This window comes from Rattus norvegicus, chromosome 1 (assembly GCF_021556685.1).
Source record: "Rattus norvegicus strain SHRSP/BbbUtx chromosome 1, alternate assembly SHRSP_T2T, whole genome shotgun sequence".
In the NCBI taxonomy this organism is placed as follows: Eukaryota; Metazoa; Chordata; class Mammalia; order Rodentia; family Muridae; genus Rattus; species Rattus norvegicus.
Window position 1 is genome coordinate 90,847,669 of NC_141534.1, and position 124,832 is coordinate 90,972,500.

The following is a 124,832-nucleotide window of genomic DNA, read 5'->3' on the forward strand; positions in this document are numbered from 1 at the left end:
TAGTGTGGCCATGGTCTGAATCCAACCACCCTGAAAACCCCAGGCACAGTCACAAGACTAAAATTTTTTTTTCTTTTTTCTTTTTTCTTTTTTTTTTTTCGGAGCTGGGGACCGAACCCAGGGCCTTGCGCTTGCTAGACAAGCGCTCTACCACTGATCTAAACCCCCAACCCCTAAGACTAAAATTTTACTAGGACTATGATTCTACTGATTTTGATTGGGGGGGAGGGGCAGGGTTTCTCTGTATAGCCCTGGCTGCCCTGGAACTTACTCTGTAGACCAGGCTAGCCTCCAACTCACAGAGGTCCACCAGCCACTGCTACCAGCATGCTTGGATTAAAGATGTGGGCTACTATGCCCAACTCTATTTTAACTGCTCCTGTATTTGCCCTTCTCTCTCAAACCTGTGGGTCCTGACCCCAGCTCCCCTCCCACAGATGGCGTTCCAGGTCCCAATCACTCACGTGCTCCAGCTATAGTTGGTGGGCGGTGGTTTGCTGCGAGCTTCACAGGTCAGGTTCACGTTAGTGAGGCCAATGTACCAGTTGCCTTCATAGCCAGAGATGGACACTTCGGGTGGATCTGGAGAAGATGGGCATGAGGCTGAGGTCTGGGCAGTGCCTGGGGGGCCTCTCCTGAGCAGGAGGCAGCTTGGCAGCTTTGGGGATCAACCCATGATAGTCAGGTCTGGGCTTCCTTAGTCAGGGGGACACACAGGACTTCTCAGGTTCCTCCTTTAAGTGAGTTTCCCTGCAACAAGTCTTGGCTTGTCTTGGGTGTCATGTGAGCAAAGGCCTTTCTGGACACTGCAAACACATTCATGGCTCTGACAAGAGAGCCCAGGGTAGACAGTGATGACAAGGAAGGTAAGTGGAGTGTCTCAAGAGCTTGTATAGGAGCCAGGCATTGACCAGACACTTGGGAGGTGGAGGCAGGAGGACCATGAGTTTGAGGGCAGCATGGGCTACATTGAAAGATCCTACCTCAACTCAGTCCCTGAAAAAGCAAGATTGTGTCGACTCTGTTGATGAGCTTGGTGTAGACAGGGTGTGGGAGTGCAGGGTGGATGCCACTGATTGGGGGAAAGTTCAGTCCTAGGGGAGCAAGCAGTAAAGACGAGTGTGTGTGTGTGTGTGTGTGTGTGTGTGTTGCACGCGCGCGCGCGCGTGCTAGATGGGGCAGCATAGATGACCTAGGAGTTTAAATCCCAATAGTTCAAGATGCTACCCCCAGTTACAGAAACTCTCACAGCTTCAGAGACAGCTAGTTTGAGAGGCACTAACTTGAAGATTTAGTCTGGCAAGATGACTGGAGAGATGGCTCGGCGGTTAGGAGTATTAACTGCTCTTCCAGAGGTCCTGAGTTCAATTCCCAGCAACCACATGGTGGCTCACAACCATCTGCAATGGGATCTGATGCCCTCTTCTGGTGTGTCTGAAGACTGCTATAGTGTGCATAATAAATAAACCTTAAAAAATAAAGGTATCACCAAGACTGAGAAGTCAATCCTGTGTCAAAATTGGGCCAGCGAGATGGCTCAGTGGGTGCCTGCCATGGCCACCTGGCTTGATGACCCAAGTCAAGCCTTGACGCTCATATGGTGGGGGGGTGACACTCGAGGGACTCTGATTTCCACACATGCATAGCTGTCTCCTCTGGACACATGATTAAGAAATACTTAGATGTCATAAAATTTTTAAAAATTAACCTTTTGGATATTTAGGGTTGGGTAAAATCCACTATGATCATTAATTGCATTTGGGTTTGTTTGTACTGAGCATGTCGTAGCCGAGGCTGGCCTCAAACCTGAATGCCCTGACCTTAGCCTCCTGTGTATTGGGATTCCAGGTGTGCACTACCATGTCAGACTTACGGGGTCTCATGTAGCCTAGGCTGGACTTGAACATGCTTCCATCAAGCCGTGAGAGCAATGCTTCCCAACCTTCCTAATGCTGTGACCCTTTAATACAGTTCTTCATGCTGTAGTGACACCCCCCCCCCCATAAAACTCTTTTTGTTGCTACCTCATAACTGTAATTTTGCTGCTATGAATCATAATGGCTTTCAGTGACTCCTGTGGAAAATGTTATTTGACCTACAAGGGGGTCAAGACCCACAGGTTGAGAACCACTTCCGGGACGCTGGGATTATAGGTGTGTGCTACTATGCCAGGCTTATGTGATGCTGGGGTTCAAACCAATGACTCTGTGCAAGCTGGGTGAATAGTTTGCTGTGTCCTACTTTGGTTGGGTGGACTCTCTGCCTCTGTCGGTAAATCTGCAGGTGTCCCTGTCAATTAGGCATCTAGGGGAGGTGACCCTGGCCCCACAGAGTGTGAGTCCCAACCACGGAGCACAGCTAATTACATGTACTGATGGCCGGGAGACAGGCAGCCCAGAGATGAGCCAGTGTAGACAGTGCCAGGGCGTTTGGACTGTGGACCCAGGATTCAGTGTCAGACTGTGGGGCGGTGTCCACATAGCCTGCCATGGTTGGGACATTGGAATGTAGGTGGGCTGGTCGGCATAGACAATGTGGGAGAGAGGGGTACCATATTGGGGAAACAGTGGGTGCCTTAGAGAACCAGGGTAAAAATAGGAAGAGGGTGTGTGTGTGTGTGTGTGTGTGTGTGTGTGTGTGTGTGTGTGTCTCAGTGACTATGCCCCACAGCTGGTCTAAGGAGTGAGTGTGGATGAGGGACCGTGAATTAGGGAGGAGACAGAGGCTGCCAGGGGGTCAGGGTTTGTACGCATGCGCAACACACTCACAAGGTAGGGAAAGGATCAATGGCTGCTGGTCCGGCTCCTGGAAGCTTTCATGTTCCACTGTGCAGGTGATGTTCGTGCCATCTGCCTGGCTAGAAGGCACCATGGAGAGGTAGCTGATAACTGTGGTGGTGCCCGGCTGGGACCCTGTTTCCTTCATTTCACGGTAGCTTCCATTCACATTCGAGGACCACGTGATTCGTCCAGGAGGGTGACCATCAGCAGAGATGCATTTGGCCACGTCCTGCGGCATCAAGGTGGGAGAGGGCTCCAGGGCCTCTGCTGTGTTTTTAGGTCGGGCTGCAAGAACCATTAAGGACACATTCCACAGGCCATTCAACAGCCAAAGGAAGAAAGCACATTATCCTGCTTTGTTGTTGTTTTTGTTTTTGTTTTTTTTTTGTTTTGTTTTGTTTTTTTTTGGAGCTGGGGACCGAACCCAGGGCCTTGCGCTTCCTAGGTAAGCGCTCTACCACTGAGCTAAATCCCCAGCCCCCTTGTTTTGTTTTTGAGACAAGATCTCACTATGTAGCCCAGGTTGGCCTGGAGCTCATAAGCCTCTAGCCTCAGGTTCCTTGGTGGTGGAATACTGGCTTGTGCCACTACGCTTGGTGTTAGAGGGGTAGCTTAAGGGTATGAGACGGCCAATTGACTCAGTGGATATAGGTGTTTCCTGCCACGCCCGATAGCCTGAGTTCATTCCCCGGACTCACAAAGGACAATTCCTCTACCTTTGTCCTTTGACTGCCTCCTGTATAGGCACACAGATAAATAAAATATAATGAAGAATATGAAGTAAAATCTCAACTCTGCTTCTGAAGAGCCAGATAGATGCAGGTTAAGTCTATGTATCAGGGGAGAGAGAATAAGAATACACGGGCCAAGCACTCAGAATGAGGTTTAGGAGGGGACCAGAGAAGTGGCTCAACAGTTCTGAGCACAGGCTAATCTTCCAGAGGACCCAGGTTCAAGTCTCAGCACCACAACTTCCAAGGCAGCTCACAACTATCTATAACTCCAGTTCCAGGGGATCCAACATCCTCTTCTGGACTTCATGAATACATAATATATATTACATATGAATATATTATATGACCATGTAATATATATTACATATGAATATATTATATGACCATGTAATATATTACATATGAACATATTATATGACTATGTAATATGTATTACATATGAATATATTATATGACTATGTAATATATATTACATATGAATATATTATATGACTATGTAATGTGTATTATATATGAATATATTATATGAATATGCAATATATACATACATACAAAATGCTCTTTGGTACATAGCTCTGTAAGTATTATTTGATTAAAGAAGGAAGGAATAGTCTCTGGTCTCTCCCTCCCTCTCTCTTTTTTTTAAAAAAATTATTTTATGTTATGAGTACACTGTAGCTGTCCTCAGACACACCAGAAGAGGGCATCAGATCTCATTACAGATGGTTGTGAGCCACCATGTGGTCGCTGGGACTTGAACTCAGGACCTCTGGAAGAGCAGTCAGTCTTAACCACTGAGCCATTTCTTCAGCCCATCTCTCTCCCTCTCTATCTCTCTCACTGTCCTCTCCCTGCCTCCATGCGTTCCTAGCTGGCCTCTTCCGTTCTTTCTCTCTTTCTGTCCTTCTCTGTCCCCTTTCTCTCTCTGCCTCTACTCCCTTCCTCATACCTCTTCTCCATGTCCCTAAATAAACTTCATTTTATATTAAAAGAAAGAAAGAAAAGCCAGGTATAATGATGTACCCACTTAATTCTAGCACTCAGAAGGCAGAGGGAGGAGAATCGCTGTGAGTCTGAGGCTAGCTGGTTTACATAGCAAGTTTCAGGCCAGCTAGGGTTAGAAAGACCACATATCAAAAAAGGTCAGGTCAGAGGACTGGGGTGCAATGACTGTAAGCTCAGGAGGACAAGGACATCTTCAGCTACACAGCAAGTTGGAAGCCAGCCTGGGCTACACGAGATCCTGCCTGGATCCTCTGACTTACCCCACATTTGGTCTGAACAAACAGAGGCTATGTCATGTCCCAAGGGTATCTTGCTTTCTTGGTTTGACTAGCTCCCTGCTCCCCTGGCCTGGGGTCCCTTCTCCTTACCCCAACACTTACCGAACACCTTCAGCCAGACATTGGCGCTCTTACTGCCTGTGGGGAACGTGGCAATCTGACACTCATAGATGCCTTCGTCTTCTACACGCAAGTTCGAGATGGCCAGAGATGCGTTCCTCAGATCCTCGTACACCTTGGCAACCAAGAACTTCACCCTCTCTGGATCAGAGATGCTGGGCCCCTTCTTGGGGTGGAAGACAGCCACGGAAGGGTGGGATCCATCTGGATCCCTCTTCATCCATGTTAGCTGAGTGATTGTCACATTGTCTTTGGAAGCCAGACTACAGTGCAAGACTGTAGACCCTCCCAAGAAGCCGGTCGAATTGGAGAGCACCTGCACAGCTATCTCCCCACCTGGGAACCCAGAGGTGCCAATTAATTCATTTAAATTAATTTATTTTAAAGTTGTATTTATTTTTAGTTCACGTGTGTTAGTGTTTGCTAGCATGGACGTACATATAAAAATGATTTTTTAAATCCATTTTTCCTGGTGGCTGCTTCCCATCAATAACAACTCTGAGACTAATTAGTTATTATTAAATGCCTAGGCCACAAGCTTTGGCTCATTCCCTGACGAGCTCGTAACTCACTTAACCCATTTAGACTGTTCTGCATCTACCATGTGGTTAGCTGCCTCTCCTCCAGTGCTGGTCTGCCTCTCCCTTAGCGTCTCCTCAGTGTCTCCCTGCTGGTTTACATCTGTCCCCATCCCGCCAACCCCCAACCCCTGCGCCCTGCCCTATCTCTCTTTTATTCTCTCACTATTTCCCAGAATCCTTTCTTCCTGCCAGTGTCCCACCCCATATTTCCTGCCTCAGCTCATTGGCCATTGGCTCTTTTATTGACAGGTGATGTTTATAAGAGATTTTCCTCTACACGTGTGTGCAACATATGTGTGCAGTGCCCACAGGGGCCAAAAGTGAGGCACGAAATTCCCCTATATTTGAGATACAGAGGACTGTGAATCACCATGTGGGAGCTGAGACCCGAACCCAAGTCCTCTACAAGAGCAGCCAGTGCTTTCTTACCTTACTTTAATAATAATAATAATAATAATAATAATAATAATAATAATAATAAACAATGTATTGGGGTTATATCTAAATATATGTTATAATACAATTACTTAAGTATATTATATTTAAATATTATTGATGCAATCAAATATGCTTATATTACAGAATCTATTATAATGTACAATAATTTTACCTTATGATAATTATATAGTAGGTATAATTTATTATAATTAATTATTATTAGAGACAGGGTCTCAGTATGTTGAGCAGGCTGGTCTAGTACTCTGCTTGCCTCTGCCTAAGTCCTGGGACTAAAGGCGTGCGCTATCCCCCTGGGCTGCAGGTGTCCCTTAGAAATAAATGCATAAATGGAGGCATAGGAAAATTTGTTAGGGGTTCACACTGGCATAAGATGAGAAGGTGGGGTTTGAATCTGGGCCATTAATAGTCACTCCGCTAGGCCCTATGTGAGACTCTGTCTTTAGCCCAACACACAGTAGGCCTTCAACATTAGCAGATACAGTGTCAGGCATTTCTGATTACTTCAGAAGTCAATAATACTTCAGAAGTCTAATAATGACTTCAGAGTCAAGTTCTGGGAACCCAGGCCCTGCCATGGCGACCCTAGGGTGCCCCTGTACCAGGTTCCACCTGCCTCTGCTTCCCCAGTATTGAGATTAAAGGCATGAATGAGCCACCACCTCCCTGTTTTGGTTTGGTTTGGTTTTTTGGTTTTGGTTTTTGGTTACAGCCATGAAGTCAGCCTGCTGCTAACCTCACTCTGAGCTCACTCGGAGAGCCCAGCGTGACTTGTTGATCCACCACTGAAACAATGGGACTTAGCCCAGAGCTCCTAATTAGGTTGTGTGAGGTCCAAGGGTCTATCGTCAGCACCTCGCATGCTCAGGGTAGACTCCTGCGCTAGAATTCCCCGAGTGAGGGGCTGGTTTCAGTCTCCAACTCAACGAAAGGAAAATGAATGAAAGAACCAACTCTGAGTCAGTCAGGAAGAATTTGCTGGAGACTCGGGTGTAGCCGCCAGGCTTCCTGGCATAAGTAACCTGATTCTTGCGTAGGTGTCATTTATTTTACAATTAAAAAAAAAAAAAAAAAGAAAGAAAGAAAAGAAAACTTTGTGAGCGTTCGCGTGTGCGCGCGCAGCGGGACAAATCAGGGTCTCATTCCGCAGTCTAGGCTACTTTGGAACTCAAGGCAACCCTCCTACCTCATCTTCCCCGGTACTAGGGGACCCAGTGTGAGCCTTCCTGCCTGAGTTTTCTGGAATCTCTGCTCCGGAATCCAGACCGGAGGAAGAAGGGCGGGGAAGAAGGGATCGGGTGGCCTCAGAGGGCCTCTCGAGGCGCGCCCAGGCCGGGGAGCAGGAGCGCGGGGCTACTTACCCGCTTTCTGGAGCGTAAAGCAGGACAGCAGCAGCAGCCTCAGTAGCCCCACTGACCACACCCGGGAGCGAGAGGCACCGGCGAGTGGGGCCATGTGGTTCCGGGTCCGATTCAGTCCCTGTAGTCCACGCGGATCCAAGCTAGCAGCGAGCGGGCAAGCGTCCTTTCTCTCCCGGTAGCTGGCGTCATCTGGAATCCCAGCGCACGGGTGTCACCCTTTAAGCGAGGTCTTCGGCGCGCAGGCGCACACAGCCAAACCGGTCCGCTGGGCTAGTTGCCCAAGGCACTGGCAATTTGTGTTAAGTAAACCTGTGGTCCCAGCACGGGAGTCGGGTTGGGGAAAATGGAGGGAAGAGGATCGGAGGTTCAAAGCAGGTTCGATGCCAGCCTGGGCCATAGGAGATCATCCCGGATTTTTTTTTTTCTAATTAAAAATAATAGGGGTAGAGGGGAAGGTAGGCTTAAAATGTCTTTAATCACAGCACTCTGCAAGGCAGGCAGATCTGTGAGTTCTGTCAGCCTGGTCCACGTAGACAAATCCAGCCCACAAACTCATACATACACACCCAGGCACACACATCATACATACATACATACACACATGCATGCGTACATAGAAAAGCAGTTTAGAATCTATCAAATTGGAAACAGATGTTAAAGAACAGCCAAAAAAGTTAATAAGAAAAATGTAAAGGTTGGTGTTGCTTCCCCAGGAATCTGACTTTTCCACCATTTTCTTTCATTTCAGGAAACTGACAAGTTCTGTGTGTGTGTGTGTGTGTGTGTGTGTGTGTGTGTGTGTGCGTGCGCGCGCGCGCACGTGCGCAGGCATAAAAACACAGAACCAGAGTCTCAATGATGAAACAGCCTTTGTATGGGAAAGGACTAGAGACACTGTGTTCACAGGGCAGAAAGGACTCTGTTTCAAGAAGAAATAGGGTCTCATGAAGCACAGGCTGCCCTTAGACTGACTATTTTAGGTCAGCGGTTCTCAACCTTCCCAACGCACGATTGTTTTTTGTTTGTTTGTTTGTTTTCTTTTTTTCGGAGCTGAGGATCGAACCCAGGGCCTTGCGCTTGCTAGGCAAGCGCTCTACCACTGAGCTAAATCCCCAACCCCCCAATGCACGATTCTTTAATACAGTTCTTCATGCTATGGTGACCCCCAAGCACAAAATCATTTTCATTGCCACTTATAACTGTAATTTTGCTACTGTTATGAATCATAAAGTAAATATCTGACCTGTGGGATCTCTGATATGCTTCCCCAAAGGGTTTGAAACTCACAAGTTGAGAACAACTGTCCTAGGCTACTCTTTAACTCCGGATCTTCCTTCCAACACCTTGGAATGCAGGAATAACAGGTGTGTGTTCCCCCAACCCCACCATTCCTGCTCTCTACTAACTTCTGAATGGGAATCTGAGGGGCAGGTCTTCTGGAAATCTCTGGATTTTCTTGAGTCCTGTGGCATTTCCACGCTGAGAGCCTGTGGCCACTCTGTTCCTTCTCTGACCATGCTGTCACCACTGTGGGGTTCCCCTTCTCTCAGATCTCCCCATTGCTGTGGCATAAACTGGCAGGTCACTAAATCACACCCCTACATGCACGCACACCCAAAAAAGAAAAAAGCTCCGTTCCCTTCTCTCTCCCCCTTTCTGCCCTGTGAACACAGTGTCTCTAGTCCTTTCTCACACAAAGGCTGTTTCCTCATTGAGACTCTGGTTCTGGTTCTTTATGCCCGAGGGCGCGCGCACGCGTGTGTGTGCACACACACACACACACACACACACACACACACACACACAGAGCTTGTCAGCTTCCTGAAATGAAAGAAAATGGTGGAAAAGTCAGATTCCTGGGGAAGCAACACCAACCTTTACATTTTTCTTATTAACTTTTTTGGCTGTTCTTTAACATCTGTTTCCAATTTGATAGATTCTAAACTGCTTTTCTATGTACACATGCATGTGTGTATGTATGTATGTATGATGTGTGTGCCTGGGTGTGTATGAATGAGTTTGTATATTTATGTAGTATGTGCTTGTGTGCATATGTATGTACAGTGTATGTGTATGTAGGGTGCATATTTAGTGTATATATGAGTGTATATATATAGATAGATAGATATGTATATGTATATGTGTAAGTATATATATATGTATATAGTGTGTGTGTGTGTGCCTGAATGTATGTGTTTGTGTAGTGTGTGTATGTAGTATGTGTGAGTGTATGTACGTGTAGTGTATATGATGTGTAATGTGAGGGTGTATGAGTGTGTATATGTCTGTAGTGTGTATGCCTGGTGTGTATGCCTGGTGTATATATGTGTAGAGTGTATGTGTATGTATGTGTGAATGGAGTGTGTGTAGGAGTGTGAGTATGTGTGTAGTGTGTGTGAGTGAGTGTGTACACAGTGCTTGTGCATGCCTTGATTCATGTGTGAAAGTCAGGGACAACCCTCAGTAGTCTCTTCTTCCTGACGCAATCTGTCTCCAGTTATGCACCTTGTGGGTAAAATGCCTGAGGTGCTGTGAAGCCCGCGCTTCCCTAAATCATAAGCGTCACTTTCTAAATGAGGAATTCCAACATTTCCTTCTTCAGATATCCTTTCACTAGAGATTACCAGTGAACGGCGGCTCTTCAGGTGCTGCCTAGGCCTAGGTGGACTTGGCCAACCAAGAGGGTGGGAGAGGCGCACAGGCGGATGGATACATAGCAGTTAGCACACAAGTGAACGAGTAAAACCGACTGGCAATATTAACTATTGTCTTCAGAGGGGAACAAAGCCAGGGTGTTTTTTATTTCCCCATTTCCCCCATTTACTTCTAAATCAAATTAATGCCACCACAAAACTTGAAACCGTCTGAGGTGCCAAATGCTGCTTTCCCTCCTTCTCATTTCCTTTCCTGAGTCTTTACTTCCTATTTTTCCTGAGCCATGCCATCCCTTCTCTCTAAGCTAGTGAGAGAGTCTGGGCTTTGGTTAGGTGTCTGCCACTGATGAGAGCCATTCTCTGGGCTCCTCCCACTGTGTGAGAGGGGTCAGGAGTGCTATGAAATATAATGCGGTGGCGGGGGTGGGGGGTAGCTGGCAGGCCCATGCCAAGGTGTCCTCTGAGTAATTACATTATGTAGCAGATCTGGAACGAAACCTAAAAGATCTGGTATAAAGGGGACTTACTTATTAGGGGAAGGGAGGGGAGTCAGACTGGGCAGGGGTAGAGGCAGACTGGTGGACCTGTAGACAAACAGACCGATGGGAGGAAAACCATGAGGGCAAAGAAGCCCTCAAAGGGGGTGGGATGTGGGGGAGGAAGAGAGGACAGAAACGGGGGAGAAAGAAAGACAGCTTTGAAGACGTGGGGAAGTAGAAGAGGAGGAGAGGAGTGGGAGGGGAGGGGAGAGGGAGGGAGAGGAAGCGCAGGGTTGGGGGGGGGACCTTTTATACACAGCCCACACCTGGCGACCTTGGCCTCAGCGGATGATGACTTAAGCAGTTGTTAGGAGCCTAAGGGCAGGTCAGGAGAATCCCGCCTAACAAGGGGAGGGATCAATGCTTCCCCTGTGTTTTTCTGGCTGAGTTAATCCAGTTCATCTAACCCAATGGTCAGGCTTATTTCTAGACCTTCTAGATAAATCTACTGCAAACCTCTTGGTTCTCTCCCTGAGGTCTTCAGCCTACCAGGGTGGACGAAAGTGTGTCTTCAAAAGTAAATATATATAATGTAAGTTGCATTTTATTTATTGTATGTAAGTTTCATATGAGCATGCATATAGCCATGCCTCGGTTGACTGGCTGGAGGTGAAGGGCAAAGTAACGAAACGGAAATATTTAGAAGTAGCCACTCGGTGGGTGAGGAAGAAAAGTTTATTTTAATCTCTCCAAGCTGTCTGGTGGGGAAAGTAAGAAGGGAAGGAGGAACATTCTTCAGGGCTATTAGGGAACAGGTACTGAGAGGAAGGGAGCCTGAGAGCCGGAGTGTGGGGATCTGGAGTACTTCTGAGCAGGGACTGAGGGAGCCTGGAGGACAGCACGGCCCTGGATATGCTGATAAGAACCACAGAAATGTATTAATGGAAGTGCCCTATGCCCCTGTCTTAGAGATTAGGAGAATGATTCCTATTGGCAAGCGGAAGCTTGTAGCAAACTTTTTAGCGGAATCGTTGTACCTGTCACGAATCTGATGGCACCTAAGCTTAAAATAGCCTTTCGTCAGATTCTGTGGAGCCTTTGCGTAACCTAGTCGGCAGACATGTCTGGCAAACTAGGAAGTCTGTATGGCTGAGAACTGCTTGGGGGGGGGGGTGTCTTTCAAGACATTCCCTAGATCAGATACAACAGTTTGCGTATTTAGAAATTGACTTTCTAAAAGTGCCTTTCGTGTAACAATAAAAAGTGCTTCTAAGAAGCTGTGAGGGTTCAGTCCTTGAGAAGCTGATCCCACCCCCACTCCCAATCCCTACCCCACCCCCCTCCAATTGAAAAAAAATGTAAATTCATCCTGAAGTATCTCACTTTTCTTCCAAAGATCCCTGGATCATCCCTAACCCGGAACACAGGAACTGGCTTCCCAAGTCCCCAAGGGAATGCTGGCTTTTAGATGTCATTGTTAGAATGCGGGGAAAATGAATTTCTTTGAACTGACAGTCAATTTGCCAGAGTCGGTCCTTCCTTTCTGCCTGTGGGCCCTGGGAATCAGGCCATCAGACTTGGTTGCAAGCACCTTTACCCGCTATGCCACCTCTCCAGCCAGAAAGTGCCTCAAACCATCCATCCGTCTTTATAGCTGGATGCCCAGAACTAGAATGGAGACTTAGATAAACAGAGGAGGGGAAGGAGGAAAAGGCCAAATGGTACATAAGTACTTTTGAACAAACTAGGAAGCCAGGGGCTGGCAGCTCATTGGCTGAGAGAGTCTCTTACTCTTCCAGAGGACTCCAGTTCCCAGCCTTCTCATTGGCTCACTCAAAACTGCCTATTAACCCAGTCCTTGGGGATCCAGTCCTTCCTTCCATACTCCATGAGCACCCGCACACTATCTGCGGCTACGCACTGACGCACACAAATAAATTAAAAATAGAAATAAAAAAGAACCAGCTTAGGGGAAAGCAGTTGACTGTCCACCAAAACCAAAGTGAGTCTGGTCTTCAGAATTGATTCACTGACATCTACCCAAGAAGACAATGCTGAGTGTCTGGACACGAGCCATACCTGGTGTCAATCTCGGAGACTCCTTCACTGAAAATGGGTCATTCTTGGAGCCTGCCGTTGGCCGCCATCATTATCAATGAAAAACACAACACTGGCCTCATAGAGAATAGAGAGATGACTCTGAAGCTGACTGTGAGTGACCTGGCTTGGGGTCATGGATACAGCTTGTATGTTCTAACATAAAGGTTTCAGGCCTTGTGGTGGTGGTGCAAGTCTTTAATCCCAGCACAGGGGCAGGGGCAGGGGCAGGGGCAGGGGCAGGGGCAGGGGCAGAGGCAGAGGCAGAGGCAGAGGCATGCCTATGAGTTCCCGGCCAACCTTGTCCACATAGAGAATTCCAGGGCAGCCAAAGCTGTATGGTGGTAGAAAGATCAGGCTCATGAGTGATGTATAATCTCATTTGTCTACATGATACACCCTGCTAAAGTGAACCTTATTTAAGGCATTGCTTCATTAGATTGGCCTTGAGCCATATATAGGAGGCCTTTCCTTGATTGGATGTACCCAGTCCACTGTGGGTGGTACTATCCCTAGGCAGAAATGTGAGCCAGGGAATGGTTTCTGCTTTGAGCTCCTGTCTTGAATTCCTGCCTTGGTTTCCCTCAATGATGGACTGTAACCTGTAGGCTGAAGGAAGATGTCTGAGGCTGTCTGGTGGCATTCTTGGCTTTGGGGTTGGTGCAAATGGGTGATTTGTAAAGATAATATATTCCCAGAGGTTTTATGTGATGGCCAAAAGGACATTAGATTAGACATGGACTGGGCATGGAATGGCTGCTATAATGGGTTAAAGCTAGCTTGGAATATGGTACTGGATCTGCACCATCCTAACTCTCTACAATCATGAAGTCAGTCCATCAGCCTTGTGGAATCTTTAACATAAGTGTGGTTTTTTAGTGTTGGGGGAAATTCAATCTGCAGAGCAATTTCAGAAGGAACAGATTCGGTTTGTGGCATTCCTGTGACTTTGATGTGGCCTTTGTCAGTGGTGGTACAGCAGGAAACACATCCCAGGATCGAGGCCAGCAGCTTGAGGAAGTCTCTTAATCTTGACTTCCCTGCAGAAAAGAATTTCAGGACTAGCCAGCACAGAGCAGAGCCAGTGTTTATGAAAAATGGCAGGAAGGGGTGACAAGATGGCTCAGTGGGTAAAGGCACTTGCAACCAAGCCTAGAGACCTGGGTCTGATTCCCCAGCACCCAGATAAAATCAAGCAAAGTAGAAAGTATGTAGGCCTGACCGACACTCCCCACAGATGTGGCGGTATCTGTTTTATGACTTCCTGAGTGGGTGAAAGGGCAGACAGTCTGTTTTTAGAAGATGTCGCCATGCCACCAACAGGAGCAGCCTGTCTTAGCAAAGCAAGTTTCTCCTTAGCTGCTCCAAGTTGACACAATTCTTAAAAATTTTCAGATGCAAGGCAGGCGTGGTGGCACAGGCCTTTAATCACAGCACTCGGGAGGCAGAGTCAGGAGGATCTACGTTTCAAGGACAGCCTGGTCTACAGAGTGAGTTCCAGGACATGGTGTGACAAGGAAAGAATACATGGCTGGTGCCCTGAGTCCCAACTGTCATCTCTGAAGGCAGAAGGCAGAGAATCAAGAGTCCAAAGTCATCCTGAGCTAGACAGCAAATTCCTGCCCAGCCCGAGCTACGCGAGACTCTACCTCGGAAACCACAAGGGGCAAATTTGAAAAGGGAGGAGAAAGATTAAACCGAAACAGCCAGGAAGCCTGCTTATGGTTCAAGCATGTAAGACCTTCGCTTTAAGTTTTCCTTTGCTTTAATTATTTTTTAAAAATCTTTGCCTGTGCAAGTGTGTGCGAGAATACGTGTGTGTGTGTGTGTGTGTGTGTGTGTGTGTGTGTGTGTGTGTGTGTGTGTTGACTAAGGAGACCAAAAGAAGCCATTGGATCCCCAGGAGCTGAAGTTAAGGTGACTGTGAGCCACTCCATATGAGCGCAGGGAACCAAACCTAAGTCCTCCCCAGGCACCAGCGGCGCCCGATGCTCACCCCGGAGCGCTCAGGCACCAGCGGCACCGGATGCTCACACTCCCCCCCCCCACCCCCCAGCGCTCAGGCACCAGCGGCGCCCGATGCTCACCCCAGAGCGCTCAGGCACCAGCAGCGCCCGATGCTCACCCCAGAGCGCTCAGGCACCAGCAGCGCCCGATGCTCACCCCTGAGTGCTCTTTCCACACAAAGGCCTTTGCTTTCACCTTAACTGTGTTCGGGCTCGAACCTGTAAGATCCCCAACTCACAAATCAGATCTTGAACCCTGATAACACCGCTGGCCGCCTACACTGGGACCGTTATGACTCAGGGTTCCTTCCTAACACAGGAAGGACCTGTGATCTCACTTTAAAACAAAACAAAACAAACTAAATTTGAAGCCTGGAGGCGAGGCCAAATGATCCCAGCTCTGGGTGGGGAAGACTTGAAATTCAAGGTGCTGGTCTGAGTTTATTTTTGTGAAGAGTCTTTAAGACAAGGCGACTCTTATAAAAGCATTTAATTAAGGACTGTTGAGCTTTCCCCTTGCTGTCTATTGTAATGGCGGTGGGAGGCCTATGACCTGGAGTCTGCATTTAGACCCAAGTGACCCTGCCCCCAAATGATTTCTGACTGGCTAATAAAGATGTCAACAGCCAATAGCTGGACAGAAGAGACACAGGGCTTGGGTCAGTGAAGAACCACTAGGGACAAGAAGCTGAGGGCGGAGAAGTCACCATGGGTTATGTAAGTTCAAGACAGCATGGCCCCGAGGGCTGGACAACTGGAGTTAAGAGCAGCCCAGAAGGAACACAGCGATACCTTATTATAGCAAAGGAGATTCGAATAGCATAGAGGGTAGATCTGCCCAGCTTCTGCTTAAGGCTTATTCTAAATAGAAAGGTGGCCTGTGTCTTTTATTTGGCAACTAAATGGTCCAAGGCGGAGTAGAAACCCCCTGTGGGGATTAAAATTTTCTAAAGCACGGGACTTACTTGCATTTACAGAGGGTTTACCAATAATCATCATGGTGGGGAGCAGACAGCCAGTAAATAACTGAGAGCTTTGTACCCAATCCTGAGGCGGCAGGCAGAGAGAGAGAGAGAGAGAGAGAGAGAGAGAGAGAGAGAGAGAAAGAAAGAGGTCTGGGGTAGGCTTTTAGCCCACCCGCAGTTACACACCTCCCCTAACACCTCTTACTCCTTCCCAAACAGTTCATCAACTGGAGAGACCAAGCATTCGGACACATGAACCTACAGTGTGGAGGGAGGGTGGGGGTGGAGCATTCTCATTCACACCCCTGCAGCAAGCCAGTGCTTTGCAGTCGGTTCTAGGCCAGCCGGACCTACATAAGGCCCTGACTCAAAAACCAAGATCAACAGCTGGAGAGATGGCTCAGCGGTTATGAGCACTGACTGCTCTTCCAGGGGTCCTGAGTTCAATTCCCAGCAACCACATGGTGGCTCACAATCATCTGTACTGGGATCCGATGCCCTCTTCTGGTGTGTCGGAAGACAGCTTACAGTGTACTCATATATAAAGTAAATAAAAATCTTCATAAAAAGAAAAAAAAAAACCCAGCCAGAACCAACCCAAATGCCTTTTAAATCATGCAATTTCAGAACCCACCTTAACCATGTGTATTGGGCCTGGGGAGCAGTTAGAAGCCTCCTGCCCATCCACAAAACCCCTGCTGGGTTCCCAGCACCCATGTCACTCACAACTGCCTGCAATTCCAACTGCAAGGAATCTGACCTCCGACCCCTGCAGTCACCTGCACACATCTACACGAACACATAATAAAATATAAAAATGTTTAGATATGTAGATTCCTGTATGTGTGGTCTATGTTCCTGTATGTGTACCTGTGCATGTGTCTGACATGTGTGAAGGCTCCTCTTTCTCTTGAGCCTGCTCCTCTGCCTTGGGTACGTACAATCTTTTTCTTAATGCCTCTTTCTTTCTTAATGCTCATGTTTAAATCTGTTAAAAATATTTCCCAACACTAGCAAGATGGCACAGGGACCGGAGTTCTGAGTCCCAGCACACAGAACACATGAGCAAGAGGCTGGGCTGCTGAGTTTCAAGTGAGAGACCTTGTTTCAAAAATAAGGGGTGGCATATGACACTGATCCTAGCGCTCAGGAGGCAGAGGCAGGTGGATTTCTCTGGGTTCGAGGCCAGCCTGGTCTACAGAATGAGTTCCAGGACAGTCATGGTTACAGAGAAACCCTGTCTTGAAAAACCATAAATAAATAAACAAACAATAAAAATAAAACCAAAAACCAAAGAAGGTAGGGAGAGAGCAAGGAGGACACAATGTCAGGGAGGAGCCTCCACGCGTCATGCACATGCACAGGTACATGTGTACACACACATGCTAACGTGCATGCATACAGACACATGCACCACACATGCTAGCAAAACAAATTCAAGCTTCGCTACTCAGGTGTGGTGGAACCTAGGGAGTTAGCCCGGACTATATGAGAGCTCGTCTCCAAAAGGCAAGTGAAGACTTCTTGCTTCCTTTAGTGGAAGTCTGGGAGAATTTCTCAGGCTGGGTTGGGCTGTAGGCTAAGTCTCACTTCCTGCTCTGCCTGGCACTCACCCTGTGTCATCTTGCTGGGCATTCTTTGTTAGACCTGCTTCTGCTGTCAGTAGGGAGCTATAGAGTGAAAAGCCCTGAATTCCATCCCCAATATCTCCTGGATTTGGTGTGGTTAGGAGTTCAAGGCCACCCTCTGCTAGGTCTGCAAGAGAACCAGTCCTAAAAATGGAAGGAAGGAGACAGACATTCCTGCAAAGACTTTACTCCAGCTCACTAACTCATTTTCTCCAATGTTGACACAGCTGGGACGACCCCCTGTTCCTCTCCTTGGCGCTGTCTGAGCGCAGGTGGAGAATGGGGCGGAGCTTTTTTCTTCTTTTCTCAGCCACATAGGAACGTGCTAGAATTCAGACCCAGCCTCTATGGCCCTTTCTCCACGAAGGTGCTAGCTGCGACTTCCTCTGCTTCGCATTCCCTTCCAGTGCTCTCTTTTTCTTCTTCCTTCTCTTTCGAAAGCCCAGAGAAGAAAACAAAATGCTGAGAACTGTACCCTGGATAAATGAATGACCAGGGCAGGTCTCCAGTCTCCGTAACTGATTGAGTGACGCTCGGTGATATCAGCGTTCCGCCCTTCCCCCCGTCTGGCCCTCTCCGCCCTCCTAAAGTTGTGCAAGCTCTCCTCTCGCTTGTGCCTGGGCTCTGTGGCTGCCAAACAGGAATCTCCCCTTACGTTCTTTTTTTGGTTGTAGTGGTCGAGGCTTTTCCTCCTGAAAGCTCTGTAAAACTCCTCTGGCTGGGTGTAAACAACCTCTGGGCTTCTCTGTTCTACTTCCTGAGGCACGATGGGAGGCAGGGAAAATTTTGGGGTCACGAGGAGACCTGTAACATTCTGAAGATCTCTCCAGAAATTCCACTTACCGGAAAAAAGGCTTATATTAAACCTGTACAACCCACGCCTCCTGCGCATCCTTTATCAGACTAGGTTCCATCCGGGCTTTTTCAGAGCAGTAGGACGCTATATAGAGAATTGCAAGCAGAGGCTGAGGATGTGGCTTGGTTGTAGAGTGCTTGCCTGCATGATGCCTTCCATTCCCCCTCCCCCATGTCGTTGTCCCCGGTTCCCCTTCTCTGTCCGGTCCCTTCCCCCAACCTCCCGCCACTTGCCCTCCACTCCCCCCACCCCTCCCTCACCCCAGAAACTGAGTGGTGGTGACTCATGCATGTCTTCAATCCCAGAAAAATTGGTGGTGAGGGTGGTGGAGATAAGAGGTTCAAGAATTCAAGATCACTCTTTGGTGACAAAGCTGGTTGGGGCTACACACACACAAAGACGGGTGGGGGGTGGGGGGGTGGGAGGAAGGGTGGTCCGGAGACACAACTCAGCTCTTAAAAACACTTCCTGCTCTTCCAGAAATTCAGCTCCCAGCACCAAGTCAAGTGACTCATGCCCCCCCTGAAATAAACTTCAGGAGGATCTGATGCCCTCTTCTAGCCTTCCAAGGCAAGGCACTCAAGTGCCACACATTGATATTAACGATAAGTAATTCAAAGTAAAATTTAAAAAAGACTACAATTTAGAGAATATTTCTACTGATGAGAAGAGAGAAAATCTTAAGGAAGAGGTGTTGGATAAGTGAGAAGGGGGTGGGGGGAGCCTGTAGATAGGGGCGGGGCTAGGAGACCCGCTGGGAAAAGTCCAGTGTGGGCAGAGACCACGCCCGGCTCAGTCATGCTTCTGTAACTTGGATCCCGTTACCTAGAAGGTTCTCTGAGTCACTATTGGGATGACTCCAGATTGTGAAAGCGGGCTATAACTCTTTCTGTGTCCCCTGTGAAGAGAATCACAATAGTTCATATCAGAACTGCTGCCAAAGATCAAGCTCGTCACCAAAGAACTATTGCTTAACAAGTCCACTTCCCGTGTACCCTAATAACTTGCCAGAGTTCTTCTGATCTCCTTAGGTGTAGCAGAATTTTAGAAGAGCTGTCGCGCCTGGCATTCGCTCACACCGCTGAGGATTAGGGAACAAACGCAGACTTATGGAGTCTTCTGGTTTAAACCTCCAGCAGACATCACTAACAATAAAAGTGCTCCCTTTCCGCCTTCCCAGTGGCAGACATCACTAATCGATGCAAACACTCCCTTTCGGCATTCCTGGGTGTCAGCACACCCAGTGAGCACAGCTGACTTCCCAGAATTCTTAATGTAGTAAGCACTCTTAAATACTCACTACAGGTCTATAAAAAAAATAGCTGGGGGTTGGAGAGACAGCTCAGGGTTTGAGAGTGTGAGCTGGTCTTACAGAGGACCCAAGTGTAGTTCCTAGTACCCATCTGATGGCTTGAAACTGCTCGTAATTCCAACTGCCAGGGATCCAAGATGTCGTCTGGCATTTGCATGAATGCAACACACACACACACACACACACAATGTACACACATGATTAAAAGTAAAATAATTTTAAAAAGGTAGTTGAGAAGAAATACATCTATCTGTCTTTTCTAGCACAAAAGTAGATGTGAAAGGACTGAGAAGAGACTCTGTAGGCGTCTCAGCAGGAAGGTCTGGCAGATGTACGGATGTAGGTTGGCTCCTCACCCTCTTGCCTTTCCTTAGACCTCCTTTCCTGAGGAGATAATGACAAACATCTAGTCACCCCACTAAGGGAGCTGATGACAGACCAGCATGGGGGTACCACCGTGGTCCAACTCGGTAAACCAATGAGTTGTATTGGGGTTCCTTACAGGAATATGCATGGGGGAATTGTCACTTAAAGGAGCAGAAATGAAACAAGGACAGTTTCGTCACCAAACACACCCTAGCACGACTGACAGCTCACAAGGCTGAGACCCTGAGCACAGTACACAACCTGCCGACAGAGTGTCCTCAGGCTCAGCTGGTCTGAGAGTGAATGAGTCTGTGTAGGCACACATATTTTAAAAGATTTATTTATTATATATGAGTACACTGTAGCTGTTCTTCAGACACCAGAAGAAGGCATCGGATACCATTACAGATGGTATGTGGTTGCTGGGATTTGAACTCAGGACCTCTGGAAGAACAGTCAGTGTTCTTAACCACTGAGCCATCTCTCCAGCCCGGCATACATTGTTTTTTGTAACCTACTTTTAATAAGGGCTGAACCTCTCCTCTAGCCCACCGCCCAGTAGTGGTAGTGGAAGAGAAAAGTTATTAGGGTACAGGGGACGTGGACTTGTTAAGCAATAGTTCTTCGGGGACGACCTTGATCTTCTTGGGCAGCAGTTCAGTTCTGTAGCAAACACCAAATACAACTCAGCAGCTGTAGACCAATCCTCTAGGTAGGCAAACAACACACACGAATTGAACTGCCCCAGGAACCTCACGAGCAGTTTTGGGTGAGCATCTCTTAATAGCAGCATAGCAAAGAACAGGGAGGCAGAGCAAACCAAATCCATGTTCAGTGCTCCTCTCCCGCTGTCTGCCGGGTCACAGCTGCACTCCTTCATCACACGTCCTTTCACGTGTCCGCTTTAGCATGTGTGTCCCAGCAAAACATCATTTGAAGTAACTGACTTTCCAGAGAAACCAGAAGTTTCCACTTCAGTCCTTAATGTCTGTCTATAAACGCCCAGGAAGGAGGAGCCTCCTGGAGCTGTCCGTTTCAGGAACTTCCTCTGCTCACTTCCTGAGCTTACAGAGACCCCTGCAGGCTGGGGAGGGTTCCTACTTCCCTTTGCCCTAAGAAGCGTCTTTTCAGGCCCCTCCCACCCCCGCTTCTGTCCTAGGAACTCAAAATCAACCTGACAGGACTGACACCATGGAGCGGTCACTCAAACACTGACCGACACAACAGTGCTTCTGATAGATATCAAGGGAGGGATCTCTAGCTGTGAGAGGCTTTTTCTCTCCTTAGGTGACACAGGTATAGGCCAGATTAGACCAAATTAAAAGTAGATAGTCAGGTTTATTAGGCATTGCCCTGGGATGGATTCATCAGTCCCAAAGAACAGGGCTGAGGAAGTCGTGCACCCTGGCTGGAGCGGAGAAATTTTATAGACTGTAGGCAAAGGGTGGAGACACGTCAGCCATAAGATAGCTTTGTGCCCAAGTATGGTCAAGAGCTGAGCACCTAGGCCCGGATTTGGGTGGCCGGCAGCATCAAGGAAGCAGGTTTTGCCAGCTGCCAAGAATGCAGAACTGGACTGTTGGAGCCATTCCTTTGTTTGGAGTGTTTCAGTGTAGGCGGGGTTTGGGGAAGGAGGGCAGACGAATTCCCAGCTTGTGCAGGGCTGTGCAATGGTTCCAGCCTAACAAGGTAGGTAAAAATAGGAAGTGTAGGCCAAAGAAGGGGTGACCGTGCCGGAATCTCAAAAATTAAAAAAAATTTTTTTTTGTCAGGGTCCTCTTCCTTTCCCTCCTCCTAAGACTGGATCTCACGTAGCCCAGGCTGGCCTCAAACTAACAGTGCAGCATGTATACTGGTTATGAGTTCGATGCTAGTCTGGGCTACGAAGTGAGACTGTGTCTCAGAAACCCAAACTTGAAGATCCCCACACAAAATGCCACCCACAAGAGCACTGTGGCTTTTGGGGGGCCCGCTGTGACCGCCCCTTTTCTAGGCACACCGGCGATCTAGTTTTTTTATTTAGAAAGTAAGCAAGAACAAGTTGTACACTCAGAAGAAATATTCTGTGCTCGGTTCAACTTACAAGGCAAAGCAATACGTCCTCTGCCGCCCCAGGATTTGTGACAGCATTCGGTGTTCCTGTGCCACATCCCAGCAGGAAACCAGTGCGTCTGTAACCATTCTGGCTTTTCTATGCCCGCCCCAGCTTCTGGATAGAGTAACGACACAGAGACTTGTGTTTACCAGTAAATGCCAGGCCTTATACTAGGCTTGCTCCCCAACTAGCTCCAAACTTCGTTTTACCACGCTATGTCTGCCACTTGGCTGGTTATCTCTCCTCAGTTTCTTTTGTCCGACTTCTTGAGTCTGGGTGGCAAATCTCTGGCGCTTCTCTCTTCCCCAGAGTTAGTTTCTTTCCTTTCTGCCGGATGTCCCATCTTACTATCCTGCCTTTTGCTACAGGCCATAGGCTTTTTACTTTAACCAATCAGAAGGCGCCTTGGGCAGGCAAAGAAGGACAGAGACACGTCTTCACACAATGTACAAAAACGTCACTCCAACAGATGCTGCATGTCGTAAGTAAGCCCATCAGCTGGCTGAGTTGGTGAACTCCCAGGGACAGAAATTTGGGATAATGCAAAGAGAGAGGAGAAAAGAGGGAGGGGACCGTGAAGAAGACACAGAGTGTGAATTCCTGGAAAGCAAGTTTGTAATAAGGAGGGAATTGAGAGCAGGAAGAGGCGGAGCCAACTCCTCCACCTCTGGAACTGGGCCGGCCACGTGACTCCCTCCAACCAATGGGGAGACAATGATGGTCTTCTTTCTGAGCCAGAGGCCTTGACCAGTTGAGGTCTGCCTTTCTGAGCTTGAGAGAGGACACCAAGGAGTGCCAGCTGTCCCCACTGATGCTACCCCTCCAGACAGCCACTGGACCACAGATGCTGCAGCAAGCCCCCTCCTGCCGAGCCCTACTTGCAGCCCAAGCCTCAGAATTACAATCTGCACAAATGACTGTTGTTTCACGCTGCTGAGTTCCAGAGGCAATTTATTACCGTGCGGAGGTCCAGAGGCAATTTATTACCGTGCGGAGGCTGACAGATACACGCTAGGACTCTGGGAAATCTTCATGACTTCTGTTAAATTCTTCCTCCGTTACCCCACTCCTCCCTTTAGCTAAGCCAGTAAGTTTCTTTTGTTTGGTGAGGCTGAAGAATAGAGACAGTGTTCCAGGAGTAGGTGGGCTGTGAAGATGGGTTGCTGGCGGTGGGCAGGAGGACAGAAAATGCTTTGTTTAGCTGGGGACATCATGGGGACAACTGGGAGGGAAGAGGAGCTTGACGAGGGCCATGTCCTTTTCTGAGACTCCTGTCCTGGGATCGGCTTTGGGTAGAGATTTATGCGCTCATGGCTCAGCTGCACATTCCTTATCTCTATGTGTTCTGCAGTAAAGATTGGAAGGGTGGTGGAGGAGGTAGGGAGGGAGAGAGAATGAACATCACTGTTATGCATATATGGAGGTCCCAACCCGTATTTTACACCTTTTTGGTGTGTGTACATGTGTGTGCATGCTCTGGCATTGTCTCCTTCAGCCATGTTGGTTCCTGGAGATCAAACTTAGACCCTCAGGCTTGGCAGCAGGTGAATTTGCCAACTGAACCCTCTGTGCTGCCCAAGGCTTTGTTTAGCTGTCTTCTCTCTCTGCAGGGTGGGTCCTCCCTGACTTGGTTCACTGGCACCCTTCCCTGGTGCTCCCCCTCTTTGATGCTCCCCCTCTTTGATGCTCCCCCTCCCCGGTGCTCCCCCTCCCCAGTGCTCCCCCTTCCCGGTGCCCCCACTCCCCGGTGCTCCCCTCCCCGGTGCTCCCCCTTCCCCTCCCTGGTGCTCCCCCTTCCCCTCCCTGGTGCTCCCCCTTCCCCTCCCTGGTGCTCCCCATTCTTTTTCCCGTCTTCCCATCCTTGATTCCCATCTTTGTTGATCACGTTTGCCTCCCTCACAGGACACAAATGGGATGGGATGTGGTACTCACAAAGCCCACCACTGCTTAAACGTGGTTCAGACTCATGTCATTCTTGGGTTGGGTGTGGTTATGACCATCCCCATTTTGCAGATGGACACACTGAGCCCCAAAGGAACTCCACTTCTCCACAGCTCCCCTAAGCAGGTATGTGGGCCACGGCAGCCAAGCAAGCACTCATAGCTTCTCTTGTCACTTTGGGTATTACAGAGTCAGATGGGCACATCTGGGGTCAAAGTTATTCTTTCCCATGGGCCTGTTGGGTCGGTGGGTTTTTTTGTTTTTATCAGAGTTTGAATTGTTGCTGCTCCCTGACTGTGTGATTTGGAATTAATGTCTTGATGTCTCTGTGCCTCATCCATAAACTGAGACTAGAATTGAGCTTATTCCACTGGTAGAGCGACTGAAATCAATCTCAAGTGTGCTGGAGTGGATGTCCTCTGGTGGACCAGTGGCGGGGGGAGGGGCGGGGGGCAGAATTACCTTAATTTCCCGAACTAAATAGAAGCAGCTAGCTCCGATCAGTGCTAGGCCTCCCAGTGTGGCTGCTACGATGAGGACGATGGCGGGTCCTCCTGAGAGCGCCATGTAGTCGTTTGACGTCGTGGGATAGGCAACTGTGGGATCCGGAACTGTGGGAGCCACGTTGTCTTCTGGGAACGGAGGGGAGACAAGACTGAAGGAGCCACCCTCCGCCCCTCCACCCCCATCCCTGTCAACCTATAACTCAGGCGCCTCTCTGCACACAGCGGTCTCCACACGCCCATCTCTCTTCCTCCTGTTTCCAAGTTCATCGATTTCTCTATCCTTCTCTTCCGTCGCACTGTGCCACCAGACAGAAAACTTGGTAAGGTCACGCAGATTCAGAAACCCCGGTAATTCTCATGTCTGAGAACAGCGGGCATTTAATCTACTCACAACCAGGTTTCTGTCCTAGAACATGGTGACCACCACACCCCATGGAGGGAACTGTGACGATTAGTCAAGTAGGGGCAACACCCGAAGTCCTTCCACATGCAGATGGGGCATCCCTAACATCTCGGACCAAACCCATAGAAAGCATCTGCTTTTAGATCCCAACCCACCCCAACATGTGTATAACACCCTGTCTACAAGGAATAAAGTTATTTCTCAAAAGACTGTCTGGGAGTGTCTGCCTTGTAGAGCTGTAACGCCTTGGGGAAGAGAAATCTCTCCGGAAGCTTTTCATCGCAGAAGCTTCTCAAGCCTATTGCACCACTTCCTGCTCAGTGGCCACGCCCTTAGCTCCAGCCACTCACTGTGCCCCACCTGCCTTTGTACCCCATAGGCTGGCAGCCAGCCTTGCTTCAGCTCCCCCTCCCCACTTGAAGAGCCACAACTCTTTGGCTGCTCCAAACGTGCGGATAGCACCCTGGTCCTCGGAATGGCACACCCTACCTCTTTCTGTTCCTTTCTTACCCAGAGTCTGCATAATCTTTATATATGTTAGAACCAGCTCAGATGGCCTCTCCTCCAGGCCGAGCCATGCTGCATGGCTCCCTCATTCCAGTTCAGCCTACTCTGGTCTCTGGGGTGGGAGTGGTCTGTGGATAGCCTCCCCCCTCGCTACCCCCCCCCCCCGTTAGTTCCCCAGATGGAGTAGTCCTGGTCATCAGGGTGGCTCCAGCTTTGCCTGCGCTGGCCTGGGCACACTATAGCTTCTCGGTAAACATCTCCTGAGGCACTTGCCCATAACTCCTGTATTGAGGTTGGGGAGGGGCCAGAAATTGACAGACCAATCCTTGAAGCTCATTGGCCAGCTGGTCTAGTTGACTCCATGAACCCAAGACCCTGTCTCCAAAAAGTGAATTTGGATTTGAGGTGTATGCTAGTAAGCTGCAGTGTTTCAATGGGTGGCAGAACACGTGCGCACTAATTGAACTGAGTTGGTGACAGAGAGGAGGGGGCAGGGGAGGTGAAAAACTAGGGAAGGAGCTGAGGAGGGCACGGGGTAGATATGATAAAAATGCATTGCGTGTAGTATGGAGCTGTCAAAGGATAAATTAAAAAAAAATTTTTTTTTGGTTCTTTTTTTCGGAGCTGGGGACTGAACCCAGGGCAAAAGTTTGTTTTTTTTTTTTTTTTAAAGATTTATTTTATTTATTATATATATAAGTACACTGTAGCTGTCTTCAGATACACCAGAAGGGGGCATCAGATCTCTTTACAGATGGTTGTGAGCCACCATGTGGTTGCTGGGAATTGAACTCATGACCTCTGGAAGAGCAGTCGGGTGCTGTTAACCACTGAGCCATCTCTCCAGCCCAAAAGTTTTTTTTTTAAATGGAGAATGGCCAAAGATACCGAATATCAACCTCTGGATTTATTGTGTTGGAGTTTTCTTAGAGATTATAATAACTTTTCATTTTGGAGGGAAACGTCTTCTATTATTGTAGTTGTTATTTACTTTTTTAATATTTTTGGGTTTTTTTGAGACAGTTTCTCTGGGTAGTCTGGAATTTGGTCTGTAGACCAGGCTAGCCTTGACCTCAGAGATCCCCTGCCTCTGCCTCCCACAGAGTGCTGTGATTAAAGGCGTGTGCCACCTGAGGAAAACCTCTCCAGATACAGGATGTAGAAGCAAAGTGTAACAACAGGATGTTCTTTGGGAGGGTGGTGTGAAATCCTCCATCCTCCAGAGAAAGGTCCTTAAGACAGGAAGCAAGCAACTCAAAACAGCTTCAGGAAGTCTCTGGAACTGGCTTAGGCTCCTGGTAAGCAAATGTGAGTAGTGGTTGCTGGCAAGCTTCTCCCACAAGCGGGGCAGAGAAGGCACCCTCAGGCAAACTTGAAGGCCAGCTCCAGCAAGTCTTCCTCGGCTCTGGCGGACCTTGCCCTTCTCCCCAGTTCCCTCTGCCTTGCTAGAAATTGTTACATTGCATTCCTAGAGCTAGCCACCAAAGTCTACTTCCGTAGTTTGCCACTTCCTCCCACTGAGGTTGACTACCTAGATCCAGCTGTCAAAGTATTGAAGCCCGGCAATCAAAGCCCCCTTTGGCTCACCCAATTTACCTGTCCAATCAAAAATAAACTCCTCGTCCTAATGCGAGGCTTCCCCCTTGGACCTTTATAAACTGCCATTTTCCCATGGCCCCTATCTGTTTCCTCTATGCAGAAGCAGTCCTTCGATCCTCTGGGACCCACACCATGAAGGACCCTAGTCCTTACTGAAGCATGAGAGCTTGGCCCCGTAGAAAGTAGGTAGGTTATGAGGACCCTAAGGGCTTTCGCCAGCTTTACATCCACTGCCTCAGGTCAAGATTATGCCAAGTACCAGCTTCCTGCCTTGGGTCAAAGCTAGGCCAAGTTCCATTCTCTACCCACAGTTCTTGTGATGAGCAGGGACATTCTTGAAAATCCGCAGGATGTACTGACTGACAGTCGCCTGACCCTCTGGTCCTAGATGGAGTTCGAAGGCATGCCATGTAAGTGTAAACTGTAAATTTGCTGATGTTACCTGTACCTCTAAAAATATAAAAACTGTTGCAGCCATTCAGGGTCGCCTTCTAGTCATTCGCCATAAGGGGCTGATTGAAGGTTGACCCCGACGTGACAGAAATTAAATCTCTTGCGTTTGCATCGAACTCCGTTCTCGTGCCTCACTTGGGGGGCCTTCCGGTAGTTAAGACTCACTTCGAGCCTTACAACCTCTTCCCCCTCTGCCTTGCTCCCCTCCCCTTCTCAGGCTGAGAACTTGGTCTTGGGGTGCCCTTGGGAAGCCGAGGCACCAGACAGGACACCGCTGACCTTGTTGAGCTGCCTCCATGTTGTCTCCAGGTTCCCAGCTTTGTGAGCAGTCACTCATGCTGGAGTGGGCTTCGGTGACGAAGCCATCTTTGAGTCCTATACTCCTGTAAGTCACCCCTCACCCACATGTATGTAAGTAACCCTAATGAAACTCATCGCTTCACCAAGTTGGACTTTGGTGTTGTAAGGGGAGGGTATCTGCTAAGGACCCCCAAGACCAAGCCTGTCATACATAAAATGGGTTAACGCAGGGCTGGGAGATGGCCCAGTGGATAAAGTAGTCTGTGCAATGCGAGGACCAGCGTTGGGACCTTCAGGACTCACAGTAAATGTCAGGCAGATGGCCTGCTTCTAATTCCAGTGCCTGGGAGGTGATGAGGAGTGAGGGACGAGATCCTAGAGGACGCTGGCCAGCTAGACGAGTATCAGCGGGCTTTGGGTTCAGCTGAGAAACCCTGCCTCTGAACCAGGTAAGGAGCAACTAAGGAAGACCTATATCCGTCTCTGGCTTTCGTATGCACAGAGATACACACGCAGATATTCACGCAGATGAAAGAAAATTAAAAAATTTTAAAAAGGCCAAGAAGCCACAGCCTACCAGGTAGAAGAAAACACGGAGCGACATTTTGGCTGTAAAAGACCTGGCTGGGGTGGCTACGGGGAAGCCAGCTGCAGACCCGTGTAGGTACAGAGATCCCAGAGACACTTACGGCTCAAGGAGACGGTCACTGGCTCAGATACCAGCTCTTCGTTTGTGTTCTTGGCTATACACAGATACGTGCCCAGCTGATTTTGGGACAGTCGCCGGATAAATAGCTTGTCCCCAGTCCCGCATGGCTTCCCATTGAAGGTCCACCTCAGGATAGGCTCTGGGTCCATGATCGCCCTCCACTGCAGGATCACAGAGTAGTTAAGGTCACTGTAGACTGTGCCCTTCAAAGCCTCTGGGAAGGTCACCAGTGGGACCAGGCTGGCGCTGTCTGTGGGAACAGAGAGCAAGACATGCAGGTGACCAACCTTCCAGAGACATTGGGATCTCTTCTGCCCCACATAGTTACATGCATACATTCACTCACACACACATTCATTTACTCTCATCCATTCATTCATTCATTCACTCGTTCACACATCCATTCACTCGCTTATTCACAAGTCATTCACTCACAATCATTCATTCACATTTGTGCACATACATTCATTCATTGTTCACTCACGCACACATTCATTTACTCTCCATTCATTCATTCACTCGTTCACACATCCATTCACTCGCTTATTCACAAGTCATTCACTCACAATCATTCATTCACTCACATTTGTGCACATACATTCATTCATTCATTCACGCACACATTCATTCATTCGTTCATGCATTCATTAGTACAACCCTACTGGAGCTCACAAGCTCCTGTGTTCCGCAGCGTGTGGCCATTACAGTGTCAGTAGTCACAATTAATTATACTGGTAATAGTAATGATACCCGGTTATTAAGTATCCAGTAAAGCTAGGCACAATTAAACTATTTCTTTTATAACTGAGACATTGTTTTTTTTTTGTTTGTTTGTTTTGTTTTGTTTTTAATACTGAGTCTTTTTTTTTTTTTTTTTTTTTGGAGCTGGGGACCGAACCCATGGCCTTGCTAGGCAAGCGCTCTACCACTGAGCTAAATCCCCAACCCCAATACTGAGTCTTAATAGCTGGAACTTCAGTTTAGAAAATGTCTCTATAAAATTGGCCCATAGGCAAGTCTGTGGGGGTCATTTTTTTCTTTGTTTTCCTTTCTTTCTTTTTCCTGAGCTAGGGTTTCTTGGTGTTGCCCTGGCTGTCCTGGAACTCTCTCCGTAGACCAGGCTGGCCTTGAACTCAGATCTACCTGCTTCTGCCTCCTGAGTGCTGGGAGTAAAGGCATAGCCTCCATTACCCAGCATCCTTTTCCTGATTAATGGTTGAACTGGGAGGGCCCAGCTTACTAGGAGCAGTGATACCTCTGAGAGGTGGTCCTGAGGTACCCAGAAGAAAGCAGGTGATCATGGAGAACAAACCAGTACACATTGTCCTTCCATGGTCTCTGCCTCAGGTTCCTGCCCTGACTTCTGTTTGTCGTCAACTGTTATCTGGAAGCGTGGATACAATAAAACCCTCTCTTCCCTAGGTTGCCTCTGGTGATTGGGTTTCATCACAGGAATAGAAACCCTAACTACAAGACCTGACTTCAAACCCCCATTCTTTATAAATTATCCAGTCTCAGCCACTCTATGATAGCAAGAGAAAAAAAAAAAAACGATCTAACACAGGGGTGATGAACACCACCTGAGAGAGGCCCTGTTGGCCCCCAGGGGTGTGACGAATCTAATTTCTGAGAACTGGGGCCCTCCCCACAGGCCCCACTCACTCTTGACTTCAGTCCTATGGGACCTGACGGCGTCCAGAACCTCAGCGTGGCTCTCTGAGTTTTGAGCTGACACATCCCTGATGACCAAGCTGTCTTCAGTGTGTAGCACCTCTTGGCTAGTGTGAGAAAGTCCCCGGAGGCCCTTGAGAGGGGACAAGGCTGGCGGCTGGGCTTCAAACTCTCGGAACCAAGAAGTGCTGAGAACTCCTTCAGGGGCTCTGGGGTCAGGCAGGTGGGGGCCAGCTCCTTCCAAGTGGGGTGGCTTGGAGGTGGCAGAGCAGGTGCAGGAGGCAAGCAGGGCACCTAGGAGGCGGCAGGAAAGAGGAGGGGACATCGAGGGACAAGTGAGACCACAGGTGATATACTGCCTGTAGTGGCCTGTCCATAAGTGAACATTACAGATGCTGGGGAAAGTGTTGGTATGAAGGAGCTGTTTGAAGACCCGGTCCCCGAGAGGAGGCTTTGTTTGGGAGAGGGTACAGAACTTCTAGGAGGATGGTTCTCAACCTGTGGGTCGTGACCCCTCTGGGTTGAATGGCCCTTTCACGGGGATTACCGATATCCTGCATATCAGATATTTACACTATGATTTGTAACCATAGCAAAATCACAGTTGTGGAGTAGCACAAGGGTCACAGTTTCAGAAAGGTTGAGAAACATTGATCTATGTATGATATAGAGTCTTGCAGGAGGAAGTGCATCACTGGGGGTGGGCCTTGAGTGTCCTTACTTCCTCTACTCCTCTCCTTCTTGTGTGTGATAGGAAATGTGACCAACCAGCTTCCTGGTTTCCCTGACAGGTTGCCGGTGTGGATTGTATCCCTCATAAACCGTGTTTTGTGCTAACTTGCTTGTTGGGATATTTTACCACAGAAAAGTATTAATGCAAGTCATAGAAAGGCTGCGTGTGGTGGTTAGAGCTGGGGTCCCATCCATTGTTTGGTGGGTAGAGACAGTAGGATCAGGAGTTCAAAGGCAACCACATATCAGACTGAGGGCAAGCCTGGGCTACAGGAGGCCCTGTCTCAAGCAAACGTGCACTGATTCTTTTTGTCGCTATTGATCTTTTATAGATAGGGCCTCACTGTGTCGTCCAGGCTAACCAGGCTGACCTGGAACTCACTTGTGGCAATCCTCCTGACAGACATGTGTCCGTGTGTGTGTGTGTGTGTGTGTGTGTGTGTGTGTGTGTGTGTGTGTGTGTGTGTGGTGTGTGTGTATGTGTGTTGCTGCTCATCAAAGCCAGAAGTAGTTATCAGATACCCAAGGTCTGGATTTACAGGTGTTAGGTCTCAGGCAGTTCAATCTCCAGAAATGATCTCAGTGCAGACTGCAGGAAGATTTAGATGAAAGCTGGCATTGCTCAGGAACTTGTCAAACCAGTTTCCACCTGCCTTAAGGAGTCATTTCCTTTATATTACGTCGGGGGAAGGAAAGTATGGCACCCAGGGCAGCTATCAGCATATCAAAGTGTACATTGGCCTCCAGGCCCTCTCAGAACCAGTATCTAGTTACACATTTCAAAGCCACAGCAGTCTCTGAAGCCTCCCTTCCCTCCGTTAGGGGCTCACCTGCCTTCTCAGCCCTATTTCCCACTACTCCTCACTTCCTTCCCCTCTGCTTCTACTCTTGTCCTTGCTCACTCTCTGAGTCTCTCTCTGCTGTGCTCTGTCTTTGGCTAGCTTATGTCTCCACTGCTCTCTCCCGCTCTCTCCGCTCTCTCCGTGTCCCTGACCGTGTTCAGTCCACTACTTCCACCATATCACGGAGCCGTTTTGTTGGCGGTTTCTTTACTATGCCCGTCTCAGTCAGGGTTTCTATTCCTGCACAAACATCATGACTAAGAAGCAAGTTGGGGAGGAAAGGGGTTTATTCAGCTGACACTTCCACACTGCGGTTCATCACCAAAGGAAGTCAGGACTGGAAGTCAGACAGGGCGGGAAGCAGGAGCTGATGCAGAGGCCGTGGGGGTTTGCTACTTACTGGCTTGCTTCCCCCGGCTTGCTCAGCTTGCTTTCTTTTCTTTTCTTTTTTTCTTTTTTTCGGAGCTGGGGACCGAACCCAGGGCCTTGCACTTGCTAGGCAAGCGCTCTACCACTGAGCTAAATCTCCAACCGAGGGGCTTGCTCTCTTATAGAACCCAAGACTACAGCCCAGGGATGGCATCACCCACAATGGGCTGGGTCCTCCCTGCTTGACCACTAATTGAGAAAAGACCTTACAGCTGGGTCTCGTGGAGTCATTTCCTCAACCGAGGCTCCTTTCTCTGTGGTAACTCCAGCTTGTGTCAAATTGACACACAAAACCAGCCAGTACATCCCCGCACACAGCAGGCAGTTCTGGGTTGCAGTGGTTGAAACTTCAGTGCCTGCCTTTCAGAGACTCAGCGCAGCAGCTTATGTCGCCGCCGCCACCGCTGTGAGTTGAGTAGAGACACACACACCTTTTAAAAGCCTCTGGCCGCCTTAGATCGTTCTGTCTGTCTTGTTCATTCTCTCTGTCTTGTGGTCTCTCTCTCTCTCTGTCTCAAGGTCTCTCTCTCTGTCTCTCTGTCTCTGTCTCATGGTCTCTCTCTGTCTCATGGTCTCTCTCTTTGTCTCTCTCTGTGTGTCTCTGTCTCTCTCTGTCTCTGTCTCTCTCTGTCTCATGGTCTCTCTTTCTCTGTCTCTCTGTTTCATGATCTGTCTGTCTATCTGTCTCTCTTTCATGTCCACTCTCTGAAATGTCTTTTCAGTGCATTCCCCTTCCCCCAATAAAACTACTGCATTGTATCTGTTGCATGGCACAGTCTCTTAGCTGCACACCTTGTCCAGGACCCGCTAAGGTACCACTTGTGATGGTCTGTATGTGCTCGGCCCAGGGAGTGGCACTGTTAAGTGTGGCCCTGTTGGAGTAGGTGTGTCACTGAGGCTGTGGGCTTTAAGACCCTCCTCCTAGCTGCCTGGAAGTCAGTCTTCTGTCAGCAGCCTTTAGATGAAGGGTTCTCAGCTGCTTCTGCACCATGCCTACCTGGACGCTGCCATGGTCCTGACTTGGTGATAATGAACCTCAGAAGCCAGCCCCAATTAAATGTGGTCCCTAGAAGAGTTGCCTTGGTCATGGTGTCTGTTCGCAACAGTGAAACCCTAAGACACAATGCTGCTTTATCCTCCTAGTCACACAGAGAACTGAACTCAGGTCCTCAGGAAGAGCAGCCATGCTGTTGACCATCAGGAAACCTGGAGCCCACAGATAAAGTGGAAGAAGAGGACTCGGTCTGCAAGGCTGTTCTACCGACCTCTGCATGCACACCACAGCACACTACTCATGCGCACGCTAATAATAAAGGTTGTGAGCCTCCGTGTGGGTGCTGGGAACTGAGCTTATGCCCTTTGCAAGGGCAGCTACTGGTCTGAACTTCTGAGCCATCTCTTCAGGCCTAACCCCTGACCTCTTTAAAGGCCAGGAACAAAATGGATGTCAAGAAACCATAGTCCCTACCAAGACCCAATACAAAAGAGATGCTCCCTCACCCCCACCCCACTGATTCCTCCAGCCCCTTGGGGCTCAGAGTGTTAGCATTTTGTAGAGGCTCCGCCCCACAGTTACCTAGCAATGGAGGGGTTGTGTGCCCTCTCTGCTCTCTCTTGTTCTTCCCTTCTTGCTCCTGCTCTGTCTTCTTTCCCCTTCTCCCCCCCCCCCCACCTCTCCAATTGTACATGGCCATCCTCTCTCTCTCTCTCTCTCTCTCTCTCTCTCTCTCTCTCTCTCTCTCTCAGCTCCCCTCCCCCATGCCGTGAATAAACTCTATCCTATCCTATACCGTCCTGTGGCTGGTCCCTCAGGGGGAAGGGTTGCCTCAGCAGTGTGGGCCCGCTGAGGCCTCCCCTTCCCCCACACCTTACCACACACCCACCAAACATATTCCTTCTCAATAAAACTCATCCAGGAGTCCTAGGGCTGTCGGGAGGAGACTGAGGTAGCACTATCTGAGGGCTTCTTTGGTCAGGACTTGAAATGGGGCTGGAGAAGACGTTTGGAAGTGTTTTCTAGAGTTGGGGACAAGGAGGTCTTAGACTTGTACGGGGGGCCATCGGATCGCAGTGGTGGGGAATAGGTATGCCTCTGCAGGAGGGGCCTTGGGAAATGACCCACACTGCCAGCATTTGGATGGAGGTGAACAGCCAAGGACTGTGAAGGGAGGCGGGGGCTCTCTTGGGTCAGGCCCAGGGGAAGGAAGGACTCTTGGCGGAGAGACTGAGAGGTGGTGGGAGATAGTTCTGAACATCCTGCAAGGTTCTAAGTAGGCCCCAGCCAGAAAGATCCAGGAGCACATGCGCCCTCGCCATAACTACAGCAGCTGGATGCAAGGGCTCAGCCTGAGCCTGTCTCCTCTCCTTGCCTGTCTCTGTTCATGCCCAGAGGCACCCAGCGGGCAGCTGTGAAGGGGAAGAAGCACACACAGAGAGAAGAGGAGAGATGTCAGAGGCTCTCCATCTCCCCTGCAGTGCAAGCGCTAACCCGGGGACCAGGAAAGCTTTGAGCTGGATGGAGTTTGGGGCTTTATTTATGTTTTGCTGGTTTTGGGGACAGAGTCCTACTATGTAGTCCTGGCTGGCCTAGAACTCGACACCTAGACAAGGTTGGCCTCCAGATTTCCGTGGGCCCCCTCCCTTTGCCTGCTGCATGCTGGGATTACAGGTGGGCACCACCATGCCCACTTCAGGTGGGCTTTAGAATGGACAGAGCCGGATCTTTTTGTTGTTTCTTTTTGAGATTGGGTCTCCTTATGGAAGCCCAGACTGGACCCAAACTCATCATCCTCCTGCCTCAACCACCACAGGCCCGTGTCATAACCCCTGGCTCAGAACTTTGGACCAGGAGGGGCAGTTCGTTATGAGAGGCCCTCTCTGTGGTCTCTGACACACAAACTACTGCCCTTCAAAGCTTCATTCTCTTCCTTAAGCTGTGTGACCCGGGGAAGCGATATAACCTCTCTGAGCTGCGTTCCCCTTCTCCCCACAAATAAATGATGACCAGCGGGTGTGGAAGGTAAATGTCACTGTCTGAAAGCAGGTAGGTCTGACTGGCAGGTAGATATGTTTAGTCCCGGGGACTGTGCACTGTGATGGCAGAAATTCTCCTAGTGTGATTTTTTTTTTTATTAGTGTGTGTGTGCTGTGGAGGACACACATACATGTCAGAAAACAATTGTGTGAATCTGTTGTCTCCTCCATCTTTACATGGGTTTGGGGGATCAAACTCAAGTGTCAGGCTTCCATTGCCATTCAGCTATCTCGCTGCCTCCCCGCAAACCCTCATTTTTTCTTTCTTTCTTTTTTTTTTTTGGTTCTTTTTTTCGGAGCTGGGGACCGAACCCAGGGCCTTGCGCTTCCTAGGTAAGCGCTCTACCACTGAGCTAAATCCCCAGCCCCCATTTTTTCTTTTTGAGACACGTTCTCGTGTAGCCCAGGCTAGCCTCTGTTGGCATTCTGTCTAAGCTCCAACCCCACAGCTACCTGGCAGTAGTCAGGTAGGCTCCGCCCCACAGTTGCCTGGCAACAGCCAGCTGTGCCTGACAATATAAAAGGGGCTGCTTGCCCCCTCCTCCTCCTCTTCCTCCTCCTCCTCTTCCTACTCTTCTTTCTCTTACCCATCTTGTTCTTTGTTCTTTGCTGCTCTTGTCCCTTTCCCCATCCCCTCCCCACTACGTGTCCATGGCCGGCTGCCTTTCCTCTCTTCTACTCTTCTCTCATTAAAACCCCTTCACATGGAACCATGTTGTTTGGATGTCTTTTGTGGGCACAGGCCGTGATTCGAAACCCTAACAGCCTTGAACTCACAATGTAACCGGGGATGACTTGAGCTCCTGATCCTCCTGCCTCCGCCCTAATGCTGGAATTACTGTGTACATCACCACACCCAGTTTATCTGTTGACAGATCCCAGGGTCTCCTAAGCTAGGCGAGCACTGGACCAGCTGAGACCGGTCCACAGGACCCCGATGTATGAATGTTCGTATTGTTGGTTTGTTTGAGTCCAGATCTTGCTACGGAGTCCTGACTAGTGTGGTCTTTACTGAGCAGCATAGGTTGGCCTCAAATTAACAGCAATCCTCCTGTCTCATTTTCCAGGTTCTGAGATGATGTTGGGCTGATAATTTTATTAGGGTCTGGAGAGCCAAAGCGCAGTGCTACTCTGGCAAAAAGGGACAGGAGTCTGGATTCTCATTTTGATCTTCCCCAGCCCTGAGTGACTAGCAGGGGACAGTCCCTTTCTGATCTTCTCATTCTTTGTAAGAAGAGCAGGAAGGACTCTCAGGACCACAGGTAAAGAGCCAGGCTGTTAGGCACACGCCCGTGTCCCCAGCAGTGGGAGGCGGGGAGGAGCTGGAGCAGGAGGATCCTGATTCTGAGTTATGCAGCCGAGTGGGTCTACCTAGCAAGATGACTTTAAAAAGGTCCCGCTCCACAACGAAAAGATTGCTGGCGAATTGGGGGAGCCCCGGACTCCTAACCAGGAGTTCTGTGTGATGAACTATGTGGGCTCCCTGAGGGTGTCCCTCCTTTGTCCCCAGCCAGAGGTGAAGCCACGTTCTCTCATGTACCTGTTAGTAGAAGCGTCTTCCAGGCAGGAATGAGGCCACGGCCTGAGTCCGGAAGACAGTCCATGTCGTCCTCTGTCCTTGGACCTCTTAGGGAATTCTGGGTAGAAGAACCTCAAGGACACGCAGGTCTTTTATGGGGCCCCAGCCACACTCTTCCTCCACAGGCTGGGTCTCTGCCCTTGCCCTTGCACGAGTCCCCCCTCAGCCTCTTCCTCCAGCACCTCTATGTGGGAGAGGATAGGGCTAACCTATGTCTTCAGCATAGAGAATTCTAGGGTCCCCGCCCTCCATAGCCAGAGCAGACTGAATGCTGAGGAAGAAGGATGTGCCATTATGTATAGCCCCACCCATCACCCTCGTCAGAGGGTACTGAGGCCAAAGGTCAACATGATAGGAGGCAGCTGGGACCCACCTCTTGGCTTCACTGCCAGGTTCTCATCTGTCAGCTCCGAGCCCAGCTCTTCTCTGGAAGATGACGTTTATGACAGTGAGTGAGTCACAGTCAAGAGACATGGCCTGAGGGACTTGGTTAGGTGATTGGCGGATGGCGGTGGCTATTAGAATTGAGCTATTTTGTTTGGGATTGTCTTTAGTGGGGTGTGTGTGGTGTGTGTATGTGTGCATGTGTGTGTATGTGATGTGTGTACAGGTGTGTTTGTGTGTATGTGCAGGTATGTGTGTGGTGTGTGTGTGTATGTGCAGGTGTGTGTGTATATGTGCGTATGTGTGCATGTGTGTATGTGTGCACGCATGTGTGCACATGTGTGTGTAGATGTGTGTGTGCAGGTGTGTGTGGTGTGTGTATGTGTGCATGTGTGTTGTGTGTGTATGTGTGTATGTATGTGTGTGTGTACAGGTGCATGTGTGCAGATGTGTGTGTTTGTGTGTGTGCAGGTGTGTGTGTGCAGGTGTGTGTATGTGTGTGTATGTGTGTGTGCATGTGAGTATGTGTGTGTGCAAGTGTGTGTGTACAGATATGTGTGTGTGCAGGTGTGTGTATGTGTGCATGTGTGTATGTGTGTGTGCATGTATGTGTGCATGTGTGTATGTGTGTGTGCATGTGTGTGTGCATGTGAGTATGTGTGTGCAGGTGTGTATGTACAGATATGTGTGTGCATGTGTGTGTATGTGTGTGTGAAGGTGTGTGTGTACAGATATGTGTGTGTGCAGGTGTGTATGTGGTGTGTGTATGTGTGCATGTGTGTGTATGTTATGTGTGTACAGGTGTGTTTGTGTGTATGTGCAGGTGTGTGTGTGGTGTGTGTGTATGTGTGCATGTGTGTATGGTGTGTGTGTGCAAGTATGTGTGTGCAGGTGTGTGTATGGTGTGTGTATGTGTGCATGTGTGTGTGTGCGTGTATTTAAGTCAGAGTGTGCTTATTATTTATCAGCTTGACACAAACGTAGGCATATATGGGAAGAAAGAATTTCGGTTGGGGACTTACCTCCTTTATATTGGCCTGTGAGCATATCTATGGGGTATGCTCTCCCCCCCACCTCTTTCCCCCTTCCCATCTTCATGTTTTTCTTTGAGACAGGGTTTCTCTCTGTGTAGCCCTGGCTGTCATGGAACCCTCGATGTAGATCAGGCTGGCCTCGAACTCAGAGATCTGCCTGCCTCTGCCTCCTGAATGCTGGGACAAAAGGTGTGTGCCTCCATCACCTGGCCTGGCATTTTCTTGATTAAGGACTGAACTGATAGAGAAGGACCCCCGTGGCTGGCACCATCCCAGGCATGTGGTCCTGGAGTGTGTAAGGAACCAGGATGAGCAAGCTGTAAGCAGCATCTGGGGGTAGCGCTCCTCCATGGCTCCTGCTTCAGTTTCTCCCTCCAGGTTCCTACATTGAGTTCTTGCCCCGACTTCCCTCCGGACTGTGACCGGAGAGTTCTAAGCTGAAACAAACCCTTGCCCACTCAAGTTGCTTTCGGTCATGGTGTTTTGTCACAACCATAGAAGACCTGGGGTATCACCACGTAGCTCTGTCTAGTCTGGTTTGCTATGTAGACCAGGCTGGTCTCGAACTCAGGAAGATCCACCTGCCTCTGCATCCCACACGCTGGGATTAAAGGCCTTTGCCACCACAATGTGCCTGTGTTATTTCTATTTTCGAACAGGCTCTTGCGTGGCCCAAGCTGGCCTCAAACTCGCTCGCACAGCCGAGGCTGGCCTTGAGTGCCTGAACATCTTGCCTCCAGGGAATCCAGGCCTGTGCTGTTTGTCAGTGAAAAAGTGATTGCCTCAGAGGAGAGTGCCAGGATTTTAACTCAAATCCCTGTGAGTCACAAGCTCATGCGTTCCCTCCCAGACACAGGTTCACCCGGGGGCAAAGGCTACCCACGACTCCATCATCGGATGACTCAGTTATTTATCATGTACTCACAGCAGGTGCAGTGGTTTCCCCGTAGTTGTGCGAGCTGGTTAGTTTCTTGTAATCAACCTGACACAAGTTAGCATTGTTGAGGTCTCCCTCCCAACCAAGCATAGCTGTAGCCATTTTGTTCCATGCCAGCCGGCTGTTTCATACTGTTCCTGTGATAGGCCTGCCCGCCAGTGACACAGAAAATAGGTTGGCTCAGAAGAGCAGGGGTGAGCTAACCACGAGGGTTCTGTATGCTATGAGGTTGGTTAATCTTAAAAAGTTCCACAACCAAAAACTTTACTCAGGACCCCTCAAATTAAGTGGGAACCGTTATGTCTAAAATGGCTTGAGCCTGGGCCGACCACTGGGCAGCACTTCCAGCACCTGCATATGAGCTCATTGTGGGTTTTGAGGTTTTAGCCTTTATACGCTGGCCCTGAGAGATGTCCAGTGCACAGCTTCAAGCCTTTGAGCATGAGCCTGGGTGACGACCCAGTCTTTAGGTGTGCGTTCAATAAACCATCCCTGTCTGAGTGAGATGGGTGTTCGTGTGGTTTGTGGGGCGACTCCTGGACCCCAACAGGGTCATCTACGAAAAGGGAAGTTCGGTGGAGAAAAACCTGCCTCAGCCACATTGGCCTCTGGGGCGTTTTCTTGATTGGTGATTGACAGGGCGTAGGCCGTGCCACCTCTGGGCAGGTAATCGTGGGTTTTTGTTTTTGTTTTGTTTTTTTGGGGGGGGGTTGAGACAGGGTCTCACTATATCACCCTGGCTGTCCTGGAACTCACTATGTAGACCAGGCTGTCCCCAAACTCATAGAGATCTGCCTCCCAAGTGCGGGATGAAAGGTATGCAATTGACCTTAAAAAAAACAAAACAAAACATTAGAGTTTCGTGTGGTGGTTCACACCTTTAATCCCAGCACAGGGGAGGCAGAGGCAAGTGGATCTCTGCACGATGAACTTTGTAAAACGGGTCTTCTAGACCCAAAGTTAACCTATAAACCCTCCCTGCCCAAGGACCAAGTAACTCTCTGGAATCCTGGGAGTTGTAGTTCATGGAAAATAACAAAACCATATGGGAAAATATGGTGGCCATATGGTTTTGTTCTTGAAAGTACCTACGACAGGTATCGCATTACTGCCTGCTAGGAAGCCCACCCAAGCACACCCTGGCCAACATTTAATTAAAACTTGCTTCAAATTTGGCTCAGACTTGTGGAACTGGTTTCTCTCTTGTGAATCTCAGGATTAATATGGCGCTATGGTATCTCAGGATTAATATGGCACTATGGTATCTGTCAGTGCACTTGGTTTCCACACAGATAAGAAAATCTGAATAGCATTGAAAGCATTTGCTCTTAAGCCAGAGAACAGGCTCCACAGGCAAAGTGCTGCCGGGCAAGTCAGGCAACCTCAGCTCCATCCATGGGACCCACATAAACCAGGGAGCAGAGGACTTCAAAGTTGTCCTCTGATCTCCACAAGGGCTCTATGACTCCTGTGGTCCAACTCTCCAATATGCACACACACACATGCTCTCTCTCTCTCTCTCTCTCTCTCTCTCTCTCTCTCACACACACACACACACACACACACACTCTCACACATACGTACACACACACACACACGCATGCACGCACGCACGCCTGGAAACAGTACATGTATACATGCACACAAAAGTAGGTAATGGGAAAAAAACATTTGTTTTAGCTGGGAGCGCTCGTGCTCACAGACTTCTCTTCTCTGTATGTTGGCACTTACGTGGGAGCTGGAAATCTGATATCAGCTCTTCACCCACTGTGCAGCAAGGCCAGCCTGGGCTGCATAGTGAGTTCCAGGCCAGCCTGGGCTACAAACAAAGTCCAGCCTGGGGGTACAGGTGAGTAACTCCAGCTACAAGGGAGGCTAGAGGGCCACAATTCAGAGCAGTTTAATGAGATCCTGTCTGAAATACAAAACTAAACAAAAGGGCAGACCAGAGGTAGTGAGCGACACACACCTGTAATTTCAGCATTCCAGGACAAGAGAACCACTGTAAGTAAGCCCAAGGGCATCTGGCTCAAATGAAGAGTTCAGTGCCAGCCAGAGCTACCTAACAAGGTCTTGTCTCATGAAAACAAACACAAGGGCTTCCCCCAGCACTTACCTGGAGGGTGCCACATTCTGGCTTCATTCCTAGCCTCGGATGGTTTTTTAACTCCTCAACCATCTGGGTTGGCACAGACATTGCAACGAGGTTGGGAATTCGACTCTTGCAGAGGACGCTGCCAATTACCCTCTTTAGCAAAGGAAAACACTTCAAGGGTTGTCCAAACTGGTTGGACAACATTCTCAATTTTCGTTCGACTGTGGTAGTGTAAGGAAGCTGTGAATTGCGGCGGTGCCACCTACTGTTCAAATGTGGAATTGCATCCGGTGCGTGTGTTCCAAGTCCAAGGAGCGTTTTGTCGATTTAAGGACATTATCACGTACACCAAGTGCACGCAGGGTTTGAGGAGGGCAGAAAAAGCATCAGGTCTCTTGGGTTCTGAGCCACCATGGTAGCACTGGGAATCAAACTTGACTCCTCTGGAAGAAGAATCTGTGGTCTTAAAACTACCCACAATTTCCACTCTATGTTGTCTTCATGTCTGAAGGTTTTTTTTTTTTTCTTTTTTTCGGAGCTGGGGACCGAACCCAGGGCCTTGCACTTGCTAGGCAAGTGCTCTACCACTGAGCTAAATCCCCAACCCCGATGGCTCTCCTCTTTATACATTGAGGCAGAGTCTCTCCATTGAGCCCAGTTGACTATCAGGTAATAGCTACCCAGCTTGTTCTGAAGAATCCCTTGTCTCTGCTTCTGAGACCTGGATTCATGGGCAGGCCGCCATGTTCACCTAGGGATGCTGGGCGTTGTGTTAGAATGGTGGCTCATATCTGGACAGATCATACCAGGCCAGCACAGCTCCAGGAGAAGAGGGTTTATTGGTGTGGGAAGGGGGGAAGAGAAGAGGATGAAGGGGGCAATGAAGAAGAAAAAAAGAGTGAGGGGTTGAGAGGCTCTGCCTTTTATTAGGGCCATGACATAATCACACGCACCACCTTGCACAGGTAAGGCGCAGGCAGGTAAAATGGATGTTGGGAAGGCGTGACAGTTGCCGTGGCAACAGATGCTTGTATCCCTGTCACCTAGGAATGACGTCATTGGATTCGGAGGTTGTTGGTCGCTTTTGGTGCCAACACTGAGGATTCCATATGAGGTCCTCACCTCTTTTCCCATGGAGCCATTCTCTCCTGTTCTAGATTTAGATTTTTTTAAAAAAATATTTCTTTATTTTATGTGTATAAATGCTCTATCCGCATGTATGTCTGCACGCCAGAAGAGGGTATCAGATCCCACTATAGACCCTCATGAGCCACCATGTGGGTGCTGGGAACTGACCTCAGGATTTCTGGAAGAGCAGCCAGTGCTCTTAACCTCTGAGTCATCTCTCCAGCCCTCTACATCTACAATTCTTGACAGTTCTTTTCCTTCTGCACTTTGAACATCCACCGTTTCCTCCCCCACCCATAGATTCTGGTGGGAAATGGGCTTTCATTTGAATTCTTGTTCCCTTAGGAGTGACTCCAGATGCTTCTCAGTTTCCCCTTAGCTGTTGGTTACCAGAGTTAGCGGTGCCTCTGGGCATGGATTCCTTTAGCCAGAGCCTCTGCATTGCCCTTGGGTCTGAATCCATTTCCTTCCCCTGAGGTGAGGGGTTGGAAAGTGTGCTCAGTCAGTGGAGCCTCCATCCCTGTTCCCATGCCCAAAGGACAGAAACCCTCACTGACTGATCTCAATCGACCTCTCAGAACTGGAGGGTCTGAAGAATCCATCACAAGCATTTGCTGAGCACCGTCTGGCCCAGCGCATCCATAGCAGACAGACAGAGGTTCCACCCTAGGAAAGCTGACATCAGAAGGATGCCAATGGTCAACAGGCAAACTGAGAGTAGCAGAGACCAATCAGGGACAACGGCTGGGCGGGGGTGGGGGTGGGGGTGGATTTAGAGCAGGGATGTGGTTTAATTGGTAGAGTGCTTGTCTAGCATTCACTAGGTCCTGGGTTCAATCCCCAGCACTGCATGAAACTTAGTGGGGTGATGCCTGCCTATAATTTGAGCATCCTGGAGAAGGAGGTCATCCTTGGCTATGAAGAGGACAGCCTGAGGGACTTGAGATCCTGTCTGACACACAACCATGCACGCACGCACACACACTCACACACATTCACACACACACATTCACACACACACATACACACACACATACTCACATACACATACACACATACACACACATACACACATACACACATACACACACATACTCACATACACACACATACACACATACACACATACACACATACTCACATACACATATACACATACACACATACTCACATACACACACACTCACACACACATATATACACACACACACTCACACACACATATACACATACACACAGAGAGAGAGAGAGACAAAGAGAGAGAGACAGAGAGACTGAGACAGAGAGAGACAGAGAAAGACAGAGACACACGGAGACAGAGACATAGAGACAGGGTGGGGTGATCCTTCGGAGTTCTTTGGGTAAATGTCTCAACAGGATTTCTTCTCTGGGGAGGTAACAGTTGAGCAAGAACTGAGTGTAGTTGAAAACCTATAGCTAGGGTAGACATCGGAATGAATAGTTTTCTAGAAGTACTCAACCTTGAAGAAATCCACATAGAAAACAGTGTTTGTTTTCTGTGATTTATAGAGTTGTTCTTCTGAGGGAGCTTAACAGCCTTTGTATGACTTAGGTCACAAGCCAGTCCTGGCAAACCTGGAATGTCTCCCAGTCTTGAGTACCGCAAACAGTACACAGTAAAGACTGAGACTGCAGGGTGAGGAGCTCCTTCAGGAAACACGGAGAGCAGATCTGGGTTTCGTATGAGGAACGTGTTTTACTCTCAGAATGAAAGCTTTTGTGTAACCATCCATAAATATGCTTCTGTAAAGTGGTTTGGAGTTCCGTTCATCGAGGCTGGACCTTCCTGCTCCCTCAGAGCCTGATTACATCTTGGAGTGACCCTGGTTCTTAGATTGACCCTAGTGACTCCGTTACCCAAGTAACTGAGAACATGGATACATGGTGTCTGATGTGGGGCTGGAAGAAAAGAGGGGCCTGGACATTCCAGGACTGGAGGCAAAGAAAGCTCACCAGTAAGCAAGACTCCAGGATTTGTCAGGGACGTGGGGGATTCCAACACTTCCCCTCAGGAGTGGTCATACAGTTGTTAAAATGCTGGTTAAAAGCACTTGTTAGAAGCACAGACTGCATGTTTGCAAAATTTACAGATAAAAATAAACAAGTTCCAGAGACAAAGAATATTAGAAGGAAAAGGGATCCTCCTGCTAGGAGAGGGGAAGGAAAAAGGATTTTTCTGGTAGAAAGGGAAGTCAGGGGCTGTGGCACTTCTTTACGAAGGGATTGAGGAATGGTTGGTGATTCTGAAAAAAGGACTAATGACAGCTGGAGCTCAGAATCTCTGGCTGGAAGCTGCCTGTCAGCCTGTGCTGCCCACAGGTCACCAGCCTAGAATGGTGACACTTTCTGAGGAAGGGTGAGCGGGGCTCCCTTCTGCATAAGCTAACACAGTTGGCCAAGGATTTAGAATTCTCTTGTTTGTTTGCTTTTCTTTTCTTTTTTTAAATTAATTTTTATTTATATAAGTACACTGTAGCTGTCTTCAGACACACCAGAAGAGGGCATCAGATCCCATTACAGATGGTTGTGAGCCACCATGTGGTTGCTGGGAATTGAACTCAGGACCTCTGGAAGAGCAGTGAGTGCTCTTAACCACTGAGCCATCTCTCCAGCCCCAAATTAAATTATTTTAAAGTTTTCACCTAAAATTACTTTCAGTTCAGCTCGAGAATTTGTTATATCAAACTATCATTTGTTATATCAAAAATGGAGTAAAAACCAATGTTGAGTATGGTGGCACACACCTTTAATCCCAGCACTTAGGACGCAGAGGCAGGCAAATCTCAATGAGTTTGAGGGCAGCCAGTTTGAGGGCAGACAGAGAAACCCTGTCTTGAGAAAAAAAAAAAATAATCAAACTCTGTCAAGAAAAATAGTTTAAAAGGCTCACAAGAGCCTGCATTGTGTTATACCTCATAAAAACAAATTTTATACAATATTCCAAGCTTTGAATGCATAATCAGTAATGCGTGGACGTCAGCTTGACATCTGGAACTTGGACATTCTCTGCTGACGGGCATGTGAGGATCTGCTCTCCAGATACAGCCGAACGCACACAGTGCCTCTCCCCAACCGGTCAGTTACAAAGCGCAGCCCTAGGCACGCCAGGGGACCCCGGGGACTCCAGAAAACGCCACACGCCACATCCGGAACTTAAGCTTGACAAACAGCCCTCTAGGCAGGTCCTTTGTAGGCCTCCTTACAACCGAAACATGACAATGGTCCTGCTAAGGCCAGCAAGTGATTTCAGAAAGTTTAATATTAATCGCGTTACTAAAAATCCCTTCCTATTCACAGGGTCAAGCTGTCCTAAAATGGCACCATCCCAGAGGACCCCCGATCTGATACATGCGACCAGGACACCCAGAGACCACCAGATGACTCTAAAGGCAGATGGCACACCCATCAAAAGGAGGTGTCCCAAGAGGAGACATCTGGTAACTTGGGGAGACATCAGGGCTTTGACTCACCAAGCTGGGACTTGGAGGAAAACAACAAGGGTCACTCAGAAATGATACTGATGTGCTTGCTGACTGCATTACATGCAACCTTTACCGGTTCAGAATCCAAATGTCTTTTGTCAAAGGGACGAAGGACACACTCTGACAGATGTGTATGATTTTGCTTTGTCATGCTAAGGATTGCTTATAAAAGGCTTATGCAGAATAGGCTATGTTATACCTGTTTTGCTCAGGGCAAACACGTTAACAGGATTTCACTAGATCACGTGTTCTAGCCATTGTTTCCCCCCCCCCCCCCCCGGAGCTGGGGACCGAACCCAGGGCCTTGCGCTTGCTAGGCAAGTGCTTTACCGCTGAGCTAAATCCCCAACCCCTAGCCACTGTTATACTTGTTCTGCTGTCCTAACTTCACTGGCTTTACAATGTGTTGTGGCTCACCCACACCCGACTGTAATACCACACCAAGAAGAAGCTGCTGTACTGTGTGTCTGCATGACTGCCAACGGAACTAAAACAGTTTAGTTTCTCTGAGGTGGTTTTGTAGCCTTTGCACTCACTCACGCCTAAGTCAGTGGAAAAAGCCCTGGATATCAGTTGCTTTCTCATTACTCTGTCCAGAGACCTGACATAGCAACTCCAGGTGGGAAGGGTTCACTGTGTCGGACAGTTGGAGGCTATGGTTTATAGTAGCTGGACGGCATAGTGGCAGAAGTGATAGGGTGACTGGTCACATCGCATCCACAGTCAGAAAGCGGGGGGGGGGGGGGAGGGAGAGAGGATGGCTCTGCAGAACTTAGTTTGCTTGCCTGTGTTAGCTTCCAGGCTATTCTGTTAGGTTCCTCCCAGGGACATAGCAATGGCTTACAGCATCACCTGCCACCATTACCTGCTGCCACCAGGTGCACGTGGCCTGGTGTATAAAAGGACTGCACGACACCCCAGTTCTCTCTCTCTCTCTCTCTGTTCGGTGAGATGACAGCTATGGGAAACATCTGAGCAGAGAAAGGGGACATAAGCAGCTCTAAGTGTTAATGGGACACCAGGAGCAGGGAGTAAGGGATTGGCTGGGGCAGTCCAGATGGGAGATGGCTCCATGCTGGTAGAGATGTTCAATGGTCAGATGAAGGGCTTGACATTGTAAGTTAAATAAGTACTCTCCCTCCCTCCCTCCCTCCCTCCCTCCTTCCCTCCCTCCCTCCCTCCCTCTCTCCCTCCCTCCCTCCCTCTCTCCCTGCATCCTTTATTTCCATCCTCCCTGGCACTCTAGATGGCCTAACAAATGCTAGCCTGCAGCCACCTGACAGGGAAGCCTCTGTCTCAGCGTTTCTATTGCTGTGACAAAACACCCTGACCAAAAACCAAGTTGGGGAGAAAAGTGTTCTGTAACTTAAATCAATTCCTACTTTTAATGTGGTTTCTTAAATGCTTTAACCTCCTTCTAGCCCACCACCCACCAGAGGTAGTGAAAAAGAAAGATTATTAGGATATGGGGAAGTGGACCTGTTTAGAAATGGTTCTTTGGAAATAATCCAATCTGCGTTGTCAGGACATCAGCAGTTCAGCTCACAGGAGTCAGCAGCGGCCGCTCGATCCACTGGCAAACACTTCACAGATACACCAGCAGTCCGGTTCAGTAGAGTCAGGATAGCAAACATGAACCAGCGGTGGTGGCACGACCTGGCAGAGACAGCCAGGCCTCGGCTGAGTCAGCAAGAGTCAGGAGGAGAGACCAGGACCACCAGGGACTCCAGGAGAAGCTCTCTGCTGTGCCTCTCTCGATGAAGTGAAAATGAGCAAAGAGGCCACCAGCTGCAGACCAAGAAGTGTTTCAAAGCGACCTATGCAAGCCAGCCCTCATCGCTGTCTCTTGCGTCCTATTTATGCTCCCTCCAAACGTCACATGTCCTCCATGGGCTTTGCCTCACCATGGGTCTTGCCCCAGCATGTGAATCTGTCTTAGCAAACTCCATGTGAGTCTGTATCAACTGACATCACTCTGCTAATTGGCCCCAGTCTGTGGAAACAGCCAGAAGCCGCAGGAACCTCATGAGAAGTTCTTTGGTGAGTTGCTCTCTATGGCGTCACCACAAGTGGAGCTTGCAACACAATATAAGGCATATCGTTAGTGAAGAATCCTTTGTCACCTGTCCTTTCACGTGCTTGCTGCAGCAAAACGTCCTTTCACCTGTGTCCGCTTCAGGAAAACACTTCTTCATGGGGCTGCTTTAGCAAAACATCCTTTGACATAATTGACTTTCCAAAGAAACCAAAAGTTTCCACTTCCGTGTTCATTTAGCTTACACATCCACATTGCTGTTCATCGCTAAAGGAAGTCAGAACAGGATCTTAAACAGGGCAGGAACCTGGGGTCAGGAGCTGATGCAGAGGCCATGGAGGGGTGCTGCTTACTGCCTTGCTGCCCCTGGCTTGCTCAGCTTGCTTTTTTTTTTTTTTTTTTTTTTTTGGTTCTTTTTTTCGGAGCTGGGGACCGAACCCAGGGCCTTGCGCTTCCTAGGTAAGCGCTCTACCACTGAGCTAAATCCCCAGCCCCTCAGCTTGCTTTCTTATAGAACCCAGGGCCTCAGGACAGGAGTGGCACCATCTACAGTGAGCTGGACCTCCTACATCAGTCATCAATCAAGAAAATGCATAGGCCAGTCTGGTGAGGGAATTGAGATTCCCACTTCCAGATGACTCTGGCTCATGTCAGCCTGACAAAACAACACAGCGCCTCCATCAGATTGGCTTATGATGGATGTGGGATGACCCAGCCAACTATGGGCGGTGTCAACCCTTAGGAAGTGGTTTCGATTCTCTAAGAGAGCAGATAGTGTTAGCAATCAGGCACCTCCTTGGTCAGCTTGAGGGGTCTGGCCACAATAGGACCATCCGACACTTCCATGGCCAGCTTGAGGGACCGGTGACAGCAGGACACATCATCACTAGCTGCCAAGAGGTGACACATTTCACTGTTGCCTCGTGTTGCCTGTCCTCCTGGGGTGCATGCGCCACATTCCTGATAAAAGATCCTGTTACTCCTCTCCCCCACTTTTCCCCTCCTCCCCCATAAGCAGCCTCTGTATCCCCTCCCTTTTCCTCGAATAAAGCTCCCATGTGAGACCTGTGGCATGGTGTGACTTTATAGACCCCGCTGCTTAGATCCAACAGGTGGAGCAACTGTCTTAGGGTTTTTGTTGCTGTGGAGAGACACCTTATAATGGAAAACATTTAACTTGGGGTGTCTTACGGTTTCAGACTGAGAAACAAGACCAACATCATCTAAAGTCAAACTTAAGTTAACCAACAAGCCTGCCCCTAGCGCGAGTTTCCAAGTCACTCCCTAACAACCACCAATCAGGAGGAAAGCAGAAGTTAAGTTTATGGTTTGGCTCCCAGCACCAGCCAATCATATTAGAAGGCAATAATAGCCCCTCAATCAGATGTGTGCCAAGCTGGAAACCCCCCTTGTTTGCTTGCCTCTATAAATGCTTGCTTGAAAACTGGGCTCCAGGCTTCATTACTGCGCCGCCTGGCGGTGAGCCCGAGCTCGAGCTTGAATAAAAGACTCTAGTGCTGCTTGGTGGTCTTTTGGGGTTCGTGACCCTGAATAGGCACAACAAGAGGTTTAGTTCATTATTGTCACAGCGGGAAGCATAGCTGCGGGCAGGAAGAGGTGGTGTGGTGAGGTGGCTGCGAGTTCTATATCTGGATCTGAAGGCAGCAGGAAGAGAGACACACACTAGGCATAGCTTGTGCATTTGAGACCTCAAAGCCCACCCCCACAGTGACACACTTCCTCCAACAAGGCCATACCCGCTACTAGTACCACTTCCAATGGGTCAAGAATTCAAACACATTAGTCAATGAGGGCCATTTCTATTCAAACCACCACAGAAACTTGTGAGGAAGAAGCCAGTAAACACTGTTCCTCCAAGACCTCTGCTTCAGTTTCTGCCTCCACCTTTTTTGCCTCGGCCTTCCTCAATGGACTGTGACCCAGAATATGTGAGCCAAGGAAACACAAGTTTCTTTTGATCCTGGTCTTTATGACAGCAATAGAAGCCTGACTAGGACAGTGAGTGATTATCTTGAGTATTAATTGATACAGGAGAGCCCAGCCCACTGTGGGCGGCACCCTTCCTAGGCAGATGGCCCTGGGCTGAATAAGAAAACTAACTAAGCATGACCCTTTGAGAAAGTCAGAGAGTGAACCAGCAAAAAAATATTCCTCCATGGTGCCTGCCTTGATTTCTCCCAGTGAATGAACTATGACCTGGAAGTGCTAAGCAAATCCTTTTCTCTTGTAAGTTATTTTTTTTTGTCATGGCGCTTGTCACAGTAGCAAAAGGAAACTATGACAATATATTAACTCTTTTTCTTCTCAACGTGACCAAATTCTAAATACATAGCAATTTTGTGAAGTGCTGTGGTAGCCCACACCTTTAATCCCGGTACTGTGAGGCAGAGGCAGGCATGGCTCTGAGTTCGAGGCCAGCCTGGTCTACAGAGCAAGTTCCAGGACAGCCAGGGCTACACACAGAGACCTTAGTGAAAACCAAACCAAGCCAAACAAACAAACAAAAGAAGCAACTTGGGCTAGGGATACAGCCTGGTTGGTGGCTCCATGTGAGGTCAGAGGTCAGGACGGGCTACACAACAGCGTGTCTTTTTTCTTTTTTCTTTTTGGCAACTAACGTTTATTTCCTGTTACGGTCCAGGAGACACAGTCCCTCGTGGCAGGACGATGTGCACGGGGTGTGGAGGTGGAACTGGCTGAGCTGCTTTATCCTGGCATCTCTGTGGGTCAAGGAGCGGAGTTTGCTTAGAACACAGAAGCCTCACCTCTGTGGTGCTATGTCGACTAGCTATGTGTGCACCATGGCTGGAAGGTGCCAGGCCTTCCCTAACGGTGCTACCATTTGGGAACTGAGTGTCCAAACACACAAGACTGTAGGGAGCATTTCATAGACGGTAACGCCTGGTAAGAATCCTACCACCGAGTTAAATACCCAACCTCTGGCTAATAATAGTTAGTAATAATAAGTAATAATAATAACAACAATTATTACCTTAGTTTTGTGTGTGCATATTTGTGTGAGTGTGTCCAGTGTGTTCGTACAGATGTACGTGAGTGCAGATGTCACAGTGTGTGTGTCGATCCGGGGACAACTTCAAGTGTCTACCCTTGCTGTCCACGTCATTGGAATGAGGTCTCTCCTTCTTTCCTGCGCTGCACACCAGGCTAGCTTGCCTTGAGTTCCAGGCAGCCTCTTGGCTCAGCCTCTTTTCTTACCTAGGATCACTGGGATCGCAGAGACGAGCTCCCATGTCTGGCTTTACACAACTCAGGAGATGTGAATTCGGGTCTTCATCCTGCAAACCCTACACCAACCAAGCCATCTCCCAGCTCCAGGTGTTTGGATTGGCTTATTTTATGTGTGTTCTCCCCATGTATGTCTGTGCAGCACATGTATGCAATGCCTGCAGGAGCCAGAAGCCAGAGACAGATTTCCAAGAACTGAAGTCACAGATGATTGTGAGCCACGATGTAGGAGCTGAGAATTGAACCTGGGTCCTCAGAAAAAGCAGCCAGTGCTCTTCACCACGGTGAACCAGAGCCATCTCTCCAGTTCCTAGTTTTATTTCTGAGATGAAAAAGAAAAGTCTCACTCTGTAACCCATGCTGGTCTCAAACTCCTGACCCTCCTGACTTGCAGGTGCTGGGATAACAGGTGTGTACCACCTCGCTGGTTCACGTTTTCTTTTCTTTTACACCAAAGACCCTCTTAGGCTCTTTCCCATGTCCTCAGAGGGCTCCGCTTCCAGGAAGGTTACTTGCCCTCTCAGTCACCTGACCCCAGCCTTCTTTTATGACCAGGATCCACCCCCCCATGCATGCTCACTCATTTAATTAATATTTCGTGGCTGCTCATGGTCAGTTTGGCAACCGGCCTAGCTTTCCTAAGTTCAGAGTAATGGCTTTTGTTGTCTTTATTAGGGTTGCTGTGGGCCCAAACAGTCTTAGTTCCTGGTCCTTGAGGTTCCAGGGACAGAGAAGGACAGCACGTGGGGGATGGGGATGGGATCGGGAAGGGCTGAGGTGGGAACAAAGTTCCTTCCCTGCTCCTAGCACTGGTGCCCTCATGCTCTGGCACTTGTCTACACTGTGCATTGTGCAACAGGCTGTGCGTGTCAGCCGGGAGAGGGACTGCCCAGTACACTGAGGCCAGGTGCCAGGACTCATGGGGCCTGCTGGCTTCCACGACTGCCCGTGGACAGCGATCCTCCTCTCAGGTGAGTCTGTCCTGCAGACAGACTTTGCTGGATTGGTTGGGTGGCTGGAGGTTGCGTGTGTGTGTGTGTGTGTGTGTGTGTGTGTGTGTGTGTGTGTGTGTGTGGTGTGTGAAAGAGACACACAGAAAGAGAGACAAGGTAGAAATAAACCAGACATCAAAGACATTAAGAAAAAAAAACAGAGAAATTATCTTTCTCTCTTGTAGAAATGATAAAAGAGAGAGGGAGAGATAGTGAAGGAGGAAAAAGGATGGGAAGGAGAGAGAGAGAGAGAGAGAGAGAGAGAGAGAGAGAGAGAAGAGAATAGGGAGGGAGAGAGGGGAGAGGGAGGGAGAAGGGGAGAAAGGGAAGGAGCGGAGGGGAGGGGAGGGAGGGAGACAGAGAAGAGGGAGAAAAAGAAGGGGAGGGAGAGAGGAGGAAAGGGAGGGAGAGACAGAGGACAGGGGAGGGAAGGAGACAGAGATAGTGGAGTCTGTACCAGGGACAAAACCAGGGAGAGACTGAGTCAATAGAGGAGGGGACAGGGGAGACAAAGGACAAAGAGACAGCAGGAAAACTGAAGAAAAACGGGGGCAGGGGGGAAGAGAAGGGAATCAGGCAGGGGTGGGAGAAAGGAAGGACCCCACTAGACAGATAAATGGGCATGTGTAGACAGGGATGTCCCCATGGTCCGCACATCACTGTGGGGTGGGTGTGAAATTCAAATCTAATGAGCATCCGAGATGAAAGGGGTGGCAGAGATGGCCCCGGAGTTAAGAGCACTTGCACAGCTTTGAAGACCCGAGCTCTGGTCCCAGCACCGTGTAACAAGCCAGACATGGGCTCCTGCAAGCCTGTAACCTCCGCAGTGGGATAAACGTGGAAGGGTCTCTGTAGTTCTTTGGTTGCCAAAAAAATGTGACCTCCAGATTCAGGGAGAGACCTTGCCTCAAAGAGGTAAGGGAAGAAGGGGGAGAATGGGGGAGGGAGGGAGGGAGGGAGAGGGAGGGAGAGAGAGAGAGAGAGAGATAAACAAACACGCGCGCACACATGCATTCGCTTGCACACACATGTTGGGGTTTACTAGAGTATTTTAATAAAGCAAAGCGCTTGAAGGTGACGGGATATTTTTGTGATTTTTGCGATTGGTTCTCCGCAGAGATGAGGGCTCAGCTCAGCCTTGCTGTGTGGCCCCGAGTCTGATGTACCCCTCTCTGGGTCAGAGCTTTATGGCTGATGTGAAGGTTGGACAGATTCCAGGTCCTCCTGAGAGGCTAAGTTATCAGTTGTGTGCATAGATGTCACCGTGAAGTTTGCTTCCTTCCAGTGAGGATCAAAGTCAGGACAAGAGAAGGAAGCAGGACAGGCGGGGGACTTTCTCTATAGGAGGTTCTTTCCCATCCAGGCAGAATGGGGACAAGGTCCTCTTTTGGTTCATTGACCCCTGTGGCTTCCTTCAGTCCTTAGGAGAGACTGGAACTGTCCTTACTCCCATTGACAAGAGGGGCAAGTGAGACTTAGAGAGAGCATCACCAGGCTGAATAGGAAACAAAGCTGGGATGGGAACCCTCTGGACCTGTGGCCCTGACCTGTAAGTGCATTGGAGGCAGAGTAGTACGGACATGAGCAAGGCCTGAACATCAGTATGACTAAGGGCTAATGAGGAGTTACTGTGTTTGTGTCTTTAAGAATCAAACCTAGGGACTTGTGGGTGCTAAGAAAGTGCTCCACTACCTAGCCATAGCCCCAACCCCTCACTGGGGGGATTCTAGGCAGGAGCTCTACCACTGAGCCACACCCCCAGCCCCTCACTGGGGGATTCTAGGCAGGGGCTCTACCACTGAGCCATGCCCCCAGCCCCTCACTGGGGGATTCTAGGCAGGGGCTCTACCACTGAGCCACACCCCCAGCCCCTCACTGGGGGATTCTAGGCAGGGGCTCTACCACTGAGCCACTCCACCAGTCCCTCACTGGGGGTGTTTAGGAAACATATATGTTTATATATGATATATATATATATATATATATATATATATATATATATGTTTTTGAAAACATAGGGTTTCGCTGTGCAGCCCTGGCTGCCCTGGATCTCATTCTGCAGACCAGGGTGGCCTTGAACTCACAGAGATCCGACTGCTTCTGTCTTGTGAGAGCTGGGATTAAAGACATGCACCATCGTGCTAGGCTTCATTTTGTTGCTGTTTGTTTTGTTTTGTTTTGTTTTTGTTTCGAGACAGAGGCTTACTACATGGGTGGCAGGCTGGCTTCAAACATGCGATCCTCCTGCATCTGACACCTGAGTCCTGGGATTGTAGGCCAGCAATGCTGTGTGTGATCTTCTCTACTTGTAAAGACTGTAATCAGCCACATTATTTTATCTCCCTTCCCTCATTGTCTCTCTTCTCTTTCCTTCCAGCCTCCCTTCTGACCACATGGAACCCCCTAGCTGCTGCCCAGTTCACCGACCATGCTGAGCTGCTTAGCAACACCCAGATGGAGAGAGGTATGGTATCTTGGGCCCTCTGCCCAGAAGCCCCTGATTCATGACAGATTGAGTGATTTGTGAGCACAGAGATTGAGATCTCCATCATGTATCTGTCTTCACAGAGTGTCATAGTGAGGGCTTCTTTGGCCTGGATAAAACTAGCTAGCACAAATAACCCCTTGTTAACTTGACACACAAACCCATCACTATTCAACCAGAACCTTTCCTTTTCCATTTGTCCCCAAGATAGCATATTAATAGTAAATCCAACAGTGTAAAGCTCAACATCAGACTTCTGGTCCTGACCTCCTAGGCTCCAAAGGGCTTGGCACCACACACATAGCACATCTCCTGGGCTCAGGCCAGCTCCACCCCACGGTTGTTAGTGAACTTGGCAGTCATTCCATGGTACTAGCATCAGGGGACTCCAGCCCTGCTGCACAGTTGCCAAGGCTCAAGTGCTCTCTACAGTGTCATCATGCCTTTGAAACCGGCGCCACCTGGGTGACTCTGACCAAGTCCAGCTGCCAGCGTGAGATGCAGCCTCAGACCCCTCCAGACAACAGATCCAGTGTTCTGACCCTAAGGAAACATCCCAGAAGGCTTTACCTCAACAATGCTGGTCTCTTTTTAACCACAGCAGATTCTTCAACCCCAGTTGACCAGTGCCCATTGTCCCAGCAAAGCAAAGGTTTCTTGTTTGTGGTTCCTAATTGGAAACATGGAGTGACCCCGATAGACTCTCCCCTGGGAGACTTCACCAGTCAGGCGTACAGTGTTCCCTGCTCTCAGAATCATCAAAGTTCCTCAAGCAGTTACTAAACTCTGAGCACTCAGTGGCTTTTCTAGCCCAAAGTTCCAGAACTTTCCACAGTTCTCCACCAAAACATGGACAGGTTCATCACAGCAATATCTGAACACCTGGCACTAATTTCTATCTTGGTTAGGCTTTCTAATGCTGAAATAGAACACCATAACCAAAAGAGCCCTAGGGAGTGTCTTAGTCACCATTCCATTGCTGTGAAGAGACACCACGACTAACTCTTATATTAAAAATAAAATAATAGGGGGTTGGGGATTTAGCTCAGTGGTAGAGCGCTTGCCTAGCAACCATAAGGCCCTGGGTTTGGTCCCCAGCTCCGGAAAAAAAAATAAAGATTTGTTTGTTTGTTTGTTTGTTTGTTTGTTTATTTACTTATTTATTTATTTGCTTGAGACAGGGTTTCTCTGCATAGCTCTGGCGGTCTTGGACTTGTTTTGTAGACCAGGCTAGCATCAAACTCACAGAGATCAGCCTGCCTCAGCCTTCTGAGTGCAGGGATCAAAGGCGTACACCACCATGCCTGACTAAAATAAAGCATTTACTTGGGGCTTGCTTATGTGTGTGTGTCCAACTGTGGTGTCCAGAACAGGGCATCAGAGCCCCTGGCACTGGAGTTCCAGGGGGTCGTGAGCTGCCCAATGTGGGTACTGGGAATTGAACTCAGGTCCTCTGCAAGGGCGGCAGGTGCTCCTAACCACTGAGCTATCTCTCCAGCCTCTGTTACTTTCCTTGTGACCATAGCAAATGAAGGGAGGAAGGACTTAATTCAGCTCATCGTGGAGGGAGATCCAGCCCATCGATGTGAGAAGGGCTGAAGGCAGGAGTGTCAGATGGCAGCTGCTTCTCACACCGTAGTAGACCAGAGACAATTCTGGAAGGGAGGCCAATCTATACGCCTTAAAATAACTCTCCCAGGGATTCACCTCCACCCACCCAATCTCGCAACCTCTCAGCTAGCACCAGTAGCTGAGGGCCAGGATCTATGGGAGCTACCCTGATGCCCCTGTCATGTCCCACACCCTCTGTACCACTTACACAGTCCCATTTGATGATGCACAGAGATCAGAAGGAGGATGCAAACGTTTATCCCTAGGGGTGGAGAGATGGGTCAGCATTAGGAGCACTTGCTACTCCTGCAGAGGACATGAATTCAGTTCCTATCACCTGCACAGCCCCTGTTAACTTCTGCGCCAACGTAATCTAGCGCCCTCTCCTGGCCTCCACAGGAATTGCCTACAGTTCCACACTTGAAAAACAACTTTTTTGGAAAAAAAAAAAAAGATTTATTTATTTTATTTATATCAGTACACTGTAGCTCTTTTCAGATACACCTCGTACTCTTTAGTGACTGTCTTGTTCTTCTGTGTCTCTGCCTGCCGCCATCACCCTTTGCCCTTGCTCTCGAAGCTTCACTGGCCAAGCCCATCCTCACAGTCCGTCAGCGTGTTGTCACAGAGCAGAGGGACATGGCAGACTTCTACTGTGCCACTAATGCTGTTAACGCCACCATCCACTGGGTCTTCAACAACTCTCTGCTCGTGTTGAACGAGCGCATGAAGCTGTCTGCAGATAACAAGAACCTCACCGTCCTCGTCGTTCAGCGGGAGGACTCGGGCTCTTACCTGTGTGAAGTGCAGTCCGGCTTTGAGGTTGGCAGAAGTGACGACACCTTGCTGGAGGTGAACTGTGAGTCTTCCCGGTTCTTTCACCTGTTTCCCTGGCCCTGCACTTTCTCAGGCCGTAAAATGCTGGCCCAGAGAGGATTTAAGGAGTGAGAGTGCAGTCGAGAATTAGAGTCCTTGTCTAGCACAAGTGAGCCCCGGATTTGATCCCAACCAAACCCCACAGGAAAGAAAACAAATGTAGGCTTCAAGTGGGAAACTGATATTCACATCAGGATTCCATCTGAAATAGCCAGTGTTGTGAATTAAAACCTGAGTTTTTAAACAGTATGCCTATAATAAACCCACCTCCATGAGATCCCTCCTCCATCAGATTCCTGTTTCCTCCATCAGATCCCTCCTCCATCAGATTCCCACCTTCATCAGATCCCTCCTCCATCAGATCCCCATTTCCTCCATCAGATCCCATCTCCATCAGATCCCACTCCTCAGAATCCCACCCCCATCAGATCCCACCCCCATCAGATGCCACCCCCATCAGAATCCCACTTCCTTAGGATCCCACCTCTATCAAATCCATGTCCCCCTTGTAACTAAAGGGAAAAGAAAGCAGTACCTACAGTATTCTTCCATAAGTGATCTGTTGCTGATTCTAATGCCCCTGCCACGCTTGTTCCCACCCTTTCAGATGGTCCTGACCCTGTGTCAATCAAGCTGGACTCAGGAGTAGCCACTGGGGACGTGGTTGAGGTGATGGAAGGCAACACCGTGAACTTCTGGGTGGAAACACAGTCTTACCCTGCTCCCACCTACACCTGGTATCTCCCCACTGACTCCATCCAGCCCCCCCCCATCACAGGACAACTCACGATCCCCGCCATATCCAGGGAACAGGAGGGCATGTACAGGTGCCTGGTGTCCAACACTGTCACCAACTCATCTCGTCTAGGTGTTGTCAAAGTCCAAGTGCTCGGTGAGTGTTAGTTCCTGGTTTCGCTGTTGCTTCTTTAAGGGATCAGAAGCTGAGGTTTTGCGTGGGACCATAGACTTAGTCTGGGATTTTAGGGGAACTCTTTGATTACCTGGATGGGTACGGAGTCTTGGTGATGTTTTAAAGAAACAGTCATGGGGTTGGGGATTTAGCTCAGTGGTAGAGCGCTTGCCTAGGAAGCGCAAGGCCCTGGGTTCGGTCCCCAGCCCCGAAAAAAAAAAAAAAAAGAAAAAGAAACAGTCAGTGGTAATCGTTACAATCTCAAGTAAAAGCTGAAACTCCAGTCCCACCTCAGTATTTGAGGAAGAACCAGAGGTTGGATGATTTTCCACGTGACATGGCTCCTATCTCAGAGAAGGACACAACGCCAGCTTGGCACATATTCCAGGCCTTCGTAGCTCTCTGTGGGTACCCATGATTTGATTCTTTGAATAGGAAGGGGATGTGTGTCTACACAGGAAAACTAACACAACCCTCACTCCATATACACCAGAAGACCGTTTATAAGCACAGGCCACTCTCACATATACAATGGGCACATACAACTTTTATATATCACATACACATAGCAACACCATACATACACATACCTCAGGCATATAACAGTCATAGAAGACACAAATACATAACACACACACACACACACACACACTCACGACAAAATACAGAGCAAGCTTATCAAAGGCCTACACTGAGCCGTACCCACTGGGCCATCTCACCACCCAAATTAAAACAAATAGAACAAAACAAACAAACAAACAAACAAACAAACAAAAAATCCAAATAACTTCAAGGCTACATAGTGAATTCAAGGCCAGTGTGTGTAACTTGATGAGGCCCTGTTCTAGAATACCACTGAGTTGAATGCTCTTTAGTAAATGACTGTTTACAGTCCCCCAGTGAGGGGCTGGGGGCGTGGCTCAGTGGTAGAGCCCCTGCCTAGAATCCCCCAGTGAGGGGCTGGGGGTGTGGCTCAGTGGTAGAGCCTCTGCCTAGAATCCCCCAGTGAGGGGCTGGGGGCGTGGCTCAGTGGTAGAGCCCCTGCCTAGAATCCCCCAGTGAGGGGCTGGGGGTGTGGCTCAGTGGTAGAGCCTCTGCCTAGAATCCCCCAGTGAGGGGCTGGGGGCGTGGCTCAGTGGTAGAGCCCCTGCCTAGAATCCCCCAGTGAGAGGCTGGGGGTGTGGCTCAGTGGTAGAGCCCCTGCCTAGAATCCCCAGTGAGGGGCTGGGGGCGTGGCTCAGTGGTAGAGCCCCTGCCTAGAATCCCCCAGTGAGGGGCTGGGGGCGTGGCTCAGTGGAAAAGCACTTGTTTAGAATTTAGGAGTCTCTAGGTCGAGTCCCTGACACTACAAAACAAACAACCACAACAAAAAAAAAGATAGATCCAGGCGACATACATATACACACCACACATATTTGGCAGTCTCCAATAAAACTTGTGAGGAGCACTCAATATGTACCATAACATATGCAATATCACAGATATGGAAGACACACTCAGATACAAGATGTGTGTGTTCCATATCTGTGATATTGCATATCATACAATTCACACAATTCACAGTCATAATACACACACGGCACAGCACACAGAGCAGGCACAAAATCAACAATTCCCGTAAACACACCCCAATTCCACAGACTCTTCTCCCACACAAAACACATAACATTCCTGCATCATTGTCACGCATACCCCCTCATCCACACACAAGCTCTGTGGTCCAGTCCCCAACACACAAATGCTCACGTGTGTTGCTCTGCCCATCACCCCCTGGAAAACTCAGTGGTTTTGTTTTTTTGGTTTGACCCATGGTCACCATATAGCCTAGCTGACCTGTAACTTGCTATGCCGATCAGGCTGGCCTTGAACTCACAGAGATGCGCCTGCCTCTTCAAGCGCTGAGATTAAAGGCCTGCGCCACCTCTGGCAATGTAGGAGTCTTAGGAATCCTTCGTGAACCCTGACCCTTTATCTCTGTGTTTCCAGAAAAAGTGACTGCACCGTATATCGAGTCCCCAACCTTGGCCCTTGTGGAGAACGCCACCTCTGTGATGCTGACCTGCAAAACCAGCCACCAGAGGGTTGGTGTCCATTGGTATCTGAGGGGTCAGCCGCTCATGCCTAGTGAGCACCTGACATTGTCATCCCAAAACAGAACCCTGACCATCCATGGCCTTCAGAGAGACGATTCTGGGCCCTATGAGTGTGAGGTGTGGAACTGGGGTAGCCAGGCACGCAGTGTCCCCCTGGAGCTCACCATCAACTGTGAGTGGGGGAGTCTGGGTCTCTTCTTCCTCCCTCCCTCCCTCCCTCCCTCCCTCCCTCCCTCCCTCCCTCCCTCCTTCCTTCCCTCCCTCTCTCCTTTCCTCCCTTCCTTTTCCCAATACCTGCCTCTTTAAGGAGTCAATTCTTTTTTTTTTTTCCTTTTCTTTTTTTCGGAGCTGGGGACCGAACCCAGGGCCTTGCGTTTGCTAGGCAAGCGCTCTACCACTGAGCTAAATCCCCAACCCCTAGGAGTCAATTCTTTCTGGGCACAATGGTGCCCAGCACATGGGAGGCTGAGACAGGAGGATTACAAATTGGAGGTCAGCAATGATCTGAAAAAAGTAAACACATAAAAGCAACAACAAAGAAAAGAGAAGAAAGGAAAAGAGGAGGGGGAAAGAAAGCCATACCTTTGAATTGTTCTGCCCATCACCCCGTGATTCTCACCCTGTAAGTCTCCAGGCCTTTGGCAATTCTCTATCTCCAAAAACTTACACCATGATTCATACCAGAAGCAAAATCACCATTATGAAGTAACAACGACATAGTTTTACGGTGGTACTGGTGGTGGTGATGGGGTCACCATGGCATGAGGAGCAGTAAGGGTTGCAGGGTTGGGGAGGTTGAGAACCACTGAACTTTAAGCCCTTTGGCATGTGAGGCATGAATCTGGGGGCTGGACAGAGCCGACTCAGGCATTATACAACTTGTAGTGTAGGAGATAGAGCCTAAAGAGAGAAACAAGGGCCAGCATGATGACTCAGGCTGTAAAGGTGCTTGCCCCAAAGCCTGACAACATGAGTTCAATCCTCAGGACCCACAGAACGGAAAGGAGACAACCAGCTCCTGCAAGTCATCCTCCACATACATGTTGCACTACACACATGTTCCTCACCACAGAGTCAGAGGTATAGGCTGATAAAATAGATAAGGGAGACAATGGCATCAACCTACACACACCCATATGTGAACACGTGCGTACCCACAATTTCAAACAAAAGTCAAAGCTGGGCGAGGTGGCACCTGCCTTTAATCCCAGCACTCTGGAAGCAGAGGCAGGAGGATTGCTGCGAGTTCGAGACCGTCATGGTCTACATAGTGAGTTCCAGAGTAGCCAGGGCTACACAGAGAGACCTTAACAATAAACAAAAAAACAAACAAACAAACAAAAATATTTAAGACAAAACAAAATCACAAAGCCCAGGAGAGTCCGCATTTTCCAAGTGAAAGTTGGAATTCCTTTAGTTCAAACCAAGGAGAAAGCTAAGTCACCTGTGGTTGTATGTGGCAACAATCCCGTATTCAAGGAGTTCACGGTCATTCTTGGCTAAAGATGGAGTTTGAGAATAGCCTTTGCGGGGTTGGGGATTTAGCTCAGTGGTAGAGCGCTTGCCTAGGAAGCGCAAGGCCCTGGGTTCGGTCCCCAGCTCCAAAAAAAAAAAAAAAGAGAATAGCCTTTGCTACTTGAGGCTGTCACAAAACAAACGAAAACCAACAAGAAACCAAGACTTCCAGGCAGTGGTGGTGCAACCTTTAATCCCAGCACTCAGGAGGCAGAGGCAGGTGGATCTCTCTGAGTTAGAGGCCAGCCTGGTCTACAGAATGAGTTCCAGAACAGCCAGAGCTACACAGAGAAATCCTGTCTCAAAGAACAAACAAACAAACAAAATCGAAAAGTACCAAAAGAACAATGACAGTAACAAAAACCCCCAAAGCAAAACACAAGCAAAAGAGCAAAAAAGAAAGAAAGAAAACAGAAAATTTAAAAAAAAACAACCATAATTTTGCCTGTGGCATTGGAGACTCATGATGTGTGACTTTGCAGATGGCCCTGACCAAGTGGACATCACCCAGGGGTCAGCGTCTGGAGTGGTCAACACCATCGAGGCAACGCTCAACTCCAGCCTGACCCTGCATTGCTGGGCTGACTCCAAACCAGGTGCCAGGTATCACTGGACCCATGAGCACTCCTCCCAGGTGTTTGCTGGCGATCAACTGAACATCGAGGCACTGAGGCAGGAGCATCAGGGCATTTACAGCTGCACAAGCTCCAACAATGTCACCGGCCTGACCCGATCCGCCTCTGTCCTGGTCACGGTGGTGGGTGAGTTGCTCAATGCTCCTTCTGTCTGGAATCCACTTGGTTTGTCCCCAAGTGGCTCTAGCCACCTGCCTCTCTTATATCATGGCCTGAAGTGTGACAGCGGCTTGCTAGATTTCCAGTCCAGAGTCACAGAATCCTGGCACGTCATGCCCAAACAGCCTATATTTTCTAGTGTGTCTTCCAGCAACTTCTGTGAGTTATTTGACTCTTATTTTTTTCTTACCTGTGAATGAGTTTGTGCTGTTTCTTAAAACGTTATATGGATGTGTGTCTCTGTGGGTACGTGCATATAAGTGCACATGCTCCCAGCGGCCAGAAGAGGGCGTCAGACTGCCTGAAGCTGGACATGTAGGCAGTTATGAGCTGCCAGACCTAGATTGGGACCTCTTCAAAAAGAGTGCGTGCCGGTAACCACTGAGCAAGTCATGCAGTCTCATACTACTTATTTTGTGACAGGTTCTCTCTGTGTAGCCCAAGCTGGCCCTAGACTAGTGTGTGTGTGTGTGTGTGTGTGTGTGTGTGTGTGTGTGTGTGTGTGTGTGTGTGTACTGCACATGCGTGTAGGTTCATGAGTGTGCAGATGCATGTGCACATGTGTGGAGGTCAGAGGTCAACCTCAGGTGCTGTTCTGCAGGGATCATCTGCCTTATTTTTTTCAGGCAGGGTCTCTCACTGGCCTGAAAGCAACCAAATATGCTCGGAGAGCTTGTTTGAGCCCCAGGGCCACCTGGCTCTGACTCCCTGGCTCTGAGATCATACACACATGCCACCAGGTTTTTTGTAATGTGGGTTCTGAGGATTAAACACAGGTCCTTGTGCTGGGGAGACAAGCCGTTTACTGATTGAACCAAACCCACAGCAAATTCAGATCTTTTTTTTTTTTTTTTCGGAGTTGAGGACCAAACCCAGGGCCTTGCGTTTGCTAGGCAAGCGCTCTACCACTGAGCTAAATCCCCAACCCCTAAATTCAGATCTTTTTAAAAAATCAATTAATTAAATTATTTTACTGGTTCTCATGTCTTAGTCACTATTGTATTGCTATGAAGAGACACCGTGACCAAGGCAATTTTTTTTCATTTAGAACATTTTAATAATGCACGTTAAAAAAAAGTATTTGTCTTATAAATTGTTCTGCAATCCAAATATAGAGCAGCGTGGAAAACAACATTTAGAAATCACAAGCCAATGTGAAAAGACAGAGTAAAACAGCTATGACAGTGCAGGCTTGACGTGCCTCAGACTTTACAGCTTTCTGACTGCATCATCTACGTCAGAGATCAGTTCCTTCAGCTGGCTCCACTGTTTCATGTTTAAAGAAACACCTTCTTTCTCCGGTTTCATTTCGCCTTCCAAGTCCACCCAATATTCTCTAATGTCAATTAGACGTTTTCCTTTAAAGCCCCGGACACTGACGCCTCACCTTTCTGGACCATGTTATCATTTCTGCTGATGCTACTCTGCTCGGAGGATGGCAGCGCTCTAGAACTCTCACCAGGCTTTTGCTTCTTCACAGGTTTCTCCGGAACAACTTGCTTTTTCCTCTTTAGCTTTTTTTCAACTTCCCTGTCAGAATCACTGCCTGAAGAGCTCGGAGAAACAAGTCCCTTTGATTTAGGCATTGCTCCGCTCCAGCCGTCCAACAGCCTCTAGCTCGCTCGCTTGCTCTGGACTGCAACCAAGGCAGCTCTTACAGACCAGGAAGGCATGTAATTGGGGCTGGCTTACAGGTTTGGAGGCTTAGTCCATTACCATCCTGGTGGAGAGCATGGCAAAGGCAGGCACAGTGCTGGGGAGGTAACCGAGAGTCACAGCAGATCTGCAGGACTGAGCCCACCCCAGTGACACACCTCCTCCAACAAGACCTAATTCTTCCCAATGAGTATCACTAAGTGGGGACCGAGTATTGAAATATGTGAGCCTATGGTGGTCATTTTCATTCGAACTACCGCCATGAGTATCTGCCTACATATATGTATGTGTGCCACATGTATGCATGGTCCCCATGGGGGTCAGAAGAGGACAGTGGATCCCCTGGGACTGAATTCACAGATGGTTGTGAGCCACTGTGTGGATACTGGGAATTGAACTCTGGTCTTCTGGAAGGGCAGCCTGTGATCTTAACTACTGAGCTGTCTCTCTAGCCTCCTGTTTTGAGATCTTAATGGGAAAACATAGTGTCACTGTTTATGAGGGTTCAAATCCTGGCTCCAGCTCTTATTAGAGAGCAATTTACTCAATCTTGCAGGGCCTCTGAATAACTGTCTATGAAAGTGTTTACACATATTGTTATAGTTACCCAGCCAATTGTGGTAAGCAGGTCCTCTACCACTGAGCCACCCCCCCCAGCCCCTCACTGAGGGATTCTATGCAGGGCTCTACCACTGAGCCACGCCCCCAGCCCCTCACTGGGGGATTCTAAGCAGGGGTTCTACCACTGAGCCACGCCCCCAGCCCCTCACTGGGGGATTCTAGGCAGGGGCTCTACCACTGAGCCACGCCCCCAGCCCCTCACTAGGGGATTCTAGGCAGGGGCTCTACCACCGAGCCACGCCCCCAGCCCCTCACTGGGGGATTCTAGGCAGGGACTTTACTGCTGAGCAAATACTTTTTGGTGCCGTGTGTCAGTCAGTTATGGGATGAGCTTGTTACTATATTCACCACACAGGAGAGATTGAGACCCAGTGTTCAAACCCTGTTCCTGGTGTCTGAAACCATTGCAACTGTCCTTGGTTGCTCTCTAAGCCAAAGACCCCACACAGCTTCCCAAATGACCCAGTTCAGTGTTCAGAACAAACGTCTGCTTTGGTGAAGACCGTTTGATAATTGGAGAAACTGAGACTCAGAGGAAGGAGTTGTGATCCTGATTACTTTCATGAGAACTTAAATGAGACTGTGTGCAAAGGCTGTCAGTGATTAGCATCTCCTAGACAACTGTTTCCTCCATCATCTTCGTTTCTATCACCATCATCATCATGTCTTGTCATGCTTCTATCACGTATGTCAAATGTTCTAGCAATGTCACGCATGATTCCATTTGATTTCCTCACAGATCTATAGAGTTAGTATATTGGTTACTTATCTCATTGCTGCAACAGAATTCTGGGCAAAAAGCACCTCAATGGGCTGGAGAGCTGGCTCAGAATTAAGGGCTTTGGCTTCTGTAATGGAGGACTTGACCTCAGTTCCCAGCATCCACATCAGAAGGTTCACAACAGCCTGCAACTCCAGATCCATGGAGATTCAATGCTTTTGCCCTCCGAGGACACCTGCACTCACGTAAACACAAGCATGCATGCACGTGTGCACACACATGCGCACTCGCACACACACACAGAGAGAGAGAGAGAGAGAGAGAGAGAGAGAGAGAGAGAGAGCTATGTATGTGTGCACATAAACTTTTAACATAATAAAAACTAAACTTAAAAAAATGGAGACTTAGTACAGGTATATAATCCCAGTTGCTTGGGAAGCAAAGTTCCCCATATTTTAAGATATTTCTGGGCTACGGAGTGCCTGCCTAGTGTCCACCAGCAAGGAGCTGGGGACGTGAATCAGCAGCAATGTATTTGAAATAGAACTATATATTAACACACACACACACACACACACACACACACACACACACACACGTGTGGAGACAGACAAGCAGAAAGAAAGACAGACTGGCAGACAGATCCCAGGAAGATCTATCTTGGTACTCCATAAACCAGGGTCACTTTCTCGAACGCTGAGCCCTCATCCTTCTGTGAAAGGCTCAGGCGGAAATGGATGAGCGATTTAAGGTCATCAGGAGTCGCCTGCTCCACACCAGGCACGGCCAGGTGCAGTCTCTTCTCATCCTTGCAGCATCCTCCTCTGTAGTGGGTACCACTTTCCCCTTGTCAATGAGAAAATTTGGTTCTGGAGTGAATTTATCCGCCCAGAGTCACACTGCCCTAGAGAGTCAAAGGGCTTCACCTGAGGGACAGCCAGTTTTCTGTAATCAAAATCCTTTTCCTCACTGCGATGGTTTGTATATGCTGGGCCCAGGGAGTAGCACTAGGAAGTGTTGCTTTGTTGGAGTGAGTGTGTCCCTGTGGGTGTGGACTTTAAGACCCTCATCCTAGCTGCCTAGAAGCTGGTCTTCTCCTAGTGGCCTCCAGATGAAGATGTAGAACTCTCAGCTCCTCTTGCACCAGGCCTGCCTGGATGCTGCCACGCTCCTGCCTTGATGGTAATGGACTGAACCTCTGAACGTGTAAGCCAGCCCCAATCACATATTGTCCTTATAAGAGTTGCCTTGGTCATGGTGTCTGTTCAGAGCAGTAAAACCTTCACTCCATGCCTTGATCCATCCATATAACCAGTTCCTCCACATATTTATGTACTGATCAGTTCTTGGTCCAGGTACTTTACAGGTGTATTGAACATGACTTATTTAATGCAGGTTCTTCTGTTTTAATCTTTCCAGCAACCCTAGAGAGCAGGCACTCTTTTTCATGTGTTACTGAAGACATAGTTGATACACAGTGAGGTTGAGTAGTGTGCCCAGCATCACATGGTTGGGGGATTTGAACACAAGCCAATGTGCTTTGGGAAGAATACTGCTTACACTGTGAACTGCTGCGTCCCAGTGGCTGGGAAACAAGGTCGTCGATCAGTAAAGATAAAGCCAGAGGCTCAGAATGGGGCTGGGGATAGGAAGAGAGTGTGCCCCGCTTAGTCTCGATTTTTCTCTTTGGCCGAGGTCTCCAGTCATCCTCTATGTCTCCTGGAGTCATTGCTGGCATTGTTATCGGGATCCTGGCTGCCATTGCTTTGGTGATAGGGCTGGGCTACTTCCTCTACAGCACCAAGGACAGATGGTAAGAAGTAAGGGATCTGGAAGGGCCAGCAGGGGCAAGGAGACATGGCTGCTGGCCGTGGTGTTGAACCCTGTCTGTGCACCCTGGGAATTCAGAGCGTTATGGGTCATTCCCCAAGAGCAGACAGGTAAGGGGATGGGGGTAAGGAACACGACAGCACCTATGGAAACAGGCCAGAACCTGTCCCGTGAGATTATGAGGAATATGTTGTTTCAGGATCCACAGGAGATCAGCTAATGACACAACGACCTCTAATACCGAGCCACCCACCTCTGTGACTCAGAGCACCCCAGAGTCCACCAGACCCAGTAAGTGACTCCACAGTCTGTGCTCTTGCAGTGAGTGAGGGGCAGGGTGGCAGCTGCTATGGGAAGCCCAGGACTCTCCTCCTGGCTTAGTCCCAGGTCACTGTCGGGTCCCAGGGAAGCTCTGTCCTCCCTGAGATGCACTGCTGTTCCCATTAACCTTGTGTGCTCCCCCCCTTCTCTCACTCTCTTCGTCTCCCTCTCTCTTTATCTGTCTCTCTCCCTCCCCTCCTTCCCCTCTCTCTACCTTTCTCCCTTCTCTCCACCCAGCCTAGTGAATTTAGACATTCCCTGAGCCAGTTCTGGGACTAAAGCTGTGTGCCACTACTTTTTCATTTAAAACTTTTTTACTTTGTGCAGGATGGTGGTGGTACACACCTTTAATCCCAGCACTCGGGAGGCAGAGGCAAGTGGCTCTTTGTGAGCTTGAGGCCAGCCTGGTCTACAGAGCGAATTCCAGGACTTGCTGTCAGGGCTACACAGAGAGACCCTGTCTCAAAAAATGTATATATGTATACACACACACACACACACACACACACACACACACACACACACACACTAAAATAAATTACTTTTCATCTTGAAACAGTGTCTGTCAAGATGCCCGTGTAGCCTGGAACTTGGTGTGGTAACCCAGAAAGGATTTGACGTGTAACCTTCCCGCCTCTGTCTCCAGGGCAGCTAGGGCTACAAGCCAGTAACTATACGCCTTGGTCCTGGCTCCATTTAATAGAGGATAAACAGTTTCTTGAAGGAAAAAGACTGAGGCCGCGACAGGCCTCCCACAACTCATGGCCACGACTTGGCTCCTCCCTCGTAACACTAAATGGTCTGTCTCACCCGAGACGTGATGGGGAAGAAAATCCTGAGGACAAGGAAACGTTCTGGAAACACAGCACCTTGTCCTTATACCTCACCCTAACTTTTGCTCTGGGATGGGGTTTGCTTTCTCTAGACAAACCAAAGCCTGTATATGACAATATGCTGAAACCCAAAGGAGAGGACAGAGGTAAAAAGGTGGGTGAGCTCCTCGAATACTACTATCACTGTTCCCAAACTTTCTGTCTGGTTCTTCCCCAGTTCAGCGGGATGTTTCTACCTCTTAGGATGAGAGGCTGCCATAGCCACCCCACTTGCCCCATTTTCTATCTGTCCTTTCTCACCCTTCTCTATATATCTACATGTGTATATGTGTATTGCAAGGGATTGAACCCAACCTTAAGCATGCTAGACTAGCGTTTACCACTGAGCCACGCCCCAGCTCCTCACTGGGGGATTCTAGGCAGGGGCTCTACCACTGAGCCACGCCCCAGCCCCTCACTGGGGGATTCTAGGCAGGGGCTCTACCACTGAGCCACGCCCCAGCCCCTCACTGGGGGATTCTGGGCAGGGGCTCTATCTCTGAGCCTCTATGACTTCTTTCCTACCCATTTCCCCCCAGATGCCATCTCCGCCACCTGTCTCCCCAGAGCACTTCTATGAGGTAGGTTGGACCTGCTGCATCTAGTTAAAGAAACTGGGAGAGACGTGACCAGAGGATTTGATGATCATCAGGGCTGAGGGTTGATTCAGTCTAAACCTTTCTCACTGCAGGGCAGTTCCAGGGATCGGGGGATCATGGCCCAAGGCCACTCAGGGATCCATAACTCATTCGGGGACCTTGGCTGCTGTGTTGCTCCTTCCAGCAGGCCTTGGGGCTGGATTGCAGTGCAGTGGCACTGGCTAGGAACATGATGGTGGGAGGAAGTAAGGAGGGGAAGGTGCTGATCTAGGAGGAGAAAATGACTGGGCGGGAGGAGAAAGAGAAAAAGTGAGGAAGGAAGGGGAGGGAGGAAGGGAGAGGGAGAGGGAGAGGGAGAGGGAGGAGAGGGAAGAGAGGGAGAGGGAGGGGGAGAGGGAGGAGAGGGAAGAGAGGGAGAGGGAGAGGGAGGAGAGGGAGAGGGAGAGGGAGAGGGAGAGGGAGGAGAGGGAAGAGAGGGAGAGGGAGAGGGAGGAGAGGGAGAGGGAGAGGGAGAGGGAGAGGAGAGGGAGAGGGAGAGGGAGAGGGAGAAGGACAGGGAGAGGGAGAGGGAGAGGGAGAGGGAGAGAGGGAGAGGGAGAGGGAGAGAGGGAGAAGGACAGAGGGAGAGGGAGAGGGAGAGGGAGGGGGAGAGAGAGAGAGGGAGAGGGAGGAGAGGGAGAGGGAGAGGGAGGAGAGGGAGAGGGAGAGGGAGAGGGACAGGGAGAGGGAGGAGAGGGAGAGGGAGAGGGAGAGGGAGAGGGAGGGGGACAGGGAGAGGGAGAGGGAGAGGGAGAGGGACAGGGAGAGGGAGGAGAGGGAGAGGGAGAGGGAAGAGACGGAGAGGGAGAGGGAGAGGGAGGAGAGGGAGAGGGAGAGGGAAGAGACGGAGAGGGAGAGGGAGAGGGAGAGGGAGAGAGAGAGAGGGAGAGGGAGAGGGAGAGGGAGAGGGAGAAGGACAGGGAGAGGGAGAGGGAGAGGGAGGGAGAGGGAGAGGGAGAGGGAGAGGGAGGAGAGGGAGAGGGAGGAGAGGGAGAGGGACAGGGACAGGGAGAGGGAGGAGAGGGAGAGGGACAGGGAGAGGGAGAGGGAGAGGGAGGGGGACAGGGAGAGGGAGAGGGAGAGGGAGGAGAGGGAGAGGGAGAGGGAGAGGGAGGAGAGGGAGAGGGAGAGGGACAGGGAGAGGGAGGAGAGGGAGAGGGAAGAGAGGGAGAGGGAGAGGGAAGAGAGGGAGAGGGAGAGGGAGAGGGAGGAGAGGGAAGAGAGGGAGAGGGAGAGGGAGGGGGACAGGGAGAGGGACAGGGAGAGGGAGAGGGGGAGGGAGAGGGAGAGGGAGAAGGACAGGGAGAGGGAGAGGGAGAGGAAGAGGAAGAGGGAGAGGGAGAGGGAGGAGAGGGAGAGGGAGAGGGGGAGGGAGAGGGAGAGGGCATGTTATAGAGGAGCAGTGGGTTGGGAGAGATGTTCCTCCACGTGGGGTTCTTTGTAGAACTCTGAAGTGGATGTCCTTTCCCTCTTTTCACACAGGGTCTGTCTCTCATGTAGCTCTAGCTGTCCTGAAATTTGCTATGTAGACCAGGTTGGCCTCAAACTCACAGAGATCCACCTGCCCAGACCTCCCGAGTGCTGAAATTAAAGGCACAAGCCACCACTGCCTGGCTTCTCTGGGTCTTTGAGGAGTATAGGTTGACATCTGGTCCATCTTGACTATATGGGTCTCACCTGACTTCTCTACTTACTTGCAGAAGAAGCCACCTTCCGCAGCTCCTGAGGGCCCCAGGAAGCCATTGCCCCGTATCCCGAAGCAGCCATTGGTCCCCCCAGTACCAAACAGAAACAAAGAGTCAAATTATGAGGTATTCCGATGCCACGTACTCCGATGTCACCCCGCCTCTGGTAGATAGATACCTGCACCCTTTGTCCTCTGCTGAGGAGTCTGTAGGACAAATGCCCAACAGAGTTTTCTTTAAGAATTTTCTCAAGTGTAGGGACTGAGGAGATAGCTCAGTTCCAACCCCCACATAAGAGCATGAAGGCTCGTGCTGTAATCCCATTGCTGAGGAGGCCAAGTCCGAGGGAACCTGAGGCTCACTGGCCAGCCAACCTTGCAGAATCAGTGTCTAGGCCAGGGAGACCATCTCAAAAACAAAACAAAATAACAACAACAATAAAGCCAAAACAAAACACTCAAGGTGGAAGGTTCCTGAGGAACAACGTAACACCTGTTCCACACATGCACAGGTACAAATGTGTGTAAGAACACACATGTGTTCACATGTACACACATGTGCTGCTCTCACAACAGTTTCCAATTCCATTTAATTTCCTTTGTTACATAGTTCATTTCCAGATCTGACTCTTCATCCCACTTACTCCACCCTCTCTCTGTCTCTTCTCTCTCTCTCTCTCTCTCTCTCTCTCTCTCTCTCTCTCTCTCTCTCCTTTTCTTTCTAAGGTTTCTCTCCATATAGTTCACCCTGGCCTTGAACTCATAATCCTCCTGCCTCAGCCTATCCAGTGCTAGAAAGCACCTGTGTGCCCACCACACCTAGCTTCTGTTTCTGTCTTTCCATTTCATTCTACCCCAGATTTTTATTTTCCATTCCATCAGTTTTTTTTGTTTTTTGTTTTTTTTTTTTTTTCGGAGCTGGGGACCGAACCCAGGGCCTTGTGCTTCCTAGGTAAGCGCTCTACCACTGAGCTAAATCCCCAGCCCCTCCATCTAGTTTTTTATGTGCACATGTGTGCATATGTGCATGTGTGCATATGTGTGCATATGTGCATGTGTGTGTGCTTCTGCTCAGTTGCTCCCTGTCACATTTCTTTCCCTTCTCTTCTTTTTTTTTTCTTTTTTCTTTTTTTCAGAGCTGGAGACTGAACCCAGGGCCTTGAGCTTGCTAGGCAAGCGCTCTACCACTGAGCCAAATCCCCAACCCCTTTCCCTTCTCTTCTTTTCTTTCTCTTCTCACTCACTCTACTTTCCCATCTCCTTGATCTTGCTTCCCTGTTACAAGCTCTCACTCTGTAGCCCAGGCTATCCTGCTACTCTCTAGATATATCAGGCTAGTCTAGAACTTATGGCGGTCCTCCTGCCTTGACCTTCCCAGCACTGGAGCTGCAGATGTGTATGTGTTGCTATGGGCACATAAGCTTCAGTATGTCTAAGTCCAAGCTCCCTAGGAGAGAGTCAGACCTGCTCATGCTATTGCAGGCCTTTTCTTCAGTTTGATGAGCTCTCCCGTCAGCTGTGCCTTGTTGTTGTTGTTGTTTTGAGACAGGGCGTCTCTGTGTAGCCCTGGCTGTCTTGGAACTCTCTCTGTAGACCAGGCTGACCTCGAATTCAGAGATCCACCTGCCTCTGCCTCCCAAGTGCTGAGATTAAAGGTGTCTGTCATTGCCACCTGGCCACAAACCGATCCCCGTCACAGCTTAAGGAGGGAGCCATGGAATTTCCCTTTATCCAAGGGGAAAAGCTCTTTCTGGAAATCTCCCATAGGAGGCTTTCTCCCATCCATCTTTGGAGAAAGTGGAGCCTTGTGCTACTTCTTGTTGTAAGGAAGGCTGTCAAAGGAAGGCTAACATGTGGGCAAGAGAGAGTCCGTCTAGCCCACCCAGGATCTGCTGTATTCTGGAAGAATGAGACGAGCCACCTGGGTCGAGGGCATGGGGTGGGGTGTGTCACGTTGAAGGATGTCGAGGCCCTGCTGGGGGTGCTTTCGGTATCAGTTTTTCCTAGCGGAATCACCATTGATTGTGCAGCTCGGGATAACACACATTCATCATCTCCCAGTCTCTGTGGGTCAGTAGGTCAGTGTCATTCACACAAGCCTCCCGCAGGGCTGGAATGGAGGTGCTGAGTTTCAAGTGGGGCTCCACTTGGGGAGCATCCATTTTCAAGCCAGCATGGCCCTGGTTTCTTACTGACTGTCGAGTGGCCTTCCACCTTTTTCTATATCCCTCTCTGTGAGTATCTTGTAACACTGAGTCCTTTCTCTCCCTCACCTCCCTTCCTTCCTTCCTTCCTCCCTCCCTCCCTCCCTCCCTCCCTCCCTCCGTCCCTCCCTCCCTTCTTCCTTTCTTTCTTTCTTTCTTTCTTTCTTTCTTTCTTTCTTTCTTTCTTTCTTTCTTTCTTTCTTTCTTTCTTTCTTTCTGAGGCGAGGCTTCTCTGTATACTCCTGACTGTCCTGGAACTCACTCTGTAGACCATGCTGTCCTCAAACTCAGAGCTCCACCTGCCTCTGCCTCCTGAGTGCTGGGATTAAAAGTGTGCACAGCCACCACTACCCATCTTTCTTGTTTCGTTCAAAGCCGAATAGAAGCGAAAATCTCATGGGATAGATTACAGTATCTTTGCAGTCACCTACGTCTGGGGTTGTTGCCCTGTTCATTAGATGCAAAATCCAGGTCTCTTCATCAGGGCATGGAGCTATATAATGGTGCTAAGACCAGGAGGTGAGGGATTGCGGGGGCCACCTTAGAGTCTGTCTGTCACAGTGGGCAGGGTCATTGGCCATTCCTAGAGACACTAGTATGACTGTAATAATGTAAGGAAAAGAGTGGATGTCCGGGATAGGGATCAAGAGCCCCAGGCTCTGTGGGCTGCAGAGGACAAGCCCAGTAGACCGGAGTGCACACTTCATCGATAGAACTTACTTTCTCCCGTTGTTCCACAGGCACTGCTGAATCCGAACCAAAGTCTTTACTGCAAGATCAACCCGTCAGTCTGATGGACGCCAAGTTTCTTCTCCCAGAAGGTCTAGACCTGCCATGCTGGGTCACAAACTCCATGACATCGATGTGTGGATTCCTGCACATTAGAATCCAGCCATCCCCTGCCACCTTTGTGGACTTCATGATGTCCTGGCTGGATCAGATTCTCAGACAAACAAGTTCCACCAAACCTTAGCTTTGGGCTCACGCTTCATTTATAGCAACAGAGCTGGGCTGGAGAGATGGCTCTGTCATTAAGATCACTTGCAGCTCTTCCAAATGACACAGGATCAGTTCCCGGAACCCATGTATGGAGACTTACTTACTCCAACTCCAGTTTCCAGGGATCCAATACCCTCCTCTGGCCTCTGCAGAGACAAGAATACATACAGATTAAAAAAGATAAAGCAATTTTTTGAGACAGGGTTTCACTACGTAGCCCAGGTTGACCTGGAACTTGCTATGTATATCAGGATGGCCGTGAACTCATAGAAGCCCCCTGCCTTTGCTGGGGTTAAAGGTGTATGACAGCATACCCAGCTCAGTGTGCTGAGAAACTCAGTGGTCAAGCGTCTTGCCTGACAGGCATTGAGTCTGGGTCCAACCCCAGTGGCACACATACAACATGCGACAAAGGGGCTGGAGAGGCTTCTCAGTGCTTAAGGTGCACATGCTCTTCAAGAGGACCCAAGTTCAGCTCCCAGAGCTCACGTCAGTGCTTCACAACTTCCTGTCAACTCCAGCTCTGGATGACCCAATGTCTGCTTCTGTCCTCTTTAGAGCCCCATGTGCATATGCATGCTCGAGCACACACACACACACACACACACACACACACACACACACACACACACACACGCACGCACACAAACACACACACACACACAATGCATATGTACACAAAGAAAACCAAATCATCCTTTTTAAAAGAAGCAATGGCAGGCTGCATAATGGAGAGATGGCTCAGCGGTTAAGAGCACTGGCTGTTCTTCCGGAGGTCCTGAGTTCAAATCCCAGCACTGATATGGAAGCTCACAACCATCTGTAACTCCAGCTCCAGTGACTCTGGCCCCCTCACACCAGCATACAGGCGCATACAAATAAACTATTCAAAACCAATGACAACAGGTAACTCCCCCCTTTCTTTATAGTGTGTCTTAGTTAGATTTCTGGTACTGTAATAAAACAGTAAAACCAAAAGCAAGTTGGGGAGGAAAGGGTTCGTTTCAGCTCACAGTTTGGAGTCCAGCACCCAGAGAAGTCAGGACAGAAACTTAACACAGGAACTTGGAGGCAGAAGCTGATGCAGAGGCCATGAGGAGTACTGTTGCTCCTTATGGCTTGTTCAGCCTGATTTCCTATACCACTGTACTGGCTGGTTTTGTGTGCCAACTTGATACAAGCTGGAGTTATCACAGAGAAAGGAGCCTCAGTTGAGGAAATGCCTCCCTTAGACCCAGTTGTAAGGCATTTTCTCAACTAGTGATGGAGGGTGGGAGGACCCAGCCCATTGTGGGTGGTGCTGCCTCTGGTCTGATAGTCTTGGTTTCTATAAGAAAGCAAGTTGAGGGGCTGGAGAGATGGCTCAGTGGTTAAGAGCTCCGACTGCTCTTCCAGAGGTCCTGAGTTCAATTCCCAGCAACCACATGGTGGCTCACAACCATCTGTAATGGGATCCGAAACCTTCTTCTGGTGTGTCTGAAGACAGCTACAGTGTACTCACTCTACAGTGTACTCACGTACGTAAAATAAATAAAAATCTTTAAAAAAAAAAAGAAAGCAAGTTGAGCAAGCCAGGGGAAGCAAACCAGTAAGTAACATCCCTCCATGGCCTCTGCATCAGCTCCTGCTTCCTGACCTGCTTGAGTTCCAGTCCTGACTTCCTTTGGAGATGAACAGCAGTGTGGAAGTGTGAGTTGAATAAACCCTTTCCTCCCCAACTTGCTTCCTGGTCATGATGTTTGTGCAGGGAAAACCCTGACTAAGAAAACCACCCATGTCTACCAGCCCAAGGGTGGCACCACCTACAGTGAAATGTGTCCTCCCACAGCAATCATGAATCACGAAAATGTACCACGGGCCAATCTGATGCTGTGTTGTCTTAGGGTTTTATTGCTGTGAAGAGACACCTTGAGCACACAGCTTTTATAAAGGAAACCATTTAATTGGCGCTAGCTTACAGTTTTAGAGGTTTAGTGAAGTGGAAACCTCTGGTTTGTTTGGGAAGTCAGTTATGTCAAATGATGTTCTGCTGGAGCAGACACAGGTGAAAGGGTGTTTTGCTACAGCAGACATGAAGGGATGTGTGATGTTCAGAAGGAATGTAGATACGTCCCCACAGACAGTGAGAGATGAGCATTGGTTTGCTTTGCTCTGCCTTGCTATTCTTCACTGATGGCACACGTGTGTCGATCAGCTCACCCGACACCGCATTGTTCAGCCTGGGTGACACCTTAGAGAGAAACTCACCAAAGAACTTGTAATGAGGTTCCTGTACACACACACACACACTCTCTCTCTCTCTCTCTCTCTCTCTCTCTCTCTCTCTCTCTCTGTGTGTGTGTGTGTGTGAGAGAGAGAGAGAGAGAGAGAGAGAGAGAGAGAGAGGGAGAGAGAGAGAGACGTGGGGGGAAGAAATGGCTACACGTTCATTGGTGCTTGTTTTATGACATGTGCTATGATGCAGTAGGAGGGGGGACATTAGCGGGCCCATGCTGATACTCCCACCTGAGGTTATCAGCCATGCCACAGGCCTAGTATAAAAGAAAGTTAATTTGGACCTGAGGAGGGGTGTACAGAAGGGAGTAGAGGCAGAGAAAGAAAGGGGAGAGAGAAGGAGAGAGAGAGGGAGAGAGAGAGAGAAGAAGAAGGAAGAAGAGGAGGAGGAGGAGGAGGAGGAGGAGGGCCAAGGACACATGGGAAGAGAGAGGAGAGAGTAGGTAGAGAAAAGAAAGATGGAGAGGGAGACAGAAAGAGAGGGAGAGAGGGAGAGAGGGAGATAGATAGATAGATAGATAGATAGATAGATAGATAGATAGATAGATAGGCCAAGCAGTCCTTTTATAGCAAGCTTGGCTGTTGTACCTGGCTGATGCTAGGTAACTGTTGGGTGGAGCCTCAAGAAAATACTAACATTCCTCCATTTTGATTTAATTGAAAATTGAAAAGTGAGAAAGAGGTGATGGTGAGACAGGAATTGGGTCATCGTGATCTTTAGCTCCTTCCTGCTGACTTTGCGGCAAGGCTTTTTTGTCTTTGGAGGAACCTAAGAAAATTGGGTTCGAGGTTAAGTCCTGAGAGAGCTAGCTATTCCATTGCTGCTTAGGGTCTGTGGGATCATCTGTGGGCACTCCTCTGGAGCTATCCTGGATGCAGATTTTGAGTAAACACCTGGACTTGGCAAGATGCTGAAACACATATACATATTGGAAACAGAAAATAAATTTAAGTACATTTAGGAAGAAAAATTTTTCTTGGGTGTACATTTGAAACCCTTAGGTCTTGGTGGTTGCACGAAGGGAACAGCAGAGGAATCCTACCCTCTGGAATATGCAACAGGTGGGGGAGGGCTTAGGGTATTGATTGACAGGGATACTTACCCAGACTTGATCCATGAGAGGTGGATCCGAGTGGGTTTTCTGGGGCTTAGAAGAATCTTTGTAAGTTTACAGAAGAGATAAAATGGTTAACAGCATGAACAGTTGAGCTCAGGGAAGACAAAAACCTTTTGTGGAGCAGAAGGGACACGTGGGGTTTCCCCCACTCTATCCAGAAGACTGAATGTACATAAATTTAGCAGAATGAGAAACATTTTAAGTTTGTATTTAAAAGACAATAAAAAACTTTAAAAAATTGACCTCATGAATATGATAGTTGATCATATAGATTTAGCTTGAGAAACACCATGTGTGTACAGTTAAAGACAATCAAAGGAAACATAAAACCTTGAACTTGTGATTATCAAAAATGGTATAGTGGAATGTTTTATTTGGGTTAGGCTAATTTATCTGAACTCCACTGATTAATGTTAGAACGGTTGAAGTCTTAATATAACAGTGGCATATCGTGGGAAGAAATATGAAGCTGTTGGGGTTTGAGAATTGCTGAAGGAAGATCCCTGGCTCAGGTAGTTTGCACGAACAAAGTGCATTTATTAGCATGCCAGTCACCACCGCTTCAGAATGGCAATGACAGACAAGCACACTTGAACCCCTTTTATAACAGAACTTGCTTATTAAATCTAATTGCTTCTCAGATAACAGACATCTAGAAATTCCAAGGGTCTGTCAAAACCTTTATCCAAAGGTCATAAAGAAGGAGCGAAGTATATATACCACAGGTGCAAGAACAGGAGATAAAATATTGACTGGGTTTATGTATACAAAACCTCAAGGACAACTTAGTTATGGTAACTCTCCATGAACCTGTAAGCTGGTAACAAATGATGAATGTTTAGCCAGATAATTACTCCTAGTCGACATGCATATAGACATTCTCTGTTATAAACCTCTCATTCAATTTATTGCCTGAATTTATGTGCAAACTTGTGGTGAACTTTTTACCATGTGATCACGCACTCTGAAAGTCGTACAGGTGCTGAGAACAAAGAGCAGAGACAGGCTTCCCGCCCTTTTTCTTCTGGAGACTTCAACTTAAGGTCGCAAAGATAGAACAAAGTCTACTTTACCTAGCTTCCTGGTGTTTTACTATGATGTGCTAAACCGGAGACTGCAGCTTCTAGCCTCAGAGCAACTCAGGCAGATAAATTGCAAAAGCAAAGTACCTTGTAGGGTTATTGTGGGGTCCCACATCTGCGCTGCCTCAGGGATCGGGGAAGGTGGCTGCTCGGGGAGACGGGATGTGGGAAGGGGAGTTGACTGCCAATGCTGTGGAGGAGCTGAGAATGGAATGGGGGCCCACAAGCTGGATCTAGCCTGGGGCTTAGGGGTAAGAGGGGAAAGCTCTGGCTGGTCCTGCGGGGACAGTCCTTGGCTGACAGTGGTGGGCTGCAGTCTTGGTGGTGGAGGTGGCTGGGAGCACAGGGAGGCCTTCTACAGGAGATTAGATGGAGGCTCTGTAGTTTAAGACCTTCTCTGTGGTTCCCCACAGCAGATCACAGTGAAAAGAGGTAGTCCATGGTTTTAGGACGTTTATTGTCATGGTGGAAGGTGGATGAGTAAAACCGTACCACACTTCTCAGCATGGGCCTGAGATTAAATACCTTTTGCAGAGAGGAATGTCTGAGAAGAAAAGTTCATTGGCTAATCCTCCAGGCCTTTAGGTACCTCATTATAATGGAGATCTGTCTTGAGCCTACATGACCTGTGGAGGGGCTTGGGGTGTTGCCCTTATGTGACTGATGGCCACAGATCTATGGAGGGCTATAGCTAGTGACTGGGGCCTGACTTTTTGGGAGTCAGGAGAAACATCTACCATTCCTTTCAGGGTCACTGGGGTTTCAAGCCTTTGCTCAACTGGGAACCAGAGTGCCTTTCACAGTCCCACAGTACCTTGCACTTACGATGGGTGGATGATTTATTATTATATTTTTAGAGTTAGGTAGTCTAAGACTCCATTAATGGGTGCTAGGATGCCTCATGTGGGCTGTATTCCTGTATCCCGAATGATTAACCACAGGATGGGCTGCCTAGCACAGATGGACTATCCTGAGATAAGACATCTCCTGGTCATGTGGCTATGCTTAAGCTGTTCCTTTAGTGGGGGGTTTTATTGTCTTGTTCCTGGACTTTGGGGTCTGCTGCTGGAGCAAATGGTTTATGGCCTGGTTTCTTATTGGAGACAAAATGGGATTAAAAGTTCCCTAAATTTTTTTTTGTATCTTAAATTGTTTTTTATCACTATCCAATTTTTTTACATCCTCCAACCTTTATATCTTGCAATTACTTACCTCAAAATGCCTTTAGACCCTCAAATCTCAGTTTCTTAGATACTCATAACTTAAGCTTTTATATCCTCAGACCTCGCATAAACTTTACATCTTTCTCTTTTTTAAAGATTTATTTATTTATTTATTTATTTATTTATTTATTTATTTATTTATTTATTATAAGCACACCATAGCTGTCTTCAGACACACCAGAAGAGGGCATTAGATCTCATTACGATGGTTGTGAGCCACCATGTGATTGCAGGGATTTGAACTCAGGACCTTTGGAAGAGAACTTAGTGCTCTGAACCACTGAGCCATCTCTCCAGCCCTTTGCATCTTTTCCTATCTAATTATTTATGAGGAGATGTAGATGGTTGATCACTGGGGAACTGGAAGAACAAAGGGAAGATGCCTGGCTGTTTCTAGGTAACTCTTGGGTGGAGTCTTGAGGAAATGTTAACTTCTGTGGAGCTGGGGAAACTCTTTTCCTGTGGAGCAGATCTATAACACTTTCACTGGGGAAACCTTCTCCTTCTGCAGCAGAACTGTAACAGTTTCACTGCGGAACTTTCCTGTGCAGCAGCTGGGCAGAGTAGTAACACTTCTATAGAGGAAGCCTTTCCTTTCAGAGCTGAGAAACAGAGAGAAGCCCAGGAAGACATAGAGAAGCTGCAGAACTTTTAGGAAGGAGCTGAGAAGTAACAGGGTCACAAAGTATAGGAGCTTCACTGGAGAGGGAAGTGGGCTGGGGGGCTTAAGTAAGAGACAGAGCAGGCAGCCCTGAGGGGGAGGCAAGGAAGAGGGTAGCAGGCTCAAGAGGACTTAAGGAAACAGCAGGGCTTAGCAGGGTCAGGTTAGGAAGCTCCAGGAAGGAGCTGAGAGCAGGTAACTCCCAGGGGAAGGAGGCAAGGGAAGAGTCTCAGGTCCAAAGGGCTTATGGAAGCTGCAGGATAACAGCTCCTAAGGAGAAGTGAAGAGAGGAAGCCCTAGGAAGGAGATATGAACAAAGGCCTGAGGGGGATAAATGTCAGTGGTGACAAGAATCCAGGGCATCCTCAAAGAGAATGAAAGACTTGCCAGAGAGAAATGTCCCAAATCAAAGAGAGGCATCATTTTCTACAGCTCATGGGCCCAGTTGGGCAAGAGGAGCTTTCTGGCACACTGGTGTGGTTTTTGTAGTACTAGTAGACAAAGCAGGCTACTCTAGGGTGGCACTTATCCTGTAGAGGAGGAGAGGAGGGAGCAGCTGATGATGGACTTGGAAAAGGATGACTTCAACAGAGGGAGGCGCAGAGGAAGGGAATCTTTAGTAGTGGAATGTGCCACAGAGTTCCTTAGAAGTCTTACCAGACCTCAGGAGCCAGAGAGACACTTGTGGAGTAGACAAGGAGGGACACGTGGTTATAAAGCAATTAAAGAGGCAGACTTTGGAGTAGAAGCCAGCAGAAATAAATGATCCATACATACCTCAGAAGAGCCAGATCAGCAACTTGGCTCGTAGCAGCCGAGTCCCTCAGAAGGGAATTGTTTATGTCAATCCCAGGTTATGGGACCAGGTAAACCAAAAAAGAAAGAGGTTATGTTTGAACTATGAAGCAGAGAACAGCTAGAGGCATGGAAGGGTTCAGATTGAATGGAACCATGGGTAGAGAGTGAGTGTGGGAGAGAGACCAAGAAAGTAAATACATGTAGTTAGTAAGTTGTGTTTTATTATGCTGAGGGTTATCGCACACGAGGTTCAAACTCTACGTTCCTAACTACTGTCCTAAGTCTATCTCTCCAAGGCTGTTCACCTGTGTGATGTACCTGTGTGATGATCCTCTAGTTATATCCAGATGGTGTCTCTCCAGATGTGCAGAGCAGTGCATTGCTCTTAGTCTCTGTTTATATATTAGTCCAGTGGGCATCGTTGGGTTCTTGGACTCTGTCTGGTTATGAAGAGTGGGTGATGTCACTGAGTTCCAGGCTATCAGGCACAGCCTTGGATGGAGCTGGGATCCTAAGCTAACTTTTTTTTACATGTCTAAAAGGCATATTTTATTATGCTCATTAAACGGAGCAAAGAGAGGAGTCAAAGATGTAGAGACCAAAAGTGTGGGAACCAAGAGACCTTGTAGCCAAAATGGATGTTTATATTGAAAAGCTGAGGAAAGGGAAGAGGGAACCCAACCTCTGGGATGGAGAGATACAGGGTAGAGGGTGGGACCCTGGGAGAGTTAGCCAGCATCTACTTGGATATGTTAACAGGCCCCTTAGCCATTTGTCCCGGGTTTCTTTGAGACCTAACACTGACAACTATTAAATACAAAAATCAGTTTTTTAAAAGATTTCATTGATAAGATGGGTGTGGTAGCTCATCAAATCCCAGCATTTGTGAAGCAGAGGCAGGTGGCTCTCTGTAAGTTCCAGGCCAGCCAGAGTTATACACTGTGTGTTTTGGTGGTGGTGGATTAGCTTTATTTATTTACTGGGTTCTGGGATTCCAACTCGTGTCATCATGATTGGCGGCAAAGCGCCTTTATCTTCTGAGCCATTCTGCCCGCTCGGTTAGAACTTTTTGAACTGTACAACTGGGACATCGCTAGTCTTCCAGACTTGGTAGTGTCAGAGCCAGCTTCAATCTTGGTTTATAGGAGGACTTTCCCATTGGCCACCACCCTTGAAAGCACTGGGATGGATTGCGCAGCCTCACTCTAGTTCGAGGTCTCGCCCCTTGGCGCTGAGTCTCTGACGGCGGCTGCGCGTGCCGCTGAGATTTCTGGGAATTGTAGTTACATTGAGCTGATACCACCTACTTCCGGGTTTAGCCGGCAGCGCAGCCATTTGTGTGTGTGTGTGTGTGTGTGTGTGTGTATGTGTGAGTGTGTGTGTGTATGTGTGTGTGCGTGCGTGTGTGTGTGTGTGTGTATGTGTGTGAAGGCGCCTTCAGTGGCCCGGCTTTGTGGCTGGGCTCAGTCTGCACGGAGCGACCTAGCGGATGCTGACTCGAAGTGGAGGCCAGACCCCGGCCACTCGAATCATGTCGGATGTGCTTCAGGATCGGGGCAGGAAGCGGTGAGCCCCATTTCGTTCTGACGTTGAGTCGTCAGCGGCTCAGACCCGCCCCAGCCCACACCAAGGGCTCTCGGACCTGCAGGTTGGTGATAGCGGAGGGACGTTCACAGTGCTCGATATGCGCATGCGCAGGGTCTAGGCGGGAATCTGGACGCGTTAGTGTCAGTGGCTGGGGTTCCTGTCTCAGTCCAGGACTCTGTCGCGGAGGGCTGTGAAGAGGTCACCGTTGTACGCATGTGCGGATGATTGGCTGTGTGGTGGGACTTGTTAGGGACCGAGGATGTCCAGAAGAATGGAAGACAGGGCTCAGGCATAGTTATTGGGGAGATAATTGAAAGGCCCCAGGGGACACTAAAGTGCCTTGCGTTTTGGACAAAAGAGTTTTAGAAGAAGTGTTATCGCCACGAAGAGACAACGTGGTGAGGCCTTTAAGGTGAGGAGAGTTCAGGTCTACTTGGCACAGTAGGGTTCTCTTACTGGTTTGGAGGAAGGAGGGAGCTTTGTAACCACGTAGTTGATGAGTTGTCCCTGCCTGTAGTCAGGCAGCCTCTTGTTTGCTATTTCAGGAGTAAGAGAATGTCTTGCATTTCCTAAAGGGGATGTGTCACCTTGATTCGGGGAGAATGGGCCCATTTAGTCTACTGAGTCCATTACTGGGTATGTCACTTAAAGCTCCTAATAACTGGGAGTCTGATGGCCCTAGGTGCGTAAGCTAAATCCACTCTGAAGGTAGGGAGGGACCCTGAGGGTAGATGCAGAGGTGGGTGTGACCTGAGCAGTTTCCGTGTGTCTGTACTGAAGTACCTAGAAATCCCCTCCTCCCATGCCTACTCAGTGGAGAGCCTTCCAGTGCCCAGATTTCTTTTTCCCAAAGAGAGGAACCATGTCACTGTTTCTGTACTAAATCTAAGCCCACACTGTACTCTTGAGCAAGCATTTGTGTTGGAACCAACATTCTGAAGAGGTGGTTCCAGTCCTCGGGACAGACACTGTTCTGGCAAACCCAAGGATGTCCTGTTTGTTGGAGATGTATGTGGCTTCTGTTCCCAGATCAGACATGACAGCCAAGCAGAGCAGTGGCCCAGTTTAGCCCAGTGAGTGGCTTATTGTTGTTTCCTACAGAAGTAGGCGAGAAGGGTTTCTTACAGGAGCATGTATGACTCAGCTACATCACTGAAAAGCCCACAGGAGTGATGACTCAGGGAAGCTGCCCCTGGAGGTGCCTGCAAGCCTCAAAGGCAGCCTATGTGGGCAGGGTACCTCCTCCCCAGCCTTTGCTATTTTGTGTGTGTGTGTGTGTGTGTGTGTGTGTGTGTGTGTGTGTGTGTGTGTGCGTGTTAAAGTTTCAGCTTCTGAGATTTTTAAGTTTTACTTCCTGAGTCTTAGGAGCCTCCCTTCTCCCTCTAGAAGGGACCATTTCAACTTGGAAGAAATGGGTACACACGAGAGCAGTCTGGAGTTCCTGATTCTTGTCCCAGGAGAGGCAGTATAGCTTCAGTTAATCAGTCCTTTAGACAGTCAAGTACCAGCTTGAGGGTGCAAGGGCCTAGCAGAGGATTCTAGGCAGAAGGCCCCCGTGCGTGCCAGTGTTATTAGAGTAGAGGATCTGGAACTGGGAAACCTGAACATGTTCAAGTTGGGTAGAGACTCCAGCTTGGAGGTAAGGAATCTACCCCTCAGAGGACTCCCCCACCTTAGCTGCCTTCTGATGGACAAGTAGCTGGGAGGAGGCAGATGCTATAAGCATCTTTACAGAGTAGGTATTGCTGGCCTCTTCTGTCTTGAAGCAAGAGAATGCGTAGGTTTATAGGAAGGGTGGAACACAGGGAAGGGTTCCGGTCCCTTGGGAGTGGCTCTAACCCAGGCTTGAGGACACCTAGGGAGCCGAGTGTTGAGGACCTAGGACTGGTTCAGGAGCTACATGCTCAGACTCAGGTGATGTTGTATTTTAATTGCAGCTCTGCAGACATGCAGAACTGGTGACCACAGGACCACTGTGGCAGCTGTGGCTTAGAAACACAGGGGCATACAGATTCCTATAAGAATCTGCCTGGAGCTGGGGTGTAACTCAGCTGGTTAAGTGCTTGCCTAGCATGAACGAAGCCCCAGGTTCCATCTCTGGCACTTCATATATCTGGTGTGGTGGCACAAGCCTATAAGAGCAGCCAGAGGTCCTCAGTCCTGCATAGACCATTGCGGCTCTAGGTCCAAAAGCCCTCCAGACTGATGGAGGAGTCAGGTTCGAGTTACAAATTCAGGGCCTGAGGGTTTGGGTAAGAATCTGGGACAGATTCTGGCTGGATGGTGGAAGGAGGGTCTGTCCTGTCTCTGACTGCTTGGATAGGAAGGTGGAGACTCTGGATGTTTGCTGATAAAAGGGCAGTGTTCTTGGTAAAGTAACTGTCTGGGAAGGCTGGGGCTGTGTCCTGAATTTCCTCTGTTTGGTCAGTGGCTATAGTTTCCTAGCCCTGGGTAGAGGGGTTGTCTTGAAGTTGCACACGCAAGGCAGTAAAGCACGTAATACTAAGGGGTTTTTTGAGTGCTGGGTATTTGTGGGGTTCCCAGCACCCAGTGAGTCTTGATTGGAGCTACACGGTTTGGTACTGGGCAGATGGTCATGTTTTGAGCATGAGGTGGGCTTACAGGGTGGTGGGAATGGAGGAACAAATTGGAGCTGCAAAGATGTGGCCTGGAGGAGGACCTCAGGGATTCTTGGTTAGTGTCCAGTTGGGGCATTAACTGCCAAGGGCAGGCTGGGCTGGAGAGCGGGCGGCAGTGCAGGCTGTACAGAGCTTCTTTTGTTTGTGCAGCTTGGCACCACGCCACACCCGGAGGGGACCATGGAGCAGCAAGATGATGAGTCCCCGGAGACCCTGCAGGCCTGTGTGGAGGTGAGTGAAGCCACCCTTCCCCGGGTAGCCCCAGCTCTTTCCTGCCTGTCCCCACAGCCTGCACCTTGCAAATCTCTTTGCAGTATTTAAGGGATTTGGTCCCTCATGGGTGGCAGGCTTCTTAAAAGATTAGCCAGCATGTGTCTGTGCATGTATACACATGTGTCTACAGGGGTATGTGCCTGTGCAGAGGCCAGAAGAAGGCACCAGGTGATGGTCTCTGTTACTCTTTACGTACTATGGTGAGAGATGGCCTTTCTGAGATTTTAGAGCAATTTCTTCTGATTGAAGTGTTCCCTCTGGGTTAGGGGTAGAGGGTAAAGGGTAAATAAAATGTCATAGAGCTGATAAAGTGGAAAGCCAGGAGGGCTCCTTCCCTGAGATAATGAAAGCAAAAACCCAACGGTCACAGAGGAAACTGGAGGCAAACTACAGAGGAGCCCCTCGGGCTTGTTGAACTACCTGCTGGCTGTGCATGAGCTCTGGGGATGTAGCTGCTCCTGCTAGGAACCCTCATCCCTGCTCCTGCTAGGAACCCCGTCTTAGGATTTCTGTTGCTATAACAAAACACCATGACCAAAAAGTAATTTGCGGAGGAAAGGTTCTATTTGGCTGTTAATCGCCAGAGTAAATTAGGACTGGAGTGCCAGCAGGACAAGAACCTGTAGGCAGGAACTGATGCAGAAGCCATGGAAGGTGCTGCTTACTGGCTCACTTCCCACAGCTTGCTCAGCCTGTTCTCTTAGAGAACCCAGGATTGGTATACATGGTTTCCTTTCTGGCATGAGTAGACACATGTATGTTTCATCTCCCCAGGAAGAGTCTGTCACACACCAAAGGCTAGCATTTCCCCAGATAGGCTGGAAGCCAGTAGGTTCTAGTGATTCTCTGCTCTCTGTTCCTCTGAGCTGGGGTTACAGTTATGCATGGAACATCTGGCTTGTTACCTCACTTCTAGGATCTGAACTCTTAACCCTTGATCTCTCTCTCTCTCTCTCTCTCTCTCTCTCTAGCCCTCTAACTTTTAAAGTTGAGAGATTATTTTTATTTACTGATTTTTAAACTTGATGTGTATGGATGTTTTGCTTATGTGTATATCTATACACTCTATGCTTGCCTGGTACCCAAGGAGGCCAGAAGAGGGCATTGGATCCCCTGGAACTGGGGTTATAGACGGTTGTGAACTACCATCCACGTAGGTGCAGGGGATCGAACCCAGGTCCTCTGGAAGAGCAGCCAGTGCTCTTGCCTGCTCAACTATTTCTCCAGCTGGTATTTATTTATTTTTTAACGTTTACTTTTATGTGTCTCTGTGTGACTATATTCCACATGTGTATTGGTGCCCACAGAACCAAAACAGGGTATCAAATCCCCTGGAGCCGGAGTTATAGGAGGCAGTGAGCTACCTCTTGTGGGTATGGAGGACTAAACTAGGGTCCTCTCCAAGAGCAGCAAGAAAAGGGTGGGTTTTTGTGCTTCCCAATACTGAGGAGAATACAAAGACCCAATATTTCATTTGGAATTAAATATGCTACCCAATTTAAAGACCTCACTTGAAATTATACGAAAGCCATATTAAATCCTTTAGGTAACTCATGTGGCAGTGCTTTGACGATATGATGGGAGCTATCCTCAGTCTGACAGTCTTTTGCCTGGTAACAGTGTTACCACACAATAGGCAGGACTTTGGAATCCTCTGACTGACGGCTAAGATCTCCATAGGCTTTGGCCGATTGGCTCATAAGAAACTAGGCTCTAATTCCCAAGCCACTTACTGTTAAAACAGTTCAGTAACAATTTCAAATTCCTTTTGGACATGATGACAAGAAAAAAAATTCATACAGACATAAGTCTAAAAATTGTCAACACAAAAGGCTCTGAGTGCTGACCTATCACTAGCTGTGCAGCCGAACAACTGTCTCTACCCTGTTGACTTTCTCAGCTTTTCCTCTTTCCTCCACACCTATGTCACCTTCAAGTTCCTTGCCCCCTCCGTTTGAGTCTCTGTTTCCTATGCATCTGTTGAAATCCCGTTTTCTTCTGTTTTTAGTACAGTGTTTTAATTCTCTGAGAGCCTTATACACACACACATAACACATTTTGACCGTATTCGCCTCCCACTGTTCCCTTAACTCCTCCTAGGTCCAGCATCACAGCATCCGCTGGAATATTGGGGTAACCTATGGTAAGCTCCGTCTTTGAAGAAAACTAAGTTCCCCTCCCCCAGGAGATACCTATTGTCAGTAGTTCCTCAGGCAGAAGTGGCTCCTTGTGAGCCATGCCCCACCCGCCTGCCCACCAGGGTAGGATATTGGGTGGCTTGATGGTCTATGGGTCTCATCCTGAGTGCAGTCTGTCTTGGCCAGAAGACAGTGTTTGTTCCTGTTCTCATTGATCTGTAGCTCTTAAAGTCCTTCAGTCCTTTCCATCACGGTCCCTGAGACAGGACAGGAGGGGCCGTTACAGCTAAGCCTTATTTGTGGCTGAGCATTCCACAGACCTGTTCTGTGTACATTGATCAGTTGTGGCTTTCTGTGTCAACCCCTCACCACTGTGCAAACAAAACAAAACAAAACAAAACAAAACAAAACAAAACAAAGCAAACCACCCCAAAAACAAAACATAACCAAAAACCTTTGTTGAGGTCTGAGAACTGTACTAATCTATGGCATAGAAATAGATTTAGAAATAGAATTAGAGTTTGGTCCCCAGCTCCTGAAAAAAAAAAAAAAGAAAAGAAAAGAAAAAAAAAAGAAATAGAATTAGAATGTAGTTTGTTACAATGCTCATTCAACAAAAATAATAGTAGCAGGTTCACCTCTAGAGCACGTGGGTCCCACAAGCACAGGCTTTTAGGCACATTTACAGTACCAGGCATGCATTTTCTCCTAACTCCAATGCAAAGTGATTGGTTAGCCCGTAATATCCAGGCCATTGTTATACTTGTGGGCTTGTCTTAGCCATTATCGTAGCTTACTGGGTTCACAACTGGGTGAACTGTTAATGGTCTTTGGTGGTTGTTTGGCCACATTAGCCAGTGTAATACAAAGTACTAAGGAAGCCAGCCATTGGGAAGAAACTTCTGGTCAGTAACTTGCTTTTTCCATGCCCTGGGGACAAAGTATATGGTGACTTCAGCAAGTTCTAGTGGGCAGTGAAGAGCAGTGGCAGCTAGGCATGGAGGTGCATACCTATAGTCACAGATCTCTGAGTTCAAAGCCTGCCTCATCTACAGAGTGAGTTCCAGGACAGCCAGGGTTACACAGAGAAACCCCGACTTCACAAAGAAACAAACAAGAGCAATGGCAAGACCCTGGAATCTCTTCGGAAGTCTCCAGGACAGCCAGCTGCCGGAGGGAGGCTTCTTAGGGAAGCGATGGCTTCCAGGATTAAGTTCGTATGTGTGCACACGCATGCACAGCGGATTTAGGAAGCTGACAGAGATTAGGCCTACAGGGGGCTTTTTCAAATATTTTTTGAATATCATTCCTGCCCCTTCTTCTCTTTCCTACCTTCCCAGTCATCTCTCCACTTGACCCTCCTTCCCATCGTGCCCTCTAAGGAAGGCGCAATAGTAGGACAAGGATGATATGAAGGGAAAGGAGCAGTTTCCTTTTGTATCGTTTCTGTTAATTGTGAGATAGTAATATAATTACATTGTTTCCCCTTCCTCCACCTCCCTCCAAAGCCTCCCGTATTCCTCTCTTCATTCTTGCAGATCTATGGCCTTTTTCCCCATTGTTTTGTGTGTGTGTGTGTGTGTGTGTGTGTGTATTTCTAAATGTAACCTGCTGGGTTTGCATAATGTTACTTGTATGTATGTTTTCAGGGCTGACCAGTTGGTACCATCATCTCTGTAAGAATCAGTACTTAGACATATGATTCAAACCAGTAAATCAGATAAATATATATTTAATAATAAAAGCCTGTAGGAGACAGAAATGAAAGAAAACATCAAGGCTCAGAGATGACTGACTGAATATTTAGAATCTGGTCAATGACAGTGCTTTGGCTCTGGTCTGTGGTCCATCTCTCCCTTTGCTGACTTCAAGATGCTCATGACCACAACTGGAGGACAGCGCGATGGCCTTGGAACTCACAGTAGAAATCAGTATACAGGATTTTTCAGGGACTTTCAGAACTAAGGACTTTTTTTTTTTTTTTTTTTTTTTATGTTCAGCCTACTAACTTGTGGGACTTTCTGTTCCCTTTAACACTTAGTTGTAGTTCCTTTATAACAGCCACAAACTGATTGGAAAGAGAAACCCTCATGGCTGAGCCCAGGTCACAGGTAAATCTTCTGCTGTCATTAGCAATTGATTCTATATCTGTGGCTCAAGAAAACCACATTTATATTTTCGTGCATGTTTGAGCATGCACCCGTGTGCACATACGTGTCACCGAGCACATACGGAGGTCAGGGCAACTTTGTAGAGTCAGTTCTCTCAGGTTGACAAGCTTGGCAGCAGGTGTCCTCATCCACGGAGCCATCTTGTGGTCCCCCAGTCACATACCCTCATAGCATAGAATCCATGATGGAGTGTGGTGGTGGATGTAACAGGAAGGCAGTCATTGCACTGGAATAGAAAGAGTCCAGTAAAGACAGGAAAAGAGGGCTGGGGAGATGGCTCAGAGGTTAAGAGCACTGACTGCTCTTCCAGAGGTCCTGAGTTCAAATCCCAGCAACCACATGGTGGCTCACAACCATCTGTAATGAGATCTGATGCCCTCGGCTTGTGTGTCTGAAGATAGCCACAGTGTGCTCATATATAGTAAATAGACAAATCTTTATTTAAAAAAAATTCAGGAGAAGAGGGAAGAGGAGGAGAAGAGGGGGTCTGTGCTGTCGGGGGCAGGTGGCTCTGCAGTCAGCCGGAGCTCGAGTGGCGGGGGGTCCTGGGCAAAGGGAGGGATAGGTGTGCTGCTGTATGTTTGCTAACACTCAGGCTTGCACGAGTGCTGGAGACCCAACCCGTCGGGCTGTCATGTGGTTTTGTCAGATAGCCTGTGGTAATGTGCTCTGTTATACCAAGCAGGGGGATTGCCCAGAGGGTGCCTTGGAAGCTGGGTGTCCCTAAACCACCCAGAGGTTGAGAGAGAACAAGCAAACAGAAACCATGAAACAATAGCTGAATGGAAGTCTAGTTTTACAGAATATTCTCTCTGGGAAGTAATCATCTCCTCTCCTCATACAACAAGGTACGGTTCTCTCAGAGCTGAGCCTGGGACCATGGCTTCCCTGTAGCTGAGTACAAGGAGCCCCATTACTTAACCTTCTCAGCCTGTGTGCCCTAGCACCTCCCAAGTCCCCTGTAGTTAGGGCAGAATCATGTACAATGGCTACGAGGTACCTAAAGAAGCCGCCTAGAGTCTCAACTGCCAATCCTCTGGCTGCCGAGCCATCGCTCCAGCTGCAGCCATAGATACATCACTCGTTGCTTTATTGGTACTTTTTGATAGTTCTTGTGTCTGTATTGTGTCTGACTTTATGTGTACAGGTGTGTGTGCTTCTTATTCTTCACATTCCTTGAAAACAGTGTTTTCCCTGAACCTGGGGCTTGCATTCTGTCGGCTAGATTGGGAGACAGAGGCCCAGCCATTCTCCTGTCTCTGTCCAGCTCAGCAGGTTGCAGACTTTGGCAGGACAGCCTGGGTGGTGACATGGGTGCTGGGATCCAAGCTCTAGTCCTCATGAGTGGCCAGTAAGGACTCTGAAGCACAGGGACATCTCCTCTGTAGGAGCTGTCCGGGAGGCTGGCCTGTAAGAAGCTATGTTGATGAGTCTACCCTTGAACTTCGTGGTCCTCCTGCCTCCCAAGTGCTACGGTGACGGTCGTGCACCACCATGTCTGACTTAGTGTGAGGTTAATTTCTTAGTCACTCTGAATTGCTTCTGGCGTGGGTCTTGCTAGAGACTGAGTTGTTTGCGTTCTACTCAGCGGTGCAGGGGTTTAGGCAGGGCCCAGGGGGCAGGCCAGGCCAGGTGAGTTCTTTTATCCACGTGTATCCTGGCTTCACTCAGCCACCTTCAGCTGACAAGCAGGGCCATGCTGAAGCGCTCACAGCGGTCTTGTGCTGTGTGTGAGGCCTCGATCCTTGGGAGGCCCCTTCTCTCTCCACAGGTTTCCTTGAGCTTATGTGGAGGGGAGCAGAGACTGGCAGTTGCATGTGCAAGTCAGATCCTACAGACACATCATGGGGGTTCCAGCGTTGGCTTTGTTCTCTGATGGGTTCCCTTTGTCTCATGTGTTTGGCTTCTCAGAACTTTGTTCTACCCCAAGAGATGATCATCGAAGTGGAGGGAGAAGATGCTGGGTCACTGGACATCTTGCCTCAGGTGAGTTGGACAAGGCCCACCTTTCACCTGGAGATGTGCATGGTGGTGAGTGGTGGAAGCACACTGAAGGGAACCAGAGGGGGCGGAAGTGAGCGGTGAGGGGGTGGAAGTGGGCGAAGTGTTTGTTGATGTTCAGAGGGCTCAGGTGCAACCCCACAGGTCGTGGTCTGAATATGCTCAGCCCATGAGTGGCACTATTAGGAGGTGTGGCCTTGTTGGAGTGGGTGTGGCCTTGTTGGAGGAAGTGCATTACTGTGGCTTTGAGACCCTCCTCTAAGTACTTGGAAGACAGTCTGTTCCTTGGCTTCCTTGGCATGAAGATGTAGAACTCTCAATGCCTGAGGGTAATTTTTTTTAAAGATTTATTTATTATATATAAGTACACTGTAGCTGTCCTCAGACACACCAGAAGAGGGCATCAGATCCCATTACAGATGGTTGTGAGCCACCATGTGGTTGCTGGGAATTGAACTCAGGACCTCTGGAAGAGCAGTCAGTGCTCTTAACCGCTGAGCCATCTCTCCAGCCCTTGAGGATAATTTTTTTTAAGAGTCGGTTTTCACTTTTTATCATATGGAATTCAGGGAACAAATTCAGGGTGTAAAGCTTTATAGTAAGTATCCTTTTTTAAAAAAAAAAAAATGATATCTTTTCATTCAGTGTGAATGGGTGTTTTCCTGCATGTGTGTCTGTGTGAGGGCTGCCGAAGATGGAGTTACCGACAGTGCGAGCTGCCATGTGGGTGCTGGGAATTGAACCTGGGTCCTCTGCAAGAACCACTGAGCCACCTTTCCAGCCCCCTCCTTTAAAAAAAAAAAAAAGACATGGTGTCTTTATGATCCCTGACTGACCAGAACCTCAAACTCGCTATTTTCTGAATGCCAAAATGAACGCGTTTGTCATCTTGGCAAGCTGACAGCGAGCATCTTTACCTGCTAAACCAACCCGAGGCCCTTACCTGATATCTACGCGTCTATTAGACAGCAGGGGTGAATAGTTAGTATAGCAAAGCATGGATTTAGAGATTTAAAGACCCTTCCAGACCAGTGTTCAGCCCAGCTGGCAGCTAGTAGCTTGCATTTCTGCATCCAGTTTTAGGCTAATCACTAAAACACCTTTGCAATTCTGGTGAAATTGATGGGCCTGAGAAGAATGCCCAGATGGCAGCACGTTCATGCAGTTTCCTGTGCTTCAACTCCTGTGTCCTGCTCACGGACCACAGCCTCCAAAATCCGGGTCCGCAAATGTCGGGTCAGAACTGTTAGTGGCAAAGACATTCAGTTACTTGGTATTTACTGTTTTGGGCACTTCCTTATGGATCGAAATCCCCATCCATTTTAGCTTCTGCCTCACTTGTTAGAGACCAGCTCTAAGGCTTGTTAGAGCTTCTGTCCTGTTTAAAGCAGTCAGTCCATGAACATTGGTGACAACTTCAATCATAATTGTTGGTGCCAGGGACTTCACATAGGATGCTTGTGTGCAAGATGAGTGCTCTAACCCCCAAGCCACGCCCCCAACCCCCTCACTGGGGGATTCTAGGCAGGGCCTCTACCACTGAGCCACGCCCCCAGCCCCTCCCTGGGGGATTCTAGGCAGGGGCTCTACCACTGAGCCACGCCCCCAGCCCCTTACTGGGGGATTCTAGGCAGGGCCTCTACCACTGAGCCACGCCCCCAGCCCCTCACTGGGGATTCTAGGTAGGGGCTCTACCACCAAGTAGAAAGACATATCTCCCTTCTTTCATCTACCTTTAAAGAAGTTTCCTCTGTCTCACACTAGTGAATTTCACATAGGACATCCTCATCCTCCTTATCCTCCAAAACCAAGCAGAACAGGAATGTTTCTTTATTTTGTTCTGTTTCTGTGTCAGTGAGTAAGCGTTTTGGGGTTGTGGTTTATACAGTCTCCTTGCTAGTTGTGCTCTGCTGCTATATAGAAATAAGTCAGTCACCTAAAATACAGTACCCACTGGGCGTGCTAAATTATAATAAACCCATACTTAGAAAACCAGGCATTGGGCTGGATTTACCTGACACCTAGACTTTGCTAATGCCTGAGGCAGAAGATGAAATGCAGACCTTGGTGGGCAGTAGTAGGTATAGCTTAGTGGACCTCGGGGTTACAAGGCAAAGAGACATGGGTTCGTGCGTGCGTGTGTGCATATATGCACATGCACATTTATTTAGGGACCAGAGGTTTACATGAGGTATCTTTCACCACCATTTCCACCTTATTTATTGCGGTAAGACTGCTTACTTATCTGGGTCTCGCTGAATTTAACCAGCTCAGGTAGCTGTCCTGCCCTGGAGATATCCTTCTTTCAGCTTCCAAAGAGCTAGGTTACAGCCCACCATGTCCACCTGGCTTCGTTGTGGCTGCTGGGGTTTGAACTCGGCTCCTCATGCTTGTGTGGTGATTGCTCAGCCTCCTCAGCCTCTGAGAGCTGGGTTTTTCTTACCCACAGGGAGCGAATATGGAGCTTGGGTTTGGCCAGCCAATGGACTGCTTCCCTAGCATGTGTGGAAGACCTCTAGTTAGTCCCTAGCATTGCACGAAACCAGGTGTGAGAGCATTTGGCAGCCTCAGCTACACCATGGGTTTGAAACCAACCTGGACTTTGTGAGAGCTCATCTCAAACAAACTAAAAGGGGGCGTGTGCTGGGGTCTCGGGTGTACTTCGTGTGGGCTGCTTGCCTCACAACGCAGAGCCTGTGTGAACTCCTGCATTAATCAACAAGGAAAACTGGTGTGTATGGGAACTAGAGTCCTGAGAGACCTCATTACACACATGCTGACTCCTGTGTTCTCTGTGTGTGTGTGTGTGTGTGTGTGTGTGTACAAATTCAGGCCACAGCATGTTTGTGGAGGTTAGACTTCTTGGAGGACAGGAAAACTCCCTGGAGTCATTTATCTTTCTCCTCTGTAAGCCTCAAAGTTGTCAGACTTCATGGCAAGTGCCTCTCTCCTCTGATCCATGTCACCAGCCCCAGTAATCCACTGGCCAGGCGATTTTCCAGGAAGCTGCCAAGTTACCAGTTAGCCAGCATGGCAGATTAGCAAGCTCTGTGTCAGCAGGGGAAAGGCAGGAGTCAGCGCCCGAGCCTGTGGCACACGCAGGCTCCTGCTCCTCTGTCACACAGACACATGACGGTAACAAATGGTAAAAATCTGGGGGCTGCAGAGATGGCCCAGTGAATCAGAACACTGCTGCTCCTCTGGAGAACCCAGGTTCAACTCCTAGCATGGCAGCTCACAAGAGTCCTCAACCAATGCCAGGGCGTCTGATGGCCTCTTCCAGCCTCTGCTGGCACTGCCCACATGTGCATATAAATGAATGCAGGCAAAACATCTACTCACATAAAGTAATAAATACAATTATTTATATTATTTCATGTATACGAGTGTCTTGTCTTAATGTATGTTCAGCACACGTGTACCCCTTACCCGTAGAGGTCAGAAGAGGTTGCTGGATCCTCTGGAACTAGAGTTGCAGGTGTTTGTGAGGCACCGTATGTGTGTTGGGAATTGAACCCTGGCCCTCTGCAACAGCAACAAGTGATCTTGACAGTCGCACCATGTCCCCAGCAGTCCCTGAATAACTTTTTTTTTTTTTTTTTTTTGGTTCTTTTTTTCGGAGCTGGGGACCGAACCCAGGGCCTTGCGCTTCCTAAGCAATCGCTCTACCACTGAGCTAAATCCCCAACCCCCCTGAATAACTTTTTAAAGGCTCGTAACCACTCAGTGTCTAAGCGCTTGCCTAGCGTGTGTGAGGGTCTGAGTTTAGTCTGTACACCGAGTGAGTAAGGAAGTCAGAGAGACTCTGTATGCTTCTTGTTTGATGTTCCTCTTCCCGGGGTAAAAGCAGGCCCAGCATCTGCAGCCCAGCAGGGCTTTTGACCCTAGTTGGCATGCTTTGGATGTAGATGGTCTAAGGATAACTGCCTGGTGGTCAGAGCCCATGGGCACTGAGGAAGAACTGCCAGTGCCCAGCTAAGCAGGAATGTGTGTGCTGTTCTAGGAGAGCACAGACTTCAAGATTGTGACTGTGGACCTCACGGAGGAGGGACAGAGCACTTGGAGCAAGGCCCAGAGAACCCCAGAGAGACCTGTGACCCTGGCAGGCCCTGGAAGGGACCTGTGGGGTGAGTACTGAGCTGAGGACTAGCGCTTTCCTTTCCTGTTAAGTCGTGGGGCTCAGCCGCCAGATTTACTTTTTTTTTTTTTTTCAGGTTTTAAAACTTTATTTGCATATTAAAAATTGTGTATTCCAATAATTAAAATTGTTTGAACAACAACAACAAAAAAAAGGCACTCTGATTGAACTGCGTTTTATATCCCGCAGGACATCGTGGGCCGTCTTTATTTTACTCCCTATTCCACCGTCTCCCACCCAGCCTTTTCCTTCACTAACATGCAAGTTCTTTTCCCCCTCTGCCAGCCAGGCCAGCGGATGGGCGGCGGAGGTGGGGGGGAGGCCTTCCTGGTCAGCAGTTATGCTTCTTTGATGTGGAAGGGGCAGCACAGTCATTTAAACTTGATCCAACCTCTTCACACCGCATGAAGTTAAACAGCAAAGGAAAGTAAAGTAAAAAGGCAACGCCTGTGGAATGTACAGTGCGTGTCAGCAGCGCTCGCCTCAGAGCTCGCCTCGTTACGACTCGCCAGCTTGCTTCTCTTATCCAATGGTTTCTTTTGAAGGCAGAGGATTTTTCTCTTGCGTTTCTGTCTTCCTCAGCTTCGACTTGCTGAATGTCTCGATCTCAGCCATATTGGGTTTGTCAGACATGGCTGCTGGAAGGAGCTGAGCGAGCTGGGCGAACAAGGAGAGTCCGATCTGCTCAGAGGCCACTGCCGACTCCAGATTTACTTTTTTAACCTTTGTTTCTTTTGTGTGCTCAGCACGAGGGTCAAAGGTCAGCCTGCAGCACTGGCTTCCTGGTCGTGTCCCAGGAGTCTTTCTCCATGTTCTTGGAGATGCTGCCCAGAGAATTTATTCTGGTATTCTCAGACCAGACCTGGACCTGGCAGTCCTGCATGTCAGTCCTTTCTGCAGCCCCTGGAAAGGTTCGGAGGTGTTCTGTAGCTCACAGCACCCTCCCAGTTACCCTCACTGCACTCCTGCAAGTGTCTCCTTGAAGTGTTGAGGGATTGCTGGCAACGATGGAAAGCTGGGAGACCCTGAGGAACACGGGGAAGCTTTCAGCTGGGCTGCACTGGAAGGCCTGGGGACTTGGTGTTCGGGGCAGGCACAGTGTGGCACTTGGAGATCTGGAAGCACTGGCAGGCCAAGCATTCATTCCTATGCTCTTGCGGTCTGTTCTGCAGCCTTGCAGAGTTTTTAACACAGGTGACCCTGCCCCACCCTGGGAACTCAAATTTATATAAAATATAACTTGTTGGGTTTGCACTTGTTCAGTCTTCACAGATCCTAACAACGGCCAAAGCCTGGGACCAACCTCTGTGATTTTTCTTCTTTCTCTAGCATAAATATCCAAAGTCCAGTCAGTCTCTCCTTCCATCAGCGCACCAACTACACAGTCCCTTCCTAAAGCAAGGGACATACAGAATTTATCAGTGCATCTTCCAGTTCTCATGGGACTTCGGAGGGAGACGTACAGAAATGTCTGTCCCCTCCATGGTCCTCCCACAACACTTACTTACTTCCAAGCTTGGTCAACGAGTGCATTTACTAGGTTACTGTAGGAACAGAGGTGACATGAGGCAAATGGACCTTTAAAAAGCCACATACCCAGCATGGAGAAAACTTAGAGAAGCCCAGGCCCCACTAAAGCCTTCTCCCTCTGCTCTAGCTCCTCTTCAAGACACGGGTAGTGGGGGCAGGAGGACTTGGTGACTGGACTCTAAGTGAGAGTCTAGTGACTGTCCCACCTCTCTGTTGGAATGTAGCCAGCTCACACCAGCACCGACTCCACTGTGTCTGTGTCTTCACTGTTTCATTGTCCACCCTACAGAGGTAGGTGTTCCAGAAGCCATGACAACTGTCATTCATCATGCAGTGTTGCACGGTACCCACAGTGAGTAGCTCACTTACACCAGTCGAGAGCCACACACACAGCCATTACATGTACGTGAGATCTGTTTGCAGACCCTCTGGTGTGTCCCCTGTCTTACAGACTGTGTGGGTGACCACTTTCCCACATGGGCTCTAAAGTATTACCGAACAGTTACTCAGAAGCAGGCCGTGTACAAAGCACTAATCTCGGTAGACGTCACAGGAATCCAGAGTCCATAGCCCATCAGGAGTTTGGAGAACTGGGGTGACATTGCCCATCCTGAGTTACTGCGTCACAATGTACTGTGTTAATGACTTGTTGATGCACACTGGCTAGTCAGTTTCCGGCCTCCAGAGCTTTCTAAGAAGTGTAGCCACCAGCTGTGGTGAACATGTGTCCAGCACTAACACAAATTGAAGGTTCTTTATGTCTTCTTTTGGGGCTTTTTTTGTTTTTAGCACTTTTTGCTTTATTCCTATTTGTTAATTTGCTTGAGGCTTTATAGGTTCTGCATAAAGATTTATTATTTTTACCTTGTGGGTGTATGTGTGGGCTTGAGAATGCGCACCATAAACATGCAGATGCCACCAGGCAGGAGGCTGTTGTGTCTCCTGGAAATTGGAGTTACAGACAGATATGAGCTCCCTAGTGTATGTTCTGAAAGAGCAGCCAGTGCTCTTAACCACTGAGCCATCTCTCCCGCTCCTGCACGGGTGACTTTATCTTGAGATACGTAAGTCCATGACTGTTAAAGTCTTGTTTATTTAGATAAAATTAAGATGCAAATAGATTGAGTTGAAGACTGTTTCACCTTTGGGCTGTGGCACTTGGTTTCTTTGTTTCGTTTTCTGTTTTGAGACAGGGTGTCTCTGTGTAGCCCTGGCTGTCCTAGAACTCACTCTGTAGACTAGGCTGGCCTCAAACTCATAGAGATCCGCCTGCCTCTGCCTCCACCACCTGGCCAGGGATGTGGCACTCTGAGCTCACTGCCCTCTCTTTCATTTCTCCATCCAGGTTAGAGGTACGTAAGTCAAAACAGTTTCTGTAGTCCTTGTAAGCTTTATCCTTCTATCTAGCCCTAACTTTCTTGGGGCCTGGACTTCAAAGGATGTTGTTGTGGTCTGGCTATAAAGCATATCCCACATGCTCATGTGTTAAATGTATGTTCTCCAGCAGGCGGCACTGTTTTGGAAGGTTCTAGAAACCATAATGTAGGGTGTTGTTTGAAGAAAGGGGCTGTTTTGTTGGTGTGCCTTAGGTTATATCTGCACTCTGATCATTCTCTGATTCCTAGCTATCACAGGAACCCTTTCCACTCACTCCCCTTGACATGATGTTCTGCACAAGGCCCTGGGGCTAAGGAATTATAGTCTGAACCTTCTGAGTCATATGCCAAAGTCAGTCTTCCTTCTGAAGGCTTGTTACTGTTGGGCATTGGTTATGGTGTGATAAAAGTGACTAATACAGGTGTCTTGCTGAACTGTCTTCCAGATTCGACAGCTGTACACAGAACAGAAGAAACAACCTCAAAGCAGACCGTCTTTGATGAAGAACCATCCCATGGATCGAAGCCAGAGGTGTTGGCAAGAGATGATCCTTGGCTTTCTTCATGTGAGGAGCAGTTGGAGAAACAACAGGACAAGCAAGAGGAGGGGGTCTTGACCCAGGGTAGTGCTGGTCCTCCCGAGACTGTCTATGGGGATCCTGGCTTTGACAGGAGTTGCCTGAGTACCAGCCGGCCTTCATTCCCCATGATACCTCTCAGAAACCATTTTCATAAACAAGCGTCACATGTTAAAAAGTTACATGGTGATGTTGCAAATAGTCACCAACAGATCAACAACAATGCGGATTTCTTTGAAGATGACAAATCTGGGAAAGTTCCTCAGAGTCTTCATCCCACTCAGTGTATAAGAACCCCGAAAGGAAAGAAAGCCTGTGAATTTAATGGTCGTGTTCAACCCTTTGGCCAAGGTGTGCCCCTAAATCTAAATCAAAAAGTTCATTTGGAAGGTAAAAGCTTTGGCTTTAAAGGGCGCGGGCAAGTTTTGAACCGTAACATAGTCCTCAATGAGCAACAGAAGCTTCTCATTAAAGAAGGCCAGTATAAATGTAGCAAAACCGCCCCAAGTCCGTCTCTTCCCCAAAACCTGAGAAACTACTCTGAGGAGAAACGCTTTGAATGTAAGTACTGTGGCAAGTCCTTCAGCTGGAGCTCCCATCTCATTGCTCACCAAAGAACCCATACGGGGGAAAAGCCGTACAAATGCAACCTGTGTGGGAAGTTCTTCACCCGGAGCTCACACGTCGTTTCTCATCAGAGGATTCATACTGGAGAGAAACCATACAGGTGCAATCTGTGTGGGAAGTCTTTCACCCAGAGGTATGTGCTCGTGGTGCATCAAAGAACTCACACTGGCGAGCGTCCTTATGAATGCAACCAGTGTGGGAAGTCGTTCCGCCAGAGCTACAAACTCATTGCGCATCAAAGAACCCACACAGGAGAGAAGCCGTACGAATGCACCCAGTGTGGGAAGTCATTCATCCAGAGTTACAAGCTCATCGCGCATCAGAAAATTCACTCTGGAGAAAAACCTTATGAGTGCAGTCACTGTGGCAAGTCCTTCAGCCAAAGCTATAAGCTTGTTGCCCATCAGAGGACTCACACAGGAGAGAAACCCTTCGAGTGTAACTACTGTGGGAAATCATTCAGCTGGAGCTCCCAGCTGGTGTCTCATCAAAGAACCCACACGGGAGAGAAGCCTTACGAGTGTAACGAGTGTGGGAAATCATTCAATCGCAGCTCACACCTTGTCATGCACCAGAGAACTCATACTGGAGAGAAGCCGTATCAGTGCAAGCAGTGCGGGAAATCTTTCAGTCAGAGTTACGTTCTTGTCGTTCACCAGAGGACACACACTGGGGAAAAGCCCTACGAGTGTGGCCAGTGTGGGAAGACATTCCGGCAGAGCTCCTGCTTTACCCAGCATCAGAGGACTCACACCGGAGAGAAGCCCTATGAGTGTAATCAGTGTGGGAAGACCTTCAGCCTAAGTGCCCGGCTTATCGTCCACCAGCGAACCCACACTGGGGAAAAGCCCTACAAATGCAGCCAGTGTGGCAAAGCCTTTATTAGCAGTTCTAAGCGCAGTAGGCACCAGGCTACTCACAGCGAGGAGTCCTGCAAGTCCTGACCAGTTGAGAGTCTGAGCTGGAGTTGACTCCTGTCAGTCCAATCCTCTGAAGTTCCGTCTGAAGGAATGCACTTGACCAGAAGTGTCAGTGTGAGAAGAATGCACACAGGCCTTTCCTCACCCCGTGTCAGTGACAGAAAGGAGTAAGTAAGGCCTTCGGTTTGGCAGATGTGGATAAGAGGTCCCTGTAGAAGAAAAGCTGTTACACCCTGGCAGTGGCGCGTACTAGGATGACTGCAGGCATCGTCCCTAAGCCAATCTCAAAAGGCCACCTTTAACTGTCAGAAATCGTTTCCCAAAGCACTCTGTGTACAGAGAAGGCAGAAGCTAGACTTAGAAAAACTGAATGCTAGATCAAATACTGCAAGCTTAGTGCAGAAGCCCTCTTGTTGGTGAGTTCGGCCTGGTCCTTGAGAGCACAGCTTCTCTGTTGCAAAGCTGGCACCCTGTAGATTTCGTTCAGGAGGTGTGCATTCTAAATGCTCTTACTTAGGGAAGTTAACTGCTGGCCAGCAGCTTTGCTCTCCTCCTGCTGGCTCTTTTCCTTCATGCTACTAGGTGGCTAAGCCACGACCTCCCGCCTTATCCCCCCGTGCAGAGTCCTCATACCTACTCACTTCAGGCAGGTGAGCCATTCGATCCCTCATTTATGCAGGCTTAACCAGTCAGGTTCCAGTCATAGCCAAACGTAAGCTCACTTCGGAGTACCCTACTGCTCTTCAAAGGAGCTGCTTTTCTATCGCAAAGATTTCTCTTATGCTGTCCTTACTAGTCATTCCGTGCCATCAGGAGACAACATAGGAGTCACTGCCTTAGAGTGACAGGTGGCCATTGAGTTGTCGGGGCCCTAGTCTGCTAAACCAAGCTCATCTGAGCCAAGGAATGGACTCCCTTGTCCTCAAAGCCCCCTACAGTATTGCTGTGGATGCTGGCCATGAGCTGGAAGGGTCAGGAAATCCACAAGCAGGGTTAAGCTTGGACCAGCATGGAGGTGAACCTGTGCTAAAAACCCATGACTAGTGAGGCTGAGTCAAGAGGCTTGTTCAAGCCAGCCTGTGTTACATAGCAAAACTGTCTTGAAAGAAAGAGAAAGAAAAAGAAAGAAAACAAACTCGTCCTATGTGTACTCCTACATACATACTAAACGTTCGTTCTTTTCCCTGAAGAAAGAAAGCACTCAGATCCTAGTCTCAGAGAACCTAATTCGAAAACCAATGGCCTTTCCTAAGAGACTTACGTCAACCGTTGACTGGCGGATGTGCTGTGGTGACTCAACTTAGACCTTACGTTGGATCAGGGTATTTGACCATGTCAGTCTGCCTAGTTGCCCTGATTGGTAGTTTGTTACTTGTTTTATACACTTCTGTTAAATGTGAAGATTTTCTACAACTAAGGCAAATGGCCAGTGGAAATCAAACACATGTCAAGAGCATAGAAACTCTGGAACCTCCTTGAGAAAGTGTTTATGTATAGTGTGAAGTTGAAAAGGGATACTAAGCTATTTATTGATACCGTTGTTTATTTGTTATCTCTCCGAGATGCATGTTGTGCTATATAACATGGTACAAGGAATAAAAATTTATCTGAAGCAAAAAAGTAACAGATGTCCCACTTGTTTGAGCTTTTGAAGAATGGCCATCTTGACGTCCTGTGAGGGTTGGTGGTTTCCACTAAGCTCAGCCTGGGGTAGTCACTCCCGAGGGTTAGATTCTACGGGATCCTGAAAGTGAATGTTTCGTTAGCAAGGTGAACTTTCAGCAGAAAGCATCTGAGGCCTGGGGGTCTATGGACAACACAGAGGGGAAGTGACCCGTTCACTTCCAAAGCAGTGTGCAGGGGCGCTCTCCGTTCTGTTCCACTCCCCTCCTGTGGTACCGTGCCCTCTGGTGTGCTCAAATAGAGTTTTCAGAGCAAGCATGCTGCTTAGGCGAGATGCTGTCTTAAGAATGAGGGCTGGGAGGGGTTGGGGATTTAGCTCAGTGGTAGAGCACTTGCCTAGCAAACGCAAGGCCCTGGGTTCGGTCCCCAGCTCCGAAAAAAAAGAAAAAAAAATGAGGGCTGGGGAGGCTGCCTGGTAGGTAAGAACTCTTGCTTTCTTGCTGGATTCAGTTCTCAGCATCCACATGGTGGCTCGCAACCATTGTAACTGCAGTTCTAGGGGATACAGCGCTCTTCTGACCTTGGGCACCAGGCATGGTACACAGACTTACATGTGGTACACAGACTTACATGTGGGCAAAGCACTCATACATACACAAAAAGTTAATAAACCAGGAATAAATTCTCCAGGGAAGCGTTGCAGCAACCTTTTGAGGCGGCTTCCCCCCCTCGTTTATTATGGAGGGGTACACATGCTATGGAGTTAATAGGGCAACTTAATGGGAGTTGGTTCTCTTTCCATCACGTGTACTCTGGGGATCAAGCTCAGGTTGTTGGATTTGGTGGCGAGCACCTTTATCAAAATGAGCCAAATTTCCGTCCCTTGATTTTTAAAAATTGTGTGTCTGTCCTGATCATTGTTTCTAAATGGTGAGTTCTACCCCTATAAATTACTGTGTCCTGGAGGCCTTGATCTCAGAAGTAACTTTTGGTTTGTTTGAGACGGGTTTTAGCTGGGCCTGGCTTACTTTGTGGGCTCTTCTTTCCTCCACCATTCCCCTACCCTTTCATCCCCCTAACACTAGATAGGAGGGGAAGCAAGGGTCCTGGGGAAGGGCGGTAATGTTATCATTAGGCTGCTTCCTGCTGATGAGGGATGCCGAGTTCCTTGGGACAAGTTTGGTCTTTATCATCAGGATTATCTAATTTGTTTCCTATGTGTTCATAACTACTTAACAAACCGTGACCAACAATAACCTACAGCTATCAACAACCTACACCCTCGCTAGCATTTACATACTCTCTGAGAAGTCCCCAGAATTCCAAATTTCATCTAATTGCAGAAACTGTCCGTAGCTGGTAAAACCATGCCCCTGCTAGAGCACGAGGCAAATCATAGCAGCTGAAGCAACCCCATATCCCACATCTGCGGTCAAAATGAAAACGTTTTTCCATATTTCTGTGTTCAAAGAAGCCAAAGGGCTCACTACAGGGTTTCTCTGTGTAGCTCTGACTGTCCTGTAACTCACTCTGTTCACCAGGCTGGCCTCGATGGCCTGGAATTCAGAGATCCACCTGCCTCTGTCTCTGCCTTCTAATTAAAAGCTAGGAGCTACCATACCTGGTCTAATTTTTTAAAGACGTACTGTCCTACGTGTGTAAGTGCTCTGCTCATAGGTATGTCTGCACATGCGTATGCCTGGTACCCGTGTAAGTCAGAAGAGAGTGTCACATACCCTGGGACTGGCACCACAGATCATTGTGAACCACCTGTGAGGGCTGGGAATTGAATCCAGGCAAGTGTGCCTAAGTAGACCAGGCTCTGAGATCTGCCTTCTGAGTGCTGGGGTTAAAGGCACGTACAACTACCACCCTGCTAGAAAGGTCACTCTTAAAAGGAGACTGGGAATTGAGATGAAGGGCCAGGTAAGAGTTCCTTTGAAACAATTTCAAAACCTTGTAGTCAGAGTTCTGGTCTGTAATTTGGCTTTACATTAATTTGTATGAACATGGTTCCTGCAAGACGTAGCCCGCCTAGTGAAAACGGTGCACTGAAACTTAGACGTGAATTCCCCAAAGCAGGGAAAAGAAAAGTACTCCTGCTAAAGATAAGAGACGACTGTAGAGCAGTGGGTCTCAGCCTGTGAGTCGTGACCCCCTTCACAGGAGTTACCCATGACCATTGGAAAACACATGATTCATAACAGTAAAGTTATAAAGTAGCAATGAAAATGGTTTTATGGCTAAGTATATTTGAACCAATATAAATGTATCCCCATCTAGCTTACAAATGAATGAGACTCAGACTAGTTATTTTATTTGACTGACTATTACTGGGGAGGAGGGGGGAGGGTGTAACCACAAATCTACTTTTCTAACTGCTGGCCTGGCTACCTCCCCAGCAGTGTACCCCAAATACTTGGCATTTCTCCTGGCCATGTGTTCATGGTCCATCTCCTTTCCTTCTCACCCCCATCTCCCACCCCTTGTCCTCTTTTTTTCTCTCTGCAACCTCCAACCAGGTAACTGAGAATCCAACTACCTCTAATCCCTCCAGTAATTGACTGTACAATTTCTATTTAACCAGTAGTTTTTATATTAAGGAACAAGGTTTGCACAACAAAAGCTGGTAGAGGTGAGGATTCACTCATAGACAACTAGACCTTCAGGTACAGAATTTAACACTACAATACATAGCAACAGACCAAACCATAACAATTGGGGGTCACCACAAAAAGAACGTGAGGAACTGTATTAAAGGGTCTCAGCATTAGGAAAGTTGAGAACCACTACCTTAGAGAGTCCTCTGACAGAATTAACTAGAGAATGTAGTGTACCTGGCAGTGAGAGACATTCTGAACTGGGCTCTGTCTAGAGCAGCATCAGGCTGAAGGCAGAAGGCAGATCTCAGAACCTGGTCAGATAAGAGAACAGCAAAGGTTCTCCACACTCTGGCTTTGTTGAAGACTTGAATGTCTGGGAGACAATAGACTCTTTATTGCCCATCCCCCTAACTTATAGATACAACCAGTGTTAGAAAGAAGTATTTATGTTGGGCTGGTTTGCTTGGTTTTGGTTATTTTTTTGATTCAGAATCTCCTTGTAGCCATGGGTGGTCTGGAACTCACCATATAGACCAGGTTGGATTTGAACTCAAAAGGCCTGCCTGCCTCAGCTTTCCAAGTGCTGGGCTTAAAGGTGTGTGTTACAACACCGACTTAAGTGTATGGATTTCAGTGGGCACTTGAAGGAGCCATGCTGGTGTAAATTAATATGAAGCCAAAATGGTTACAAGTTAGACCCCTGGAGCTTTCATGGTTCGGTTGAACAATGGAAATTCTTTAGTAAACTCGGAAAATATGTGGCAGTGGAATTGATGAACGTTTAAAGACTTTTTGAAGGATTTGAGTGGGGTGTGTGCCCATGTGCGTCTGTTTTGGCCTACTTGGCCTTGTTGAATAGATGAGTAGCCCATATGTCTTACCACAGTTACTGGGTGGTGGTTGATGGCTCTCAAGTGTTATACTGTAAAATAGATTATTAAACAAATGGTTGAGTAATTTCTATCGTCTGCTAAATAGCTTCGTTTCGGACTGGTGAGATGGCTCAGCATGGGGGTGACTGGGTGGGGGTTAGATATGTTGAGTTTGCCCTAGTGTCATTTTTGGAAAGCTTTTCTTTTACAAGATTACAAAGAGGGTGGAGGTTGGGAAGCTGACGGTGACTAGTGATCAGTAGAATTAATTCAGTCGGAGAATCCTCAAATTGAGGACTATGCAAATGATTTCTAAGGGAAGTCCACTGAGCCCTGCAGATCCCAGGAACTGTAGCCTAGAAGGCCCACGCAGTCCCTGACGCGATCTAGAAAAGCGCCGTTTAACAATCTTCCACAGAGAGCAGGGAAAGCTTCGTGGTTTGGAAGATTTTTGGCTTCGGGTACGCTAAAGACGCTGTTCTGGACTTTCAAAGTTTGAGATCCAATCCAGTTTCCTTACTCCATGGCACTTCCGCTCTGGGAAGGCGGAGGGACTCTGAGAATTCTGGGAAATGTAGTTCATGACCCTGCCATACCCGGGAAAATAGGATAACTTCCGCTGCAGGAGGTTGAGAGGCCACCCTATTCCGGTTGGGGGATGTGGGAACTGTAGTTTGTGTAAGAATAACTTTCTCAGCAGGAGATTATGTCCTCCTTTCTCCCTTCGGAAATTCTGGGAAGTGTAGTCCGGGCTGCTAATGAGGGAAGAGTCACTTCCGCCCCAGGTGTGCGAGGCCTTGTCCTGTTCCTTTCAGAAAGGTGAGCCCTCCCCTTTACTGACCCCTCCCGAGTCTGTGCGATCCGTTTCAGGTTTCCATGTGCGATAGCCACTAAGTGTGTATCCTGGGTAAGGAAATCTGCCTCTGAAAGGCAGAAGGCGACCTTTGAAAGAGCCTGCCCAAGCGTGCTGCGATTGCACAAACTGACTGAGGTTTAGCCAGGGGCTGTCAGTCACCTGGATGGAGGATCTGCTGGGTGTTGTGCACCCCCAGCCGCCTTCCTAGCCCCAGTCAGCGATGCCATCTCCCAGCAGTGGAGTTCAGATTCTCCATCTCTGCCTCCGTTTCTTCCTTCACTCCTTGGTACCTAGCTAAGAGTGATCTAGAGTTTCCTGCAAGGCTCAAAACAGCTGACGCGTGGTAGATGGGACATTTGCAATCAGTACTCTCCAAATTCCAGAGAAGCTGGAAGCTTTAGTGTTGCTCTCAGAGCTCCTGCTGTAGGGTCTCTTGACGCAGCCTGTCCCCATTATCAAAACCCTTAATGACATTTTTGTCGTTGAGACAATCGTTTCCAGCTGTTGTGTGCAATGTCCACTGTGCCTTATGGGGGCGGGGAGGGGGGGTTTGCTGAAGTTCGATTTCTCCCAGAATCTTGTCTTCTTAATCCTTTATTTGAAAAGTGCTGCAGGGAAAAGGGGTAGCACAGAACGTGGTGGTGGTGCAGTAGTTTGAATGAGAAGCATCCCTGTAGTGTCTGGCCTTCGGATGCTAGGTCCACAGTTTAGAGGGCGGGGTGCTGTTTCTGGAGGTGGTGCGGCCTTGCTGGAGGAAGTACGTCATGGGGGCGGGGTCAGGCCCCTAGACGTTTACTTGCTCTGCTCTGTGCTTCAGGTGGCCTGTGGTATCTTTCAGTTTCTGTATCCTGTTGACGAGCCTGCCACCTGCCATGCTGTCCCTACCATTAAGGAACTGAAAGCCAAAATAAATGCATTCTCCCACAAGATGCCTTATTCATGGTTTTTTATCACAGCAACAGAAAAGTAACTAGTACACACATGGATAGAGCTTAGCATCCTTCTGTCAATCCTTCCTACCTCCTCTTCTGAGGAGTGAGGTTCCCTTTACTCATTGGCAGAACCAGTTATGAATAAGTTCTGGACGGGATGAAGAAATGCTTGGACATAAACAGTAAGGATGCCATTTAATACTAAATGCTGAAAGGGTTTTATACAAATTAATAAATATAACTCTTATAAGAGCTTTATTGGAGTGCAGTCATCATTATTTAATTTACTTATTTTTATCACATCTATTTAAGGAAAAAGTAAAATTTGTTTTTTAAAACATAGGCTAAAAATTTACTGAATGTACCAAAAAATATAAAAGTATTATCATTACATTCTGTGTTCCTAGGTGATTATATTTCTTCTTTATAGTCTAAACTACTTTTTTAATCGGATACACTACAGAGTCATTTCTACGATCTTTTTAAAAATATTTTATTTATTTAATGTATATGAGTACATTGAAGCTGTCTTGAGGTACACCAGAATCTGTTACAGATGGTTGTGAGCCACCGTGTGGTTGTTGGGATTTGAACTCAGGACCTGTGGAAGAGCAGTCGGTGCTCTTAACCACTGAGCCACCTCTCCAGCCCCATCTCTACAATCCTGTCTGTACTAGGCATACTGAAATGTCTCAGCCTGCAAAAGCACTTGCCACCAAGTCTGCCATCCTGAGTTTGATCCTCAGGACTCTCATGGTGGAAGAAGAGAATTTCTGTAGATGCGCACACCCTCAAATAAATAGACGCTTCTTTAAAAAGTGGAATTGGGGTTGGAGAGATGCTTAACAATCAATACTGTTTCTGCTCTTGCAGAGACCCCAGCTTCAGGTCCCAGAACCCAGAGGTGACTTGTAACCAACTGTTACTCCAGTTTCCAGGGACTCACTGGCCTCTGAGGACACGGAATGCCTGGGGTTGCAGATAGACAAGCAGGCAGACACATAATAATAAATAAAAATTAAAATATAAAGGGCAATGTTGAAGTCCTCAACCCATATATTAAAACAAACAAACAAACAAAAACAAGAAAATGAAACATGTGCCCAGCCCTAAGTTTAACTCCTAGCCCCGTGTGAGAGAAAAAGCATAGAATGTATATCTTTCTTGATAGAGATTTTGTCAGTTATAGCAAGCAGGGTACCCCACGCCAAGGCGTCTGGATTTCACAAGCAGTATTGGAGTGTTTGTATTAAACATGCTGTAGGGGGGCCACAAAGGTGGTTCAGCAGGTAAAGTTAAATCCCTGGGAGCCACGCGGTGAAAGGAGAGACCCAACTCCCACAATTGCCCGCTGACTTCCACACACAGGTGGTACTTACTGTGCACATGGCCACATAGTAAGTAAATAAAATTTTAGCTGGGTGTGGTGGTGCACACCTCTAATTCCAGCACTCAGGAAGCAGAGGCAGGTAGATCTCTGAGTTTGAAGCCAGCCTGGTCTACAAAGAAAGTTCCAGGACAGCCAGGGCTACACAGAGAAACCCTGTCTTTAAAAAAAAGAAAAAATAGAACAAGGCTTGGAGAGATGGCTCAGAGGTTAAGAGCACTGACTGCTCTTCCAGAGGTCCTGAGTTCAATTTCCAGCAACCACATGGGGGCTCACAACCATCTGTAATGGGATCCGATGCCCTCTTCTGGTCTGAAGACAGCTACAGTGTACTCATATACGTGAAGTAAATTTTAAAAAGATAGAAAAAAAAATAGAACAAAAAACTTTTTCAATTTTAACAAACTAAAATAAACACTGTGAAAAATTAGACATACTTGTTACAATTCACGATCAACCGCCAAGAAGAAACAGAAATTCTGGAACTAGAGTAAGAAGATAAGAGATAAAATGACCCAGCTCCGGGGGAAAAAAAAGATAAAATGAATGAAATAGTAAAAATAAATAAATACATAATAAACAGCGTAGGTGAAAGCAGTTAAGGAGGACCGAGGGTACAATGCGTTCTCTTCAGTTTCGTTGTTTGTGATGGGCGGAGTTTACTGGTGTCTCCGGTGCTGATCTCAGATCGGTCTCTCATCTAAGCCACACTGTTTAGGGAATAGGAGCGGTCTAGAGTTCCCATCATGCCTCTTGCCTTGTGCAGGAGGAATTAGCATCACCCGTTTGTGTGGGTGTGCCCTGCAACAGGGACCTTCGCCTCAAATCTATCCAACTTCTTTGAAAATGGCTGTGAAAGAAGCGCCCCTCTATCCCTGCCCCCAGGCAGCTTCGGTGGGATGCTAGAGAACGTAGCCTTTTTAGGTGATGTGTATGGATTTATAGCCACTAATCTAAATAAACACACTGTTCAGAGACAAATGAAACCTGGCGTGTGGACTGTTAACTCGAGCGGCGACGAGAGAGGTGGCCTTAGCATGTTTGATGTTTATTACGGGCAGCTCCTATTCTCTAACACTTTTGGTCCATGCCCTGGTTTCTCCTTCCAAATCAGACTGGATTTTTGTGTGCCTATCTGTGCAGTGCATGCATATGTATTTTGGGGGTAAACACCCACGCAAGTGCAGAGACGGGAGCAGGAGGAGGACATCAGATGTCCTTCTCTATCACTGCTTAATTCTCTTGAGACAGTCTCTCACTGAACTTGAAGCTAGGTCAGTGTCCTGCAAGCCCCAGCAGTCTTCCCGTCTGCACCTCCCATAGGCACACAGTCAGGGAGTTCTCTTCACATGGGTGCCGAGGACTGAGCTCACTTACTTAGGCTTGGGCAGCAAGCCCTCTGAATACTGAGCTGTCTCCCCAGCCATTTCGTTATTTTGTTATGCTGGAGGTAGAACTCAATGCCTCTATCACTAAGCCGCTTCACCAGCCCCTCACTGGTGAGTTCTGTATATTGGCTCTGTCACTGAACATTGTGTGACACTTCCTGGGGAGACATGACCAAATATCTACTCATCCCAGGTAGGGAACCAGTGACAACCCAAAAAGTCCAACATGGTGAAGCAGTGGGTTTATTGGGGTTAGTCACAGGAGTATGGGTGAGGAGTAGGAGCAGAAATTAGTCAAAGACAGTCACATCTCTAAAGCTCACTCCAGCATGGGTGACAGCTCACGAAACTGGGAACCCGGAGCACACCACACAGCCTGCGGGCAGACCAACAGGTTAGAGAGCGTCCTTTTCAGGTTATAACTTTAATTTTTTTTTTGAAGTCTACTTTTAATGATGGTTCTTACATGCTTTAGCCTACCTTGTAGCCCACCACCCCGCCGAGGTAGTGAGAAAGAAAGGATACAGGGGAAGTGGACCTGTTTAGAAAGGTTCTTTAGAGCATCTCCCATCTGTGTTGTCTGGAAATCAGAAGTTCAATTCACAGGTCAGCAGCAGCAGCTTGATCCACTCACAAACACTTGGAGGATACACCCGCAGTCTAGTTCTGTAGCGTTGGGGTAGCCAACAGGAATCAGCAGTGGTGGCATTACCTGGCAGAGGAAGCCATGCCTCAGTCTCAGCTCAAGTTAGCAGGAGGGGACCAGGAGGGACACCAGGAGTTCTCGGCTGTGTCTTTCTCAGGGAAGCGAAGATCAATGAAGACCCACAAGTGTTGCACAGCTAGCTCTGTGAGCAAGCCAAACAGCTTCTGTCACTGTCCATCTAGTCCTGTTTATACCCTCTAAACATCACATGTCCTCCACGGGTCTTGGCTCAGCATGTGAATCTGTCTTAGCTGACCTCACTCTGCCAATCAGCCAGAGTCTGTGGAAGTGGCAAGAAACTGCCGCACACGACCAGAAATTTTTTGGTGCATTTCTCTCTATGGAGTCCCAACAAATGTAACTCAACTATGCAAAGTAAGGCGGACCAATACATGTGTCCTTCCACACACTTGCTTTATCAGACACATCTTTTCTCCTGTGTCTGCTTCAGCTAAATGTTCCCTCACAAATCTGCCTTTGTCTTTCACCTGTGTCCACTCCTTTACGTGTTTGCCCCAGCAAAACACCTTCCAAGACAACTGACTCTCCAAAGAACCTTTAAGTTTACATTTCACCAGGTAGTTCAGTGAAGTCTGCTCAAGCTAGTCTCTGCTTCTGGGACCTCAGATGTGATGTGAACCTCTTCTATTCTTTACTGCTTATAATAGTCTGGGAAGGGAAGGTCTAGTGAATCTGATCAGTTTCAGGGATTTCCTGACACTTTTGAGTTGTGTTAGATGGTAAAACCATGCCAGGAAGTTTGGTAAGGTAGAGCAGGTTGAGACCCAGAGATCTGATGGGCACACATCTGAGACTTAGGGGATTCTCTGTTCCCTGCCAGATTCCTGGCCTAGAACATATGCCGTGTTCCTCACAAAAAAGAAATGTGTTCTATGAACATGTAGGCCCAAAACAGAGTTCTCCATGCTAATGAAGTACCTAGAGGGCTTAGCCAATAAGCTTCGTTTTTCCAGACATTCCTCCCTGCAAAAGGTATTTAATCTCAGGCTCACCCTGAGAAGTGGGTATGGTACATTATGCACCCAGTTTCTGCCACGAATGACCAATAAACTGTTTAGAACCATGGACAGTCTCTCTCATCAAGATCTCCACGGGGAGCTTTGGGAAAGGCATTTGACTACAGAGTTGCAGTGCTCCCAGATACAGTGGCTACCAAGCCTGCCTCCACCAAGCTAAGGACAATCACTGCTGGGACAAGCTGGACCCAGTAGCACCTGAATGTCCAAGAGTTTGAGAGCCCACAGCCCTGGGGACCCCCGAATCCAGCTTCTGCTTTGCATAGCAGTGGAGCAGACTCGGACCCACAAGTTATTTACTTCCTAAATTTTAGTAAGCTTCCCTGAAGGATTAAATGTTTTACCTCTCCTTAGAGCATGTTCTATGTCAGGAGGATCTCTGCAGGGTGGGATGTTTTATCTTGAAGACATTGCTACATAACACTGAGTCACACCCCCAGCCTCTCCTGGGATGGGAGTGGGAGGATTCTAGGCAGGGGCTCTACCACTGAATCACACTGCCCTCAGCCCCCTCAGTGGGAGATTCAATGCATACTCTTCCATGCAGGGAAATTCTGTGATGCAAAGTAGAATCCACTTCCCGGCAGTCATGGGGACATTGAGAGGTTTTGTTCCTTACTGAAACTGTCTACTCTTGGAACACAAAAATCCCAGCAGCCCTTAACACTGAGCGCTAGCACTGTTACAGTCATTTTGCAGAAGACAGAATTGAAGTGTTAGAAGTTCATGAACTGAGCACACAATAACACCAAACTCCTCTAAAAATAAATTAGTAACATTTATTTCGTGTGTGTGTGTGTGTGTGTGTGTGTGTGTGTGTGTGTGTGTGTGTGTGTGTAAGCGCACATCAGAGGACAACCTGCAGAAGCCAGTTCTCTTCTTTCATGTGTGTCCTGGGGATTAAACTCAGGTCATCAGGCTTGGCAGCAAGCCTCCTTACCTGCTGAGCCATCACGGCCCAGCCCCAGATTCTGAGCAAAGGCATTTTGTCCCTTGCTGTTACTTGGAACCAATGTATTTCTCCAGCTTCCTTCACCACATTTCCCAGGACAAGAGTGAGCACTCGGGGAGATGGCCAGCATGTACTAAAGGCAGCTGGGAAGTCCGGTTCTGTTTATAGCCTGGGGCGGGACATCCTGGGGTGCCTAGAATGTGGTGCGCATGCTCCAGTGGGCAGCGTGTGCATAAGGCTGCTTGCAGAGGGGAGAGGCAGCTTGATCTCACTGTGTTTTCCCTCTCTCATGGTGTCTATCACGCTGTGCTGCCTTCCCAGGTCTCCATCGTTTCCTAGGAAAAAGGAGGAGAAAATGACCAAATTGCAGGTGAGTTAATTTTTATTTGTGCGGTTACGTTCCCCTCCTGTTTCAGAGTGGGCACACTGTTCCTCAGTAAGGAATGGCAGCAGGTACGGGCTGCGTATGTATCGGGTGCAAAGAAAAGTCTACTTTTGTTTATTTTAAAATCTATTTGTTTATTCATGGGGGAGCACTCATGCCACGGTGTGCCTGCCAAAGTTAGAGGACAACTTCTGGGAGCCTAGTCCCTGGCTTCCGCCATGTTGGTTCTGGGATTGAACGCAGGTAGATAGTCTGAGGGCCAGTAAGTGCCTTTACCTGCCAAGCTGCTTCCAAGGCTCCTTTCTGTTCAGTTTGAGTCACTCCCTTTTGTGGGGGGTTAGGTTAGTATTCCTTCCTTCCTTCCTCCCCTCCCTCCTTCCTTCCTTCCTTTTCTTTTTGAACTAAGGTATCATCATGTAGCCTTGGCTAGACAGACACATCAGTTTTATTTTGTAAATGAACAGTGTAAAAGAGAAAAGAAGTTTAAAAACTACACATATCGCCACCTTGCTTACAGTACCCCCCCGCCCCCCCCGGATCATTTAAAGCCACATTCCTGGCTGCATTTGCTGTGGCATGACATGGAATTCGACATTGTTTCCAGTTAGAATAGTGTGTGTTTAAAATCTTCCGATGTTGTCAGTGAACTGTGATGACCCCACCCACTGTATTAAATTATTCCCCACCCACAAACTTACAAATTCCGGAGGCATCCGGCAGGTTGGTGTTCCACCTATGGAGAAACTTGACTCAAAAAACAGTTTTGGGGTTGCGTAGCCCAGGGCACAGCACTCACCTGGATTTGGGAAAACCCCAATGTCCGTCCTTAGCTACACAGGAAGGAAAATGAAACCATGAAAGACAGTCTGGGAAATCATCACTGAATGTAACCTTCTAAAGACTCAAGGCTGTGTGTCTGAATACACACACACACACACACACACACACACACACACACACACACACGCACGCACCATGCATACATACATGCATGCATACATACATTCATACACATGAACACATACACATGCATACACATATGCATGCACACAGATGCACATACATGTGCACACATATCCATATATAACTTATGTCTACAGCCATTAGGTGACAGTTGAAATACTGTATTGTCCTTCTATTTTATTTTAAGGATTATATATTTTTATTTTGTGTATATGAGTGTCTTGCCTGCATGTGCAACATGTGTGTGTCTGGTGGTATCCATGGAGGCCAGAGAGGGCATCAGATCCCCGGAGCTGGAGTTGCAGATGGTTCTGAGCCACCTTGTGCTTTCTAGGAACCAAATCTGGGTCCTCTGTGAGAACAGACAGTGCTCCTGCACAGGTATGGACATACACACATGCACACTCACAGACAGTGTACATCCACGTGCACGCGTACCTTAGTTGGGGTTTTACTGCTGCAAACAGACACCATGACCAAGGCAACTCTTATAAGGGACAACATTTAACTGTGGCTGGCTTACAGTTCAGAGGTTCAGTCCATTACCATCAAGGCAGGAGCATGGCAGTGTCCAGGCAGGCATGGTGCAGGAGGAGCTGAGAGTTCTACATCTTCATCTGAAGGCTGCTAGCAGAAGATTGACTTCCAAGCAGCTAGGAGAAGGCTCTTAAAGCCCACAGCCAGGGTTGGGGATTTAGCTCAGTGGTAGAGCGCTTGCCTAGCAAGCGCAAGGCCCTGGGTTCCGTCCCCAGCTCCGAAAAAAAGAAAGAAAGGAAAAAAAAAAAAGCCCACAGCCATGGATACGGGGCCACACCTGCTAATAGTGCAACTCCCTGGGCTGAGTATATACAAACCATCACAATATGCCACCCGCACATGTATGTGCACCCACATATATGCAACACACACACACACACTCACACACACACATACACACACACACACACACACACACACACACACACACACACACACACGGATTTCCTTTTGCTGTTTGGCCTTCATGGTGGGTGGATCTAGCCAAGTAGGGGACAGGAAGAGGCAAGAAATTCAACCCGAGAGGCTCTCAGTCCCACACAGCTTCTCTCTTCACGTGTTTCCAGCACCGTGTCTTCTGTAGTCACAGCCTACATACATGTGTTTGGTGACACAGGAGATGGTGACCTTCAGGGATGTGGCCGTGGTCTTCAGCGAGGAGGAGCTGGGGCTGCTGGATGCTGCCCAGAGGAAGCTGTACCGAGAGGTGATGCTGGAGAACTTCAGGACGCTGCTCTCAGTGGGTAAGAAATGGGGGTGAGGGGGAGCCTGGGGACACTTGAAGTTATTCTCTATGCTTGGCTCTCTGACTGGAAGCACAGAGGTTTCTCCTGGATCCTTCCAGGCAAAAGTCTGTCCTTTGAGCTGTGTATGGGAGTCCTGTTTGGTTTTTTATTTTTATTTTTGCCAGCTTCACAAACAAGCTAGAGTTGTCTGGGGAGGGGACCCTCATTTGAGAGAACACCCCCATCAGAATGACTGGCCTGTAGGCAAGCCCAGGTGGCACTTTCTTGATTAGTTGTTGCTATGAAAGGACCCCGCCCACGGTGGGCAGTGCCACCCCTGAGCCACCCCTGTGAGCTGCATAAGAAAGCAGGCTGAGCAAGTCATATGGAGAAACCAGTAAGCAGCACCCTCCATGCCTCTGCCTCAGTTCCTCCCTCCAGGTTCCTGCCATGAGCTCCTGCCCTGCTTCCCTTCATGATGGTCTATAAGCTGGGAGATGAAGTAAACCCTTTCTTCCCCAAGTAGTCATGGTGTTTACTGTGGCAATAGGAAGCAAACTAGGAGGGTGGGCACCTGAGCCCTTCAGCACTGCTTTATGGAAACCCATTCAGTATGTTGCTCCAGCTTGCTTTGTTTTATAGAGTGGACGGCAGTGACCATTTCTTACTCTGATTCTCTAGGAGTTATTTTAAAAATATATTTAGTGTGTGTTGCAGTTAGGGTTTCATTGCTGTGAAGAGACACCATGACCAAGGCAACTCTTATAAAGGACAACATTTAATTGGGGCTGGCTTACAGGTTCAGAGGTTCAGTCCATTATCATCAAGGTGGGAGCATGGCAGTGTCCAGGCAGGCATGGTGCAGGAGGAGCTGAGAGTTCTACATCTTCATCTGAATGCATCGAGGAGAAGACTGGCATCCTCAGGCAGCTAGGAAAAAGCTCTCCAAGCTCACCACCACAGTGACACGCTTCCTCCAACAAGGCCACGCCCACTCCAAGGCCACACCTCCTAATAGTGCCACTTCCTGAGCCAAGCACATTCAAACCAGCACCGTGTGTGTGTGTGTGTGTGTGTGTGTGTGTGTGTGTGTGTGTGTGTGTGTGTGTAGCCTTGCATGTGTGCCATGTGAATGCAGGTGCCCACAGAGGCCAGAGAGCGCATCAGACTTCCTAGAACTGGAGTTCTAGGTAGTTGTGAACCACCATGTGGTTCTGGGACTCAAACGCTGAGTCCTCTGGAAGGGCAGCCAGTGCTTTGAATTGCTGGGCCGTCTCTCCAGCTCTGGAGATCTTTTCCTCCCTTCCTTCCTCCCTCCCTCCCTCCCTCCCTCCCTTCCTCCCTTCCTTCCTCCCTCCCTCCCTTCCTCCCTCCCTCCCTCCCTCCCTCCCTCCCTCCCTTCCTCCCTTCCTTCCTCCCTCCCTCCCTCCCTTCTTCCCTCCCTCCCTCCCTCCCTTCCTTCCTTCCTCCCTCCCTCCCTCCCTCCCTTCTTCCCTCCCTCCCTCCCTTCCTTCCTCCCTCCCTCCCTCCCTCCCTCCCTTCCTCCCTCCCTCCCTCCCTCCCTCCCTCCCTCCCTTACTCCTTTCCTTTCATTTTTCTTTTTGTTTGTTTGTTTTTGTTTCTTGGAGTCAGGGTCTCCTATTGCCCAGGCTACAGACTTACTGTATAGCTGAGGGTGACCTTGAACCTCTGATCTGCCGTCCTTTCCCTCCAAATGCAGGTACAACAGACATACACCTCCATACCCAGCCTTTTTTTTTTTTTTAATCTCATTTTGACAAGGTAGACATCAAACGCTTGCTTTTCTTTTTTCACCAGCACATCAGCCTTTCAAACCAGGTCTGATAGCCCAGCTGGAGAATGACGAGAAGCTTTGGATGGTGGCGGCAGACGCCCAAGCGGGTGGGCTCTCAGGTGAGAGTGGTGCATCGGGGAGAGTGAGTGGGAGGATGTGCCAGCTCCCGCCTTAATGCTCCCCTGCTCCACACTTCCTAACTACTCCAATGGACTTCAAAGTGCTTAAGCAGGCTGGTCAGATGGCACCACCCATGTGGTGGAAAGAAGTGAACTGACTTCTCCAAGTTGAGTACTTGAGTACGCGTGCGCACACACACACACACACACACACACAGAGGCACACACAGAGTCATGCACATGCATACACACATGTACACACATGTGCACGCACACACATATACAGATACTCACACATGCACACATTCACACATACACATCTACACGCACACATACATGCACACACAGAAGCATGCACACGCATACACATTCACATACATGTACACATGTGCATGCACACTCATGTACACACATATACAGACACACATGCACCCCCCCCACATGCACATACACAGAGACACACAGGCATGCACATGCACACACACACACTCATGCACACACATACACATATACACACACACACACACACACATACACAGAAGACAAAAGACACTTTTCTACTTTGGAATATCCCTTTTCTTTTGTCCACTGGATCACCCAACAACCCGTGGTAAAGGCACAGTGACATGCATAAAGTTCACTGGATCTTTTGAATGGGGCTATATTTTACGTCCAGATTTTATTATAAAACCCAGAACTTAAGGTACCTAGAGAGCCTCAGTTTTGCGGCTCCTAGGTGTGTATCAGGTGCCTTGCAAGGACCCATAGAAACATTGTGATATGCCAGTGTCCTGCTGTGAGCAGAGTGCAAAGTGAGGCAGTCTCTCCATAAGGCGTTCACTTGTGCATTTGCCCGGATTCTCCTCCCCATAGGAAGAAGGAGTGGACATACTGTGGAGAACGCTGAAGACACAGAGGAATTAAACTCCCTTTGTCCTGAGGAACTCTCCTGTCAGACCTGGCCATGGGGTCAAGAGTTTATAAAAAGATGCCAAGAGAGTACCAGTGAATCTTGGCGCCAAGGAGGGCCTCCCTGCCTGCTGTGGGCAGGAATGCCCGTTCAGATTTCCGAAGATGGGAATTACGTGTTGCCTCCTGTACATGAAGACTCTGCTTCCATAGAACATCCAGAGTTTCCTTCTCAGAGATGCCAGCAGTCATGGGAGGAGCCACATCTTGGCAGGCCCTGTAATTGCCTGTGGAAAGGTCAGCAAACATCATTAAGATATCACTTCTGTAGGTGTGACAGCATCGGCTGGTCCTCCTACCACAGTGATGAGGGGCTACATGGCAAAGGAAAAAGCTACCGTTTCCATGACCACAGAGGAGAGACTATGAAGGCATCATTACTTAATCAGGACTTGATTGAATTAGGGCCGGAGCCCTGCCCATGTACCAAGTATAGAAAATCCTGGGGCCATGACGATAGCCACCACAGCTCTCACACACATCAGCAGTGCCGCTCAGGAGGGAAGCCCCATACACACAGTCCGTGTGGAGAGGGCTGTGGGAATAGGTCAGCTCTTCATGGCCATCCAGATCTTGAGACAGGAGATGAAGGTGTTGTTAGGAGCCCACCTCCTCAGTCACCTCAGAGAGCGCATATGGAGCAAGTGCCATACAAGTGCAGTGAGAATGTCCACCATGGTTCCCCTCTTAACACTTGTGGGTGTGCGCACCCAGGCAACACCTCCCAGAAATGCAGCATCCCGGAGCAAGCTGTTGGTAGTTGTTCCCACCGCAAGAGAACTTTTAGGGCTCATTCTGGAGAAGAACCCAATAATCATGAGGAGAATGGGAATGTTCTTAATCAGAGTTTATGTCTTCAAGTGAATCGGAAAATAAGTGCCGAAGAGAAACTGTGTCAAGGTGCGGAATGTAGGAAAGATTTCACACATTGCTCAAACCTGAACAGTCCACACAGAGTTCATGTGGAAGAGACTCTGTGTAACCCTGACTGTGGTAACCACTTCAGTCTGCCCCCACATTTTCAGGACTTCCCAGCAGTGCGCCCCCAGGGACAACCACACAATCGCACATGCTGTACCAGCTTCGGTCAAACTTTGTGCCTTCAAGGCCATCAGAAACTTCACATTCGAGAGAAGCCCTTTCGTAAAGAGGGTGGAAATGGCTGTAACTGGGGTTCCACCCCCAAGGATTGTGAGAAACAGATGCTGCATAAATGCAGCGCCTGTGGGAAGGGCTTCAGTCACAGACGGGCTCTTCAAGTTCATCAGAGAATCCACACAGGGGAGAAGCCATTCAAGTGTGGGGAGTGTGGGAAGGGGTTCAGCCGGAGTGCCTACCTTCAAGCCCACCAGAGAGTTCACACCGGAGAGAAACCGTATAAGTGTGGGGAGTGTGGGAAGGGGTTCAGCCGCAGTGCATACCTGCAGGGCCACCAGAGAGTTCACACCGGAGAGAAACCGTACAAGTGTGAGGAGTGTGGGAAGGGCTTCAGCCGGAGTTCACACCTGCAAGGCCACCAGAGAGTTCACACCGGAGAGAAACCGTACAAGTGTGAGGAGTGTGGGAAGGGCTTCAGCTGGAGCTTCAATCTTCAGATCCATCAGCGGGTTCACACCGGAGAGAAACCCTATAAATGTGGAGAATGTGGCAAAGGCTTCAGTAAGGCCTCAACTCTCCTGGCCCATGAGAGAATCCACACAGGAGAGAAACCTTACCAGTGTCACGAGTGCGGCAAGAACTTTAGTCAGAAATCCTACCTTCAAAGCCATCAGAGCGTGCACTCTGGAGAGAGACCATATATATGTGAGGTGTGTGGGAAGGGCTTCAGTCAGAGAGCATACCTACAAGGTCACCAGAGAGTCCACACTCTAGTGAAACCATATAACTGTGAGGTGTGTGGGAAAGGCTTCAGTCAGGGTTCCCGCCTCGAGGCACACCGGAGGGTCCACGCAGGGGGAAAACCATACAAGTGTGAGACGTGCGCAAAGGGCTTCAGCGAGAGCGCCGGCCTCCAGGCGCATCAGAGGATCCACGCAGAAGGGAGAGCCTACAAGTGTGAACTGTGCGGTAAGGGCTTCAGCGGCTATTCCGGTCTCCAAGCCCATCAGCGAGTCCACACGGGGGAGAAGCCATACAAATGCGAGGTGTGTGGGAAGGACTTCAGTCAGAGATCCAATCTCCAGGCTCATCAGCGTGTGCACACAGGAGAGAAACCTTACACGTGTGACGCGTGTGGTAAGGGTTTCCGGTGGAGCTCGGGCCTCCTGGTCCATCAAAGGGCCCACAGCAATGATAAATTCTGTAGGAACGGAGAGTTCAGAAGCAGTTATCTGCCTGAGAACCTGGGCAGAAACGAAGGCCTGTAACGCCGTTCTGTTTTGTTAATGGAGACCTACTGTTTGTACCCACCATGAACACCGACGGTGGTTGGGAAGGGACACAGCATTGCAAAAAAGGACTTTACTGAGAGTTTTCAAAACCTCAACAAGCTATGGCTGAGATCCAAGAACTTCCCAACACCACACACTTCAGCGGGGATTAACAAAAGAGTGATATCCACTCCACCAGTAGCATTAGCTTGGTGTCAGGGGAGCCTGTCCGCCGGCAAGGCTGCCAGGCGTGACTGGAGAGATGGCTCAGCTGTGACAAGTGGAAGAGGAACACATGGCAGCTATCTGACACCCTCACGGTGCCCAGACCTACGTGACTCTCCTCTACAGGAAAATAAATGAATAAAACGAAGCCATGCGCCCTCATGACTTAACGCATTCCTTACTCAGTGCTTTTTGCTCCATGAGTAAAAATATGCAAAGACACAACATTTGAAACTCTTACGTTTATTTCAAAACCGATCAGGAGAGATTTTAATATCAGGGCAAATAAATATTTGGAGTATTCAGGAATATTTTCATCTGCAATACCGCAGTTTGGTTAGCATCCCCTTGGCCTGTCCTAAGCAGACAAGTGCACAATTCCTTCTTCTATAGGGTGTTCTCTCTCTCTCTCTCTCTCTCTCTCTCTCTCTCTCTGTGTGTGTGTGTGTGTATGTGTGTGTGTGTGTGTTGATGTGTGTCTGCACATGAATGCAGTGCCCATGAATGAAGGGCGGAAGAGCACTTTGGAGTTGTGCTGGGAACCGACCTCTGGTCCCCTAGGTCAGCAAATGCTCTCAGTTGCTGAGCTTCTCTCCTCTCACGCATGCATTTGCTGTCAGCCACCACTCCCAAGGGAGTATTACACAAGTTCATGGTGGTTCATCAGCTAGGGCGCTCTGAGTTTTGAGTTATAGAAGTTCAGAGCTATCTGGACTAATAACAGCTTCGTGTGTACAAATGCAGCAATAAGAGAGGCTGGCCTTCTGGGTCAGAACCTGGCCTTCCTGTTGTTTTCTTAATCCTCTCACATGGATCCCTTCCTGCAAGCTCTTGTCTTCTGATTGCTTATGAAATGGCAGAATCAACGGCTCCTTCCCCGCCCTCCCAACCAAAGCAAGACTCCCAATGGCTGAGTGGGCCTCTCTGATCTTCAGTCAAAACAGATCAAAGAGGCAACAAAGGGGCACGCACCATTGCTGGACCTTCAGACAGCTACACTGCCCCTGGCAGAGACAACGGCAAGTTATCCTGAGCGGAGGGAACCTATCGCAGAGAATTCGGCTGTGGTGTACACACAGCGGTGGGTGAAAACTGAACCAATAGCAGGGACACTTGATAAAGGTCCCCCCAGCACTCCCACTCTGACCAAAAACTCAAAGCAACAACATTGGCCCAGTGATATTAAGAGAATAACAAAAGCCTTTAATGGTGGTGCACGCCTTTAATCCCAGCACTCAGGAGGCAGAGGCAAGTGGATCTCTGAATTTGAGGCCAGCCTCATCTACACACACACACACACACACACACACACACGAGAGAGAGAGAGAGAGAGAGAGAGAGAGAGAGAGAGAGAGAGAGAGAAGAGAAGAGAAGAGAAGAGAAAAGAAGAGGAGATCCAGGACAACCAGGGTTCATCATTCTGTCTACCTATCTACCTACCTGTCTGCCTGTCTATCTATCTATCTATCTATCTATCTATCTATCTATCTATCTATCTATCTATCCATCCATCCATCCATCCATCCATCCATCCATCCCCAGTCCCAGCCATTGCACTCCGGCAGAGCAGGTGCACCCATCTCCAGGCAAAAGCACCAGTTCTGTCTCTGAGGCTGTCTCCAAGCTATGTAGCCTTTGCTTGAGAAATGAGGGCAATCTCTTGCTAGGAGACAGCCGGCCAAGAACTACAATGACAATTAAGAAGACTGAGTCCTGGCGTTATCAGGGAATTGTGTAGCCCAGGCTTGCTGTGTGAGATAGTCTAATCGTTGTGTTCAAGGCTCTAGGAAAAGGCTGGACGCCTTTAATCCCAGCGGATCTCTATGAGTTCTAGGCCAGCCTGGTCTACAGTATGAGTTCCAGGATAAGGCAGGGCTACACAGAGAAACCCTGTCTCAGGAAAAAAAAAAATCTAAGTCTGACATGGTGGTACACAAACAATTAGGAAATTTAGACAGGGAAATCATGAATTCCAGGCCAGCCCGGGCTTCAGAGTGAGACTCTGTCTCAATAACTACAAAACATTAGGCTTAACTTAGCTGAAAAATGTATCAGACAGCTTTCCTATAGGTCAGTAGAAATAACCCAGTAACCCAGGAATGGAGGTGCATGCCTTCGATGCCAGCCCTTGAAAAGTGGAGCAAGAAGGAGCTTTCAACCACAGGACAAGCTTGAGGCTAGCCTGGTCTACATGAGTTTTACTTTTTTAAAAAAACTTAGTTTCAGATGCATAACTATCACTGACCATGTCACAACTTGTGTAGTGGGCTAGCTCACTGCAAGCCATGTGTGAATTTGTACCTTGGTAATCTGATCACACTTTCAGGCAGGGATGAAGAGGTCACCTTGCTGACTTTGTGTGACTCCAGCAAGCCGTAGTCTCTCTCTATACGCACACAAACCTCAAGTCTATTGTCAACACATGTTCCTGTGGAGGCCTGGATGTCAGCCGTCCTTAGAAATCCCCACGCAAATTTGTCACAGGCTCCTGGCTACTGAGGAAATCGTGAGATGAGGGATGACGGGGGTCAAAGATCTTTTAAATGTGATGTTTATGGACACTTTTCCAAGTGTAGGAGAGAACATCCAGTTCTGCTTTGGTGTCTGTTACTGTGATAAAACACTGAGCCAAACCGTCTTGGGTAAGAAAATGTTCACTTGGATTCTACCCGCATTCACTGTCAGTCTCTGAAGGAGTGCAGAGGAAGAATCGAAGCCGGAAGGAACCATAGGGGAACAGTGCCTCCAGGCTAGCTGTCTGCAGCTTGCTAGGCATTTGTTTGTGTGTTTGTGTGTTTGCTGAGAAAGATTCTCTCTCTGAAGCCGTGGCTGTCCTGGAATTCACTATGTAAATCAGTCTGGACTTAAATTCACAAATTCCCCGCCCTCTGTTTCCTGAGTGCTGGGATCAAAGCCAGGCCTGGCTGCTCAGCTCCCTTTTTTATGCAACCAAAGACCACTTGCCTGGGGGTGGCACCATTTGCAGTGTGTTGGGCCCCTCCCACAGCAACCACTAATAATGAAAATGCTTCATGAGCTTCCATACGGCCCAGTCTCATGAAGGCATCTTCACAGTTGAGGCTCCTTCTTCCCTCCCTGCAAGTTGATAAACTGCACGTAACTCCAGCCCAAGGGACTCGGCATCCACTCATGGCCTCCAAGGTCACCTACACACACACACACACACACACACACACACACACACACACACACACACACTGAATCTTTTTTTTAAAGATTGATTTATTTATTTATTTTCTTATTTATTTAATGTATGTGAGTACACTGTAGCTGTCTTCAGACACACCAGAAGGGGACATGGAAGCCTGTTACCATGCAGTTGCTGGGAATTGAACTCAGGACCTCTGGGAGAGCAGTCAGTGCTCTTAACTGCTGAGCCATCTCTTAGCCCCTAAATCTGTTTTTTAAAGAATGGAACGGAGTACAACAGAGGAATAAATACAGCTTATACTCTTGCCTCTGACACAATATCCAAGGCTTAGCTTAGTAACTTGAGTTACAAGCAGAGCAGACGCTGAGACTCAGTTTCCTGCAACCATCTGTGGTAATGGA

The 124,832-nt window shown here is 48.6% G+C and overlaps 5 protein-coding genes and 2 pseudogenes across 12 annotated transcripts in view; 3 read left to right on the top strand and 4 right to left on the bottom strand.

Annotated features, from left to right (window-relative positions):
- Positions 1 to 7,485, bottom strand: part of Pvr (PVR cell adhesion molecule) — a 15,368-nt gene extending 7,883 nt beyond the window's left edge. Inside the window, 4 exon segments of the mRNA NM_017076.2 lie at positions 465 to 582; positions 2,769 to 3,065; positions 4,900 to 5,253; positions 7,316 to 7,485. Coding sequence (NP_058772.2) covers positions 465 to 582; positions 2,769 to 3,065; positions 4,900 to 5,253; positions 7,316 to 7,409 — 863 coding nt within the window. The 5' untranslated portion in view covers positions 7,410 to 7,485.
- A 12,523-nt stretch (positions 7,486 to 20,008) lies between these two features.
- Positions 20,009 to 41,152, bottom strand: Igsf23 (immunoglobulin superfamily, member 23). 4 transcript variants are annotated; one of them, XM_087584526.1, is made up of 7 exons: positions 40,949 to 41,152; positions 36,851 to 36,903; positions 36,439 to 36,661; positions 29,854 to 30,156; positions 28,172 to 28,441; positions 24,177 to 24,346; positions 22,738 to 23,118 (listed from the first exon to the last, which is right to left on the bottom strand). In XM_087584526.1, exons 3-7 carry the CDS (start codon positions 36,500 to 36,502, stop codon positions 23,110 to 23,112), a joined length of 816 nt encoding a protein of 271 aa, XP_087440652.1. In that variant the 5' UTR covers positions 36,503 to 36,661; positions 36,851 to 36,903; positions 40,949 to 41,152; the 3' UTR covers positions 22,738 to 23,109.
- Positions 41,153 to 51,745: 10,593 nt separating this feature from the next.
- Ceacam20 (CEA cell adhesion molecule 20) lies at positions 51,746 to 73,477 on the top strand. Its single transcript, NM_001170324.1, has 12 exons — positions 51,746 to 51,831; positions 54,230 to 54,316; positions 56,529 to 56,807; positions 57,432 to 57,716; positions 59,721 to 59,999; positions 61,825 to 62,103; positions 66,830 to 66,947; positions 67,164 to 67,255; positions 68,211 to 68,272; positions 68,697 to 68,738; positions 70,496 to 70,606; positions 73,424 to 73,477. Exons 1-12 carry the CDS (start codon positions 51,780 to 51,782, stop codon positions 73,475 to 73,477), a joined length of 1,740 nt encoding a protein of 579 aa, NP_001163795.1. The 5' UTR covers positions 51,746 to 51,779.
- Sub1-ps1 (SUB1 regulator of transcription, pseudogene 1) lies at positions 63,346 to 63,777 on the bottom strand (annotated as a pseudogene).
- Positions 73,478 to 82,143: 8,666 nt separating the features above from the next.
- Zfp180 (zinc finger protein 180) lies at positions 82,144 to 102,440 on the top strand. Of its 2 annotated transcripts, none has more exons than NM_001271280.1 (5): positions 82,144 to 82,486; positions 85,215 to 85,295; positions 91,558 to 91,632; positions 95,651 to 95,774; positions 99,138 to 102,440. In NM_001271280.1, exons 2-5 carry the CDS (start codon positions 85,245 to 85,247, stop codon positions 100,838 to 100,840), a joined length of 1,953 nt encoding a protein of 650 aa, NP_001258209.1. In that variant the 5' UTR covers positions 82,144 to 82,486; positions 85,215 to 85,244; the 3' UTR covers positions 100,841 to 102,440. The 2 variants fall into 2 exon arrangements, with proteins under 2 accessions (NP_001258209.1, NP_653358.2); NM_144757.3 differs by having other exon boundaries at positions 82,144 to 82,404.
- On the bottom strand, positions 96,284 to 96,454 carry LOC120096885 (thymosin beta-4-like; annotated as a pseudogene).
- A 4,152-nt stretch (positions 102,441 to 106,592) lies between the features above and the next one.
- On the top strand, positions 106,593 to 121,694 carry Zfp112 (zinc finger protein 112). Of its 4 annotated transcripts, none has more exons than XM_087554953.1 (5): positions 106,593 to 106,733; positions 113,494 to 113,542; positions 115,624 to 115,800; positions 117,601 to 117,696; positions 118,570 to 121,568. In XM_087554953.1, exons 3-5 carry the CDS (start codon positions 115,656 to 115,658, stop codon positions 121,029 to 121,031), a joined length of 2,703 nt encoding a protein of 900 aa, XP_087411079.1. In that variant the 5' UTR covers positions 106,593 to 106,733; positions 113,494 to 113,542; positions 115,624 to 115,655; the 3' UTR covers positions 121,032 to 121,568. The 4 variants fall into 4 exon arrangements, with proteins under 4 accessions (XP_087411079.1, XP_087411078.1, NP_001100957.1 ...); XM_087554952.1 differs by having other exon boundaries at positions 115,674 to 115,800; NM_001107487.1 differs by lacking the exon at positions 113,494 to 113,542 and having other exon boundaries at positions 106,636 to 106,733; positions 115,674 to 115,800; positions 118,570 to 121,694.
- The last annotated feature ends 3,138 nt before the right edge of the window (positions 121,695 to 124,832 follow it).

Excerpts from the sequence above, each read along its gene's own strand:
- Zfp112 (XM_087554952.1), top strand. The coding sequence starts at position 106,621 with ATGTCCTCCTTTCTCCCTTCGGAAATTCTGGGAAGTGTAGTCCGGGCT. Across the intron at positions 106,734-113,493 it reads GTCCTGTTCCTTTCAGAAAG|GTCTCCATCGTTTCCTAGGA; the intron begins GTGAGCCCTCCC and ends CTGCCTTCCCAG. Across the intron at positions 117,697-118,569 it reads CCAAGCGGGTGGGCTCTCAG|GAAGAAGGAGTGGACATACT; the intron begins GTGAGAGTGGTG and ends TCCTCCCCATAG.
- Igsf23 (XM_087584526.1), bottom strand. The coding sequence starts at position 36,502 with ATGGACTGTCTTCCGGACTCAGGCCGTGGCCTCATTCCTGCCTGGAAG. Across the intron at positions 28,442-29,853 it reads CCATAGGACTGAAGTCAAGA|ACAGCGCCAGCCTGGTCCCA; the intron begins GTGAGTGGGGCC and ends CTGTTCCCACAG. Across the intron at positions 24,347-28,171 it reads AGTGACCGTCTCCTTGAGCC|AAGACAACGTGGCTCCCACA; the intron begins GTAAGTGTCTCT and ends CTCCGTTCCCAG.
- Ceacam20 (NM_001170324.1), top strand. The coding sequence starts at position 51,780 with ATGGGGCCTGCTGGCTTCCACGACTGCCCGTGGACAGCGATCCTCCTC. Across the intron at positions 67,256-68,210 it reads CCCAGAGTCCACCAGACCCA|ACAAACCAAAGCCTGTATAT; the intron begins GTAAGTGACTCC and ends TGCTTTCTCTAG. Across the intron at positions 70,607-73,423 it reads ACAAAGAGTCAAATTATGAG|GCACTGCTGAATCCGAACCA; the intron begins GTATTCCGATGC and ends GTTGTTCCACAG.
- Zfp180 (NM_144757.3), top strand. The coding sequence starts at position 82,204 with ATGTGTGAGTGTGTGTGTGTATGTGTGTGTGCGTGCGTGTGTGTGTGT. Across the intron at positions 85,296-91,557 it reads CCCTGCAGGCCTGTGTGGAG|AACTTTGTTCTACCCCAAGA; the intron begins GTGAGTGAAGCC and ends TTGGCTTCTCAG. Across the intron at positions 95,775-99,137 it reads CCCTGGAAGGGACCTGTGGG|ATTCGACAGCTGTACACAGA; the intron begins GTGAGTACTGAG and ends ACTGTCTTCCAG.